At 37.6% G+C, this 125,586-nt stretch overlaps 2 protein-coding genes, 2 long non-coding RNA genes, 1 other non-coding gene and 2 pseudogenes across 6 annotated transcripts; 2 read left to right on the forward strand and 5 right to left on the reverse strand.

The window, feature by feature from the left end:
• Positions 1-3,678: 3,678 nt before the first annotated feature.
• LOC114280988 (protein NLP6-like) lies at positions 3,679-92,792 on the reverse strand. 2 transcript variants are annotated; one of them, XM_082880198.1, is made up of 4 exons: positions 92,083-92,792; positions 91,310-91,360; positions 90,245-91,196; positions 3,679-4,175 (listed from the first exon to the last, which is right to left on the reverse strand). In XM_082880198.1, exons 1-4 carry the CDS (start codon positions 92,545-92,547, stop codon positions 3,700-3,702), a joined length of 1,944 nt encoding a protein of 647 aa, XP_082736324.1. In that variant the 5' UTR covers positions 92,548-92,792; the 3' UTR covers positions 3,679-3,699. The 2 variants fall into 2 exon arrangements, with proteins under 2 accessions (XP_082736324.1, XP_082736325.1); XM_082880199.1 differs by lacking the exon at positions 91,310-91,360 and having other exon boundaries at positions 92,083-92,735.
• On the reverse strand, positions 6,945-9,674 carry LOC114287893 (uncharacterized). The gene is made up of 4 exons (XR_014336607.1): positions 9,347-9,674; positions 8,665-9,185; positions 7,883-7,933; positions 6,945-7,769 (listed from the first exon to the last, which is right to left on the reverse strand). It is a non-coding gene; the product is annotated as an uncharacterized LOC114287893 (transcript).
• LOC114282148 (DNA mismatch repair protein MSH5-like) lies at positions 27,405-76,827 on the reverse strand (annotated as a pseudogene).
• Positions 68,390-70,008, forward strand: LOC145794913 (non-structural maintenance of chromosomes element 4 homolog A-like). The gene is made up of 5 exons (XM_082877246.1): positions 68,390-68,425; positions 68,518-68,621; positions 68,833-68,866; positions 69,454-69,698; positions 69,837-70,008. Exons 1-5 carry the CDS (start codon positions 68,390-68,392, stop codon positions 70,006-70,008), a joined length of 591 nt encoding a protein of 196 aa, XP_082733372.1.
• On the forward strand, positions 73,237-75,034 carry LOC145794876 (uncharacterized). The gene is made up of 3 exons (XR_014334839.1): positions 73,237-73,845; positions 74,252-74,326; positions 74,671-75,034. It is a non-coding gene; the product is annotated as an uncharacterized LOC145794876 (long non-coding RNA).
• Positions 92,793-107,039: 14,247 nt separating the features above from the next.
• Positions 107,040-108,323, reverse strand: LOC114322560 (protein FAR1-RELATED SEQUENCE 5 pseudogene; annotated as a pseudogene).
• A 2,867-nt stretch (positions 108,324-111,190) lies between these two features.
• LOC114282146 (uncharacterized) lies at positions 111,191-115,810 on the reverse strand. The gene is made up of 4 exons (XR_014336600.1): positions 115,479-115,810; positions 112,915-115,194; positions 111,812-111,869; positions 111,191-111,630 (listed from the first exon to the last, which is right to left on the reverse strand). It is a non-coding gene; the product is annotated as an uncharacterized LOC114282146 (long non-coding RNA).
• Between the last annotated feature and the right edge of the window lie 9,776 nt (positions 115,811-125,586).

Below are 125,586 nucleotides of genomic sequence, written 5' to 3' on the forward strand. Positions count from 1 at the left end.
GTCCATATTGTGCATGTTTGGCATAGCTATAGGCCATTTCGGATGCCTAATGTTGCATTTCGGGACATTTCCTTGCATTTCATGTCATTTCGCCTCATTTCGGGGCTGTTTTCCCCCATATTTTACTACTGAAATTCCATTAGAATGATTGCTATCATTTCCATGTCATTTTCATATCACATTCTGTCATCGCCTCGGTTTGCGTGCTCGCGTGCACGTACTTCGGGACACATATCATCGCCTCGGTTTGCGTGCCCGCGTGCACGTACTTCGAGACACATATCATCGCCTCGGTTTGCGTGCCCGTGGGCACGTGCACGTACTTCGAGACACATATCATCGCCTCGGTTTGCGTGCCCGCGTGCACGTACTTCGAGACACATTTCATCACATATCATCGCCTCGATTTGCGTGCCCGCGTGCACGTACTTCGGGACACATATCATCGCCTCAGTTTGCGTGCCCGCATGCACGTACTTCGAGACACATATCATTTTCTCGGTTTGCGTGCCCGCGTGCACGTACTTCGAGACACATATCATCGCCTCGGTTTGCGTGCCCGCGTGCACGTACTTCGAGACACATATCATTTTCTCGGTTTGTGTGCCCGTGTTCACGCACTCCGAGGCATTTCATTGTCATAGCATTCTGCATTTTCTCGGTTTGCGTGCCCGCGTGCACGCATTTCGAGGCATCTCATTTCATAGCATTGTGTACGTTAGGATTGTATCTTAATTGAATTTCATGCATATCATGCATATTGCATCGTGTCCGGAATAGGAGTTAGCCCGGGCACGGGAAACGAGGTACATTTCGTACTCCGAGTGACGGAATGTGTCTCAATTCCCCAGTCACCGACACTCCGGATTATCCATGATGGAGTTAGGTTTTAGCTGTAGTCTCATGTGCATTCATCCTATATTGAGTTGTGCATTTCGACTCCTCGGCCATCATGCCTCGGTATGCGTGATTGGTGGCACGAGGATCGAGACATGCGTATATTTGTGCAAATACATTGCTATGCCCCTTTCCTGCTCTCTGTTGCAGCAAAACCAGGAATCAGCAACTTTCCGGGACTTGGCACGCTTTTCAAGAATAACAGGTGTAAACAGAGGCTAATTGGGGCATTCCGGTGGATTTCCGCGCAAGACAGTCCGGACATGCATCATCCACCAGAAGCAAGGCAGTCCCCGGCTTGCACGCCAGTTTATTTGCTTTCTAGTTAATTCATTAATTAATTAGAATTCTGTAATATTTTGGACTGTAATATTCTTTTATTTGGGGACTGTAATATTTGGACTGTATTATTTATTCGGACCCTCCGAGTGAAGGCACAACTGTAATAAGTGTGGGTGAGTGTGATGTATGTCTTCCAACCCCACGTCTTTCTCCCTTTTATTTATCCGCTTTTGATGATTAGATTAAGGCATATTTCAATTAGCATACAGTATGACAGCATGTTTGCATCATTCATCTGTATTGCATGCATCGGGCTCGGCGCATCATACTAACTGCATTGTACTTTCAATTCCAAGTTGAATACATGTTAGTTGTAGCATTTCGTATGCCATCTTAGAATAGCCGAGCCTACTATAGTTGCATTTTGCATGTGTTGCATTAGGCATTTCTGTACACTTAGGATCATGCATGATTTCTAATATAGTTTCTATTTTGGCTTGGAGTACTCGGTGAGTTTTATGCTTTAGCATCCTTGCATGCGTGTGAGTGAATGCCATGATAGCATGCTTACCATGAGGCTATGTGCTTATCTGATATATCTGCCTGAATGCCTGTGGGTGAAGGTTGGGTTATCTGAATTGGAATGAATCATCAAAATGTTTCAAACCTACCTGCGGGTAGCAAACCATTTTCAAAAACAAACATAAAATGTTTTGTTCCAATTCGGGCGACCCGGTCTATACTTATATGCTGTGAGCATCACATAGTAACCTAGGCTAATAACCGGAATAAGAACTCACAATGTTTTCAAAAATTGATATCATGGTTAGTAGAGGCCGGTCTATGACCGGGCGAGCGGGGGTGCTCACGAAGTGACCTTCCCCAATCGTACCCAAGTTCCCGAGCCGAGGCAACTTTGGTGATGACGGACACGTGGCCTTTTGGCACCGAGTCAGGGTTTCCTAAATTTCCCAAAATAAAATATTTAGGTGGCGACTCTGTATCTGGCAAAGCAGTCCATGTTTGGCACTTCTTTCAAAAATCAGTTTTCCTAAAACGATTTGCCGGATTTGGACTCTTTGGTTCAGATTTAGAACCGTGACTGCAAAAGTCGAGTCCGAGCTGTAGCGAGGTCCCCCGCGGGCTTGTTACAGTAATTTGGTGATAGTTTGGGGCTTTTGTGTTATTTTACAAAAGTTGGGGTTTTATTCATAATAAACCTAGATGCATGTTCGGCATAGAGAAATGGAATAAATGTACAATCATTGATGAAAATGCGACCTAAGGGTTGAAATGGTAATTATGAAAAATGACCTAATTACATTGTTTGATTAATTGGGATAATTAATTATGAGAAATGAAATGTTGATTGAATATCCATTGTGCATTTATTTTCTGTTTAGAAATAATTGCTTTGGGCTATCGGTGGAGGATAGTCGTGATTGTTGTAGACAATGCATGATGATTAGGCAAACGGAAACTAATCAATGGAATGTGTCATGGAATTGACGGTTGATAGAATACATTAATTGTATGTATTGAGTGAGTGTATATAGAACCAATGTGTTTGTATACGTTATGTGTAGAGGAGGAGATGGGGGATGTACTCCGCGGTTTAGGGGAAGATAGGGGATGTACCTCTAAACCGGATAGTGTTGAGAGAAGATAGGGGATGAACTCCGTAGATACAGCTCATATGCTTGTCTAGAGAAGTGAAGATAGAGCTTATATGCTTATCTTTGTGAAGTGTGGATACAGCTTATATGCTTATCTGTGAATGTGGGATATTGATTTTATACATATCTGTTGAAATAATGATAGAGCTAACATGCTTATCTGTTGAAAAAGGGAAAATGAAAAGTATCTTGGACTCATAAGTCGTATGACATAAATATGTGATTTATGTGAATGTATCAGTGTTGGCCATCTATCAATTGCTAATCTTTCAGTCATTGTTCATGGTTGGTTTAGTGTATTTCTACTGGGCTGTGGCTCACCCTATATGGGAATATCATTTTCAGGTACAGGTAGCATGCCACCTCCAAGGACTTAGCTTGGGAGGCTTGAGGCGGACATACTTTTGTCGTTTTCTTTTTGATGTATTACATGTAATTTCAAGCCAAGGGCTTAATGTGTAAATGAGTTAGTACTCTTTTGTTGTAACCAAGTGTTAACTTGGAAAGCTGTAAGCCCATAGGGCATTTGCTTTTGTTGTTAACATGTAATACTTTTGTAATGGAACTATGATAGAATGGAAGAATGTGAAACTTTTACATATCAATGCATGTCTTGTTTGATGGGTTTATTGTTATTATTTTGAGGGCGTTACACATCACATCCAATTACAAAAAAATATATTTTTCCAAATACAAAAATTTTAACCTATTAAAATAGTCAAAAACTAAATATCCTACTAAAATAACAACTTCCCAAACACCCACTAGGTAAAGTTAAGCCAATTTAACAGGAAGTGCTTATTTAGCAAGATTCAAGTTGTTCTGTGAATAATTAGCAACTTTTTTATTTTTTATGATCAGTAATTGGCAACTTTTGCTCAAGCAATACCACAATAGAACTTCTACCTAGCGATCTAGAATCGCACATATAATCTTGCAAGTCCTCATCGCAACCTATTAAAATCAACTCACCATCCTCATCTTCATACTTGACATAATAAGTTCCAGCCTTTAAGTTTAGCCTTTTAGCCACTTCTTGCTGCAACTGTACGAATCTTGATGACAAAGACAGATGAAATTTCATTGTAATACCTTCTCCATATTTTGCTTTTATAGTCACAATATTGGCATCTTGCATCGTTTTATCATGTGGCTCGGTGTGAACAATAGTAACCGAGGATTGAGTAAAAGGCAGATGATCAGAATTAACACACGGGGCAGATTCATCAAGTTGAGAGCAACCAACCTTGTTTATCTTGCGAGGTGGCCACCTCTCTATAGCAAAAGTCCTACATACACGCTTCAATGCAGATTTGCTAACTGCGAAGGAAAAATCAAAATAAGAGAACTTACTTTCTATTTGTTTCTACAAAAAGCTCAATATATACTCTACCAGAAGAGTTATAGCGATCCCGATTCTTTCTCCTTTGGTTGTAGTATCTGGACTTAGTTCCGTGGATTCCGGTTATTGTTTTGAACTTGTTTCTGTCCTTCAATTCTTTAAATTTGAGTTATAGAATGTTTTGGACTTGTTCGTTCCAGGTTGGGTGTGATTGGGAGCAGGTGCTTGCTGCACAGGTTTTTAGTCCTTTGCTCGAGCGAGAGGTTTGTCGCTCGAGCGAGCGTGGAGTTTTGTGTCTGGTGGGTCAAGCCAGGGTGGATTCGCTTGAGCGAGCATTGCGTCTGGAACTAGGACCTGAACACTGGAATTCTTGGCTCGAGCGAGCTTGTCTTCGCTCGAGCGAGGCTATCGTATTTCAGTAGGCAGCAGCGGGGAAAAAGATCATTTTTCTCCCTCTTTCATTCTTGAAACCCTAGTAGCCGAGAGTCTCTCTCTCTAAACTTATTATCTCTCTAAATTTCAACTCCTTCTAGTATGAATCCATCCTAGGTTCTTTGTTAAAAAGGTAGAGGGTGTCGAGGGCTTCGTCTTAATCGAAAAAATTGTGAATTTGGAGCACTTTGATTTCGGGTCATCATCTCCTTTTGAGTTCTCCTTTGAGGTAGGGATTCTCCTTGTTCTTTTTCAATACTACGTCTATAGATAGACATGTGGTAATTTTTGTATTGCATGAAAACCATTTTATTTTGGATTTTGGTATAAATTCATGAGGTTGAACTTTGGGTTAGTTGTTGGACTTAGATCTATTATCATTAGATGTGTTTTGGGGCTAATTGGGTGTTAATTAGTATGTTGTTGTTGTAAGGAGAGGAAACCCTAATATTTATTTGGTTTAATAACTCAATAGAGGGGTGTTGATCATTGGGTAAATACTTGGGTATTTTGGGTTTTGAATGAAGCCATTGTTGTTTGTTGTAGATGATTAAACCTTTTTATCCATATTGGGAGAAGGGGAGGGAAATCCTATTTTAGTGATTATAATTTAATTTGTATAATTAAATTGGAATGGCTTGGAGATGAATGTAGTAGATTAAATTGAGCTTTGGCTTATTTGTCCTTGGATTTGATTTTGTGAAAAACAAAAGGAATAAAACCGGTTTTGAAAAATAAAGAGAGTTGGTTTTGTGAAATGGGAAAGATACTTTGAAATGAGTATGAATGTTGGATTGTTGTATCTTATACTACTATGTTAGTATTAGTGATAAGTTGATGATCTCATGATATTTGAGTTTGTTAATAGATGTACAATATACATGCATCTAGAGGTTCTGTCCTTGGTCATCGGTGGAGGATGACATGGTTGTGTTGAATTGTTGTGTATACATTACACCTATGTGTTTATCTACTTCAACTTGTTGTTAGATTCTTGTTGGTTATGTATATGCATTATACATGTTGGATATGCCTTGTTGCATGGTTGTTGTTGGCGTTATATGCCGCGCTTATAATCAAAGGTACCGTTACCTTGCAGCTAGCGCCTGGAGAACTGTATGCACTAATAATAGAAGGCACCATACCCTTCCAGCTAGCGCCTGGTAAACTGGTATTTTGGCTTACTACGCACATAGCTAGTAGAGCGAAGTTGGTTGTAGTTATTTCAGTATATCTTTGGCTTACTAAGCGCATAGCTAGTTGAGCAAAGTGGAATTGTTGTTGTTTAGTTGTAACTGAAAATATCATAGCTTTGATTGGTTCCAGTTCGGAGAACCGAGTTACACCATTGATTGATTGTATACATGTGGGTGGGTTGTAAATTTATATTTTTACAAGGTTATGCATGTATAGGTATGATAGTAGTGGAAATGAACCAAAATGTCTTTTTTTTTCTTTTGGGAAGTGTGAAGGAGGATGAATGTTTTAACGATAAACATGATTTGAAAAGGTACATCTGTGTATGTATAGGAAGTGGAAGAGAGTATCGGGCTTAGTGAGAATATTTTCCTAAGTAATTGTTAATGTTATGAAAGAATGGGAATGGGGATTAATGAAAGGAATAAGGAAAGATGAATCGCTTATAGCGTTGAATGAAACGGTTGTTTTCAAGAAAAGTTTATATATATATATTTTGTATAAACTGTCATATTACTATTCTAGTACGAGAATGAGTGTGCATGATCATAGCTATCTGTAAGTTGTTATTGTTGAGGATCATGTTGAGATCCCTACTGGACTTTATGTTCATCCCACGTTGTTGAATCTTTTTCAGGTGTTTAGCAGGTTATGCTACAGGATTTGGATCTTCTTATTTGTTGGCCACGGGGCCTCTTTGTTGTTGGCGGAACACCATATGTGTAAAAGGGTTACACCCCTTCATTTGTTTACTTAAAGGTTGTAAGCCCAAGGGCAATTTATTGAGTATGTTCATGTAACATTTACTTTGCATACGAATGAGAGTATTTATATTCATTTCTACGGATTGAATGTATGAGTTTATTTCCGCATGTTATCTCTGAAATTGAATTAAGTTAATGAATTTGGTAATGGCTTCGAGTAATAAAAAGTGGGGCGTGACAAGAGTCCATCTAGTTGAAATAACTACCAACATCACAAGTAAAATTACATTTTAATTTAAGAAGGTGCAAGCATACCTTTGAGGCTTTTTGCAGCTTTCTCAAGGCTCAATTCTGAATTTTGTAGGATATCCTCTAGTAGAATTTTAATTTTAACTCCGATATTGTTGCCATCTCTTTTTGACGTTTTTACTATGCCTCCAGATTTGTTGCCTTTTTTTTTTTTGACACTTTTACTGTGCTTTTCTTTTGCGTACAAGTAATAGCAAAGTTGTTATATTCTGTACCGCCAACACTGCTTCCAGTATTTATGGCATTCACTAATTGTTGATCTGATGAATCCACTTGCATTACCTCAACTTCACTTTGTGAGAGTTCCAGCTGAGGCAAAGATATAGTGGTTTGGGGGATTTGAACAGGATCAAGTTTCTCACCATTTTGAATACTAATTTCTTCAATATGTAATTCTTCCCCAAGTTCTTCTCTAGAAGCAACCCTAAGACGACGAAATTTTTTCTTCATTGCTTCCAATATTTTCCTTAATGAGGTATGTGGATTTTCACTGGCATTGTTGCTCATCGGCATAAAAAACTCTAGCACGTAAACATCATTTCCAATGCAATTGCTCTCCAAGCATATTGCAAAACAACCGCTTAATCCAGCCTTTCGTGCATGGTGTGCCAATGGGTACTCAGTTAGGCTAAGTTGAGTTACATCCCTGCAGAATACCATATTAGTGGACAAAAGTGCTCTCCCAACAACCCCCACCTCATTCTTTAAGTGAAACAAAGAACTGATATAATGAAAAGCATCTACATCTTCACCATAGTCATCTTTCTTGTAATAACAACTTGCACGAAGGATGCCACCATCAACAGGAGCCCTATGTGGCCAACATACCTTGCATGGGACCCATGCCTGAGCAAAGGGTACATCATGAACATCACATACCATTTTCAACACGTTCTTGATTTCATCCAAGTCTCGCCTTTTATCCTTATCCTAGTTTGAAGGATTGTCACATCAGGTATTAGTGAGCAAATATTCCTCACCATATTAATTTAAGAAAAATAAAAAAAACCAAATTTGGCATTGCATTATAGTTTGCCACTTACGAATTCCACGTGCTCGTGAGCAAATCCAATTGAACATTTCAGACCAAACTTCTGCAAGGGAAAGGAAAGATACAACTGAGGAATCTCGTAAACTTTGAAATGTAGAATAATATTTTGCAAATAAAAGGAGGCATATAGAAAACTCTATAATGGAAAAAATTCAGTCCATCGTTATATCTATTACCATGTTTGGTTCAATAAAAAGGAAAGAATATACATTGGAAATTTGGTAATGAAATCACCATATTCTCCAATTTAGGAGAATGGTCATTTTATTGGAAAGCCAAAGATTACTAGCCATTCTATTCAAGCCTACAATCATTCCAACCAACAAAACACTACCTTGGTGTAGTAATGTCATTCCAGTTTGGGAACCGAACTAGGAATTGCACTCTCATTTTAGAACACATCCAAACAACGAAATGAAAGAGACTTGACATAAGATTCTTATCATGCGTCATTGAATTGTTCTTGCCATCCAAACATGAGTGTTTTAAAACACTTATGATCTAGAAAAATGAAAATGTGGTTTACTCTTTTGTGTGTTAACCCCTCCAAGCATAGTTAACAAACACATGACAAATTTAAGAGAGTGTTTAACATTTGCGTTAAAGCATTATTTTTCCCTTTGAACAGGCAAACCCCCACCAACTTATTACATAAACAAACACACCACACCACACCACTGTAGTCTGTAGCTGTTCTAAGAGAGAGAGTGTAATGAGTAATCAATATTAACAAGATATTGAAAATGCCAATTTGTGAATGAGTGGGGAACTAACCTCAAAATCTTGATATATTCCGAACCGAAAATAGTCGTGACAAATTAGTAATCTAAGGTGTTCCTTTGGTGTCACTACTTCAATTACGCCAACACACCTTTGGGTAGAAGATTCAAAGACTGGGAAAGCCAAAGATTGTCGGAGTCCGCAACATAGAGCATCGTGACGCTGTGGCTACTCAGTGATAGAGTAAAACTCCACATTAGGAGTGGATTCGCAGCATTGATGCATGAACACTCGGGCAGGAAGGTGTTGTTCACAAGTCTTCCCCCCATCCAAATCAATGTCAAATTTAGAATCCATACAGATCATCCTATACCCACAAAGTCCGTCAATAGCAAGTCGACTATTATATGGTGTTAATAGAGAGAAAGGTTGGTTTCGAGCTGTAAGAAAAGACCGGCCCTCTTTTGTTGTTATGGGTGCCCAAAATTGAACTAGTACCGGAGAACCAACAAAATAGACATCGTGCGTAATTTTGGAAAGCAAATCTCTGATCTTCTTGTTTAAGTTGGAAATATCTGATAAAAACAAACAAATTTCAGGAGAGGATTGATTTCAAAACAAGGAAACATTATTGATTTAAATTGACTTGAAACGACTAAACTATAAAATAAATAAATATTCAAATCTAAAAATAATAATCATAAAAAATAAAGAAAGAGAGATAGGAGTAACTCACCGCCGTCGGGGAGAGTAGAAGGACGTTGGGGTTTGTCGTCTTCTCGGCTCCAGAAAACCCCTCCACACAAATCTATTGATAAAGGAGAAAAGTACAAGGGCAACCAGTTGAGTCCCTTGTACATATATTTCTTGAAATCGTCAGGAAATACGATAAATATCTCTCTCCTGCGTCGGCCATTTTTCTGAGAAATCAATTGGGGACCTTCCAGTCCCGACTATGGTGTTTAAATTCAATTTTTTCAAGCAACTATGGTTCAAATTGGGTACAAAAACGGTCAGACTTTAAAATGGTTGCGTTCAAAGGGTTTTTTCCATCGAGGAGTTCAAAAGGCTGATTCACTCTCTACAAAAATAAATAAATAAATAAATAAATAAATGAATAACAAGTCAAGTTAATATTTTCTTAAGCCGCCCTTTGTTAGATTATTATTTTTTATTTATTTATTTTTTAAGATAGATAAAAGCCAAAACGAAAAAAATTAGGATACTCAACCCTGGTTTGGCTATTATTTTTAGACTTAAAAAAGCACAAAATGATAAATAGGCTAAATTAATTAATAAGAAAAATATTACATCTAATTCTAATTATTACATTTTTTTTTATAAAAATTAAAAAAGTCAAAAAATTCAAACCATACAAGGCTAAAAAAGTCTCAACACAAAAAATTAGTTATAGTTTCGTTTGATTTTAGATTTTTGGCTAAAAAAGTACAAAAAAGACAAAATTGGCTACATAAGTCAATAAGACAAAATGTCACATCCAAACTATAATCATTACACTTTTTCTCTCACAAAAGTAAAAAAAAAAAACCATAAAAGCCAAACCAAACGAGGCTAAAAAAGTTAGACTAAAAAAGTCCTAACATAAAAAAGTCAGCTAAAAAAGCCAATGCCAAACAAAGATTATATTAGCCAATGTTAAATGAAACTTCAGCGAATATTTCGATCCATTTAAATTAACCAAATCAAATTGATCACATTTTTTATGGATGCATGATAACGAGCGGATGGTTGCGAATTAATTTTTTCAAATATGCCTAGTTTTGGACGGATGACAGATTTGAAGTTCCTTTAGCCGTAACCGAACAGCCAAACTACGAGTACCCTTAGTAATTTGTAAGACTTTGTATTTTCAATTTGTTTAGATATTCTGTTTATGTTTTAAATTCAAAAAGATTTTAGATATTCTATTGTGTTTTCAATTTAGAAATCCTTTTTATCAAATGAAAAGTGTTGATATTTGGTATTTTTATATAAAAAATATAAGGCTTAATTTTGTCATTTTTTTAAAATCAAATTAAATAGTTTTTGAATAAAAATAATAATAGGTGACACTGAACAAATAGGTAAAATAGTGGACACATAGGTTAAAATAATATGATCTTTTAAATTTTTATTGTTTTTATGGCCCTAAAAACTTGAAGCTTGGAGTTGTTGCCCCCAAAGTTTCAAAATTAAATTTATGGCCCAGTGCCCTATACCTTTCATATTTTCAATTTAAATTTGAACAATTATTACTTGATAATTTGATGAGTTTATAAACATTATAAAAATTTAAGTTATTCAAACTCAACTCAATTAGACAGAAAAGATAAATAACACTTATTACTTGATAATTTGATGAGTTTATATACATTATAAAAATTTAAGTTTTTCAAACTCAACTCAATTAGACTAATAAATAAGCCAAACTTAAATATATTTAATAAAAACTTACTAAATTATCCAATGAAATTTTGAATAACTTTATTAATCAGCTCAACTCAATTGATTCACTAAACACATCGACAGAAGTGCTTTTTCAATATGCATTGATCAATGTATTTTAGGTGATAGGCATTTGAAAATTCATAAGCACCAGTGCGAGGGATGAATTCTGTTTCAAGGATATAGCGTCAAATGATAGCCTTAATCATTCATCTGTTTTCCTATTCTATAATATATTTTCTATAAGTTATACAATTTCAATTTTTCCAGTTTCAATCCTCATTCCTATTATTTATAAATATTGTTTTGTTTTTTCAGAGCAATGTTGTTTGGTTTACTACAATAAATTTTTGTATTTCGGATTCTGCTTCTGTTTTGCAAAAGTACCAAGGGCTTTTCTTCATGTTTTGAAATTGTAACTCTTTTAAATTTCCAACAAGAAAAATGTTAAAGAAAAACAAATTATATATATATATATATATATATTTAAAAATAAAAATTTTGTTGCCATTTGGAGGATTTATAAAGAACTGAACAATACAAAATATTTAAATCAAATTTAACTCAGGCACAATCACTTTCAAAATATTTTTATTCTACCAACTAATACTAAATTTCTAGGTGATGAATTATAAAAGAGATGGAATGCAAAAGCAATTGCAAAACTAACAAGCAAAAGTGATCATATCTGCCTTTTGACTCAAAAACTGAGCTAGCTTGTCTTCAACCCAAGAAATGTTCTTCATCTTTTTTTCGACTTTCTTTTTTTCAAAAAAAAAAAAAAGAAGAAATTTTTGTAATCTCATTGTTGTTTATCTTAATTTTTATTGTTTGATCTAAGTTTAACTTAATTTCAAGGTGTATCTGATTATTTTGATTAAAGAATTAATCACTATATTATCTATATTTATGTGGTTGTGCATCAGAAGGTCACACGTAATTGGCACACAAGATAAAAAGAGAATAAAATTATTTTTGAAATAAGCGGTGGGATAATGAGTCCCAAAAGATAAGAGGGGAATGTGAAAATTAGTCTATATTTTCATATCTGTGGGGATATATTTTCTGAGTACCAACACGTGGCAAGGTGACGCCGACGTGTCAGCCGAGGTGCCACGTGTCCTGGTCGTGACGCCGACGTGATCTCGGCAAGGCAGAGGTTATCTCCGAAGATATCGGAATCCGAGATAAGTGGATAAGGGACAAGAGTCCTAGAATGAAAAGGGAACTCAACCTGGATGAGGGACAAGAGTCCTAGAATGAGAGAAGACTTCAGTTTGTATTAAGATAAGACTCTTAGAGAGTTTAACCTAATCTTACTGGGAGTCCAAGATTAGCAGTAATCCTAAGTCCATAGAAGTTAGGTTTCTATTGGGACTAGGTTTATGTTGGCTATAAAAGAGAGGCACCCCCATGGGTCTATTGGGACTAGGTTTATCTTGGCTATAAAAAGAGAGGCACCCCCATGGGTCTAAGGTATGCTTTTTAGGCTCAAGCTTGTGAGTTGAATAATTGATTATCTTTGAGAGATATACTGACTTGATCGTCGGAGTGCCCCCGGGTGGACGAACCACCGCGGGATTCTTATATTTCTGTTGCAGGTCAGTCAGGTGCCATCTATTCTGCCAGTGCTCTCCAGCTGAATTACTGAGTTGGCAGTGTGGTCGGAAAATTTCCCACACAATATCCTATAGAGAATCCCAAACCAACTATTACTAATAATAAAAGTGGCCAATTGGGGAAGTTGAGTACCTATGCAGATTTCTTCTGTTTTCTAGGACGGTAAATTATTAAAATTAAAGACAAGTAAAATAATAACTTTATCATCCAACTCTCCCAACCCATGTTTGCTTTTCACATCTCCACACTCAAGCTCTAAGTTCTGAATTTGTGTGCATACCACTAAATATTTCTTAGTTTTATTAGTTACAAAAACTGAAAAAAAAAAGAAAAAAAAAAGGCATTTTTCAAGATGGAAATCAAATCTCAGTTATTGACTTTGGTAGCTCTGATCAGTTTTTGCTCTCTTGCCCATTCCTTTGAACCTAGTCCTTTGCAAGACTTATGCATTGCTGATACTAACAGCTCTGGTATTTTGCTTTATCTTACACAAACTTTTTATTAACTTCTTTATTCTCTTCTTATCAAATTTAGATGTGCATTAAATCATGGTGCTTTCATATCATTAAACTCGTGTCAGATCTTTTATTTCTAAATCTTCCTGTCACTTTATCCCAATATATATACAATCATAATATCACGCGAGAATCTCAAAAAACAAAAATCTTGAAAAATGTGATTTTCTGAATAAGAATGCATTACGACATTTCATGCACATGCAAAACTGCTTAAAGTTGGAAAATGAACACTACACATGCACTTGATTTTTGTGTGTATTACACAGTTGCATAATTTTACATAGATTTAAATTTTAATTTAAAATTAATTAGGTAGTGTAATTATAAAAATTTGGAACAGAGGATCTCATTCTCTAAGTCCACGGAACAAAGCCATCTACAAAAAAAAAACAAAAAACAAAACATTAGAATTGGTTACATAATATCAATCCAGTCAGCCATAGGGAACATGTTCTAACATGCATTTAAGGTAGAATAATCGAGAAATGTCTTCTTGAAAATAAAAGAAAGCACATATATATATGAATCATGCAATATTTATTCCAACTAACTGCATAAACAATCTAATATGTAATTTCTTCGTCCTATAAATATATAAAGACAATTATTAGAATATGTAGATGTTATTTTCATAAAGTTGTCGCTCTTTAAACTAAGTGTTGCGAGTTTTTCCACTAAGTGTAAAGTGTTTTTGGTTCAAACTCCAAGCCTATGGATCCTAAGTACATTCTGTCAGTTATCATAGGTCGTAATTGTCATGGGGAAGCAGTCCGTGAGAGCCACACGGTGGTTCGGGGGTTGTTTTGAATTTTTGCCCCCAAAATGCCTTTTTTAGAGCAAGTTAAAGGCGAATTCAGCTCTAACTCCCAACCTACGGGTTCGGATTACATTCCTTCAGTTGTCACAAGTCCTATTTTTCATGGGGAAGCTGTCCGTGAGAGCCACACGGTGGTTCGGGGGCCGTTTTGAATTTTTGCCCCAGAAACGCCCTTTTTCGAGTAAGTTTAAAGCGTATTCGGCTCTAACTCCCAACCTACTGGTCCAGATTACATTTCGTCAGTTGTCACAAGTCCTATTTGTTATGGGGAAACTGTCCGTGAGAGTCATACGGTGGTTCGGGGGCTGTTTTGAATTTTCGCCATCGAAACGCCCCTTTTCGACTAAGTTTAAGGCGTATTCGGCTCTAACTCCCAACCTACGGGTCCAAATTACAATCTATCAATTCTTGTAAGCCCTAATTGTCATGGGGAAGCACTCCGTGAGAGTCACACGGTGGTTTGGGGGCTGTTTTGAATTTTTGCCCCCGAAACGCCCTTTTTCGGCTAAGTTTAGGACGTATTTGGCTCTAACTCCCTACCTACGGGTCCGAATTACATTTCGTCAATTGTCACAAGTCCTATTTTCATGGGGAAGATTTTTGTGAGAGTTACACGGTGGTTCAAGGGCTGTTTTGAATTTTTGCTCTGAAACACCCTTTTTCGACTAAGTTTAGGGTGTATTCGTCTCTAACTTCCTACCTACGGGTTCGAATTACATTCCGTCAATTGTTACAAGTCCTATTTTTCATGGAGAAGCTGTTCGTGAGAGGCGCATGGTGGTTCGGAGGCTGTTTTGAATTTTTGCCCCCAAAATGCCATTTTTCAACTAAGTTTAGGGCGTATTCAGCTCTAACTCCCTACCTACGGGTCTGAATTACATTCTATGAGTTTTCACAAGTCTTATTTGTCATGGGAAAGCTGTCCGTGAGAGTCACATGGTGGTTCGGGGGCTGTTTTGAATTTTCGCCCCCAAACGCCCTTTTTTGACTAAGTTTAGGATGTATTCGGCTCTAACTCCCTACCTACGGATCCAAATTACATTCCATCAATTGTCACAAGCACTATTTGTCATGCGGAAGCTGGCTGTGAGAGCCACATGGTGGGTCGGGGGCTGTTTTGAATTTTTTTCCCCCCGGAATGCCCTTTTTCGAGTAAGTTTATAGCGTATTTGGTTCTCAGTCCCTACCTACGGGTCTAAATTACATTCTGTGAGTTGTCACAAGTCTTATTTGTCATGGGGAAGCTAACCGTGAGAGTCACACGATGGTTCGGGGGCTGTTTTGAATTTTCGCCCGAAACGCCCTTTTTTGACTAAGTTTAGGACATATTCGGCTCTAACTCCCTACCTACGGGTCCGAATTACATTCCGTCAGTTGCCACAAGTCCTATTTGTCATGGGGAAGCTGCCCGTGAGAGCCACATGGTGCGTCAGGGGCTGTTTTGAATTTTCACCCCCAGAATGTCCTTTTTCGAGTAAGTTTAAAGCGTATTCGGCTCTAACTCCCAACCTACGGGTCCGGATTACATTCCGTCAGTTGTCACAAGTCCTATTTGTCATGGGGAACCTGTACATGAGATTCACACGGGGGTTCGGGGGCTATTTTGAATTTTCACCCCCGAAACGCCCTTTTTCGAGTAAGTTTAGGGCGTATTCGGCTCTAACTCCCAACCTACGGGTCCAGATTACATTCTGTCCATTGTCACAAGTCCCATTTGTCATAGAGAACCTATCCGTGAGAGTCACACAGGGGATCGGGGGTTGTTTTGAATTTTCACCCCTGAAACGCCTTTTTTTGACCAAGTTTAAGGCATATTTGGCTCTAACTCCCAACCTACGGGTCTGAATTACATTCTGTCAGTTGTCACAAGTCCTATTTGTCATGGGGAACCTGTCTATGAGAGTCACACGGGGGTTCAGGGGCTGTTTTAAATTTTCGCCCCTGAAACGCCCTTTTTCGAGTAAGTTTAAGACGTATTCGGCTCTAACTCCCAACCAACACGTCTGGATTACATTTCGTCAGTAATCACAGGTCTTATTTGTTATGGGGAACCTGTCAATGAGAGTCACACGGGGGTTCGGGGGCTGTTTTGAATTTTTGCCCCCGAAATGCCCTTTTTCGACCAAGTTTAAGGCGTATTCGGCTCTAACTCCCAACCTACAAGTCCAGAATACATTCCATCAATTGTCACAAGTCTATTTGTCATGGGGAAGTAGTCCGTGAGAGTCACACGGTGGTTCGGGGGTTGTTTTGAATTTTTGCCCCCGAAACGCCCTTTTTGACTAAGTTTAGTGTGTATTCGGCTCTAACTGAATTACATTCTGTGAGTTGTCACAAGTGCTATTTGTCATAGGGAAGTTGTCTGTGAGAGTCACATGGTGGTTCGGGACTGTTTTGAATTTTCGCCCCCGAAACATCCTTTTTCGACTAAGTTTAGGGCGTATTCATCTCTAACTCCCTACCTACGGGTCCGAATTACATTTCGTGAGTTGTCACAAGTCCTATTTGTCATGGAGAAGCTGTCCATGGGAGTCACACGGTGGTTCGGAGGCTGTTTTGAATTTTCGCCCCCAAAACGCCCTTTTTCGACTAAGTTTAGGGCATATTCGTCTCTAACTCCCTACCTACAGGTCTGAATTACATTCCGTGAGTTGTCACAAATCCTATTTGTCATGGGGAAGCTATCTGTGAGATTCACACGGTGGTTCGAGAGCTATTTTGAATTTTTGCCCCCAAAACGCCCTTTTTTCGACTAAGTTTAAGGCATATACGGCTCTAACTCCCAACTTACGGGTCCGGATTACATTCCGTCAGTTGTCACAAGTTCTATTTGTCATGGGAAAGCAGTCTGTGAGAGTCATACGGTGGTTCTGGGGCTGTTTTGAATTTTCGCCTCCTGAAACGCCTTTTTTCGACTAAGTTTAGGGTGTATTCGGCTCTAACTCCTTACATACGAGTCCGAATTACATTCTGTGAGTTATCCTATCTACGGCGGTTTTTTTCGACATGTACAATCTCTTCAACCTCGGTGTCAAAGAAAAGTACCTCAATATTTTTGAGGAATCTTTTTACCACTCTGATTGTTGAACTTGTATCTAGACTCCTTAAATGTAGGGCAATTCTCCAATTTTGCATTGTCCTTCCAAAACAAAATACAATCATTCCTGCATGCATGAATGGCCTCATATCCCAAACCCAATTCACGTAAGAACTTTTTCACTTCATAAAGGGTCCATGGAACAGTTTCATCACACTTTGAGAAAATGTCTTTGAAAACTTGCATAACCGTATCGAAAGATTTGTTGCTCCATTTATTGTACACCTTAATATGAAGTATCTTAATAATGAAGGACAACACGGAAAACTTTTCACACTCCGGGTACACTTTGCGTTGAGCATCATCAAACAACCTAATAAACTTCACTAATTTTTCTCTCTCCGAGCTATTAGGTCCTTCGTCGATATGATCATCCATGAGGCCACTCATGTAAATCTCTTCCACCATAGTAGGCAACTCGCCCAAATCATCGTCAATGTCAAAAATTGTAGCTCTATATCTTTCACCATCATCATTTGACACACTAGGCTGATCATGACACATTGGAACATGTTCACGATTCCTTTTCGAATCAAGTGCAGCCATACAACTTGTCGACTATGTTTTGTGCCATTCAAGCAATCGACACACAGACAACGAATGTCATCGTGTGGGCCTAAATCTTTCATAGCAAAGTCAATAAATGACTTAACACCTTGTTGGTACTCTTTACTTTTCAACCTATCTTTTATCATCATTCAACTCTTGTCCATCTTTTGAACCTTACAAGTCAAGCAAACATTAACGTAGTAATGGGCAACAAATAAACAAAAATACTCAACAACAGAATTGCGTATCTTTTATCATCATCCAACTCTTGTACATCTTTTTCGACAAAAGTTTAAGTTTTCACTTATTTGCAACATAGATTAAAATTTGGAAACACATGGTTTAGGGATAGTATTCAAAAGTTAGGGTGAAACAACTAACTATTTGGACTATACAAATACAACGTAAACAAGGAGAGGTAAAAAAGAATGAGAAAATTCACCAAACACAACCATCGTAAATAGAAGAAACAACCAAGCTATCATCAAAGGTTACGAATTATAGTAAACAACCAAAGCTCAAATTCTTCTTCCACTGTGGGTGAAAAAAATACAATGTTCCTTAAGAGCAAATATGGTTTAGGTATATTGCTAGCATCATTAGAACTCCTCTCTACTTGAATCAGCTCATTTTTACTAGAAGCAAACTTACTTTTGTTATAGAAGGAAACTTACAAAAGTGTGATGTTTGCAAGGGTTTGGTCTCATAAGCAAAAGATATTTAATCCTCCCTCTTAGACAAGCAATAGTGGAGAGTGAAGAAGACCAAAACACAAAATCCAACAAAGTAGAAAGTGGTGAAGAAGAGAAAGAGAAAAGTTGGAGTGCTTCTTGTTGAAATCAACAGAATCTATGGAGTGGTGAAGTCTTATGATCCTCAAAAAAAGAAACATGTGATAAGATGTACTATTTCCATCCTTTTTAAAAGAAAATTTAATTTTAAATACTCATAGCTAGTCATGCTTTGGAGATGGTTTTCATTAATCAAACTATAATTGTATCTCATATAATTTCATTGGCTAAGGGGATCTTCTAACCCCATGAGATATAAGGATAATTGTTTTATACCTATTCTCTTGGATTGTGAGAGTTTTACTTTCTTTATAGACTAGGTAGCTTGCGTCTTAAAGCATCTCATTTAACTTTATGTAATATATATATATATATATATATATATTAATACAAAATTTCTTTACTTACTGAAAAAAGAAGTTTTCTCTGATCAATTTTGTGTTAAAGCTATTTTTTTCACTTATTTGCAACTTAGCTTAAATTTTGAAGACACATGTTGTAGCAAGTGTATTGAAAAAAGTTCGGGTGAAAAAACTAACTATTTGGTTTTCAACAAACTTACTTGTATTGAAGCTATTTTGGTCTTTGCAAAAGAAGAAAATCTCATTGGTCATAAAGAAACGAAGTAGAATAAGGACACTATACAAGTAGAACATAAAGAGACATTTATGAACATGAAACAGTGCACCTAGATAATTAAACGTCATTACTATAAATCAAAGGAAATAGATTACTAAAATAATAATAGTAAAGACAACAATACAATTAAAGATCATGAGAACAAACAAGAAAGTAAACTGAATAGAGAGCTAAAAAAGAATGACAGAGCTCACGAGACACAACCATGATAAGGAGAAGAAACAACCAAGCTAGCATAAAAAGTTAGGCATTATAGTAAATAACTAAGGATTAAGGCTTAGTTGCACCAAGATCCTATTAACTTTACAAGTCTAACGACTAAATTTTTTTCTTTTACAAATACTAATTGTGAAAAGAAACATATGCGTTTCATCTATGTAATAAACCCTTTTTGAAATTGATAATTGAATATTGATAAGATTAGCACAAAGGCATATGTAAAAGAACCTAGCTTTTGAAAGAGAAGTGTCAAAACCAAGGCAAGTATTACATGCTTATGTTGTTTACTATTTAATAATGCTTTTAATGTGACAAATAGAAATAAATCATATTATATATTTATGTTCCTTGAATAGAAACAAGAAAGGGAAAATGTTTTTGTTTCCTTGGATGTAATTAATTGTGATGGGGGCAAAGATATAGGGCAAATGGATTGCACCTTTGATTCAGCTCTACCAAATTTTGGGTACCCAAAAAAGAGAGATGTTATATTTATGAAGGAATTTCAAAGAAATTGGATACTTGGGAAAGGTGTAAATGCCTCCTTCATAAGCTTCAGGCAACTCAAAGATAAGCAACTGTATATCTAATATATGTACATATATTCTGAGGCAATTGAGAACGGAGAAAATATTGAATTGGAACTTAAAAAAAACAATTGAGCAATCAAGGATTTCAATAATTGTGTGTCGAAAGACTATGCTTCGTGAAGTTGGTGTCTTGATGAACTTGTAAAAATCCTTGACCAGAAGAAAAAATTTGGGCATGTCATTGTTCCCGTCTTCTATGGCATAGAACCCTCCCAATTTCGGAACAAGATAGGAAGTTTAGCAGAAGCATTTGCAAGGCAAGAAGATGGATTGAAAGTGGAGAGGCGGAACCAAGCACTTATAGAAGTTGTGGATTTGGGAGGGATGGTCTTACAAAATGATGATGATCGGTAATTTTCACTAAAACCCCTTCTTGGGCATGCCTTTGTGTTCCAAATCTCATAAACTTGGATGTTTGTTACATGTTTTTGTTAGTTTTCTAAGATGATACTAAAAATTATAACTAAATGAATGGATGAACAGTGTCTTTAACCAAGTCTCGCAAAACCTGTGACAAAGATTGAAACTACAGAAGGAATTATGCAAATAGCTTAGTGGTTTATACCTGACCTGTTTTGGTGTAGGTTATGGCACACTTTACTCTGCAAATATTCCTAACATAACCTATAACTAACACCTCCTCATGAGAATTTGTAAAGTATATTATGAAGACTATGATGTCCAACCTATATATTGGAAATAACATACACAGTTGCAAAACAATGCGAACTTGGTTTGGTTTGGTCATGCTGTTGATATTACAATCAATAGAACTAATATAACATAACTGAATTGGGAATATATGTGCATAATATAAGTCTAGTTTCAGTAGATGTACAGCAGATATTTGCAATCATATGCAATGATCCACTGTTTACATCATGACATAAACTTAGAGTATACAAAAAATGTAAGGGTGTTTTTTTATGAGACAACTCTTATGGGAAGCTTCCTGTTTAGAGGAGGAAACAAAATAAAGAGAATGATCAAATATGAGAAGACTAAATGGAATATCTTGTTAATTTTAGAGGCAATGCGATATTGATGGCATGAACCTAATTGTAGTTGCGATGGTGCAAAAATTAAAGACCATGATTCTGTAATGCATTTTCATTGAATTCTACAGATCATCTATGTTTCAACTCAACACATGCTCACTGTACTTTGTTTTCTGTTCTATTTTGAATCTGTAGGTTTGATTCACAGTTTATCCAGAAAATTGTTCAAAACATTGGGAATAAATTGAATCTAACAAAACAGAGTGTTGCCCCCTATCCAATTGGTATACATTATGAAGTGAAGAACATTAACTTATGGTTACAAGATGGCTCAACTGATGTTGGCGTATTTCTGATCTATGGGATGGGTCAAATAGGGAGGACAACCATTGCCAAACCTGTTTACAACCTAAAGTTTGACAAATTCGAAAGTTGCAGTTTTCTTGAAAATATCAGAGAAAATTTAGAGCAACCCAACGGTTTGATTCGTTTACAAAATAAAATTTCTTGAGTTATGCTAGGGATCCCAAACAAACATGTGTATGGTCCCACATGTGAGAGGTTTGGTAAAATATTTGGTAATTTATATAGGATCTCTAGCATTTTCCAAATTTCTTTCAGATATATTAATTGAAAGCCTCTACATCAAAAACAAAAAAAAAACTCTAAATGTAGAACAAAAATCATAACCCATTTACTCGTTTCCCATAAATCAAACTCAAACAGGGAAATAGAAGAAGGAAGAGAGAGAGAGAGAGAGAGAGAGAGAGAGAGAGAGAGAGAAACCTGAATCAAATTCAATGGGTGTCAAATGGTGTACCGGCCGGTGGCGGTTCGGGGGTTCTGAGCAACGGTGGCCGATGGTTAGTCGACGAGAGGAGATTGATTTTGTCGACGAGAGTGAGAGTGAGAGTGAGAGACTAGAGTGTTTCTTTGGTGTATTCAATGCATACAAAGAAATAAAAAAAATAAAATGAAACATAGCCTGAAAATATATACGAGGTACTATTTAATATTCCCACCAAAATTTTTTGGTTTTATTGGCAACAAAATCAATTTAGTCACTAAAAGTAACCTTTGCCTACCAAAATTTTTGTAGCCAAAGATAAAAGTAAAATAATGTTAATTATTTGGCGACTAAACTATTTTAGTAGCCAAATATTTTTATACGACGACTAAAAACTTTTTTTTGTTGTTGAAAATAAATATTTACTGACAAAAGATTGGTCACCAAACATTAATACCAAACATTTTGCAAGATTTTTACCGACTATATATTTTTAGTAGGCAAAAACGAGTTTACAGCGACGAAAAAAAAATTAGTAGCCAAAAAACAAAACTAACGCCGACTAAAATGTTCATTAGTCGCCTATTACGATAGTTTTTAGAGACTAATTGTTTTTTAGTCGCCAATAAGTAATTTACAGTGACTAAAAAAATTTAGTAGCTAATATTTGAACCAATGCCTACCAATACCAATTTTAGTCGCCAAAGGTATGAGTTTTGGTGACTAAATTAATTTTAGTGGCCAAAATTGGTCGCCAAAAGTGCGAATTGTTGTAGTGCACCCTCGTGCCACTGAAATCTTCACCGTCTTTGAAGGCACCCTCGAGGTCGGCTTCGTTACTTCCAACCTTGAAAACCATTTTATTAGTAAAGTTCTTCAGAAAGGTGATGTGTTTGTGTTCCCAATAGGACTCATTCATTATGAAAGGAATGTTGGGCATGGAAGTGCTATCGCGATTGCTGGGTTAAGCAGCCAGAACCCTGGTGTTATCACGGTGGCTAACGCTGTTTTTTGATCAAAACCAATGATTTATGGCGATGTTCTTGCCAAGACATTTCAAGTTAATATGACGGTGGTTGACGCAATTCAGGGAGAGATGTAGGTGATGAAAGGAGTGGGAAGAGGATGAAATTTCATTAAAAGTACTTTGTTTGTGATTTTCACGTGTCCATTAGGGTTTGTCTTTTTACATTCATGGTATGGTGAAGAGATTCATTATGTTTTTGTGTGTGATAGAATAAGTTTGGAGGCACACTATTTTTAATCATATTTTTAATTGCGTATTCATAACAGGAGTGAAACTTACACAATTATGCAATGTTGCTTCAATTATGAGTAGACGGTAGAAAATATGATAAAAAATGATGTGTTTTGAGCAAGATTGTTATTAATAACAAAATTTGTATTTCCATTTATTTGTTGTAAGAGCTCGCAATTAACTTATTGGATATTGCATTTGTATATTTTCATGATTCATGTTCCTTTCTCTCTTTTCATATATTTTTTTTGGGGTGAAAGTTTAGAAAATAATTTGCATACAAAAACTTCACATTACTCTAAATGAACTTATAATATTAATAGACAATCCATAATTAAACCAAATGCATGAATCACAAGGACACAATAATCTCATTAGTAGAAATGTAATTTTTGATATTTTTGTCATTCAAACATAGTTTCCAAACAAATAATGTGATTAGATTTGGAATGATGTTTTTGTTCATTCAAATTTTTTTTTTTTCTCTTCAGAGTAATGCTGTGATGATTAAATTTTTATACCAAATTGACTTACCAATCAGACGTGGCACCTTTCACTAAATTATTATTTGTTGGTAATAATAGAAGATGAGAACCCATTGTTGTCAACTTTTAAATTGTTCAATTTCTATGCCATTATCCAAACAAAAATGCTATATACTTTAGAAAATATGTATTTAGAATAGTTCTCAAAATTTTCGGCTCCACAATTTTGATAAAAAAAAATGAGTGGTGGGTCCTTCTTGTAATTGAATTTTGTTTTTTTAGTCAAACTTATAATTGATGAATTTTGAAAAAAGTAGTATCATAGTTTGCCTTCATATGGAATAATTATTGCCTTGAGTTTCAAGTTTTGACAAAGTAATATGCCTTTGAAAAATTTGTTGAGAAATTTAATTCTAACATTACATTCAAGAAATTGTTGAATTTTAGTTGCAAGGATATATAATTAATGAAATTATTTTATGAAAATAATAATTTATTATTTTAAAGAATAATTTCTTTTTTTTTACTCATTGGCACAAGATCACTGTCGAACTATTAATGGAAAAATCACCAACGTTGGAAAAGTTAGTGGAAGTAGCTAGTGTGACCTCCGACGAGGAGTGACAGTAGTGGTAGTGATATGGACAGATCGGTAGATTAGGTGGACAGATAGCTGACATGTGGATACATAGGTAGACAAATAGGTGACACATAGGTTAAAATAATATGATCTTTTAGATTATTATTGTTTTTATGGCCCTAAAAACTTAAAGCTTGGAGTTGTTGCCCCCAAAGTTTCAAAATTAAATTTATGGCCCAGTGCCCTATACCTTTCATATTTTCAATTTAAATTTGAACACTTATTACTTGAAAATTTGATGAGTTTATATACATTACAAAAATTTAAGTTATTCAAACTCAACTCAATTAGACTGAAAACATAAATAACACTTATTACTTGATAATTTGATGAGTTTATATACATTATAAAAATTTAAGTTATTCAAACACAACTCAATTAGACTAATAAATAAGCCAAACTTAAATATATTTACTAAAAACTTACTAAATCATCCAATGAAATTTTAAGCAACTTATTAACCAGCTTAACTCAGGTGGTTCACTGAACACATCGACATAAGTGCTTCTTCAGTGTGCATTGATCAATGTATTTTAGGTGATAGGCATTCAAAAATTCATAAGCACCAATGCGAGGGATAAATTTTGTCTCAAGGATATAGTGTCAAATGATAGCCTTAATCATTCATCCATTTTCCTATTCTACAATATATTTTCTGCAAGTTATACAATTTCAATTTTTCCAGTTTCATTGTACCAAATAGATTGTTGATGATATAGCTATATATATCCAATGTTGCGTTTGAACTTAGAGTTCTTTATGTGTCCTTAATTTTAAATTTTACTTGCTCATCTAAAATCAGATTCGAGTCTCCTAGCTTTCTTTTGGGCTGCACTCATAGATATATCGAAAAAAATCATTACACAAAACAAACAAACAAAAATGATTTCAACAACCCCACCTCAAATTGGAAATTTTTGCCAACGATATTGGGTGTGCAAAGCACTATTATCGATTTAAGTCATATTAATTGATTCACATTTTTTCAAGGACATGACACTAATAATATAACCAAACCAAACCAAGCCTAGCCTTGGCATTTTTTTTTATTTACTCTTTGAAATTGTTATAGTTTGCTTCGCTTTTTCTTAGTGGTTGCTCATTTACCATTTTTTCTTTTCCTACACCATAATATACAGCATATTAGTTATTTTTGTTACTCTTGAAATTGTTATAGATTGCCTCACTTTTTTCTCAATGGTAGCTCATTTAACATTTTTTTTTTTACAAAAAAATGGTTTGTAGAGGATGCATAATTTTGGTTCACGAAAGTTCGTGGTGGCTGGGATAGAAGCAGTGGGGTGTTGTCCCTCACAGAGGAATCAGAACAAACTAGTGAAGAATGCAATGAAGAAGCTAATTACTGGTCAGTTAAGTACAATGAAGGCCTTAAGTCAATGTTGCAAGGACTCAAATCGGAGCTCAATGACATGTGATGGGTCGTTGAACACACCAAAATTAAATACTAAACTATACCAAATTCTATCAGAATAATGGCAAGTCCAGGTATCGATCCACAGGGACTATTGTGAAATTAAACTAATTTAATTGTCAAATTCCTAAATTAATTTTGATAAAAAGATTGGTTGTTTATAACCTAATTTAATAACGAATAAATTAAACTAATGAATTAAATTATCAATAATAAATGAAATTGGGTTTACTGAATTAGGAAAAAATCCTAGGGTAGAGAATTCACCACTAACCACATAATTAGGTTTTTCAATTGAAATCAATTATGCTATGGTTTGAACGGATTAATGCTTCGCAACTACAAGCTCAAAGCATTTAACAAGAAGATCATCACATTCAATGTACGAGCACGAACCATCTCAAGTAATACGAACCGTTCACTCTAAACTAAGGTAGTGATACGACTCGTTCCTCGTAGTATGGTTCGTCCCATACCTTGCATGTGAAGGAAAAGAAAACAATTGTATGGATAACATTTAACAATCACAGAAAGTCAAATATTCAAAAGAATAATGAAAATTATATAAAACAAACTTCTAAATCACCATACAAATGTTCAAACCTTTACATAATTAAAAATCAAAAAGAAAACTAAATAATTACATGGCTAGGGTTTCATCAAAACCCTAGAAAAAGGAGACTAGCCACTCATGGAGGAGTGAAAGGAGGTAGATGGAGAAGAAACCACCATGGGAGACATCCTTGAAGCTTTTTGTTTCTCTTCCCTTCAAAACCCTAGCCTCATTCTTTTGGTCAAAACAACTTCCGAACCCCAATCCAGCCTTTTACTTGCCTTTTTAAAAATGGAACCAACCCAACTCATGAAAGATGAAATTGGTTTGATAATTGACCATGTCTGTGATTTAATAAACTATTTTAGTAGGCTAAAACAATTATATTTGGAAAGAGAATTGGATTTTTTTGTAGTAGAATGTAATATTTGCGAGAAAAATTATAATGATTATGTGTTTGATTTGACATTTTAACTGTGTTTGGGAAGTTGTAGGGTAGGCTATTTTAACCTCAAGTTTGAAAAAAGCCCTGTAACCTTTACTATAGCTGAACCATTGATTTATATTAAAATATATATATATATATATATATATATGTAGCTCGACAGCCTACAGTCAGTGGCACTGACAGCCTACCACTATCACTTGGCAGACTGTTCCACCGGTAGTAAATGACACTTTCACCCCTTTACACCAATTTTGAAAAAAGTGAAATTCCGAACAAATTTGTCATTTCAACCTCAAACATCATTTCAAACACATTTTTCAATACAACAACTCAAATAAAAATTCATCCCATCTTTCCAAACACAAAAACTAAAATAGCCAAAAAGCCTAAAAAATAGTCACTTCCCAAACACCCACTTTGTTTTATTGGTTATTTTATTCTATTTTGTCTTTTAGTGCTATTTTAGTCCAAAAAAGCCAAAAAAAAACCTATTGCCAAACACCCCCATGACCCATGAATCTTGCACAGTAAAATGGATTCTCCTTTCTCACAAAGAAGTTTTTGCTCATCTCAAATCTTCAACTGATGAAAAAATTACTAGAGGTAAACAAAAAGGGAGATTGTTTTATAAAATACAATTTTAATTTTCAGAGTTTGCTTTTTGAATTTTTTTTTTTTAAAGTTTGGCTTCTCTTAAATTGTCATCTTAAAATATTCAAAAAGCTCATTATTTTCATATGATTCACTTTTTTGGGATGGAAATGATTTTTAAAAATTCAAAAATATCTTTTTTTTTTTGGTATTTTATAGTGTTATGAAACTAGTTTCCAATTGTTAGTTAAAAAAAAAAAAATCTGAAAACTAAACCAATCATTCACTTTCCTCCTCTCCACAAATCCAAAAGCCAATTGGTAACTTACTCTTTTTGGAATTCTTCTCCAATTATTGCAATTAACCACAATATTTTGTCAAATATTCAGGTTTTACTGAGGTTAAATCAGCTTGTTGTGGGTTGGGGAACCTGAGAGCCCAAGTTCCATGCGTGCCCGTTGCCAAGTACTGCTCCAACAGAAGTGATCATGTCTTCTGGGATCTCTACCATCCCACTGAAGCAGCAGCTCACCTCTTTGTCAACGCCGTTTTTGACGGTTCGCAACAGTTTGCAATGCCTATGAATGTGAACCAGCTAATCACTGCATAAACCGTGGTGTAAACAAGTGTTAGGGCTGTCCTTGATTCCCTTAAACATAGAAAGGAATACAAAATACATAGAACAGAGGGGATAAAGAAGATGGGATTGTTAACCAATTACCTGAATCAATAATATGTGCATGCATTAGTACAAATCAACTGCTTTACGCTCTATTTGTTTCTTCGAAAATAAGTTTTTCTGAAAAACATTTTCCGCATTTTCTAGGTTTTGGTATGACAAAAAAGATTAAACTGCAAATTATTGAGAAATATCACCACCACCCTAAGTTCTATTTGCCTCCAACTGTTCAATTTTCACAAACTAATCAATCATGGAAATTATGGAGAAATATCATTGTAATACACATTCTTGCATTAGAATGAGAAAAGTTCAAAAATTGTTTGATTCAGATTTAACTATAGAAATCAGATACCGAAGGAGAAAAATGGCTTGTGTTGGCAGAAATTACCCATTTGTTTACCTTCGGTTTTAGTAGTACTTCAATATTGATACCAAAATAAGTTTACTTGTGTGAATGGTTCTGAAAAACTCAAGAAATTTACGGTAGCATTTCGTGATGCCATTGATGAGCAGGAGAAGAAAGAAGACAGATTTGATGCTCACATGAATCTAAGAAGGAAAGATATCTTGGAAAAAGAGGTTCAGATCGCCATTACAAGCATCAAATGATAACATTTTGTCGATTGCATCCTGCATTTGGTTTACACACGCGCACAATGATTCATGTGAAAGGTGACATGGAAATTTCTGAGTTTATTCTAACTACAAAACTAGTTTCAGAAGAAAAAAGAAAGTACCTTGTATTGTCGATCTTGAGCTGATATTTTATCATTGCACAGTCGGTCAACATGATTATTATTTCCAATAGCATTCAGTAAAGACGCTGCTCTCTTTATAACTTCCTCTGGGACACCTGTATGAACCATTTTATCAGAAATATCAGATTACCGGAGACATTGGAAAATAAAGCCTCTAGTAAAACCTCCGCAATTTGTCATGGAAATGAATGCATGAATTTAAACCTATGACAAATCATGGGAATTACAGAATGTTTAATGAGTGAATATTTACTAAAAGATTAAAAAATATGGGCGGAGTATGAAACCCTTGTTTTGCATTTGCCTAGCAATAATAAGGAAGCTTAAGAAAAACACATACACACACAAAAATTATTGTGAAATGCCTAGCATATTTTTTGAAAATCAGCTATTGTTTGAAACATACCAGCAAGTAGTGCACAATGCAGCCCTGCAAGGTATGAACTGAAGTATGTGAATTCCAATTTTCTTAATAATATCCATCAGAATTCCTAACAAACACAGACACTATTTACTCACCATAGCTAAGAAGTGCATGTCCAGGAACAAGCCTGCAAGACCAAATTAAAAAATCCGAGTGGGGTTTCATAAAAGGTAAATTTCTATTGGAAACTAAATCCGACAGATGATGTGTAACTATAACTGCATAAAGAGATGGTAGAATTTGTCTAAAAGTGTATGAAATTTTCCTTAAGAATACTACATGATATTAAAAATAACTTACCTATATAGAAATACAATATCTTCAATATTTGTACCATCGTCAGGTCGTAGGACACTCATGGTGTAATACTTAATGTTATCAGACTGCAAATAATATATATATATATATATATAGATGTGTCACCCAGTTGAAATAGTTAATACTTAAAGTTTTAAAAAATGCAATGTCTTGTTTATACCTCTTGTATGCAACTATCATTAAATATCTCAGTCAAGTGAGTGCAAACCAAAACCTGCAAATTAGTAGAGCATATCCTATCACAAGTTGCCTATCAAAACAAATGTGACTAGCAAACCTAGAGGTGGCCTCCAGGAATGCACTCTTAGTATGAATTTGCATTTATTAGAAACTCTGGTTGGATAGCAATTGAGAGCATCAAATCTTTGGAGGATCATAGCAAGTGATAAAATGATTTATAGTTCCACCAAGGAGACCAATGCCATCTGAAATGAATTTTAACAACAGCGTATGATAGCTAAAAAGTTACATTTATTGCATGACATATCAAAAGGATGGAAATTATTCTTGGTAAAACCAACCTTCTGTTAGAGTGCCTTTACCAAATTCGTCCAACAAGCATAAAGATCGTGAAGTCGCATGCCTATGAAAGTTCTCAGAATCAATATCTATAAATGACTAAGTTGTATACCCTATGGTTCCAGCACCCTTTCAAATCCATAGCAAGGAAATAACAAGGGCCAACAAAACAACACCCAATTAGCACACAAGGGCCAACAACCAACAAAAAATAAAATCAGTGGACTAATCACCAGAACCAAACACCAAGGATGCAAGGGGTAGATTCAATGCCATGTCCATTATTAGTAGGTTAAGAGAAAACTGTGTAACTATACCTTAGCATCATTCCAACTTGATGTAGATCAATCATAAATGTTGACTATTCAGCATTCATAAATTTGCTTCCCATGGCACAAAATATCCTATTTTTTGGAATTCTGGTAAGTTCTCTTAGTAAAATATGCAAAAATGCAGTACCAAAAAAATTAATGATACCAAAAGGCCAGGGATATAAATATCGAACCTGTCAGTCAAACCCACAGTAGCAGCATTTGCAGGTACAAAACTTCCAATGTGGGAAAGGAAAACAATTAAAGCTACCTGGAAAATAAAAAAAATAAAAATAAAATTATCTTTCAAGATGTGTCAAATAAATATTTCTATTTATCAAAGATTAGTGCATTTATACAGAACATAAATGCAACATTATTATTAAAACTTTGACACAAAGAGGAAGGTGAAACACTTACACTTATAGTTGTCAAATAAAACTATTGAAGAAATAATAAAATAGACAATATAATTAACTTAAAGCAGATATTATATAGTGTTAGAATACTTATTTTTGTTTTTTTGTTCTCTTGTTAATATTTACTTAAATTGAGGGTACGATGGCCATATTGCTATGTTAAGGTTTGTATATATATTTGACTGATGTAAAGTTGAGACACAATGATTATTCAATATATATAAAATATCTCTTTCTTCTTCTTCTTCTTCTTCCTCCAAAATTCCAACCCTAAATTCCTTCATTTTACATTCTAACTTGGTATCAGAGCAATCTATTCTTCATCAGAAAGGTTTCTACAGACTCTGGAGATCGATCTGAGGTGATCGAGACGTGCTGATGTCATCAGCCGTACGATGACGTCAGCATGACGTAAGCACTGTATGAAGGGGTCATTCACCGCTAGACTCAAAATTGCCTCCTGAGATTTATGGTGATTTTTTTGGAATTTTTTAATCATCCCTGATGTGAGTTTTCAATTTTTGAAAGTATTTCATGTTTTTTGGGGCTGTTTTTCAAATCTGCTCTTGGGACTGCTTTTTGCTGTTTTTTCTTGCTGGAATCTCTACCCTAGGAGCCGAAAATACCAACCCTAGGGGTCCTTGATCTTAATTTGTGGTTTTGCTACTGTTGGGTTGATGTTTTGTTCGATTATTGCCTATTTTTGGTCCAGCAGCACTGTTTTCTTCATTTCTACGTATTGAAAGTTCCTATATAAGGGCTGAAATCCTTCTAGCAAGGGATATTTGCTCTCTATTTATTGATTTCTGCTGTTAAGTTGGTGTGTTGGTCTAATTTGGGTCCAAATTTGGTTGGCAAACCTATGTTCTCCTCACTTTTGCCTATTTTTGCTGTGAATTTTTGTTTTTTGAGCTAGTTTTGTGTCTATATTGGTGATTGTTGGTGCTGGTTGTTGTGGGTATTGGTTGTTGCAAGTATTTTGCCCCTTTCATGCTTGTGTTGAGAATTTTGTGTGATTGATCATTATACTTGAGATTGAGGTTAAGGCTATAACTATGGGTAAGGATGATGACATGCCTAAATCTATCACTACCAAGAAATTGAATGGTGCCAATAATTTGGCTTGTTCCCATGCCGTCAAAATTTTCTTACATGGTAAGAAGAAGTCTCGCTTCATTAGCGAAGTCCCTCCTCCTACTAATGATACAGCTTATGATGATTGGTGTAATGAGGATTCCTGTGTTATGGGTTGGATTTGGCATAGTCTGGAACCACATGTTGCAACTACTGTGGAATTTTGTGATACCTCTAAGGACATTTGAGACTCCCTTGCTGAGTCTTTTTCAAATCAAAGTAATGTCTCTTGGGTCTATGAGTTATATGAACAGATTTTTGCTATACGTCAATCTGGCCGGTCTCTATAGCGATCCCGGTTCTTTCTCCTTTGGTTGTAGTATCTGGACTTAGTTCCGTGGATTCCGGTTGTTGTTTTGAACTTGTTTCTGTCCTTCAATTCTTTAAATTTGAGTTATAGAATGTTTTGGACTTGTTCGTTCCAGGTTGGGTGTGATTGGGAGCAGGTGCTTGCTGCCCAGGTTTTTAGTCCTTCGCTCGAGCGAGAGGTTTGTCGCTCGAGCTAGCGTGGAGTTTTGTGTCTGGTGGGTCGAGCCAGGGTGGATTCGCTTGAGCGAGCGTTGCGTCTGGAACTAGGACCTGAACACTGGAATTCTTGGCTCGAGCGAGCTTGTCTTCGCTTGAGCAAGGCTATCGTATTTCAGTAGGCAGCAGCGGGGAAAAAGATCATTTTTCTCCCTCTTTCATTCTTGAAACCCTAGCAGCCGAGAGTCTCTCTCTCTAAACTTATTATCTCTCTAAATTTCATCTCCTTCTAGTATGAATCCATCCTAGGTCCTTTGTTAAAAAGGTAGAGGGTGTCGAGGGCTTCGTCTTAATCGGAAAAATTGTGAATTTGGAACACTTTGATTTCGGGTCATCATCTCCTTTTGAGTTCTCCTTTGAGGTATGGATTCTCCTTGTTCTTTTTCAATACTACGTCTATAGATAGACATGTGGTAATTTTTGTATTGCATGAAAATCATTTTATTTTGGATTTTGGTATAAATTCATGAGGTTGAACTTTGGGTTAGTTGTTGGATTTAGATCTATTATCATTAGATGTGTTTTGGGGCTAATTGGGTGTTAATTAGCATGTTGTTGTTGTAAGGAGAGGAAACCCTAATATTTATTTGGTTTAATAACTCAATAGAGGGGTTTTGATCATTGGGTAAATACTTGGGTATTTTGGGTTTTGAATGAAGCCATTGTTGTTTGTTGTAGATGATTAAACCTTTTTATCCATATTGGGAGAAGGGGAGGGAAATCCTATTTTAGTGATTATAATTTAATTTGTATAATTAAATTGGAATGGCTTGGAGATGAATGTAGTAGATTAAAATGAGCTTTGGCTTATTTGTCCTTGGATTTGATTTTGTGAAAAACAAAAGGAATAAAACCGGTTTTGAAAAATAAAGAGAGTTGGTTTTGTGAAATGGGAAAGATACTTTGAAATGAGTATGAATGTTGGATTGTTGTATCTTATACTACTATGTTAGTATTAGTGATAAGTTGATGATCTCATGATATTTGAGTTTGTTAATAGATGTACAATATACATGCATGTAGAGGTTCTGTCCTTGGTCATCGGTGGAGGATGACATGGTTGTGTTGAATTGTTGTGTATACATTACACCTATGTGTTTATCTACTTCAACTTGTTGTTAGATTCTTGTTGGTTATGTATATGCATTATACATGTTGGATATGCCTTGTTGCATGGTTGTTGTTGGCGTTCTATGCCGCGCTTATAATCAAAGGTACCGTTACCTTGCAGCTAGCGCCTGGAGAACTGTATGCGCTAATAATAGAAGGCACCATACCCTTCCAGCTAGCGCCTGGTAAACTGGTATTTTGGCTTACTACGCACATAGCTAGTAGAGCGAAGTTGGTTGTAGTTATTTCAGTATATCTTTGGCTTACTAAGCGCATAGCTAGTTGAGCAAAGTGGAATTGTTGTTGTTTAGTTGTAACTGAAAATATCATAGCTTTGATTGGTTCCAGTTCGGAGAACCGAGTTACACCATTGATTGATTGTATACATGTGGGTGGGTTGTAAATTTATATTTTTACAAGGTTATGCATGTATAGGTATGATAGTAGTGGAAATGAACCAAAATGTCTTTTTTTGTCTTTTGGGAAGTGTGAAGGAGGATGAATGTTTTAACGATAAACATGATTTGAAAAGGTACATCTGTGTATGTATAGGAAGTGAAAGAGAGTATCGGGCTTAGTGAGAATATTTTCCTAAGTAATTATTAATGTTATGAAAGAATGGGAATGGGGATTAATGAAAGGAATAAGGAAAGATGAATCGCTTATAGCGTTGAATGAAACGGTTGTTTTCAAGAAAAGTTTATATATATATATTTTGTATAAACTGTCATATTACTATTCTAGTACGAGAATGAGTGTGCATGATCATAGCTATCTGTAAGTTGTTATTGTTGAGGATCATGTTGAGATCCCTACTGGACTTTATGTTCATCCCACGTTGTTGAATCTTTTTCAGGTGTTTAGCAGGTTATGCTACAGGATTTGGATCTTCTTATTTGTTGGCCACGGGGCCTCTTTGTTGTTGGCGGAACACCATATGTGTAAAAGGGTTACACCCCTTCATTTGTTTACTTAAAGGTTGTAAGCCCAAGGGCAATTTATTGAGTATGTTCATGTAACATTTACTTTGCATACGAATGAGAGTATTTATATTCATTTCTACGGATTGAATGTATGAGTTTATTTCCGCATGTTATCTCTGAAATTGAATTAAGTTAATGAATTTGGTAATGGCTTCGAGTAATAAAAAGTGGGGTGTGACAACTTGGTATCAGAGCTGCCGGGTTTGAATACCTTGAGCTCGTGGGAAGTGGTTTTTACCACAGTGGGTTTACTACGTGTAGTGAGGACGTTGCATATAGATACCATGAGAATTAGGACTTATGTGTTGAATTTATGTGAGCATGGGATTCAGTCTCCTGGATAGTATTCATAGCCGGTGAACTTGCTTTGAGGTCCTTTTGGAAACACGCCTGATCAACGTGGTTTCTGATAGGAATTCCTTGAGAGTTCCGGGATGAGTGGCTATCTTTGTGGACTTGATTCGATTATGTGTTTACATGTTTAGATGATAATATGCAGTAGAGATGTAAATTTTGAGACTAAGTGTGTCTTGTGACTTAACAGTAGTGGAGTGTGCCTCGGAGAAGGCTATAGTGTTTTGCGCTAAGTGTAATTTACTTTGTGCTTTATAGGATGTCTACACGAGGGAGTAGAGGACGGTTGAGTAGTAGGAACGCCGGGAGAGGCATAGCGGTTCCTTTAGTACCTGTCGTTGCAGCATCGGCTGTCGGTGAGGATGTCGCACGTGAGATTGTGAGAGCAGTGCAAGACGCCCTAGCTCATACTGAGGGCGGCAGCAGGCATGCTCTCAAGCTTACTAAGGAGTTCTTTCGCTCCAGTCCACCTGAGTTTGTGGGGGAGGCTAAACCGCTGGAGGCAGAGAGTTGGTTGGAACAGATTACCAAGACTCTTGATATGCTCAGAGTCGAAGATGAGGAGTTGAGGGTTTCTTTGGCGACCTTTCAGTTGAAGAGTGATGCGAGTTATTGGTGGAAGAATGCTAAGAATAATGTGGGTAGCACGTGGGTTGCTTTTACCGAGGTCTTTTGGGCCAAGTATTTCCCTCCTTCTGCTCGGGAAAGGTTGAGGGATCAGTTTTTGGAGTTGCGTCAGGATGACACTCCTGTGGCACAGTTTGAGATGCGGTTTGATAGTTTGTCGAGGTTTGCTCCAGAGTTGGTGACAACAGAGGAGCGTCGTTGTTTTGAGTTCGAAAAGCGGTTGTGTTTTGTTATTCGGGAAAAGGTAGCTGGATCCTTGTGGAAGGATTACTATACTTTAGTTGAGGCAGCGGCCCATGTGGAGGCCTTGATTGCTAGTGATGATGGGGTTAAGGAGGAGACCATCTCGGTCAGTCATGTGGTTCCTAAGCGCTCTAGGCTCAGTAAGGGGTGGAGGCGGAAACATGCTCAGTCGGGAGCTGGTTTCTTTTCTTCGCCGGGGGTTTTGGATCCTTCTGTTGGGGTTTCCGGGGAGGTGCAGGTTTCATCCCAGTCTCAGAGTAGGGGGTCTGGTGGTTGTTTCGTTTGTGGCCAGCAGGGCCATGGTAGACGTTTTTGCCCTTTGCGTGTGAACTCTGCAAGTGTTTCAAAACCTAGTCAGACTCAGTCGTACCCGTCCAGTCAGGGGCGGTATCGATACCAGAAACGGGCAGGCCAGGCTTCAGGAGCCTCGCGAGGGGCGACTTATTAGTTAGCCCTACAGTGTTACCCTGGAGAGGGACTTTTTGTATGTTGGCCGGTGGTGTATCATGGTTATTGATTTTGTTGTGGACCGGTGTACTGTTGGATGCTGAGGCATCATGATTATGTATCGCATTTATATGCATCGTATTGTTTGTTTAATCCTCATGTATTGGGGAGTATGTATGGAATTTCGAACTCTCTATTTTATGTAGTGAGAAGTTGTTAATGGGGTCAATCATCCTAGTGTTGTTGCTTGCTTGGTACCTGTTTGTGGGTTTGTGTTTTGGGCCTTGCTAGTTAGCGAGTCCGTAGTGACCCCATCGGTTGTATATTAGTAGTGTTTGTGTTATGTTTGGTGATGAAATGTTGATTTTGGTTTGTGAGTGAATGCTGGCAGCATCCTTTAGAGGAAAGACAATTTGTGTTCTAGAATAACGAGAATGGCGTTGGCCAAAATTGTCCTTCGTGATTGAGTGATTCAATTTTAGGAGATCCGGTGAGATTCTAAAATTTGAGGTTTGTGTAAGAGAACTCCGTGTTGGGAGTTAGTGATTTAAGTGGTACATCAGTGGGTGGATTACTGAATGTGGTGTTATTGAGTTGTTTAGTCAGCTTGTTGGTATTGGGTTTTGGTTTGACTTTTGTCACCTTGAGGTTAGTCTCGTTGTTGTAGACTTTGTGTGCTGATTAGGGAGATTGGAACTAATTGAGCATGTTATGCTGTTGAATCTGATGATTGTTAGAATACATTAATTTATGTATTGATTGATTGTGTGTAGAACCTTTGTGTTTATATGCATTGCTTGTGTATGGGAGGAGATGGGGGATGTACTCCACGGTTTATGGGAAGATGGGGGATGTACCTCTAAACCGGTTAATGGTTAAAGGAAGATGGGGAGTGGATTCAGGGATACAGCTCTTATGCTCTTCCATTGTAGTAGTGATATAGCTCATATGCTTATCCTTGAAAGAATGATATAGTTTTTATACTTATCAGTTGATGTGATGATATAGCTAATATGCTTATCTATTGTGAAGTGAGAAATGTTTTATATGAGTTATTGTCTCATTTAAATTGTTGGTCGGATTTTGAACCATATTTATGATTTTAAATTGGTTAAGTAAAAGGAGGCGGAACGAAATTACAAAACCATGAATTTCTTATGCCTTATGTGTTGTCAGTACTGTTATGGTTTCTATTAACTATCATTATAGAAATGTTATGCTTTGTGTTGGTTTTGGTATCACTGTATGAGCGATGGTTGTTGCTAGTAGTATGTTGAAAAGATTTGGAAAACAAAATTTTTCCTAGTGTTTGGGCCACCTAAGGGTGTTGTTGAGAAATTGATTTAATTCAAGGGTTTTGAGAAATTCCAAATGAATCTTTTTGGTAAATAAACTGTGGATGATTTTTGTGTTTGGATAACACCGTATTTGTGAAAAATATTTACAAAACTGTTGAGTTTCGCATGGAAAATGAAGGATTTATTTTGGAATGTTAACATTGAGAATTTGACTATCTTTGAGAAATGTCTCTTGAGCAAGAAAATGTTTTCTTACTATTTACTCACAAGGTTTGGTTTGTTAAGGTTTTCGCACCTAAGTGTTGTCGTTTGGAACGTATTCCCTTAGTGAGTCACTTCCTTGGTAAGAGTGGCTTGACGGTTTGTAGTGAGAGCGGTTTTACTCCTAGTATTGGAGGGTGTTGGTGTTGTGTAATCAGTTGGCCTTGTGTTTTTTTTTTGGCGCATCCTTAATTTCGGGGACGAAATTCTTTAAGGGGGGAAGGTTATAGCGATCCCGGTTCTTTCTCCTTTGGTTGTAGTATCTGGACTTAGTTCCGTGGATTCCGGTTGTTGTTTTGAACTTGTTTCTGTCCTTCAATTCTTTAAATTTGAGTTATAGAATGTTTTGGACTTGTTCGTTCCAGGTTGGGTGTGATTGGGAGCAGGTGCTTGCTGCCCAGGTTTTTAGTCCTTCGCTCGAGCGAGAGGTTTGTCGCTCGAGCTAGCGTGGAGTTTTGTGTCTGGTGGGTCGAGCCAGGGTGGATTCGCTTGAGCGAGCGTTGCGTCTGGAACTAGGACCTGAACACTGGAATTCTTGGCTCGAGCGAGCTTGTCTTCGCTCGAGCGAGGCTATCGTATTTCAGTAGGCAGCAGCGGGGAAAAAGATCATTTTTCTCCCTCTTTCATTCTTGAAACCCTAGCAGCCGAGAGTCTCTCTCTCTAAACTTATTATCTCTCTAAATTTCATCTCCTTCTAGTACGAATCCATCCTAGGTCCTTTGTTAAAAAGGTAGAGGGTGTCGAGGGCTTCGTCTTAATCGGAAAAATTGTGAATTTGGAACACTTTGATTTCGGGTCATCATCTCCTTTTGAGTTCTCCTTTGAGGTAGGGATTCTCCTTGTTCTTTTTCAATACTACGTCTATAGATAGACATGTTGTAATTTTTGTATTGCATGAAAACCATTTTATTTTGGATTTTGGTATAAATTCATGAGGTTGAACTTTGGGTTAGTTGTTGGATTTAGATCTATTATCATTAGATGTGTTTTGGGGCTAATTGGGTGTTAATTAGCATGTTGTTGTTGTAAGGAGAGGAAACCCTAATATTTATTTGGTTTAATAACTCAATAGAGGGGTTTTGATCATTGGGTAAATACTTGGGTATTTTGGGTTTTGAATGAAGCCATTGTTGTTTGTTGTAGATGATTAAACCTTTTTATCCATATTGGGAGAAGGGGAGGGAAATCCTATTTTAGTGATTATAATTTAATTTGTATAATTAAATTGGAATGGCTTGGAGATGAATGTAGTAGATTAAAATGAGCTTTGGCTTATTTGTCATTGGATTTGATTTTGTGAAAAACAAAAGGAATAAAACCGGTTTTGAAAAATAAAGAGAGTTGGTTTTGTGAAATGGGAAAGATACTTTGAAATAAGTATGAATGTTGGATTGTTGTATCTTATACTACTATGTTAGTATTAGTGATAAGTTAATGATCTCATGATATTTGAGTTTGTTAATAGATGTACAATATACATGCATCTAGAGGTTCTGTCCTTGGTCATCGGTGGAGGATGACATGGTTGTGTTGAATTGTTGTGTATACATTACACCTATGTGTTTATCTACTTCAACTTGTTGTTAGATTCTTGTTGGTTATGTATATGCATTATACATGTTGGATATGCCTTGTTGCATGGTTGTTGTTGGCGTTCTATGCCGCGCTTATAATCAAAGGTACCGTTACCTTGCAGCTAGCGCCTGGAGAACTGTATGCGCTAATAATAGAAGGCACCATACCCTTCCAGCTAGCGCCTGGTAAACTGGTATTTTGGCTTACTACGCACATAGCTAGTAGAGCGAAGTTGGTTGTAGTTATTTCAGTATATCTTTGGCTTACTAAGCGCATAGCTAGTTGAGCAAAGTGGAATTGTTGTTGTTTAGTTGTAACTGAAAATATCATAGCTTTGATTGGTTCCAGTTCGGAGAACCGAGTTACACCATTGATTGATTGTATACATGTGGGTGGGTTGTAAATTTATATTTTTACAAGGTTATGCGTGTATAGGTATGATAGTAGTGGAAATGAACCAAAATGTCTTTTTTTGTCTTTTGGGAAGTGTGAAGGAGGATGAATGTTTTAACGATAAACATGATTTGAAAAGGTACATCTGTGTATGTATAGGAAGTGGAAGAGAGTATTGGGCTTAGTGAGAATATTTTCCTAAGTAATTGTTAATGTTATGAAAGAATGGGAATGGGGATTAATGAAAGGAATAAGGAAAGATGAATCGCTTATAGCGTTGAATGAAACGGTTGTTTTCAAGAAAAGTTTATATATATATATATATTTTGTATAAACTGTCATATTACTATTCTAGTACGAGAATGAGTGTGCATGATCATAGCTATCTGTAAGTTGTTATTGTTGAGGATCATGTTGAGATCTCTACTGGACTTTATGTTCATCCCACGTTGTTGAATCTTTTTCAGGTGTTTAGCAGGTTATGCTACAGGATTTGGATCTTCTTATTTGTTGGCCACGGGGCCTCTTTGTTGTTGGCGGAACACCATATGTGTAAAAGGGTTACACCCTTTCATTTGTTTACTTAAAGGTTGTAAGCCCAAGGGCAATTTATTGAGTATGTTCATGTAACATTTACTTTGCATACGAATGAGAGTATTTATATTCATTTCTACGGATTGAATGTATGAGTTTATTTCCGCATGTTATCTCTGAAATTGAATTAAGTTAATGAATTTGGTAATGGCTTCGAGTAATAAAAAGTGGGGCGTGACAGTCTCTCCCTGATTATTGTAGTATTCTCAAGTCTTTGTGGGATCAGCTACTGCGGCATCGACCTTTCACTAATGATGTGAACAAGCAGAATCAACATTGGGAGGAGTTTATGATGACTTCTTTACTTTCTGACCTAGATCCTGAGTTGCGAGGGTTCAAGGATCATATTCTTGCTAGTGAGACTCTACCTTCTGCTACCAATGCCTATTCGAGGCTGTTACGCTCTTCATTGGGACAAGCACAATCCACTTCTGAGTCCTCTACTTTATCATCTTTTGCATTGGTTTCTAGTAGTGGTGATCATAGGTCTACTCGCAGGGGTTTTCATGGTTCATCTGGTTCCCGAGGCTCTTATTCTGGTTCACGGGGTTCTCGTGGAGGTGGTTCTCGTAGTGGTGGCTCATGTGGTGGTTTCTGTAGTGGAGGTAGTAGTGGACCTGGTTCTTATACACGTGGTGATCACAAGTGTACTCATTGTGGCTCCCAAGGTCATACTGAACCTTGGTGTTGGCAAAAGTATGGAAAACCTGATCATGTCCATCAAGTTATAGATGTCCCACCCTCACAGTCTTCCTTGTTGTCCACTGGCTCGGATGCTTCTCTGGTTAATTCTCATGAGACACTCACTACTCAAATTAGTGAGCTTACTGTTCTTGTCCAGTCTCTCCAGCCTAGTCTACCTTCATCCTCTACTGCTACCATGGCTAGTTCAGGTAATATTGCATGTGTGGCTAAGTCCCCTCAGCCTTGGCCCCTACACTCTGGTGCTAGTTCCCATGTCTCTGGTAATTTCTCTCTTTTTGATACTCTTAGACCTGTTGATCATACAATTATACTTGCTGATGGATCTTCTCGACCTGTCTATGGTCAAGGTCCTCTTCATCCCTGTAACGGCCCAAAACGCATGTCACAATTATCCGTAATTAATTATGCGCTAATATGAATTAATTGGGGACTATCTATTTGAATTGGAAAAATATCTGTTGAGCCTACAACTTCGGGACTGAAATTGACGACCATAATGGGTTCGGAAAACGAAATTGAACACGCTTATATGTTACTGGGAATTTTTAGAGCCATTTGGAAAATTTAATTGAGAACTGATTTTTGTCTGATTCGCTAAGCCATGTTTGGCTCAAGTTTTTGGCACAATTATATATATGATGTATAGATAAAGATAAGGACCCTTGTTTGACTCAACAAAAGTGGAAAATATCTGAGAAAGAGAGAGAGAGGTCATGAGAAAGGGGGAACCAAAGGGAAGAAGAGGAAAGAAAGGGGAATCAAGCCTAAACTTCTCTAATTAATTAATTAAGGTAAGAATCTCTTTCTAATTTCTTGAAATAAGGTTGATTCACCCACGATCTTATGGTAAGTAAATGGAATGAAAGGGAAATTATGTATAATTGCTAGTATTGTGTTGTATTTAACCTAGGATGCATTTTTGAGCATACTTGGCATATTATTATGATTCATGTTTATACTTGTCATATTTGGGGAGGAAACTCCATGGACTTAAGAAATGATGCATTTGGGTTTTGTTTAGAAGTTTTGATGTTTAAGTTGAGTTGTTTTCAAGTGCTTGGGCCTTGTTTTCATAAATTTGATGTTGTTTTTGCAAAGGAGGGAGACCCACGGATTAGCAGAAAATGGGACTGGTTTTTCACCCAAACCGCTCGAGCGGCCTGAGCCACCGCTCGAGTGGCCAAATAGTGTTTTGGCTACTGCAGTTCCACCGCTCGTGCGGCCAAACAGTATTTTTTTTTCCAATTTTTCTCTTTTGACGTTTTCAGACTTCCAGGCCTTCATTTACTTGATTTTCACATGTCATTTGCATCATTTAGCATCTCATAAACATGAAATAAAGTAAAGAAAGAATAGAATGGCATTAACTAATTGATTCGATGGCAATATGTGTTAAGAAAGTGTGTTATAATGTTGGTATTTGTAGGTCAAAACTCGAAGACCGCGCAATCGGTTTTGGAAACCCACGATGAGTAACATTTCTGTAAAGTTATGTTGAAATAACTTATGTTTTCACTGGTATTGATACGCTATGTTTTCTCAAAGTGTTATCTGACTGTGTGAACGAATATCCTATTTGTGAATCTACTATGGCATCTACGGATAGTCCCAAGTCATGGGGGACGGCACATTAGTGCGGGTCCATGACATACACGTGATATGAGATCTCATTAGCCACTTCATTGTGGTGATATGTGTTAATCAGTAACCAGAACCGATTCTCTAGTCGGAAGACGATATGTGTTATATCCTGTGAGATGTACCATTATGTTATGTTCTGTTATGAATGATTTGTTTTACGTGTATCTTATATGTGGAATTCGTTCACTACCCTTTTACTTTAATGTTATTCACTGGGCTTTAGCTCACTGTTTTTATATATGTATTTATAAGTGAGCGTTCTGGGAGTCAAGCCTAGGTGGAGTCTTGAACCGAGCCGCCGTTTTGGAAGCCTACCAAGTGTTTTGGGTGCCTCCGAGTTGGGGTTAGGCCTAGAAGGCCGTTAGCAAGCTTTGTTTTGTGTTTGATATTTCGTTATGTGTTATGTAATGTAAGTGGGTAAATTAACATTTTTGGCATGTAAATATTTGTTCATATAAATGCACATCTCTTTGGACTTATCGTATTTTGTCTTTGCTTCCGCTAGCCCCGATTATTTACGTTTTGTACAGGAAGGCCTGTGGTAATCTTGGATTACTGGCCGGTTACGATGCCAAACTTTTAGGGGCGGGTTTGGGTCGTGACAATCCCACTCCATCCCTTTCCTTACCTTCTAGTCTTTATGTTCCTAAATTTCCATTTAATTTGCTTTCTGTTAGCCAATTGACTCAAGCTCTCCATTGTTCGATAACCTTTTATCCTACTTCATGTGTTTTGCAGGACCTCCAAACCAAGAGGATGATTGGTTCAGAGCATGAAAAGGATGGCTTATACTTTTTGGACACTGAGACCTCTCTTCATCCTCCATCTACTGTGTTGAGTGCTAGTGTATCTCCTCTTTAGTGGCATTTTCGCTTGGGTTATCTCTCCTTGGCTAAGCTCAAGTTAGTTGTTCCGGGTTTGAGTCATGTTTCTCAAATTGAATGTGAAGCCTGTCAATTTGGGAAGCATCACCGTAATTCTTTTCCTGGTCGTAGTGTTAGTCGTGTGTCTGAGTCGTTTGCTCTTGTCCATACAGATATTTGGGGTCTTTCTAGAACTCCCACTGTTAATGGGTTCTTTTATTTTGTTATTTTTGTGGATGATTACTCTCGGATGACTTGGTTATTTTTAATGAAATAAAGATCTGATTTGCCTTCCATCTTCTCTAAGTTTTATAATTAAATCTTTACTCAATTTGGCAAACGTATTAAGATATTTCGGTCTGATAATGCCTTAGAATATGTGCAATCTATTGTAACTACCTTTTGTGATACTCATGGTATTATCCAGCAAACTAGTTGTTCTCATACATCCCCTCAAAATGGTGTTGCAGAGTGGAAACACTGCCAGTTGTTAGATGTTGCTCGCACACTAATGTTTAATATGCATGTCCCCAAACAGTTTTGGGGCGATGCAGTTCTCACCGCTTGTTTGCTTATCAATCGCATGCCTAGGGTTGTACACACATCTCCTTATTCTCTGTTATATCCCACAACATATTCTTTTCCCTTGCTTCCTCGCATTTTTGGTTGTGTGGCCTTTGTCCATGTTCTTGACCCTGGTTTGGATAAGTTATCTCCTCGAGCATGCAAGTGTGTGTTCTTAGGTTATTCTCTCACTTAGAAAGGGTATCGATGTTATCATCTTGAGTCACGTCGCTACTTTGTCAGTGCTGATGTTACCTTTTTTTAGTCTATTCTGTTTTTTTCTTCCTCTAGGCAACAGTTATCTATTGATCTTCTCTCTTCACGTGAGGGGGAGCCAGCCTCTCTCACTCCTACTCTTCCCTCTTATGCTCCTTCCATATCCACTCCTATATCCTCTCCATCTCCTCTCGGTTCTACTCCTCCTTTGCAGGTTTATCAACGGTCTCAAGCTCGTCGCATTATGTCTTATGGCCCGACCAGTTCATCTCCATCATCTGAAGCCCCTGTTCCACCTGCTGATATGCCATCTGATGACCTTCCTATTGCACTCCGCAAAGGTAAACGAACTTGCACTCAACATCCTATTGCTCATTTCGTTTCTTATGATCGCCTCTCTCCTGGTCTTCACTCTTTTGCTTGTAGCTTGTCCAGTATTTCCATTCCCCGTACCTATCAGCAAGCTATGTCCATCTATGGTTGGAAGCATGCCATGGATGAGGAAATGCATGCTCTTCATCGGAATCAGACGTGGGAACTTACCCCTATGTCGTCTGGCAAATCTATTGTGGGTTGTCGTTGGATTTAAGTATCTTCTTGATGGAACTGTTGAGCGACTTAAAGCTCGCTTGGTAGCTAAAGGCTACACCCAGACCTATGGTGTTGATTACTTGGAGACCTTCTCTCCTGTGGCTCGTCTTAACTCTATTCGGATTCTTCTATCTGTTGTAGTTAATCGGTCTTGGCCGTTATATCAAATTGATATCAAGAATGCCTTTCTTCATGGAGATCTCCAAAAGGAGGTCTATATGGATCAGCCCCCTAGCTATGTTGTTCCCGGCCAAGAGCATCTTGTTTGTCGATTGCGGAAGGCCTTGTATGGTCTTAAGCAATCCCCTCGTGCCTGGTTTGATCGCTTCAGTGTTGTTATGCTTGCCTATGGATTTCACCGTTCCACCTTTGATCACTCTATTTTTGTTCGCCACTCATCTACTAGGAGTATTGTTCTTATTCTTTACGTGGATGACATTATCATTTCAGGGAGTGACTCCAATGGTATTACTGATTTGAAGCAGTATTTGGAACAACAATTTCACACCAAAGACTTGGGCCATCTTCGGTATTTTCTTGGGATTGAAGTTGCCCCCTCTTCTCAGGGCTTGTTTCTTTCTCAACGGAAGTATGTTCTTGATCTTCTTACTGAGACTGGCCTCTTAGGCACTCGCCCCAGTGATACTCCCATAGATTCTAGTGTCAAGCTTGATGGTGACACTGGAGACTAATTTCCCGATATTGGTTATTATTGTCGGTTGGTTGGGAAGTTAATATATCTCACTGTCACTCGTCCAGATATTACCTATGCCGTGGATGTGGTCAGTCAGTTTATGCATGCTCCCCGCCAACCCCATTTTGTGGCTGTGTCATATCTTGCAATACTTGAAACATGCTCTAGGTCGGGGTTTGCTCTATTGCCCATCTTCCTCTTTGTCTGTCGCTGGCTTTAGTGATGCTGATTGGGCTAGTAATAAGACTGACCGCCGTTCCACCTCGGCCTATTGTACTTTTGTTAGTGGTAATCTTGTGTAGACACCCTATTTTTGACCAACCTTAAGACTCAGATGTCATCGATTGAGCGCTCGGTGATGGTGCATGTGGTGCTCGTTTTGAGTTTTCGAAGGTTTGGCTGAGAGCCTTGCCTCCGGGCCTCTGAACCTTTTGTGCTTCGGCTCGGTTTGTGGACCGAACCTTGTTTTCTCTTCCTGGAGGAAGGGAGAGGTCTTGTAGACCATCTCTTTGTGGTCGTAGACCACTTTTTGTGGTCGTAGGCCACTTTTTCCGTTTTGAGACTAGTTTTCGGTTTTTGGAGCCTTCGGCGCCGCGCCTTGTCTCGGAACCGCTTAATGTTCTCTGTTTGGCGTGGTTTTTGAACCACACCTTGTTGCCTCTGCCTAGAGAGACACTGTGGTCCGGGAGACCACTTTTGTGGTCGTATACCACTTTTGATGCCCGTAGACTAGTTTTCGAGGCTTTTGGCCGCGTGCCTTGCCTCCCGAACTTTCGTCTTGCATCCGTTTTGGTTTGTTTTTTGTACAAAACTTGTTTTCCTTGTTTGAAAGGTTATACAAGGGTGGGAGATCAGTTTTTCTCCTTAGAGACCACTTTTCCTTCTGTCAACCAGTTTTCTGGTCGGATAACTAGCTTTCTTGGTCTTTGGACCACCTTTTCTGGTCGATTACCACACCACCACCGTGCTTTCAGTGTGTAGACTTCTCCTACCCATGGCCGACCAGTTTTTGTTGTGGGAGACCACTTATAGTGGTCGACCAACCACTTTAAGTAGTTGGCCGACCACTTCAAGTGGTCGACTGCTTTTTGTCACTTTTTTGGAGATATTTTCTTCCAACTGACACAGCTGGAAGACACTGAAACCATCCTCCATACACGTGTATAGAGGGATGGCCTTGAACCTTAGCTTCTTCAAGAAGCTTTGCTTTTGGTTCTCTATAAGAGAGAACCCCCTCCTCTCTCCTTTAGGTTCAGAAATTGGTGGTTTGAGTTATACATACACATTTGTATCTATATCTCTCTTTTGCTCTTGTTTTGTGCCTTAAAGTGTCATTTTGTCTCACTTTTGTACACAAACACACACTCAAACACCATACTCTTGGAGCTGAGGTCCCTTGAAGTTGTTTTTGGAGTTCTGAGACTGGTTTGAGCTCAAAGAAGCTGCTGGAGTTGCAGCTTTGAAGGAGGTCTTCAAGGGTGAGTTTCTAACCTTTAAATCCCCCATTTTTGCTTAAGCTTTTAGCCCTACTTGCATGTTGATTTAAGCTTAACTTTCTACTGGAAAAAGTTCTGTTTTTGCATGCTTAAAATGTTTGTTTAAGGTCACTTTTTCGTTGGGGGTGATCTATCCCCTCTTAGGCCTTGTTAGGCCTTATTTTGAGCCATCCCTTTTGGCTTTTGTTGTAGCCTTTGCATGACCTTTCTACCACTGGAAAGGTGGTTTTGGAGTCCCAAATAGGAGAGGGTCATCCCCTCTCCTTGTGTCTTGTATACTTGCCATATATGCCTCATGTTTGAGCATGTTTATTAAGCTTGTGTTGGCTTGTTCTTAGCATGTATTCGGGGTTATTTTGAGATGGCATGCCACTATTTTTGGTTGTCTTGATCATCCCTTGCATGCATAATACACTTGTAGTGTAAATCTTACAAACTAGTCTTGTATGCTTCATGAAGTAGCATGTCATTCTAGCTTATTTTGAATCCATTTCAATATGTTCTTGGTGTTGTTTTACCATGATATACCTCTGTCAAGGTTTGGTTTAATAGCCCTATGCATGCTCCATGCACTTGTAGTGCATTTCCATGAAGTAGCCTAATGTGTCTCATGCTTTAACATGTCATTTTAGCATGCTTTTGGCTTAACTTCAAGAAGACTTTGTTCATGTTTTAGCATGTTTAAGGTCTGATTTATGTTGTCTTGGTCATGCATGCCATGCTTTGTATAGCTATAATGCATTCTAGCTTGTTAGCTTTGTGTATCAAGTTCACTAGCATGCATTACTTGGTCTATTTCAATGTTTTGGCATCTTTCGTTATGTTATTTCAGTCCATGTAGTGTGGTCATACACTTACATTTGTCACTTATTCAATGCGTTGGATGGTTGGTCCTTTATGCCTTAACATGGGTCGTTGTGTATGCCTTCATGCCTAAGCTTGCGAGCTATCATTTCAATGTATTTTTGGGGTTATTTTGCCATGACATAACTCTGATTTTTATTAGTTGAGTCATCCCACGCTTGGTCTTAATAGGTGTAATGTAATCCACCTTATTTGCCTTGTATGCATCATGCCTCATGCTTTCCATGCTAGCTTATTTTGGCTTCCTTCCATACATGTTTTAAACTCATTTTGACATGCTCTAAGACCATTTTGGGTTGCCTCGACCATATGTTTCTTGCTTTGTATAGCTGTAGTGCAATTGGCCTTTCTAGCTTTGTGTTTTGATGCCTCATGCATGTTATCTTTGAGCTATTTGGATGATTTGGCATCATTTAATACTTGATTTCAGAGCATGTGCCATTGCCATATTCCCACTTCATTCATGCTTTAAGTGCCTTTAAGTGTTATGCATTGTTGCCTAGTTTATGGCTTAGTGTGTATGCTTGCATGCCTAGGCCTTTGAGTCTTCATCTCAGCATATTTTGGTCTTTGTTAAGACCTATTTGAACTCTGTCCATGCTTAGTTCATGCATTTGTGCCTTGTATTGTATGCCCCCCTTTGTAGTCCTCTTTAATAGCTTCATGCTTTAAGGACCCTGCCATGCCAAACTTGTGTTGTTTGAATGATTTGGCATCATTTCTTGCTTAATCTCAGTGCACTTAGTGTTATTACACTTCCATGATTTTCACTCTTTAAGTGCTCTTGAGAGTTGCACCTTAGTGCCTTAATTGGTGAGCTAATTGGCATGCATGTTTGCATGTGTTTTCGGTACCTTCATTTTAGCATTATGACCACTGATTTGGGCATGGCTGAGGTCTGTCCATTTTAGTTTAAGTCCATTTAGCATGTTTATTTACATGTTGTTTGCATGCTTATTGTTCATTGCATTGAGTATGCCATCATACTTTGCATTGTGTATGCCATGTGGTTATTTGCATTGTGTATGCCAAGTTGTTTCGTTGCATTGAGTATGCATGTCCCTAACATTGCTAAGTTGCCCTTGTTGCATTGCATTGTGCATGCATGCATTAGCATTGTTCGCATGTTACTTGTTGCTTGCATTGTTGTTTGGAATAGGTGTTAGTCCAAACTCGAGGAACGAGGAACATTTCATACTTGAAGTGATGAAACGTGCCTCAATTCTCGGTCGCTGACGCTCTTGATCAAGCATGATAGAGTTTTAGGCCTTATGTGTTTACTCGTGTATTCATTTCATATTGAATTGTACAATTGGACTTCTCGGCCATCATGCATCGAGATGCGTGATTGGTGGCCCGAGGGTCGAGAACCACACTCCCTTAAGTTCATGACATGATAGGGAAGGTGGTTGTGCACACATACCTTGCAAACACATTGCCATGCCCTTTCTTGCTCTCTGTTGCAGCAAACTGGAATTCAGCAGCAACAACTGGTCGGTCGACCAGTATTACTAGCTGGCCGACCACTTTTTCTGGTTTTTCAGCACAAAAAGTGGTCGGCAGGTGGCCTCCCTCCCCAGTAACTGGTCGGCAGCATCCCTAGAGGTCTCCTGGATGGAGTTCAAGCTTTCTGGAGCTTTGTGCAAGGTTCTAAAAATAATTGCAAACAGAGGCAACTTGGGGCATCGCGATGGATTTCCGAACAAAGCGACCGAGCATGCATCAAGTCTTCTCCCTCTGAGAACCTCCTGTTTTATTGCTTTACTTAGCTTCTGTACCTTTAATAGTTAATGCATGTAGCTATTTCAATTCATTTTGTAATAATTAGTTTAATTAGCTTAGATTAACTAGTTAGCTTCTTATTCGGTCCCTCCGTCGAGAGGGCGTATTGTTGTAATAAGCGTGCGTGTGTGTGATGCATGTCTTCCAACCCCCATTTCTTTCTCCCTTTTACTTAACCGCTTACGATGGTTAGTTTTAGGACATATTTCGATTAGCATCCTTATGCTTTGCATGCGTGCATCATTCATCTGTTTTGCATGCACCAGGCTCGGCGCATCATACTAACTACATTGTATTTCAATTCCTACTTGAATACATGTACCAAGTTGCATTTCATATGCTATCTTAGAATAGCTGAGCCTATTTCTAATTGCATGTCGCATGTGTTGCATTAACAATCTTAACATGAACTAGGATCATGCATGATTTCTAACTAATTCTTTGTTTTGGCTCGGAGTATATTGTGAGTGTTTACGCTTTAACATACTGCATGTGTGCTAATGTTACCATGAAAGCATGCTTGCCATGAGGCTAACTGCTTATTTGATATAACTGTCTGAATGCCTGTGGGTGAATGTTGGATTACTTGAATTGGAACAATTCATCGAAATCCATGATTTAGCCTACTTGTGAGTAGCAAACTTCAAACCCATTTTCAAACAAACGAACATGCAATGTTTTGTTCCAACTTAGACGATCTATTCTATACTTATATATTGTGCGCATCACATAGTAATTCTAGGTTAATAACCGGAATAAAAACACATGTATTTTCAAAAACAAGATATCATGTTAGTAAAGGCCGATCTTTGATCGGGCAAGCGGGGGTGCTCATTGCATGACCTTCCCCTCTCATACCCAAGTTCCCGAACCGAGACAACTTTGGTGATGACGAACACGTGGTCTTAGGCACGAGTCAGGATTTCCTAAATTTTCCAAAATAAAACATTTAGGTGGCGACTCTGTATCTGGCAAAGCAGTCCATGTTTGGCACTTCTTTATTAAAATCAGTTTTCCAAAACGATTTGCCGGATCTAAACTCTTTGGTGATTTATCGGTCTCATATCGCACATTGTGAGACTAGATTCAGAACCGTGACACGAGTCCGAACTTGTAGTAGCTAGAGAGCAAACGAATTTCGCGCCTTCGCAGCGCGGAGCTCGGGAGTCCTCGGGCACGTCTACATCTTGTTACTTGGCGTAGCAAGAAACAGACTGTTGTTTCTTGTTCTAGTGTCGAGGCTAAGTATCGTGCCATAGCCCATACTGCTTCTGAGATGCTTTGAGTTCAGTCTCTTCTCCAAGATTTTGGCTTTTCTGTTCCCATTCCTATGAGCATGTCTTGTGACAATCAAGCTGCTATCTTCATTGCCAATAATCCCGTGTTTCATGAACGCACCAAACATATCGAAGTTGATTGCCATTTTATTCGTGATCTCTTACTCCGCAAGTAACTTGTGACTCCTTATGTTCGTTCTGCCGATCAATTAAGTGATATTCTAACCAAGTCTTTGGCTCGGCCTTCGTTTCATCGTTTATCCATCAACCTGGCCATGTTCGATCTCTGTGCTCTAGCTTGAGGGGGAGTGTTAGAATACTTATTTTTGTTCTTTTGTTCTCTTGTTAATATTTACTTAAGTTGAGGGTACGATGGTCATATTGCTATGTTAGGGTTTGTATATACATTTGACTAATATAAAGTTGAGGCACAATGATTATTCAATATATATAAAATTTCTCTTTCTTCTTCTTCTTCTTCTTCTTCTTCTTCTTCCTCCTCCTAAATCCCAATCCTAAATTCCTTCATTTTACATTCTAACTTATAGGATTGCAAATTAGACACTTACATGAAGACTCAAACATATGACATATATCTACTGATAAATGTGGGTGAATCATTCAAAGGAGAGAGAGAGAAAAAGAAAGTGAAGGAGAGCATGTTGGTTCCATCAAGAGAAATATAATAACTATTGACCTGCTTTATGTAGATACTTTTCCCTAAATAATTAGGGCCAGTGATGATATTAATCCTTCCTGAAGAGTTTAACAAGAATAACTAGTATATTTGAATGAGAAAAGACTTTATTGATGAGTGGAGTAAGAAACCAATATACTTAGAGATGTTTAACTACAAATACCATCATCTTGAATCTTTGTATCATTGGGAATGAAAGTATCTACAGTCATTTCCTAGAAAACATGTCTGAATTAACTACTTGTTAGGATTCCCTTGGTGGATGCCCAATTTTTTCTCTAATCTATTATAATATGACCTTGCAAATAAAATCATTGACATATTGTAGACTATACTAGACAACCTAACCTTCCATTCTGCATATCAAGCAAGTCTTCTATAGTCAAAGTTGGCCTCACATAATTGTTTTGACGAGCAACCAATGCCAGTGATAAAAAGCTGGGTGACAACATGAAAAAATACAGTGAGGAATTTTACTTTTCCTTTTTTTTTTTTTTTATGAAAAGTGAAAAAATATAGTGAGGAAATATATGTCATAAAAAAAAGAAAAAGAAAAAAGAAGACATGAAAACCTAACAAGATATTGCAATGCAAATAAAATAGATGTTACTAAATTACCGGTCAAGTTCAGCTGCAAAATTCACAGCCTTGAGAAGATGTGCTGAGAATAGAAGAATTTGTGACACCAAGTCCCTCGTAATTGCCCTCTTCATGTCTTCAAAAAGGAATGGAAGATAAGACATTAATCTGTTTTTAATTTTTTTTAAAAAGCATCATTGAATCACTTACAAGTACACTGTTGGGGCTACATTAAGTTTATCAATGATTTGGTATAAATCCACATTATTTTTATTTTAATCATAGGTTCCAAAGTTGACTTTTTCAAACTTGCAATGTGTTTTATAAGCATTTAAGCAATGAACACGTGTTTCCCTCAAGTGTCCAAAGCATGTCTGGTTCCACAAAATAATAATAATAAGACACGTTTGGACACATGTTGGGGGTGTCCAATGAGTGTCAATGTTCAATATGCTGTCAGATGCAAACATGGCACTTTTTTTTAAGTAATGTATGTGCTTCTTGGCCAAGCAGTTTAGAAATTGTCATCTGGAATAAAAACACATGGCAGAAGAGTGAATTAGACTACAGACCTAGGATTTTGTGATATATATCCCCAAGAAGGTTGTCCAATTCTTGTGTCTTCGAGGTGCGATAGAAAAAAATTTTCATGTCTCCATCTTCATCTGAGAACTACATTTGGTGGCACATTTTCTAGTATGAATGAAAATATACAAATTAATTGCATAAACTACTAATTCCAATTTAGGTCATTGATTGACTTACAGCAAATTCAAAATCTTGAAGATTTTCTAGTGTGGTTTCATCAAGTTTTTCTTCGAAAACACACATCAAGTAACCTACATTTAAACAAAAAAGCCATAGCATCAATCAATGTACTAGAGCTTAAAATCAATAACCGACATAGCAATCCCAATTGGCATACTTTAAAAAAAGAAAATGAAAACGAAAAGAATCATAGAAAGTGTTCTTCGGATTAAGAATATTACAAGAAAACTCTTGTTAAAGCGAGATTCTCATGATCTTTTAAAAGGAAATGTCATGTAATTTATCATGTCCATGTGTATCGTAGTCTAGTGATTCTAGGACAATTTCAAGATGGATAATAAAATCTAAATTAAAATTTTCAAGTTAATGTAAAGAAGATTACTTTCTATAGTTTTTATTATTATTATTATTTTGCTCTTATATGTTGCCTGTTTGGTCATGCGCCACAAGTTTTTACAGTTGGAAGACCTCTGTGAATGGATGAAAGAAAATAAAGAATAGAAGAAACTAATGTTGGATGGATCGAACCTGTTCCTCATCAAGAAATCTTCAATCCATATGAAGATGGGATCATTCATTCAATATCTAATAATTTTTAAAATTGGTATTGAAACGGAGACCAACCTATTTGATGTAGGTAAGCAATACAAGGAAGAAACTTGTCTCCAGACATAATAGGAAGCCTAGCAAGTTCCAATGATGACACCTGTAAAGCAATTGTGTTATCAAAATATGTGAACTCCATATCAAATTCATTTCTGAATTTGGTCTGAAAAGAAAATAAAAACAAGCACCTCTTCCAAAAATTCTGTCAATTCCTCATATATTTGTCTCAGCTCATCCAACTGCAATTCAACATGGTGGACTGATTTGTCAAAAGTGGGGTTGGGGGGGGGGGGGGAAGAGGAATAGTTGCAGATATTAAGAAAACTAGCAGTAAGAATACGACGGACCTTGTATCATGACTCATGAATTTTATATAACAACAAACTCAATCATTTCACTACTAATCTTGTTATTTGAAGATTTTATAAAGAAGGCAGTGGATAAAGTAGGTGGCTAAGGCACAAGGTAAACAAATTAAAATTTTCTAATTCATAATTGCAATATATAATCCTACCCCATTTGATGGGACTTAAGGCTAGGCTTGGTTTGGTTTGGTTTAAAATTGCAATAAATAAGAGAATACAGTACTATAGAAAATGCCTAAAGGCTTTAAATTTATGAAATAAGATAAGATCACCAATAGGAAAGATGTATTACCTCGTCACAGAACCCTTCTTTCACTATTGTCCCATAACCCTTGTCTTTACTTCTACTTGCATCAATAACACCAATCACCTACACAACACAACACAAGCATACACACAAGAAAATTACTCAAAACGTAATAAAGAAAGAAGCAAGTAGACAATTGAAGAAAAATGAATAAAGAAGAAACTAGTAAAAAACAAAGAGATTAATAAAATCAATGAATCAATGATTACAGAAATGCAATACTTCACATTGAAAGCCCTTTTCAACTGCACTTGCAAGGTCACCTGTAATTCTTGCATTGCAAAAAAAACTGCAACAATAGCTTCAACTAAATGATTCCCACTTGGGCAAGGGATGTGGAGTGCGGATGTTAGGTTTAACATCTTGGCAGAAAAAAGGAAAGGGAGGTTGGGAGGCTGAAACAAGTGACAGAGATGTAGAAAATAAATAAGAAAGGGTGACCCAGTGCACAAGGGCCTCGCTAAAGTGGGGCCTGGGGAGGGCAAGATGTAGATAACAAATATAAGGCTTTATGTATCATTTAGCTTCATCTAATATTCATCCCTTTTTGTTTGTCTTAGCCACTCCACTAGTTTACATCAGAACTAAAGAAAGTTAAGAAAAGATTTGAACCAAATCAACAACATAGTCATTGGTTACACTGGCAACCAAGCCTTATTTCGTCATTTTCAGACCTTGTTCTAGAATAATAAAATATATATATATATATATTGTTCTCAATCTACAAGTTTCTCCAATACAATAATTTCCTCTCTTTTGCGCTTTTTTTTTTCCCCCTTTTCTTTTAAATGAGCATACAGCTTTGAATAAGGCTCTCACAAATAATTAGGGATAAAATATCAAAAGCTTAGTTTCAAGCAAGAGTTCTAATGTTACTAGACTAAAAGTCCTTTAGACAGACACAAACAGAACTTTGAGCACACGTGAAGGTGTGTGGCCAGTAGAGCAGAGCGGGATACATTTTCAGGCATCTTATTGAAGTCATTGGCTAACCCTAGATTGAAGGACAGAACTTCCTGATCTCGGAACTTTGTGGAATCTTAGCAAAGTACATACAAAGTAGCCTAATGAAATATTAAGGTCTATGGATAAACTAACCAATTCATATACATAAGCCAAGTCTGTTGAAATGCATGATTCAGCCTGTGACAAATTTAAACACATGAACAAGAGATTGTGAGTATATGTCACACAAATTTAGAAAGAATTAGTTGAACTAATAGTTTTCATACCTTTTGAACAATGCCCAAATTCAAATATTTCATTTGCTCTCAAAGACTTCTAGAAATGCCAACTTCAAATATCTTGTTCACATGTAGGAGTGAACAGATGCTCTATAAGAGAAAGTGTAAAATGGATTATTGTAACAACTGTACACGGAACAAATACCATGAAAGTGGGAATTTTACCTTCAGAAAAGCTGTCCAATCGCCAGTTGTACATGCAGAACTTGGGGAGTTGAATTTCTTCCAGAAGCAAAAGCAAAAGATTCATAAATTTTAGAATTTGATTAAATAAAGATTCATAAAAGAAACATAATAAAAAAATTTTTTGTGCCCATCATTTTGAACCACATAATAATAAGAAGTGTTCAAAATAACTAGTGGCAATGTGCTACAACTACAAATTTCAGGCAAAATCTCCATTTAAAAAATGACTCTTTTCAGCAAAGCAAAAAAAGGGGTTGTGTGAAGTCATTAAACTAATTTAAAGGTTTGCACTTTTGCAAACCTTTAAATCAGATAGAAATAGTTAATATATTGAAAGTGTGAAAAATTGCTGAGTTTCCAGCCACTAATTCATGTCTGCAGTTACTAATTGAAAAAGAAAGTTTAAATTCTTTATTTTGGAAATAATACAAATGTAGGATATAGATAGAAGAAAGAGCATAGATAAGATATTAGTGCACCTTGAGTATGTGGGGGATATCCTTGACCGACTTCAGGGTTTCCCGTAAAGAAGCCAACAGTTCTTCAAAACAAAGGAAGAATGATATCTTCATTCTGTTAAAGTATATGAATTTTTGGCAAGGTAGATTGAGGATACAGAATTCAAATGCAGGGGAATCCATTTCTTAGTTCATGTTTAGTTATGTAATCACCTTTCATGGAATAGTTAGAAATGTGGATTTCTAAATTTCATGCTCAGGGCTTGATTTCAGCCAAACCTCATCTTACAATGCTTTCAGGTTAACTATGTCATGTTCTAGGATTTCAAACTAGTCATTTAGTCCTGATAACATTAAAGTAATCTTGAGGGGATGAAAGGATACAACATTAAGACGACTATTAAGGTCATCAAGATCTAGTACAGGCCTCAGGAACCAGCTCCTAGTGCAAAGTAAACCATCATCTAGGGGTCTTGGGTTAAAATGGTTAGAAGTAGTAGAACAGTAAATTTCTCAATTTGAATTTACCTCAAGAGACATCTACCCATTGGCGTTACACAATGAAATAAGCACAACTAATTTATTCCAAATCCAAAAGATACTGCAGAATTGAAAAGCAAATGGCTTTTGCATACCTTATTCATCATCCCAAACACAGAGAACCTGCAATTCAAGAATATCAACAAACATTTGTAATCAACAAAAACATCAAGAGTTGTTTAAGCATTTACCCTTCTTTTGCTCTGCCAATGCCCATATGGCTTGGATGTTTGTCTATTTGAAATATTTGCAATGCCTCATGAGCAGCCGCATCAACTTTAAGAAACTTGTTTCTAGATTTTTTTTGTGAAGTCTTACATGTATTAAAGGGCTTGAATTTATAGACTTATTTAACTTGGAGATTTTAGAATGAAAGACATGTAGGAAGATACAGAGAAATCTTCGTAACAGAGTCGATTGTAATTGATGCACTCCCACATTCTTTTTGTTCAATTGTATCTACGATCCTTTCATTCTCCAATATGGCCAGAAGCCCTCCACTCACATGAACTTGGACATCACTTCTGATGTCCATCATAGAACTCAGTTGTAGACAAAGCAAAAGGTACTTTAAATAGGTATCAGGGAAAACAAATCTATACTGCATTAAAGGTTATCTTATCACGTCTAGAAATTTTGGGTCAATGTCACACCCCCAAAAAAATAAAGGAAGTGAAGAGAGAAACATGGATAAAGAACAAGAATCTAATGTTATTGAATTAGTTATTATTTTGTCGGGTGAAGACTAAAGAAGAGAACTTGAAGGCCACAGTAAATAAATTTCAAAAAAGAAAAGCGTGTCCAGTGAGCCACAACCATGGACTTACATTAACTATCAAACTGAAATTGAAATAGATTATAACACCAGCAATGTAATTAAACATCAAAGAGAGTGAGAGATAGAGCCACAATTGACATATAACGTATCACTATCTGAAGCATGATGCATGTAAAAGCACATGATGATTTCTCTTACAACTGTTCTCACTATGAGCATAGCTCTATCATACGCGTGGAGTTATTTTGTTTCCTAAAGGCATCGCAGACAGAAAGTATAACACCAAGCCTTTTTATCACACAATCATGATTTGAACATAACTACACAATTTTGAAAGTTCTATGAAATACATAGCATCATTACACAAAAGTTAGATGCGCAAGTTTTTAATGTACAAAACAAATTCTCTCCTTGATGCTTAACCCATCATCCATCCCTGTTACTCGAAGGTATATCAATCTGTCAATTTAAGAAAAAGCAAAATAATAAGAAAGGAAAGGGAATTTTTGGGGATGGGGACACAGATAGGGGAGAAAGCATCTTATATAAATATCTGGGTGTGTATATACCAAAATTGATTTCATGTGTGACATATTTAACCATCTCAATGCAGTGTCAACAATACCATGAATGGACATAAACTAATATGGTGCTTTGAAGCAACATGAAAAAAATACAGAACCAACCTAAACTCTTCCATTGAACAAAACACTCATGTTATATAGATCCATGAACCCATCACAATGGATTTAATCTATGTGCAGAAAGATGCTATGCCCATATCCACTAAAATTTTATGACAGACCTTCACCATCTATGATTTGAAGGGGCAATTGGTTCTTGGTCTATCAGAAATCTTGCCAGAACTAGCTAGTTTCATGATAGTAAGTAAAGAATCTTGTATAAATGGAAACTGTAGAAAAATAGCTGATAGTTTAGGGAAAGAGACATGTTAGATCTCTCAGTCAAGCCTGCTAAGAATATTATGTGTTAGCAGGTATTTTAATATTATAATGTATTATAGGTTGGTTTTCTTTTCTTTTCTTTTCTTTCAAGTTAAGCCTTCCAAGTCGTTGTAACGCCCTCAAAATAAACCCATTATATATATGTCATTGACATGCACTATTTAAAGGAAACAATTCATTAATTCATTCATCAGAGTATTACTAAATAAAAGCATTACATGTAACATCGAATAAAATGCCCTACAGGCTTACATCTTTCCAAGCCAACACTTGGATACAAAAAGATGAGTTCTAACTCAATACAAGAAAAGCCCTTGGCTTGGATGTTTACATGTACTAATAAATAAAGACAATTAACTAAAGATAGTCTTCGAAATCCAAGTCCCTTCCAAGCTAAGTCCTTAGAGGTAGCTTATCACCTGAACCTGAAAATGATGTTCCCATATAGGGTGAGCCACAGCCCAGTAGAAAAATACTAAACCACATATAAGCAATGAATAAAGCAATAGCATTCAACAGATGGTTAACCAAGATAATCAATTACTCCATTTTACAGTCTCATGACACTATTGTCTAAGACACGTTTTACTTTCCAACTTTATCATCATGGCTCAGAACCTGGCCAAACTTACCACAGTGAATTATATATATCATATTCACATTCCTCCAATATCAACAAATAAATGAGACTCAAGCTCAAATCAAAACACTTCATACTTCCAGTTTGATACACATTTTAGTACTGTATCATTAAAACACTTCAATATAGATAAGCACACATAACAGTGATGCTAATGGAGTCCATCCCCTATCTCCTCCCAAACAAAATCCTGTTTAGAGATCTTCCCCTAAACCGTGGAGTACATCCCCTATCTCCTCCCACACAAAACAAAGTATGTAAACACATAACATATACATCACACAATCAATACACATAATGTCTGCATTAATTCAACAGTCAAAATTAATGACTCAACTAATGTGATTAGTTTCAGTTATACCTAATCCACATGCATTGTCTACAACAATCACGACTATCCTCCACCGATAGCCCAAAACAGTTATTTCTAAACTTGGAAATAAATATATCAACAATTCCATAGGCGAGTGATTTGAATTATCCAACTACACCATTTAATCAATAAATTCCCCAATTCCCTTAAATTAATTATACAAATTAATTAATTAATACAACTAGGGTTTTCCCCAAAATTACCAAAGTGCCCCCAACATATCAAAATACTAAAACTTAGAACAAAACTTATAAGATGGAGTAGGAAATCCCTACCTCGAAGACAACAACCCAAATGGAGAAGACAGAGATGATATCCAAATACCAAAGTGCTCCAAATCGCCAACTATTCAGATTAAATGGAAGCCCTCGACTCACTCTATCTTTTTAATGAAGGATCTAGGGTAGAAACACACCCTAAGTAGATCAATCCTAAGAGAGAAGGTGTGTAGAGGGAGAGAGAACTCGAAACTAGGGTTTTGGAATATGAAAGTGCAAGAAAAACAGATCTGAAACACGCTGCTGCCTATTTAAACCTGACAGGCTCGCTCGAGCGAATACTTGGTCGCTCGAGCGACCAGACACAGAAAATCTACGCTCGAGCCAAGGGAGCCTTGCTCGAGCCAACAACACAAAAGCTCGCTCGAGCGAAAGAAGACTCGATCGAGCGAAGAACTCAAACCCACAGGTCTGCAATCAGACACACGCTTGAGCTAAGGAACTATCGCTCGAGCGAAGAACGAACTAACTCGCTCGAGCGAAGAAAAGCTCGCTCGAGCCAAAAACCTCAGCTCTCAGGTCTAACTCAAAACGCAACCCTCGCTCGATCGAAGCTATCCTGGCTCGAGCGAAGGACCAAAACAAAGAGATCGCTCGAGCGAAGAACTTCTCGCTCGAGCGAAGAGTCAAAATTCTGGGCAGCAACACTGGATTTCTAAACCCAACCAACCTGAAACAAACCTGCCCAACACATCCTATAATTCCAAATGAGAAAATAAGGGACAACAACAACAATTATACAATGACAGAATCTACGGAACCTAAGTCCGGATACCATAATCAAATGGGAAAAGACCGGGGTCGCTATAGTCCTTGTCAAGTCTTGGTCTTAGTCTCCCCATTCTTATCCTTTCAAGTCTTCTCCAAGTCTTCGCCAAGACTTATCCTCGTCAAGTCTTCTCCAAGTCTTTATCCTTTTCTTTATCACCAAAAAAAACCTTCCAAGCCTTATCTTCTATATATATTGAGCTAATTTCCTATCTTGGTAGATACGAGAAGAAGTTTTGGTTGCTTTTATTATATTTTGTGTGAGATTATCAGGCAAATAAAAAATAGTGTATGTGATAAAGCTTTGGGTTCAACCAATTGTGCAGTATTAGTGAACTATACGACTTAGTCGGGCTGTTGTATCCTGGAGGGGACAAGTCAAGGTTTTTTCTGCTGCACCGGTGTGAGGCTTTGCCTAACCGTAGAAGGCTTGAATCTCCTTAAAGAAAGCGAATTTCCCGCGTCTCAGCCCTTTATTGTAACTTTATTATTTGTATTTTCTAGTGTTTTATTTGTAATTATCACCAACAATTTTAAGGAGACTCAATTAGCAAAAGTTCATGGAGCCAGTACTGGAGAAGCCCAACGAGAATACCGGCGATCTCAACAAGCCCTTCCGGTTCAAGGGAGCCCATTTCAAGAGATAGAAAGGCAAGGTGCTTTTCTACCTCAGTCTCCTCAAGGTGGCCTCCTGACCGAGAAAAATCCGAACAAAGTCCCCACTGAAGAGATGACCGATGAGGAGTATGCTGCTCATCTTGAAAAAATCGAGAAATACAACACAGATGAGTATAAATGTCGATATTATCTTTTGAATTGTCTTTCGGATCAATTTTATGATTATTATGATACTACTTACACCACTGCCAAGAAAATTTGGAAAGCCTTGCAGAATAAATATGACACTGAAGAGGCAGGCGCTAAAAAATATGCTGCAAGCCGTTTTTTCCGCTATCAGATGATAGATGGAAAATCAGTGGTAGAGCAAGTTCAAGATTTTCAGATGTTAGTAGCTGAAGTTAGATCTGAAGGCATCAAAATTGGAGACAATCTTGTTGTAGCAAGTATTGTTGACAAACTACCATCGTCTTGAAGGGAGTTCCAGAAGTCAATGCGTCACAAGCAAAAAGAGACGTTCTTGGAGACTCTAATCACACGGATTCGGGTGGAGGGGGAAGCACAAGGACAAGATGCGCTTATGACACAAGAACATTCCAGTGCAAAGGTAAATTTAACTTCTGGAAATATTTTACCTAAAGGTCGATTTCATAAAAATAGTCACTTGAAGCCAGTTAAGAAAATCTGGAAAAATACTGGAAGACCACAAAATAAAAATTACCCGAGACAAAAGAAATGGAACCAAGAACCCCCTTCACAAGGTCTGACAAATGTGACATGTTTTGTGTGTGGCAAAAGTGGGCATATTGCTTGAACTTGCAAATTTCGAAAACAACAGTCTCGACCACAGGCTAATGTTACCGAGGAACCATTTGTGGCTATGATTACAGATATTTTTATGGTTCAATCTGTGGAAGGGTGGTGGGCAAACTCTGATGCCAATAGGCATGTCTGCTATGATAAAGATTGGTTCAAAGATTTCACTCCTTTTAATGAGGAGAGGACTGTTATGCTTGGTGACTCCAGTTTAACCAAGGTGCTCAGGTATGGAGATGTTGAGCTAAATTTTACCTCTGGACGTGTGCTTGTTTTAAAAGATGTGTTGTGCACACCGTCCATGAGGAAAAATTTGATGTCAAGTTATTTTCTTAACAAAGCTGGTTTCAAACAGACTGTTGAATCTGACCAATATGTAATTACTAAAAAAGGCATATTTGTGGGAAAAGGGTATGTCTGTGATGGAATGTTTAAATTAAATGTTGGAAATAAGAAAGCACATGTTTCTATTTACATGCTCTCTTCTATGAATTTTTGGCATGCTCGTCTGTGTCATATTAATAGCCAATATGTAGGAGTCATGAGTAGTTTATGATTAATTCCCAGACTAACAAATAAGTTTGAGAAATGAGAAGTTTGCAGTTAAGCAAAAATAACTAAAAGGCCTCATAAAAGTGTGGTAAGAAATACTAAATTGTTAGAATTAATTCACACTGATTTATGTGAATTTGAAGGAATTTTAACACGTGGTGGAAATAGATATTTTATCACTTTTATTGATGATTTTTCAAAATACACTTATGTATACTTATTGAAAACTAAAAGTGATGCTTTTGAAAAATTTAAAGAATTCCTTCTTGAAGTTGAAAATCAATTCGGTAAAAAGATTAAAAGATATAGAAGTGATAGAGGCCGGGAGTTTGAATCTTTTGGATTCGACTCGTTTGCTCAGTCTTTGGGAATAATCCATGAAACTACTACACCTTATTCACCTGCATCGAATGGTGTAACAGAAAGGAAAAATAGAACTTTAATGGATTTAACAAATGCTATGCTAATTGAAGCAGGTGCTTCTTCAAATTTGTGGGGAGAAGCAATTTTAACTGCATGTTATGTCATGAATAGAGTGCCACATAAAAAAACAAAAGTTACACATTTTGAGTTGTGGAAAGGGCATAAGCCAAATTTGAGATATTTGAGGGTTTGGGATTATCTAGCTTTTGTTAGACTTGTGGACCCTAAAAGACCTAAATTAGGTGTGAAAGCTGCAACTTGTGCTTTTCTTGGATATGCAACAAATAGTACAGCCTATAGATTTTTTGATATTGAAAACAAAATAATTTTTGAATCAGGTGATGCAATTTTTCATGAAGAAAAATTTTCTTTTAAATCTAAAAATGGTGGGGGTCAAAATTATCAAGAAAATATTTTATCTGAAACCGGTTCCTCTACTTCCCTTTTACAAAACCAAGATACTGTAGTTTTTGAACCTAGAAGGAGTAAAAGAGCCAGATTAGAAAAAGATTTTGGCCCTGATTATCATGTTTTTAATGTGGAGGAAACTCCAATAACTTTACAAGAAGCTTTGGCATCTCCTGACTCTGTTTTTTGGAATGAGGCTGTAAATGATGAGATGGAATCATTATTATCTAATAAAACTTGGGTATTAGTAGATTTACCACCAGGTTCTAAAACTATTGGCTGTAAATGGGTTTTGAGAAAAAAAACTTAAACCAGATGGAACTATTGATAAATATAAAGCAAGGCTTGTTGCAAAAGGTTTTAAATAACAAGCAGATCTTGACTTCTTTGATACATTTTCTCCGGTTACTAGAGTTACATCCATTAGATTATTAATTGCAATGGCTGCAATTCATGATCTAAAAATTCATCAAATGGATGTTAAAATAGCCTTTTTAAATGGAGACCTGGGTAAAAAAATCTATATGGATCAACCTGAGGGTTTTGTGGAACCCGGTCAAGAAAGCAAAGTGTGCAAGCTAGTTAAATCCCTATATGGCTTAAAACAGGCCCCTAAACAGTGGCATGAGAAATTTGATTCCTGCATGATTGAGAATGGCTATAAAACGAATGAATGTGATAAATGCATCTACTATAAATCTGAAGAGAATTCACATGTCATTATTAGCCTCTATGTGGATGATTTACTTATATTTGGCTCTAATTTGCATATCATCGTGGAAACTAAAAATATGCTTAGTAGCAATTTTGATATGAAAGATCTTGGTGAGGCTAATTATATTTTGGGAATGAAAATTACCAAAACCTGTGATGGTATATTTCTTGATCAGTCGCATTATGTTGAGAAAATTTTGAGAAAATATAATTTTTATAACTGCAAGCATGTTCTTATTCCTTTTGATCCTCATGTGCGTTTATTTCCTATTGAAAATAATAAGAATGTAATTAATCAAAAGGAATATGCTAGTATGATTGGTACTTGCGCTATGCGACTGACTGTACTAGACCTGACATTGCCTATGCAGTTGGAGTACTTAGCAGGTTTACTAGCAAGCCTGACAGTGATCACTGGCTAGCCATTGAGCGGATTATGAAATATTTATCTGGTACCATAAAATATGGTTTGTTTTATAATAAGTATCCTGCAGTACTTGAAGGTTACAGTGATGCCGATTGGAATACCTTGTCAGGTGATTCATTATCAACTATTGGTTACTTATTTACATTGGGAGGTGGTGCTATAAGTTGGAAATCTAAAAAACAAACCATTATTGCTAATTCAACAATGGAGGCTGAGCTTATTGCTTTAGCTACAGCCAGTGAAGAAGCAAATTGGTTAAGAGATTTGTTAAATGAAATCTCTTGTTGGGAAAAACCGATTCCACCTATATTGATTCATTGTAATAGCACCGCAACAATTGGTCGAGTTAATAACCGTTATTATAACGGTAAATCCAGACCTATTAGAAGAAAACACAATACTGTGTGATTTTATATGAATAATGGCATCATAAATGTGGATTATATTAAATCTGGTGATAATCTTGCAGATCCATTAACTAAGGCCTTAGCAAGAGATAGAGTCTGGAATACATCGAGGGGGATAGGGTTGAAGCCCATTGAATATAGCAGGAGCCATGTATGAGGATACTCAACCCAGGGACTAGAGATCCCGTAACTGGGTTTAATGAGAAAAACGATCATGTGATGGCCGTGAGAAATGCACTACATTACTTTTTACCCATCCCTATGATGTAAGTGCATTTATCCTGTAACGTTGTAGATGTTGAGTTATTAAATAACTCTTAATGAATTTCTGTAGCTCTTATTGAGTGAGGTGTCATAGTTACAGGAGCACCCTTGACAGAATTCACCTATGTGAGTGTGGTAGTGGGGCCGCTACCTATGAGATTTGGGCTAATTCTTAAACACACTAATGAATCCTGGGATCGCACAAGGCCGTAATGTGCTAGCTTTTAAAGCTTTTGTGAACACCTGGAATATTATGTGTGTGCAATAATTATTTATTTCCCTTAAGTAGTCATAGTTCAATGCTGAGCATACTATTGGCTCTGGAGTAAAGATATTGTTTCACTAATGGAGGTTTAATGTAGAGCACACCTACCATGATGCATAATATCTTTATTTCCCTAATAATCTCAGTTTTGGTTACCTATAATATTAAAATAGGTGGGGGAATGTTAGTAGGTATTTTAATATTATAATGTATTATAGGTTGGTTTTCTTTTATTTTCTTCCAAGTTAAGCCTTCCAAGTCCTTGTCAAGTCTTTGCCAAGTCTTGGTCTTAGTCTCCCCATTCTTATCCTTTCAAGTCTTCTCCAAGTCTTCGCCAAGACTTATCCTCGTCAAGTCTTCTCCAAGTCTTTATCCTTTTCTTAATCACCAAGAAAAACCTTCCAAGCCTTATCTTCTATATATATTGAGCTAATTTCCTATCTTGGCAGATATGAGAAGAAGTTTTGGTTGCTTTTATTATGTTTTGTGTGAGATTATCAGGCAAATAAAAAATGGTGTATGTGATAAAGCTTTGGGTTCAACCAATTGTGCAGTATTGGTGAACTATACGACTTAGTCAGGCTGTTGTATCCTGGAGGGGACAAGTCAAGGTTTTTTCTGCTGCACCGGTGTGAGACTTTGCCTAACCGCAGAGGGCTTGAATCTCCTTAAAGAGAGCGAATTTCCCGCGCCTCAGCCCTTTATTGTAACTTTTATTATTTGTATTTTCTGGTGTTTTATTTGTAATTATCACCAACATTATGTGATCATAACCTTAAATAAAACAGTCAAATAAAACTTTGTTTAGATATTCGATGAAACTCTAAGACGCATTCAACTTACACAAAGCCTAAACATAATAACAGAAAAGAAAAGGTGGGTACAACATTTTGCTTACAATTCCATACCTGTGCCATGCTTGCTCATAGCTAAATATTGAACTTTTCACAAGCTTCAGAGAAGCCTCACATGTTCCATCTGCATCACTTCAGAGAGTAAACAATCCCCCAACAAGCTGATAGTTGAATAAGTCAACCAGATACAAGCAGCATACCATTTCGCTGTAAAGCGGTCAAAAAGGACTCCTCACTTTTAGTGCTTGTGTAAATGATCAGGGGCTTGGCTTGAAATTTTACTGAACTAGATCAAGTCACATGTATTGAATAAGATACATGAAAATAAATATGCAGAAAGAACTAAATGATCCCAAAGAAATGGCTGTGAAAATATGATATGTAGGGAAAGGAAAAGTAATTTAACTCTATGAAACCAAACCAGAGTCCTCCACTTCAGGTCTTAAAAAACACAACGCCAAATTGGAAACACCATATGAAATAACAAAGAGACAAAAACTCATACCCATATCAATTAGAGGAAAATCCACACTACCATCTTCCCAAACTTCCAGCACATAGAGTTGGCGAACACTTGAATCATAATAAGAAACTCCAATTCTGGCAAGAAAAATTATTCAAGCCTAATAATATGAAACCCCAGGTAAATTTAAGTAGGAAATACAAAATATAGCCTACGTCTTACAAACAACTATATTGTCTTTTCAGTAGTATTAGCAGAGTTGGCAACAGGCTTGTAAAAGTAACAACTTTTTTTTTTCCTCTCATCACTACAGGGAAAAAGGGTTACGGTGGCGTTTTTTTAACGACGTTTTTTTAAACATCACTGTTATTAACATTTAACGGCGTTTATAAACGCCGCATATTCTTTTAACCAAAACGGTGCCGTTTTATAATAGGAGGCGTTGAAAAACGCCTCCGAATGCGGTGTACCGCACGCCCCTTCTCAATCCTTATTTTGTATCTGGCCCTCTCTCAACCCATATGCATACATCATTTTATCTGAGCCCCCCCCCCTCTCTCTCTCTCTCTCAACCCTCTCTAAGCTCCATCGAAGCAATTTTGAAGCTACATCGAAGCTCTAGATCGAACCGATTTCAAAGCTCCGTTGAAGATTCAGTGATTTCTAGCGAAGATTCAGATATTCGAAGCTCCATCGAAACTCCAGATCCAACCGATTTCGAAGCTCCATTGAAGATTCAGTGATTTCCATCGAAGATTCAGATATTCGAAGCTCCATCGAAGCAATTTCGAAGCTCCATCGAAGCTCCAGATCCAACCTATTTCGAAGCTCCGTTAAAGATTCAGTGATTTCCAGCGAAGATTCAGATATTCGAAGCTCCATCGAAGCTCCAGATCCAACCGATTTCGAAGCTCCGTTGAAGATTCAGTGATTTCCATCGAAGATTTAGATATTCGAAGCTCCATCGAACCAATTTCGAAGCTCCATCGAAGCTCCAGATCGAACCGATTTCGAAGCTCCGTCGAAGCTTACAGAGTGAGACCACTTCATCATTCTTGGCTGTGATGGCCTGTGGGGGGTATATCATCTGTCCACTATCTTTTTTGCCTTCATTTTAAAACTATTTTGTCAACACACTTTCCGAGTTCTATTATAAAGTTGATGTTGTTAACAACTGTCAGGTTTTTGGACCAAGTGATGCTATTCAATTCGTTCACAAGCTGCTTAAGGTCAGAATGCATCTTTAACTTCCCAACTTTTGCCCGTTTCATTAGGATTGATGTGGCGTTTATTCTTTTAATTGTAGTTGAATATGTATATTCTCTTCCTGGTTACATAATAGTGAATTTGTCCATTCTCCTCCTAATTGCATTTAAGTGAATATGCACATAATTGTTGCCCCAACGGTATTCTAGAATAAGGGCCCTGGATGACTAAATTTTTTTTATGCTTAGAATATCACTCTCCTTTTTTTTGTTAGTTAAAATTCAATGTAAATCAAATGGACTGATTCAATTACCAACCTGTTTATTATCTGAGTAGTACACTTGTTTCCTTTCATTCTGACCAAATGCTTTAATACTGTGAGTGATATCAGGCCCTGTTTGTTGCAACTTCTTTGTGCTGAAAACTAATAATCAGAAAGTAGAAGTTAAAAGTATCCCTCCCACATACTTCTGAATAATCATATTTTTTTCAGCTTGTGGAAGCTATGTTTGTGTAGTATGCAAAAACTTTATCAAAACACTCTAAACAAAGTAACCTCTAGTGTTTGTTACAGGCTCCCAAATGGACTCGGGATACATATATATTATATTGCTTTGTAGGATTCTTAGACACCATTTAATGGCCAGGACATTTGACTTTCTGTCATGTCCTATAATTTATTGGCCTACTCATTAATCAAGGTGTTTCACATCCCCAAATTTCTTTTCACTTTCTATATTTCAATGTGATTTTATCATGGAAACTATCTTGATGATGCTATATTTGGTTACAGTATCCTGTGTATTTTGCTTTTGAGGATGACGATATCAATGTTGTGTTAGCTGATGTCAAGAAGAATGATGTTACTGGTCAGCCTGCTACTGCAACCACTGGAGGGTTAGTTGATTATAGTCAGCATGTTTTGAGTCATTTAAAACTAAGATCTTCTAGATGTTTAACCTCAGAGCACTTTATGATTACTTTGATTCCCCAAATTTGGTTCTCTTGTGTCATATGTTACATAATGTCAGACAGATATTTAGTGTTTTCACTAGTAATGGCTGTAATGAAACAAATAACTGAGGAATTGGCTTTGTTCCATTAATAGTGGGGGCAACCAAAACCTTTGTGGTATCAAGCAAGTAAGTTTATTTTGCTTTGTCGCAATTCAGAAGTTACATTAGCTAGTGCAAGCAATTATAGATGTTAGCTCTTGTAATTGAGGCTAAATTTGAGCTTCGCCATACCATGGCGCAATTTCATTCCAACTAATTCTTCATTGGTTTAAATTGATACTTTGCTTCAAAGTTTCATGCTAACTCTACCGTCTAATTACTTATAAAGGGTGCAGGATGTGGAATCTACGGTGCCAACTGCATGAAATGGATCATAAGTATGCAGGTAAAGTACCAATACACCTACCAAAGAGTTGGTTTTTGTTCCAAATACAGTGTTGTGACCTATTACATTTTTCTTCTTCTGTCTTCCTCTTTATCTGTGTGGAAGTGCTAGGTTATGTATTTCTGTAACATTAGAGTTCTGGATGAGTGAAACTAGAAAATGATTCTTTTGAGTTTTGAGCTCTAAATTCAAGTAGCCCATTCATCATGATATGTATATAAAAGCATATTTTGTGATATCTTTCATAGTGTAGGGAAAATTAGCAGTGGCTGCTTCCATGGGGTAGCTTTCCATCAAGTAGAATATCATGTTTGGCATTAGACCATAGCTTGTTGCAGATGGAGAGGCTCTAATGAATCTTTCTAGGACTTTGTTGACCTCTGTTAAATCACATATCGGAGGAGGTGTTACCCCATCGGATTTCATATCATGTTTGCTGAGAGACTTCACAAAAGTACAAGGAAGAAAAGGAACCTCGGACTTTGAAGCTGCCCACAAGAACTCTATCCTCTGGAAAGAAATTGGCTTTGCTGTTTCATCCATTTTCAAGAATTTCCGAGGGTGTTGCACCATGTGAGTGTTGTCACCCCTCTCTAATCTAAAAAAAGGCAGCAATAATTAAGGGACGTTTTGCTTCCTCATCTCATCATCTTTATTTGTAAGCGACTTTTTGTTTTGTTAACACTTTCTGTTTTCCCTATTTCGCTCAAGGCTTGGACCTATGCAAACTGAAGTAAAGAGGGCAGAAGAAAAGAGGACAGATACTGACGAGAATATGTTGACCATGTTCGACATCTTGAAGAGCAAGAGAAGGGTTAAACTTGAAAGTTTGATATTGAATAGAAAATCTTTTGCACAGACAGTGGAAAATTTATATAAATAGAAATCATCATGTAAATGAGATGGTATGAAACTTCTATAGAACTTAGATGTTAGATTGAGAGAGAAATGAATAGACCTACTTTTAAAGAGACCATGTTAAGGATTCAAAAGCTTAAGGTAATTCTTATATGATGATTTTAATTTGTATGATAAAAATGCCGTGTTTTATTTTGTGTTCTTGCACTGCAGGTCTTCCAATCGTTGCATAAGAAGCTTATTGTTTTCACTATTTGCATTTCTCCTGCAGGCTTGTCTTCTTCCTACTCCTAAAGGAGCATCCTGTGCTAATTATGCTAGATGTGTGAGTCAGATTCTACAGAATCTGACCAACATGCAGGTGCTAATCTTAAACCATATATCACGCATCCACTATTTGAGTCTTGCTTCATGTCTTACATTGTCTCTCCTTTTGTGTAGTCTTTGTTCTTATTATTTATTTCCATATTAAAGTTTGAACTTGCTGTATGTGAAATATGCCACTACCCAAAGTTGATCTTGCTTATTAGGGGTGGAGAGCTGGAGTGCATGCGTTTTAATTTTCCGATTTGCTTGAACTTAGCATATGCAAATGGAAAGTTATTTTGTCATGGAATTGCTTCCTGTCATCTTGGGGTTATGCCTCTCTCTTATGGCTGGATCATTTGTTGTTTCTTTGCTCCTGTCCAATTAATTTTTGAATCCTGAAGTGTGTTTTTTTTTGGCCTAACAAGATTTTCTGTCTTGTGTTGGTTCACGGTTTCTCAAATAGAATGATCAATTTCTGAACCTTAATAGCATGAAATCCATTGGCAGGATTTGTGAAAGGTGGCTTGCATAAAATGTTATAGATGTGTGTAAGAATAAAAATGTCTTACAGCAGGTGATTAATCAATTTTTTTTTTTAATCTTCTATAAAAGAAAGAAAAGAACAAAATCCAAGTGAGAATGATATGAGATAATAGGAATATATTCCAGGGTTGGTCCATGAAAAGGACCTTCATTTTTTGACATTATATCTGTTGTGTGGTCCACCAGTTCACAAGTGGCCAAAATCCAGACCAAATTAGTCCAAGTTCCTAGTACATGTTGCTCGAAACCCCCCATTTTTTTTCTTTTCTTTTCTGTTTTTTATTTTTTTTAATTTATATTAAAATTTCATTTTTGTTCTTATTTTTTAAATTGCAACAATAAAAACTTTTATATTGTAATGTGATCCTTTTGTTACTGCAAAAATGTTGGTTAAAATGTAAGCACGCTTTAGAAACACTGAAGGAAAAAAAAAATTATGACATATTATACCTTTTATTTTCAAATTTCATTTTAGTCTCTCATATTATAGTATTCACTCAAAATTTTAAACAATAGGCTAATGAGAGGATCAAATTAATGCACGAGTTGCAGTCTGAGAACCTAAAAATTAAAATGTACATGACCAAAATAAAAAGAAAAAACAAATGTAAAAAACCACTAAATTGTAATTAATTTATTTGTCAATTCACATAATTTGAATTAGTCTATGTAGTGTAGTTTTCATATCTTCAGTAATATTATCTCCAAACAACCAAATCCATGGCCTAAAACGGCACACAAAATGTATATTGTGGCAAGTTTGATTGTTTTGTTAATGTAATTACTCTTCTACCTTAAACAACTAAGCATACAGTTTTTCTAATAATAATGTCTTTTTTTTATTATTATAAAAAAAAAAAAAGTTCCTTGGTGTCATAAACAAATAACCAACAAAATGGAAAAGCCAAAAAATGGATAATCATAAGACTTCCGCAAAAGAGAGAATTAATTGTGATAATTGGCGCATAGAAAAGGGGGTGTGAGAGATAAGATTAAGAAAGGTTGTGATATTCATAGCCTAACATGTTCCATCTTTCTACTGCACATATTTTATGAAAAAAATTGTTATATTAACATTATTTATATAAAAAAAATATATATTTAAATAATATGATAGTGATATTTTTTAATCTATTAGCTCAAGTGTAATTATTTTTGTTTGAAGTTAGGTCACAGTAAATCAGAGTATACTGTATAAAAATTCAACATAAAAATTATGTTGACTTATCATTACTCTATCATTAAGTAGCAAGCAAGTACCCACCCAAAAAAAAGAAGCAAGCAAGCCTTTTTTTTAATTTTTATTTTTTTTATCCTTTCTTTAACGTATAGATATCCGCTAGATACACCTCAATATGAAGAGAAGAATCTTGAACCTTGATAGGGGTAAGTTCATAAAGGCTATAACTCACTATGAACAATTTAAGCCCGCCAGTTAAGGCCCAATACATAGTTTAACTAATGAAACCCAGCGTTGCTGGAGCTCAACATGGCATCAAGAACCAATGACACTTAGACACGTGGCACGTGAAGGACATGCCACATAAGCAGACAAAGATCCTGCAAAGTTATTGTACTGCACATCAGCCATTAATGAAGCCCCTTACAGCATTTATTGCGATAACGCTCCCCGTCGAGACAGAACGGCCTCACCATGAACAAGGCAAGTTAGAGCATAGACTTTCGGCCAAGTTGGCAGGTCGGAAGGGACAACGAAATGATTACCAAAGGATATAAGCAGACGTCGAAGATATGAAGAAGGTTAAGCTTTCTATCTCTAATCTATCTCCACATTCCACTTCTCTTTCTAACTTGCTCATCGGAGGGTTCGCTGGGGGGACTCCCCGTTCTCCGTTGAACTCTTGTGCAGGTTTTCTGGTGGGCTTGGTCATTCGGACACTGGTTTGAGAAGCGTGGATCAGTCTGACCCGTTCCACCTGGAACGAACTGCATCATCAGTTGGCGCCGTCTGTGGGAAATCTCCTAGTCCGTGCGCCAGTTGTGCTCATTGTCACCGGAGGCCCTTTCCCAATAACCTCTTCCTACCACCTGCGAAGGTGGATGGTTACAACTAGATCCATAGCTTCCCACCCCAATGTTCCCGACCACCAAGCCGACCCTCCTAATCCAAACAACCCACCGCAGTATTTTACCAAGCTCACTAACAGCATTAACCGCCTGGCTGAGCAAAACCAAGCATTGATAAATGCTCTACTCCAAAGAAACCTTCCCATGCCTCCTCTACCACCTCCAGATATTCCCCCCAACCAAAAACCAGCCCCGAACCATACTATCCAGCAGCCCCATCCACCCAACTTGAAAGGCTTGCGAGCCCTTCCTCCGGATGTAAACCAGCCACCCCGAGCCCCGCATCCATCGGTCCCGACAACAACCCCCGAATATATCCAGGTATGCCTTATGATTAATCTAGAATCTAGATAATTTATATCTCATCTAAAACAAATTAGATTTTTCTTAGGTGGAAGTCATGGCGTAGTGTTCAGTGTGCATATATGTATTTAATCAAGTAAAATTACTGCCTAAATTTTATGCTTATTTTTAATTTCTAATGGCTATTTGTTTCCATATTGCTTATGTTTTTTAATATTTTATGGCTTAGATACTGTTTTGTTGTAGTGGTAAAGGGCAACTGTTTGCTACTGTCAATAGTTTTGTGTTTTGTGTGTTTTTTTTTTTATAATATTGATCTTGTACTTGTATTTTGGTAGTATCAAGAGAAGTCTCTAAAGCTTTGATGGACAGGGTCCCATATGAAGAAGCATCTATGATAATCACTGTAAGCTGTGTGATAATCCCTGGTATTATATCTCAGATGTATGTGTCGGAATAAAGTATAGCTGAGTTCATTCTCGTTGTCTTAATATCTTATCAGCAATTATGGCATGTGTTGCAGTTTAACAGTGAAGGTCATGACACTTCTGTTCTCGTGTTGTAGGTACTGATGGTTGTGGGAGCTGGACGTGGACCTCTTGTTAGAGCATCGTTGCAGGTCTACTCTTATGTCTATGTTGCGTGGAGATGAACATGGATGCAAACACAAAATTTGGATTTGACATATTACATAAATGCTAAATGCTAAAATGTCGACTTCCCTGAAATGGAAAATCAAGAGAGATGTCGATATTTACGTGTTCGACCTATGTTAGAAAAGTTTTTGGTTATATATACACACTCATAGATGTATATAAAAGAAACTATTTTAAACATCTAGGATGTCATAATTAGTGTACATACATCAATGCTCAATTCCTTGGGAGTCGTGCTTGCACTACTTTGCTTTATAGTTTTTTCATATTAGTTGTGGCTTATGTTTCTGAAAGGGGCTGCTTGATTTTATTGCAACTTTGATCTTTTTTGTTAAAAACCTTATTTTGTTTTTCTTATCTTCGTAATAGGCAGCTGAAGAAACTGGACGGAAGTTGAGAGTTTATGCAGTGGAGAAAAATCCAAATGCAATTGTCACACTTCATGTAAGTTGTCAAATCCAATCATTTGAATCTGATTATTATTGTGCCTTGTTATAATGTAATTTGATGGTGTGGTTCTTGTTATGCATGCAAATATTGTACCACTGAAATTTTTGTAAAACTAGACTTCTTTAGGCTTTTACACTGGTCTAGGGTTTGTAAGTTAGTTCATGTCTTGATTATGTTGAACATTGGTCTGCAATAGTCACTTTGGAATTAGGAGAAGCAGGATTCTGTATTATTTGTGTTGCATTTGTTTTTCAGAAGGATTACCAATCTAAATCATATAGATTCACTTATGCTGACCTTTTTTTTCCCCTTCCTCTGAATTTTCTTGTACTGAACAGGGTATGAATGACAGAGTTGTCCCACCTTCAATGACAGATTTTGTGCAGCGGCTTCTACCATGGGGCCATGGTGCATAAGCTCCTTTACGACGGCCATTTCACCTGTTATTATTTCTGTGACGAATGCCATAGACAGATTTTCACTACCATTTTTGGAAACCCACGAGGGCCACTTACCGCTAAAGTAGATAGTGAAGCGATAATAGAAGAGGAAAACCTTGGTGATTCTGTCATGGACTGAGAACATTTTCTGCCATGAGAACCATTTTTTGTTTCTTAGTAGATGCTTTCATGGTACTTGTATATATAATTAGTTTGAATTGTATCTTTTGTGCCGATTTGTTTTGTAATAACTTTCAACTTACCACTAGGTACTAGTTTAACTTTATTTTCATCTTAGAATTGAAATATTTTTATGTATTGAGAAGCATGAATTGTTCTAGTATTATGTTTACCTAAATTTAGTCAATATATTGTATATTTTTCATCTTTATAAAAGGTATTTTTTTTGGGTTAAATCTCACAGAATTAGCACAATTTATTATTATTTTTTTAAAAAAAATGAAGTTATAACGGCGTTTTTAAACGCCACTGTAGAAAACTAACGGTTATATTTTTAAAATAAAAATGACCTATCACGGCGTTTTTAAAACGTCGCTAATGTGGAGTGACGTCATTGGACCATTATGCAGCACATTTAGCGGCGTCTTTCAAAATGCCACCTATACTGATATAGCGACGTTTTTAAAGCGTCATAAAGTTACAGCGACGGCCGCATCTCCGGCGTTTAGTACTAAACGTCACAAAAACAATTAGCGGCGTTTTTGATAGCTATAGCGGTGTTTTTTAAACGCCACTAAAAACTTAATTTCCAGCAGTGCATCTTTTTGGTACTTAGACTTAACCAATGTGTAATGATAAACCATGAGACACCCATATCATGAGTATCTAATGCTTAGGAGAGAGAGAACTAGATAGCATTATTGTAATCCCCACACCTGAACATTGTTTCTTTATTTGGTTTCGTTAGATGATTATTGGCATTTCAGGCATAGTTATTTGTATGAAATTGCATATCAATTCTGAATTTACATTTTTAGATTAATATCAAATAGAATACAAATTTTCATACATCCTCATCTCATTATCAACTAGTACTATTTTAAACTTGTTCTTTTCCAACATTAATTTATACACGTAAACATGCAACAATGGGAAAAGAAACTTACCGATGAGCATGCACAATGCAAGCCATGTAGACCTGAATAAAAGACCAAACTATAAATTATGTCTAAACGATGGTTGCAAGTTATATATGCAAAACATATGTTATGTTACAGACTGTAAACTCGAAAAGATAACATAGAACTTAGACTTGACAATGATTATTACAGATTCTGCGATTCAAAATAAATAGATGAATAAAATAAATTAAAAGTTACATTAAGATGAGTGTGAGTGCACGCACAATAGCAGCTTAGGTTGGTTCTGGAAGACAATTACATGTGGAGCTCCCAATTATGACTTAAACACAAAGCTACATTACTTCAAATACAAACTAAATTTTTTTGAAGATATTGTAGGATTCGAAGCTATAAATGTACAATAATACTAGTGATGTCTTCTAGATTCTACTCGATGAGACAAACTGAAAATTTTTAAAAATTCATAAAAAGTCAAGACAAAAATAAGCTAAAAATAGTAAACTTTTTTGGCTTTTTTATTTTTTACTTTTTAGATTCGTCTACACAAGGCGATACGGTAAATTTAAAAATAATAATAATAATTTTTTTTTTTTTAAAAGTGCCTTATTTTAGTGTTCCCAAAGTGCAGCGCTTGTTTTTTTTTTTTTTTCTTCTTTTTCTTGTGAGTCTCGGTGCCAAAAATGTGGTACCAATCGGACTTTAAATATGCATATCAATTCTAAGAGCTTCGAGGTCAAGTAATCTAGTCCACAGCACCACATACGACTAGTTTGGATGCTGAGAAAGTTAGGAAACATAGAAACGTAGAAATTTTAAAAATTAAATAATTTGTTAATTAGGACCTGTAACGGCTAGCCTAAGTTAATTTTTTTTTTCCCCTTCAGTTATTCTTTCATTCATGTAATAATACCAGAGAGCTACAAGAACCAGAGGAATCGCCATTATCTTCCATTTATTTTCCTACATTTTCTCAGCAACCAAACAATCAATTGTTAATGAAAATATATTTTTGATATTATTAAAAACTGTTAATGGACTTAATTAATGAAGTAGGTCATTTGTTATACAACTGAAAACTTAAAGGGTGAGATGTAATTTTCAAAATTATAAAGAACGTTTCATATTTTAAACAAATCTCATATAGTGTGTTTGTAATTTACGCAATAAATTGATACACTTTTGCCAACTCATTCTATATGAATTTTTGTACAAAATTTTTTATTTATGTACGGGAAAGATATAAACCTTCTCGTATAATCCTGTTGATCAAGTCTGCGCTCCTCTGTGCAACGTCGCTTTACTCCCTGAAAACACAAACGTGAGCTAACCGGCGGGTGTGTGCCGGAAACCCCTCCGATGCCTAAGTCAGAAAAACAGACAAGTAGACAAGAAGCTCTGTGAATTCGAGAGTCAAAGTTGTGTGTTACCTCTTCAAAGGTGATGTTTGTGAGCTTTTATAGGTTTCGTGTGGTACAATCCTAGTAGCACTTCTACTCCTCCATGCAGAGTCCTCCTAGGATTCATACTCCTGAAGGATAATGCTTATCCTTCAACACCCCCCTCACTGCTTAAACCAAGTGAGATGGTTTTACCATGGCCGAACTACCACGACCGAAGAAAACATGGCCATGCCGAGTCACAGAGTAGACCGAACTATCGACAGTTTGGTCCCCTCCTTCACTGCTCTGCCTCAGCTCTTTCTGCTCAGACCGTGCTAACTATGTTGTTTGAACCGTGCTAACAATTAGCTAGGTCCTACCGAGCTATCCGTGCTATGCCTGCGATCGGTCTAACTTTTGAGACCGAACTAACTTCAAAGTAACCTTAGACCGGTCTAAGCACAAAATATCTTTAGTCCGGAATAATCTTCAAGCCTTATTCAGACCGGACTAACTTCTGGGTTTTGGGCTCTTTTTACTCTGCTGTTCTTATTTTGGCCCATTAATGGCCCATTTCCCAGCTCGGCCTAATTTAATCATATAAATTACCCTCTCAATTGCCCCTTAATCCCATCGGCAAAGCATGATAAGGATTACTTGTATATTGGCTGAGTTAACAGCCGGGCTAAAAAACTTTTAAGACTTTCCAACCGAGCTAAAAAACTTCTTTTTAGCCTTTGCAACCGAGCTAAAAAACTCTTTTAGCCTGTCTAGCCGAGCTAACTTAAACCGAGCTGCACCTGTCCGGTCAAAACGTCTCTTCAATCACAGCAACTGAATCGTTTCTCCTTTCCATGACACGTGGCACGCCCTTATTGGCCTATTGCAGCTGTCACGCCGCCCTCGTACTTCGCATAATTTGAACAGTTCCCGCCTTTTGCCCCTTCTCTTTCCACAAAACAACCCTTTGTTTCTGAATCACTTACCCCATTCACTCTTTCTTTTCTCCTTTTGCCTCTATTGTTCTCCATCCTTTGCAACTGTGAAGCTCGTGCTCGCTGTTATTTTCTACTTCTATTTCCTTCTCTTCACCTGGTAAGTTTTTCAAACCTGTTTTGCTTTTGTGGTCTTTGCATTTGCTTTCTTTCATTCTTAGCACACTGTTTCTATTTTTGCAAAACATATTTTCTTGCTCTACCTTGTGTTTTCTAGGAAAAACCTTCATAAGAACCCCATAAACTTCATGAAGCTGTCTGTAGAACACTTAGTTTGATCCATAATTACCATATAACCGAACTAAAAAGTAGTTTGTAGTCAATGTCATTCTATCAGACTACTTAACCGAACTAGCACTCCATGTTGGTACCAGTAGTTTCAATAAGTCAAACCACTTCTTGATAGACCTTAGCCGAGGTATCCAACCGAACTAAGTCTGCACTTAGCATACTGGGAAACCTTAACTTCGACCGATCTAGGTCTTTGGGGCTAAACTAGCTTTCTTAGTTTTTAGACCGAACTCAGAAAGCTGCCCCTAGGCGCTCAACCGGTCTAACATTACCTACTAATCCATTCGAGCTACCAAGCACCTTGTTGAAACCGAGATAGAACTTGTAGCATCCACATAGCCGAAGTAGGACTCCTATTCTTGCTTTGATTTTGTAGCACGGTCCAATGATCTGTGCTTAACCCCTTTGTTTTCCACTTTGCAGACTTAGGTTGCCCAGGCACTCCACTGCGCGCTCAACCGAGCTACTAAGCATAATTTTGCGACCGAACTAAATTATCCATAACTTAAAAAATAAATGGGGAAGTATAGGTTTTTGGTAGAAACCCCTGGTGGCCTGGCCGAATTCCGAAGGGATTACAACATCCCTGACGACGTCCAACTTATCCTGGCCGAACAAGATATCGTTCCATGGGGGAAAGAGGGCTATGTACCTTTCACCCTCCTATCAATAATAGAAACCAGACTAAGATTCCCCGTTCAACCCTTGATCTGTGAATTCCTAAGACAAACCAGAATATGCCCAACTCAGCTTTCGACCAATTCTTACCGTATAATAATGGAAATAGCCGAACTAAACCGTCGAGCCGGTCTTAACCTCGGTCTAGCAGAAATATTCCACCAATACTCCATTGGCTCCAAAGATGACGGGTGGGTCTACTACCTTAGGATACGCCGTCGCAGAGAAAAAATAATAAAAGATACGCCGGATAAGGACTTAAACAATGACGATTTTTTCTGGGTATCTGAGAATTTTGAAGACCACCAAGCCCAGATCCCAGGCCGAAGTATAAATTGGAAAAAAGGAACACCTGGTATAATTACTTCGGTTTGTTCACATGCTTTGTTTTTATTTTGGTTACCTGCTCCTGAACCGAACTAACAGTTAGTCTTCTTAATGCAGATTCAGCCCATCTTCAATCTTTGTATAGTTACCCCAACCTGAACATATTTCGCGCCGCACTACATTTTTCAGAAAGAAGTTGGGCCAAACTTCTTAATTTTGAGCCGACATACCGTTACAGCGGTCGCTGTAAAGCCAGAGTAACTGACTTTTTGTTGGAGGACGCCCCCGAACCAGACCCAACCTTGCCACAAGTTAGACTAATCCCACTGACCGCTGAAGAAGAAATGGCTAAGAGAAATAGAGTCAGGGCCCTCTTGACCGAGACAAACAGGGCCGAGGTACCACCACCAAACCAAACACAAGAAGTCGTGGTGGCCCTACCCTCTCAACAGCCTTCATCATCTCGGGCGAACAAGCGTGCCCGGACTAGCCAAACCGAGCAGCGCCTTGTGGACGAAGATGAGACCATTCTTCCGCCACCAAGCCTTCCACCGAGCCCTCAGCCAGAGCGATCCGACCGATCTAGCTCTTCCAAGTGGGCACCTAAGCTCACTTTCTAGAATTGAGATATCCAGGACACCGACTCGGTGGTCGCAGAGAAGGATCACGTACTGGCCTTCAATCTGGGCAAGAGTGTGTGTCTTCCAAAAGACATGGAGCACCACCACAATCAACTGAACACCGAACTGAAGTCCATCCGGTCTTCAACGAAATCAATGATTCTGGTACGTAGCTTTTTTCGATCTTTCTAATTCTTCCAAGTTTCAGTTCGGCTAAAAAAGAAACAATTCTTTTGCAGGCCATTCAGAAAAACAATATCACTCACAGGCGAGTGTTGGAGCTAAGGAAAATAACTAGGCAAGCCATGGCAGAAGCCGAAGCCAAGACTGCCGAACTAAATCAATCCCAACAGAAGACGGCCGAGCTGGAGGCCGAGATAACTCGTCTAACCGGACTAGTTACCTCGGCTAATACCGACAAACAAAGAGCGCTGACCGAGATGAAAGACAAGTATTTACGGGAACTGGTGAAACTTGAGGGTGTTAAGGACGCCGAAATAACAGTTTTGAAGAAGAAAGCTGAAGACGCCGAGCTGAAGGGCTTCAAGGAAGGCGAAGCTGCATACATCCAGCAGTGTGAAGTTGCGAAGGACTTGTTCTTCAAGTGCCGCTGGAGGGGTGCCGTGGAGCAGCTCGGTTGTGGTCCCAACACCGAGGTCTACAATGCTCCTCAGTATTTTATTCCGGCCTCATTGGCGGAGTATGCAGCCAATCTTCAGAAGCAATTCCTTGAATCGTCTGACGACGATAACAAGAATGAGCCAACTGATACTCCTGTTGACAATGTTCCAGCTAACCAATCAGTTCGGGCAGAGCCTGCGGTAGAAGATCTGACCATTGAGCAACTAGCTGAGACCGAGCTCCTAACTCAGACTGTAATTCCGTCTGAAATCGGACTTCGAGTTGATGCCGAGCTGGATGCCGAAATAGATGACCTTTTTGGCTGATTTTGTATTTTTTCTTTTTCTTCTTTTTGCTTCGACTTGTAACCGGGCTGGGAGCCCCTCCCTTGTAATCGCTTTGAACTTGATTAATGAAGTGTTTTTTTGTTTAAATTTTATTTCGGTTTGATCTGTATGCTTGTGCCTGTAATGTCTTTTTAATGACTTCTATTGCTTCAACTGTTATCTTGGTTTACTTTCCTGTTTGAGAATGCTTTCTAACTGCAACTTGAACCATACTATTTTTCGGCCGAGATACTTTATTTCGGTCTTACCTGTGCCATCTGACTGACCTTACTAGCCAACCACTCTTTAGCCGATATACGTACTTCGGCTAAAGAGTACCAAGAGTGGTTTAATCCAGTCAGCCATTCTTCAGCCTGTGTCCTTACTTCGGTTGAAGAGTACTAAGGGTTGGTTTAATCCAGCCAACCACTCTTTAGCCGTTGTCCTTACTTTGGCTAAAAGAGTACTAAGAGTTGGTTTAATCCAGTCAACCACTCTTTAGCCGATGTCCTTACTTCGGTTAAAGGGAACCAAGTGTTGGTTTAATCCCGTCAACCACTCTTTAGCCGATGTCCTTACTTCGGCTAAAGAGTACTAAGAGTTGATTTAATCCAGCCAACCTCTAGATTGGTTTTTTCCAGCCAACCTAAAGTAAAGTGTTTGGTTATTCCGACCAAACGTCCTGCAGCCTGGATCCTTATCCTGGGCTTAGGAAGGGTGTTGGTTTTTCTGGCCAACCTTTAGATTGGTTTTTCCAGCCAACCTAAAGTAAAGTGTTTGGTTATTCCGACCAAATGTCCTGTAGCCTGGATCCTTATCCTGGGCTTAGGAAGGGTGTTGGTTTTTCCGGCCAACCTTTAGATTGGTTTTTCCAGCCAACCTAAAGTAAAGTGTTTGGTTATTCCGACCAAACGTCCTGCAGCCTGGATCCTTATCCTGGGCTTAAGAAGGGTGTTGGTTTAATCCAGCCAACCTCTAAGTTGGTTTTTCCAGCCAACCTTTAGATTGGTTTTTCCAGCCAACCTAAAGTAAAGTGTTTGGTTATTCCGACCAAACGTCCTGCAGCCTGGATCCTTATCCTGGGCTTAGGAAAGGTGTTGGTTTAATTCAGCCAACCTCTAAGTTGGTTTTTTCAGCCAGCTTAGAATAAAATGTTTGTAATAATCCTAACTTCACTAAAACTAACTTTTACAGAAAACAACTATGCTGAAAAGAATCGACTTGTTTTATTGAGGAAAGAGAAAATTACATATGTTTATAAGGAGAAAGCTAAAAATAAAATAACTTGAGATTGGCAGTGTTCCATGGCCTGGGAATTGCTTTGTCGTCCTTGTCTTCTAGGTGGTATGCCCCTTTGCCTGCTAATCCAACCACTTTGTAAGGACCTTCCCAATTAGGCCCTAGCTTGCCATCTCCTAGCACCAGGGTGTTTCCCATTACTTTGCGCAGCACCCAATCTTCGATTTTGAATTGCCTTGGATGCACTATTTTGTTGTATTTCCTGGATAACTCTTGTTGATATGAGGCAATGTGGACTAGTGCTCTTTCTCTTCTTTCTTCGGCGAGGTCGAGCTCCAATGCTATGGCTTCTCCATTCAAGTCTGGATCAAAATTTTCACTTCGAATTGTGGGGAGGCCAACTTCCAGTGGGATTACTGCTTCCATGCCGTAGGCTAAGGAGAATGGTGTTTCTCCTGTTAATCGTCGAGGTGTGGTGCGGTAAGCCCATAAAACATGAGGAAGTTCCTCCGTCCACTTGCCTTTTGCCTTCTCTAACCTTTTCTTCAGTCCATCCAAGACAACCTTGTTTGATGCTTCTGCTTGGCCATTTGCTTGAGGGTATGCTGGTGTAGAATTGTAGAACTCTATCTTGTATTCTTCACAAAAGCTTCTAAAGATTTTGCCATCAAACTGGGTGTCGTTGTCTGATATGAGGGCTTTAGGTATGCCGAACCGAGTAATGATATTTTGCCAGACGAACTTCTGCACATCTTTTTCCTTGATTGATGCCAATGCTTCTGCTTCCACCCACTTTGTGAAGTAGTCTGTTGCTGCGAGAAAGAACTTCCTGTTTCCGGACGCTGTTGGAAGTGGTCCTACTATGTCCAAGCCCCACATTGCAAAGGGCCATGGGCTGGTCAATGGTAGGAGTTCTCTGGCCGACTGATGTATTTGATGTGCGAACTTCTAACATTTCTCGCACTTCTTCACATACTTCTCGGAGTCTGCTTGCATGTATGGCCACCAGTATCCTTGTGAAATGGCTCTGTAAGCTAATGATCTTCCTCCTTGGTGGCTTCCGCACACCCCCTCATGTATTTCGAACAAGAATGCTTCTACTTTACTGGGGTGGACACACTTTAGATAAGGTCCTGAGAAGGATTTTTTGTACAATGCCATAGATGGGGAGAGCCAAAATCGCTGCGACTTTGCTCTAATTTTGCTGGCTTCTTTCTTTTCTTCCGGTAAGACGCCATCTTTTAAGAATAGTATGATGGGATCCATCCATGAGGGGCCTAGCTTGGCGTAACATACCTCTTCTGCTTCGGGGTCTTCAATGCTTGGTCTTGGTAAGTAGTCGATGAGCAACGGATGAGGGATGGAAGTATCTGCCATTGAAAAGCGAAGCCTGCTAGTTCGTCTGCTCTGCTGTTTTCCTCCCTGCCAATCTGTTCTATCCTCACTACTTCAAATTTCTTGATCTCTATTCTGACCAATTCTTGGTACTTGGCCATCCTGTCATCCTTTGCTTCATAGTCGCCAGAAATTTGGTTTACCACCAGCTGTGAGTCACTGTAGACCATTAATTCGGTGGCCTTCATGTAGAACACTGATTTGAGTCCTGCAAGAAGTGCTTCATACTCCGCTTCGTTGTTTGATGCTGGGAAGCCAAGGTTGATTGCTTGCTCCACAACCAGGCCGTCTGGTGAGATGAGGACTATGCCAAGTCCTGCACCATGCCGGTTGGATGCTCCATCCACAAAGAGCTTCCACATCTCACCAACCAACAACTTCCAGCAAGTGGAGGGGTCAGATGATGTCGTGGGGTCAAGAATGTTGCTGGTGTTTTCTTCAAGGTCCATGCTTGCTGTCTGTCCCTCGCTATCTGATTGTACCAAGTCTTTATGAGTTGGTGAGTCTTGGCTTGGTGTAGCATGGTTTGCTTCTTCCTTGCTGTCTTTACTCTGGTCTGCCATGGGGTCTGACTGAATATCCTGCACTAGGGGTTGCGCTATTCCGGCGTCAATTTCTATTCCTAGTTTGGTTGTATTAGTCAGGTCGACTGGGCAGATATGATGACTTCCTGGCGTGAATTTTGCGATAAAATTCGCCAATGCTTGAGCTTTTATTGCGGTCCTGGGTTGGAACTTGATGTCGTATTGCCCCAACTCTACTGCCCACTTCAGAATTCGCCCAGAAAAGTTCGCCCTTTCAAACAAAGCTTTTAATGGGAAGGCTGTGAGGACAACTATGGTATGGGGGTGAAAGTAGTGCGACAACTTCCTTGAGGCCATCATCAAGGCCAGAGCCAATTTTTCCAGTGGCAGGTACCTCGTTTCGGCTCCCAGCAATGTTTTGCTGACATAATAGATGGGCAGATGTTGAATTCCTTCCGCACGGACCAACACTGCGCTAATTGCGTGCTGAGAGACTGCCAGGTACAGGAAGAGTTCTTCTCCAGGTATTGGGGTGACCAACAATGGTGGAGAAGACATGTATTCTTTCAAGCTTTCCAGAGCTTGGTCGCATTCTTCGTCCCATTCGAACTTGGCTTTTAGTGCATGGAAGAATGGTCGTAGTCTATCCGGTGACCGGCTTATGAACCGATTGAGCGCAGCTGCCATGCCGGTGAGATGCTGCACTTCTTTTACTGAGTTTGGTCTCTCCAAATCCTGGATTGCTTTGATCTGGGAGGGGTCTGCTTCTATACCCCGGTTGGTCACAAGAAAGCCTAGGAATTTGCCAGATTCTACTCCGAATGCACACTTGGATGCATTGAGGCGCAACTTGTGCTTCTTCAGGATCTCAAACATCTCGCCTAGGTCCTTGAGATGGTCATTCTCATCCTTGCTCTTGACCACCATGTCGTCAATGTAAGCCTCCATTGTTCTACCTAACAATGGTTCAAACATCTTGGTGACCATTCGTTGGAATGTTGTCCCTGCGTTCTTTAGGCCAAAGGGCATGACCTTGTAACAGTATAGTCCCCTTGGAGTTATAAAGGATGTGACCTCCTGGTCTGGTTCATGCATGGCGATTTGGTGGTAGCCTCTGTATGCATCCAGAAAGCTAAGTCGGTTGTGCCCCACCGTTAGGTCTACCAATTGATCTATTCGTGGTAGAGGAAAGCTGTCTTTCGGACATGCCTTGTTGACTGTTTTGTAGTCGACACAGACACGCCACTTGTCATTCTTCTTTGGCACCACGACTGTGTTGGAGATCCATCTTGGGTAGTGCACCTCTCTGATTGCTCCTGCCTCTAGCAGGTTTCCTACTTCTTCAGCCACTATCTCGGCATGGTGGCGTACCGATCTACGGGTGCGTTGAATGATTGGTCTGGCGGATGGGTGGACATTGAGTTGGTGACAGATGAAGTTGGGATCAATGCCTGGCATGTCGTATGGTGTCCAGGCAAACACTTCGATATTAGAGGTTAAAAATTCTAAGATCTCTAATCTCTCAGGGCTGGACAACGATAAACCGAGCAAAAAGAACTTATCCGGGTTCTTTTCATCTATTCTTACCTCTATCAAGTCTTCCACCGCTTTTTGATTAGCTGCTTTGCCTACATCTGCGAACAGTTCATTGTTCTCAGGTTCTTCCACCGAATGAACGTATCCTTTGGCAGCGCGGCTGCCATTCACCGTGATAAAGCATTGCTTGGACATAATCTGATCTCCATAGACCTCTTCAATTATACCGGTGTCGTTGGGGAACCGCATTACTTGGTGGTAGGATGACGCCACCGATCGCATGGCATGCAACCATGTTCTGCCTAAGATGATGTTATAAGTGGAGGGGACCTTTAATACCCAGAACTCCACTTGTTTCGTCACGCTTCCTGCCTTGACAGGGAGGATTATTTTGCCAATGGGCCATTCTGGCATGGAGTTGAATCCAATTAGGGGAGATACGGCAGGTGCCAAGTCTTTATCTTGTAACTTCAACTGTTTAAAGGTGTCGTAGTACATTATTTCACATGAACTGCCTTGATCTATCAAAATCCGCTTGACGTCAAAATCCTTGACTCGGAGAGTGACAACCAAGGCATCATTGTGAGGGCAATATATCCTTGCCAAGTCCTTATCCGAAAAAGACATGACGTTCGTGGCCTCTGTCTTCCCCTTCTTGATGGCAGGTTGGGCACTTTGTACCTCTCTTAAATGCTCAGCCTTTTTGATTGATCCTCTGAACTCGCATAAACGCTCGGGTTCGAAAACTCCATGTATCACATTGATAACACCTTGAGGTGGGGCATCGATTGGCATTCCGTTGGGGTTGTTATGGTCCTAGGGGGCTGGTTGGGCCCCTCCTTCAATGTATTCATCCAGGTGACCTGCTGCCACCAACTCCTCCAGGTGCTGTCTCAATGGCGTGCAATTTTCAGTGCGGTGCCCCTTTTCTTTGTGGAAGTGCACCGTGATCTTTCGTCATAGTCCTTCTAATCTTCCCCAAGCTCAGCTGGCCATCTGACGAAAGGCTCATCCCATATTTCACTTAGAATTCGGTAGATCGGTTTCTTGAAGACCGTGGTTATGGCAGTGCGGACTCTCAACCATCTTTTATCCTGGTCCTTTTCGTTGTCTCGTCTGCCTCGTCCGTTTTTGCTTGGACGGTCTACCGCGTTGACCTTTGCTGAGGCCTTCTTCTCTGGTACTGTGGTCGTGCCAGATTTTGTTTTGGCACGTGCGCCATCCTCTTCTACCCTGATATGCTGATGCACTCTTTCCATCAAGGCTTCCATGGTGAGGGGTGGTGTCATGGTGATTGAGTCCCTTAGTTTGTTCCCGACCGGAAGGCCTCTCTTGTATTGTGCAATGGCGAGATTGGTGGGACAGTCCCCAATCTAGTTGAATGTCTCCCAGTAGCGACTATTGTAGGACCTTAGCGTCTCTTTTTCACCCATGTCGATGGAGAGTAACTGGTCAATCTCCACAGGGGTTTTGGTGTTTGTTCTAAACCTTATGACAAACGCCTCCGCCAATTACGCCCAAGAGGCTATGCTTCCTTCTGGAAGTTTTTCAAACGAAGTCAAGCCTAGATCGCCAAGGCTTGACGGGAAGATGATGCACATTAGAGCCTTGTTTCGCCGATATACCGCCATAACCTGGCGGAAGTGGCTTAGGTGAATGTAAGGGTCCGTTTTCCCCTCATACGTAGTGAATTTGGGCTGAAGGAAGCCTGTAGGTAGGGGCGCGTTTTCAATTGCCGGAACGAACGGCGAGGTCTGCAGATTTGCTAATGCTTTGTCCGTCGATTCATAGGCAGGGCGTGGTAATGGCATTCCAACCTCGACGCTTCCATGTGATCGAGGAGCCAATCGTTGAAGGGCAGAAACTCTGCGAGGGTCGCGCGCCCTGGTGTCCTTCTTCCATCGTGCCTTTTCTTCCAGCATGATCCGCAAATTGGATGATCTGGGCAACTCCGTCTGTTTGGATGATGTTTGGTGCGAGTGTGAGGGTCGGTAGGTACTTCCCTCTGTGTAAGACCTCAATGATCTCGTTCTCTCAGACCTGGAGTAACGAGTTCTGGAGGTTCTAGATTGAGTATCGCCTGTCCTGAGGCTTCTACTCTCTGCTTGTGATGGTGTGGAATGCCTTCCATGGTCTTCTGAGCGGCGAGGGGGCGTCTTATTTTTGCGCCCCTCTCTTGTCGCTACTCCTTTTCCCTTCATCTGGCGCTTCAAGGCCTCCATGTCCGCCGCCATCTTCCTTATTAATTCGTCTTGCTCCTTCACGCGGTCCTCCAGAACTTGAGGATCAATCCTCCGCCTTTGCCTGTCAGGACTTTGTGAATGAGAGTGACGGGGGCTGTTAGCCTGCCTCCCCCTATTATCCCTCCTGGAGTTATGTCGTTGGGGCTCCAAGTCCGCCATGGGAGGGATAGAAGGTAGTCCTTCACGCTTTGCACCCCCATCTGGTGTTTTCCCGTCGATGGCGGACTGTGGTAAATCTTTATTGTGCGCCATTGTTCCTAAAGAGGTAAAGCTTGATCAAGAGGTTTTGTCCTGTCTGTTTTTTCCCACAAACGACGCCAATTCCTCATTATTAATCCCCTCACTATTAATCCTCTCACTATCAATCCCCTCACTATCAATCCCCTCCATTATATCTCCCAAAACAAACGGGACCTAATCTCCCTTAAGTGCAAATATATATATATATATATATATAAAACATATTTTAGAATTTTAATGTAATTATATTGACATTGTTTTTAATAAGACTACTGTTGGGTTGGCAGGCCACCAATCTTGTGCCCTAACTTGGATTGTGCATGTCCAATCTACGGTCGACTGGAGACAAAACTTAGCCAAAATAAAATAAATAAATAAACAAATTTTAAATAAATATTATATAAATAAAAAAAAATCATACGTAATGATATGACTCATTAAGAACCATTCATTTCAAAACAAAACATCATTTTTTGAATGAATAAAAAAAGCCATTAAATATATATTTATTTACAATAATGATATTGTCACATCATTTTTGTGATTTTTTTTTTTTTTTTTTGCATAAACTGAGAAATCAGTGGTGCTACATGCACCAATCAGTGTACTAACTAGTGTACTAATTGATAATGCGACATAATTTTTTAAAAAAATTGATATTTGTAATTTGTATAATGATGTGGCATAATTTATGACATTATTATTGACCGCACTCATTATACAAATTACAAATACTCAAAACTTCTTAAATTATGCCACATCATCAATTGATACACTAGTTAATACACTAATTGGTGTATATAGCATTATTCTTGAGAAATACCCAATCCCCCATTTCATCACCCTCAATTGCACCTTTAATGAGATGCCAAATAATACCAACCAATCAACTCTTTAAATTCTTCTCTCCTTTCAAAGTTCTTCCATCCTTTCAAAATTATTTTCCATCCCATTAGAAGTGTAATTTGAGAGTGATGAAATGGAGGATTGTAGCAAAACTCATATAAAGTTTATGTATGGTTAAAATTTTCCATTTTAAATAGTTAGTACTGATTGTGGGGAAACATGTCCATCAAATTCTAGGGGAAAAAAGATAACCTCTCGAGGAGAGTGATAGATAACCAATGGAATAAATGTACATCTCCAGGTAAACTTGCAAATAAATAGAAGAAATACCACGATAACTACAAAAAATGTAAAATCTCATTAGTTAAAGCTAAGGCATGTTAAGAGGAAATGCTTATTTAGAAAGATTCAATTTGTTCAGTGGGTAAATTGGCAAGTTCTTTTCTCTCTTTCTTTCTCCCCTTTTATAGATGATCCGTAATTGGTTACTTTGGTTCAAGCAATACCACAATACAGGTTTTGCCTTCGCAAGTCCCCATATAATCTCGCAAGTCCCCATCACAAGCTATTAAAATCAAATCACCGTCCTCATCTTTATACTTGACACAATAAGTTCCAGCCTCTAGGCTTAGCCTCTGGGCCACTTCTTGCTGCAACTCTGTGAGCCCCGATGACGAAGACAGACGAAACTTAATTGCATTACCTTCTGCATATTTTGCTTTCATAGTCACAACATTGGCATCTTGCATCGTCGTATCATGTGGCTCGGTGTGAACAATAGTGGCTGGGGGTTGAGCAGAAGGAAGATGATCAAGATTCAATAGTGAGCTTTGTTCCAGATCAACACACAGGGCTGATGCATCGAGTTGAGAGCAACCAACCTTGTTTATCTTGTGAGGTGGCCAGCTCTCTATACCAAAAGTTGTGCATACACGCTTCAATGTAGATTTTCTAACTGCGAAAGGAAAAATCAAAATAAGAGAACTTACTTTCTATTTGTTTCTGCAAAAAGCTCAATATATATGCTCTACCAAAGAGTCCATCTAGTTGAAATAACTACCGACATCACAAGTAACATTACATTTTAATTTAAGAAAGTGCAAGCATACCTTTGAGGCTTTTTGCAGCATTCTCAAGGCTCAATTCTGAATTTTGTAGGATATCCTCTAACGGAATTTTAATTTTAACTCCGATATTGTTGCCATCTCTTTTTGACATCTTTACTGTGCCTCCAGATTTGTTGCCTTTTCTTTTTGACACTTTTACTGTGCTTTTCTCTTGTGTACAAGTAATAGCAAAGTTGTTATGTTCTGTACCGCTAACATTGCTTCCAATATTTATGGCATTCACTAGTTGTTGATCTGACGAATCCACTTGCATTACCTCAACTTCACTTTGTGAGAGTTCCAGCAGAGGCAAAGATATAGTGGTTTGGGGGATTTGAACAGGATCAAGTTTCTCACCATTTTGAATACTAATTTCTTCAATATGTAATTCTTCCCTAAGTTCTCTAGAAGCAACCCTAAGACAACGAAAATTTTTCCTCATTGTTTCCAATATTTTCCTTAATAAGGTATGTGGGTTTTCACTGGCATTGTTGCTCATCGGCATAAAAAACTCTAGCACGTAAACATCATTTCCAGTGCAATTGTTCTCCAAGCATATTGCGAAGCAACCGCTTAGTCTAGTCTGTCCTGCATAGTATGCCAACGGGTACTCTGTTATGCTAAGTAGAGTTACATCCCTGCAGAATACCATATTAGTGGACAAAAGTGCTCTCCCAACAACCCCCACCCCATTCTTTAAGTGAAACAAAGAACTATTACGACAAAATTCCACTACATCATAGTCATCTTCATCTTCATCTTCACCATAGTCACCGTTGCGGTAAGAACAACGTACACCAAGGACGCCACCATCAACCAGAGGCCTACATGGCCAACCTACCTTGCATGGAACCCATGCCTGAGCTAAAGGTAAATCATAAGCTTCACATACGACTTTCAACACATTCTTGATTTCATCCAAGGCAACTGTACGAGCTTCATTTTGAGCCTCATCCTAGTTTGAAAGTATTGTCACATCCAGGTATTAGTCAAAAAATATTCCTCACCATATTAATTTAAGAAAAATAAAAAACCAAATTTGACATTGCATAATAGTTTGTTGCTTACTAATTCCATGTCCTTGTGATCAAATTCAATTGAACATTTCAGACCTTTCTTCTGCAGGGGAATGGAAAGATGCAGCTGAGAAATCTCATGAACTTCGAAATGTAGAATAATATTTTGCAAATAAAAGGAAGCATATAAAAAACTCTATAATGGAAAAAATTCAGTCCATCGTAATATCTATTATCATGTGTTGGTTCGATAAAAAGGAAAGAATATACATTGGAATTTTGGAAATGAAATCACCATATTCTCCAATTTAGGAGAATGGTCATTTTATTGGAAAGTCAAAGATTACTAGCCATTCTATTCAAGCCTACAATCATTCCTACGAAGAAAACACTACCTTAGTGTAGTAATGTCATTCCAGTTCGGCAACCAAACTAGGAATTGCACTCTCATTTAGAACACATCCAACCAACGAAATGAAAGAGACTTGACATAAGATTCTTATTATGCTTCATTGAATTGTTCCTGCCATCCAAACATGATGTTTTAAAACACTTATGATCTAGAAAGATGAGAATGTGGTTTACTCTTTTGTGTGTTAACCCCTCCGAGCATAGTTAACGAACACATGACAAATTTAACGGAGTGTTTAACACTTGCATTAAAGCATTATTTTTCTTTCTCTTTGAACAGGCAAAGCCCCACCAACTTATTACACAAACATACACACCAAACCACTGTAGATGTTCTAAGAGAGAGAGTGTAATGAGTAATCAATATTAACAAGATATTGAAAATGCCAATTTGTGAGTGAGTGGGGGGCTAACCTCAAAATCTTCATGTATTCCGCACTGCAAATAGCCGTAAAAACTAGGGGCTACCGACGGTGTCACTACTTCAATTACGCCAACACACCTTTGGGTAGAAGATTCAAAGACTGGGAAAGCCAAAGATTGTTGGACTCCGCAACGTAGAGCATCGTCACGCTGTGGATACTCAGTGATAGAGTAAAACGCCACATCAGGAGTGGATTCGGGTAATTGATCCTTGAACACTCGGCCAGGAAGAGGAAGGTGTTGTTCACAAGTCTTCCCCCCATCCAAATCAATGTCAAATTTAGAATCCATACAGATCATCCTATACCCACAAAGTCCTTCAATAACTTCATAATCACAAAATTCTGTTTTTAGAGAGAAAGGTTGGTTTCGAGTTGTAAGAAAAGACCGGCCCTCTTTTGTTGTTATGGGTGCCCAAAATTGAACTAGCCTCGGAGAAGCACGCCAATGGTTCATAATGCTGTAAAGCAAATCTCTGATGGTCTTGTTTAAGTTGGAAATATCTGATAAAAACAAACAAATTTCAGGAGAGGATTGATTTCAAAACAAGGTAACATTATTGATTTAAATTGACTTGAAACGACTAAACTATAAAACAAATAAATAAATAAATATTCAAATCTAAAAATAATAATCATAATAAATAAAGAAAGAGAGATAGGAGTAACTCACTGCCGTCGGGGAGAGTAGAAGGACGTTGGGGTTCGTCGTTGTAACGCCCTCAAAATAAACCCATAATAACCATAACATTAACATGCATTTATAAAAGAAAATGAATCATTTGAGTTAGTCATCAGAGTATTCTTATTGACAGACATTACTTGTAACATCAAAATAAATGCCCTAAGGGCTTACATCTTTCCAAGCTAACACTTGGACGCAAAAAGGATGAGTACTAACTCATTTACAAGTTAAGCCCTAGGCTTGAATGTTTACATGAAATCCCAAAAATAACAAAATAAAATATATAACTAAAGACAAGTCTTCAACATCCCAAACATCAAATCCTTCCAGGCTAAGTCCGTGAAGGTAGCTTATCACCTGAACCTGAAAATGATGTTCCCATAAAGGGTGAGCCACAGCCCAGTAGAAAAATACTAAACCAAATATAAGCAATGAATAAAGCTATAGCATTCAATAGATGGTTAATCAAGATAATCAATTTTATTATTAAACAGTCTCATAACACTAATGTCTAAGACACATTTCACTTTCCATTATTATCAACATGGCTCAGAACTTGGCCAAACTTACAACAGTGAATTATATATCATAATCACATTACTTCCAATATCAACAAAACAAATGAGACTCATGCTCATATCAAAACACTTCATACTTCCCATTTGATACACATTTTAGTGCTGTATCAATAATCATGTAAAAACACTTCAATATAATAAGCACACATAAAAATGGTGCTAATGGAGTCCATCCCCTATCTCCTCCCAAACAAAAATCCGGTTTAGAGGTCCATCCCCTATCTTCCCCTAAACCGTGGAGTACATCCCCTATCTCCTCCCACACAATATGCAAATGCAATGCTCAACCAATACACGTATTTTCAGTATTAATTCAATAGTCAAATTAATGACTTAACCAATGTGATTAGTTTCAGTTATTCCTAATCCACATGCAATGTCTACAACAATCACGACTATCCTCCACCGATAGCCCAAAACAGTTATTTCTAGACTGGAAATAAATATATCAACAATTTAATAGGTGAGTGATTTAAATCATCCAACTACACCATTTAATCTATGAATTCATCAATTTCATGAATTTAACCAAATTCCCCAATTCCCTTAAATTAATTTTACAAATTAATTTACAACTAGGGTTTTTCCCAAAATTATCTAAGTGACCTCAACATCTTAAAATACCAAAACTTAGAACAAAGCTTATAGAATAGAGTAGGAAATCCCTACCTTGAAGATCACAACTAAAATAGAGAAGATGGAGATGATGACCCAAAATCCAAAGTGCTCCAAATCCTCTCTTTTTCAGATTAAAAGAAAGATCTCGTGAAGCTCTACCTTTCTTCCAAAGGAACTAGGGTAGAAGACCACCGGAAATAGATCAAATCTTGGAGAGAAGGTAAGAGTAGAGAGAGAGACTCTCAAGGGGCGGTTTTTAAAAGTTAAGAGATGAAAAGGTAGGTCAAAAAGTGATCAGAAAAGTGAAATCACGGACTGATGTAGTCGACTCTACGCTCGAGCGTAGAAAGCCCCGCTCGAGCGTAAGACACAGAATCATGCTCGAGCGTGAAGAAAGCCGCTCGAGCGTCGATTGCACCCTTTCAGAAGTTTTGCAGGAGCTGCACCCGCTCGAGCGTCAAACTCCCCGCTCGAGCGGAGGAGCAAAAACAAGGGATCACGCTCGAGCGTAAAAACTACCGCTCGAGCGGAAGAACTGCAGAGCAAAATACTGGGAGATGGAAAATCCCGCTCGAGCGTCAAAACTCCCGCTCGTGCGGAGAAGCAACAACGAAGGGCCCGCTCGAGCGTTAAAACCTCCGCTCGAGCGTGAAGGCCAAAATCTGGGCATCACCTATTGGCATCAACAATCAATCAACCTGTAACAGACCCGCCCAACACAACCTATAATTCAAATACTAAGAGATTAAAGGACAACAACAACCAATAAGTAATGACAGGATCCACGGAACCTAAGTCCGGATACAATAATTTAAAGAGAAAAGACCGGGGTCGCTATAACCTCCCCTCCTTAAAAGAATTTCGTCCCCGAAATTTAGCACAAGGTTTCGAAAACAAGTTTTTCTCAAATTCCAACAATATGATAACTCACTAATAAACAACTTGACCCAACACCGGCCATTCCATCTCTTAACAAAGAGATATGCCACAATATGCAAAACAACCATATATTTCAACCTGCATTAACACTATGCAATTTTCTTTCAATTTCAACAATTTTCAATATATTCAATATATACAATGTTCCATTAAACTTCCATTTCGAGGCAAGTTCCAGAATATTTCCATTAACCAAAACATTCTAAATGTTTTACAGCTTAAGACATATATAAAAAGCTTTAAAGTTTGACAATATTACAAAATCTAACTACAAGATTACAAATCAATAAACATGTCCGGATATTTCTCGCGGACTTCCAACTCACGTTCCCATGTGGCTTCCTCCACCCCGTGATGTTTCCACAAAACTTTCACCAAAGGAATGGTCTTGCCTCGCAAGACTTGATCCCGTTTATCCAAGACTCGAACCGGTCTCTCCTCATACGAGATATCCTCATCAACTACTAAATCGGTCCAATCCAATACATGTGATGGATCCGGCTCATACTTCCGAAGCATACTCACATGAAACACGTCATGTACTCCGGACAACTGCGGCGGCAAAGCTAAGCGATAAGCAGTCTCGCCAATCCTCTCAAGGATCTCAAAAGGACCAATGAATCGAGGGGACAACTTCCCGCTCTTCCCAAACCTCATCAATCCCCGTCTTGGTGATATCTTCAAAAAGACATGATCACTCACCTCAAACACCAAAGGTCTCCTCCTACGGTCGGCATAAGATTTCTGACGACTCTGGGCTGTAACAAGCCTCTTACGGATAAGCTCAACCTTCTCCGTCGTTTCCCTCACTAACTCCGGACCCAACAGAGGTGCATCACCCACCTCGGCCCAACAAACAGGTGACCTACACGGTCGGCCGTATAAGGCCTCAAACGGTGCCATACCGATACTAGATTGGAAGCTGTTGTTGTAGGCAAACTCCACTAATGGCAAGTGCCTCTCCCATGACCCGCTAAAGTCAAGAACACAACCCCGAAGCATATCTTCAAGGATCTGAATAGTACGCTCGGACTGCCCATCAGTCTGAGGATGATAGGCTGTGCTAAAGGTCAACTTAGTACCTAAGGCGCTCTGTAAGCTCTGCCATAATCTGGTAGTAAAACGAGGATCTCTATCCGAGACGATCGTCACTGGAACCCCGTGCAATCTCACTATATCCCGAATATACAAGTCGGCAAGATGATCTACCGTATCTCTCACGCGCATAGGAATAAAATGCGCCGACTTAGTTAACCGGTCTACAACCACCCAAATAGATCACTACCCCGCTGAGTCCTCGGAAGACCCACAACGAAGTCCATAGTGACGTGCTCCCACTTCCACTCAGCAATAGGCAAGGGTTGCAACAAACCCGCTGGCCTCTGATGTTCAGCCTTCACTTGCTGACAAGTAAGGCACTTAGATACGAAAGCTGCCACATCCCTCTTCATACCCCGCCACCAGAACTGGCGACCCAAATCCCGATACATCTTAGTGCCTCCCGGATGCACCGCAAGGCGTGAATGATGAAAATCTCGGAGTACCTCTTCTCGATGAGACTCCGGCACAAACAGACGGTCTCGGTATCTCACACTCAGGTCGGGATACACCGTCAAACCTTTCTCAACCTTCCCACCAGAAATCTTCTCACGGAGGGATTCTACCTCAAGGTCGCCCCTCTGAGCCTCTAACACTCGAGTCACAAGTGTAGGTTGCGCAATAACAGAAAACAAGGCCGCAGCCTCAACGGATTCGCCCAGAAGCAAATCAAACTCTCCAAGTGCACCTAACATCTCCCACTCTCGGATGGCTATACTAGCTATGTCACCAACAGGTTTCCTGCTAAGGGCGTCGGCCACCACATTGGCTTTTCCCGGATGATAATGCAATTCAAAGTCATAATCCTCAATAAATTCCATCCACCTCCTCTGCCTCAAGTTCAAGTCTTTCTGTGTGAACAGATATTTCAGACTCTTATGATCCGAGAATACCTCGAACCTCTCACCGTAAAGATAATGCCTCCAAATCTTCAAGGCAAATATCACAGCTGCTAACTCTAAATCATGCGTAGGGTAATTCTTCTCGTGAACTTTCAACTGACGTGAGCCATAGGCAACCACTTTCCCCTCTTGCATCAACACACAACCAAGACCCTCTCGTGAGGCGTCACAATAGACTGCATAACCCAACCCTCTCTCCGGAATAATCAAGACTGGAGCAGTGGTCAGTCTAACTTTCAACTCCTGGAACGACTTTTCACAAGTCTCACTCCAAGCAAATTTGACTCCCTTCCGAGTCAATCTAGTCAAAGGCGAAGCTAATCTGGAGAAATCTCTTACAAACCGGCGATAATACCCAGCTAATCCCAGAAAACTGCGGATCTCAAACACACTCTTAGGCTGTACCCAATCTTGCACTGCCTCTGTCTTGGATGTATCAACAGACACCCCTTCCCATGAAACTACATGGCCTAAGAACTTCACCTCCTCTAGCCAGAACTCACACTTCCCAAACTTAGCATAAAGCTGATGGGCTCTAAGTAAATCAAGCACCACCCTCAAGTGTTCCTCGTGCTCTTCCTCTGAAGGTGAATAGATAAGGATGTCGTCCACGAAGACGACTACAAAACGATCTAGAAATTCCCGGAATATCCGGTTCATCAAATCCATAAATACTGCCGGTGCGTTGGTGAGCCCAAATGGCATCACCAAAAACTCATAGTGGCCATACCGCGTACGGAATGCCGTCTTTGGAATATCCTCCTCCCTGACTCTCAACTGATGATAACCTGATCTCAAGTCTATCTTCGAGAAACAACGGGAACCTTTCAACTGATCGAACAGATCATCTATACGGGGCATAGGGTACTTATTCTTAACCGTAGCCCGATTCAATTTCCGGTAATCTATACAAAGTCTCAAAGCACCACCTTTCTTTTTAACAAAGAGGGCCGGTGCTCCCCAAGGCGAAACACTAGGACGTATAAAGCCTTTATCTAGCAACTCCTGGAGTTGGATCTTCAACTCAACTAACTCAGCTGGGGCAAAACGATAGGGTGCCATAGAAATCGGCGCCGTGCCGGGCACTAAGTCAATAGAGAATTCAATCTCTCGATGCGGTGGCAAACCAACAAGATCCTCGGGAAAAACCTCCGAGTACTCACACACCACCCTTGGCAATACAATCTGAGTCTCACCGTCCTCACTAATCGAAAGGTTAGCAAGTAGACCACTAAGCTCACTCCGTCCTCGCGGAACATACCCCGGTGGCAAAACACTACCAACACGGTCCCCCAGAAAATGAAAACACTCACCATTCACGGTACAACAAGTGACTCTCTGGCGGTAGCAATCAATAACTGCCCGGTATGACGATAACCAGTCCATACCCAAAATAACATCGAAACCTCTCATAGGCATAACTACGAAGGAAAATGGGATTCTATGGTAATCAACCTCTATATCACAACCCCTAACACCGTGTTTCAAAATCAATTCACCCCCAAGAGGCGACACTACACAAATAGGAGATGCTAACTGTGCTAACTCCAACTCCAAAACAGATGCAAATGCAGCAGACACAAAGGAATGAGATGCACCCGTATCAATCAAAACATTAGCAACCGAGTTGCAAAACAAGAAAGTACCTCTCACAACAGATGGAGCCGGTACAAGATCCTGCGCGGTAACAGCATACACGCGCCCAGATGACCTCTGATCAACCTGCTCACCCCTAGGAGCATAAGATTGTTGCACCGACTGAGACGATGAAGCCCCCTGATTGGCCCTCGAGGCCTGACCCGACTGAGCTGGCTGTTGACCCTGAATCTGCCTCAAACCAGATGCACCAGGTGTGCCACCCAACTGCGGGCAATACCTCTTCATATGCCCTGGCTGACCACACTGATAACACGAGAGTGGCTGGCCTCTACCCTGACTCTGGCTCTGAGATCGAGCCGAAGATGATGCTGCTCTCTGCACTCCTCCCCTCTGAGGACAAACTGGAGACTTGTGGCCCAGCTGGCCACACTTGAAGCAGGTAATGCCTCCTTGACTGCCTTTCCCCGAACTAGCACTCGGCACAGGAAAAGTCGATCTAGAAAAACTACTCTGAGACTGTTGGGGATTAAAACCCTTCTGTCTCCTACCATCACTCTGACCATCCTGACTCCTCTTGGAGCCCTTCTGTCCTTCCTCCTCCTCCTGCATCATGATTTCCATGTGGGCTGCAGCATCAACCAAACGCCCATAATCCCGAATCATAGTTCCCCCAACTCTCAGCTTGAGGCCACGCCTCAACTTCCTCTCAAACTCAATACAGCGGCGTTCCTCAGACGCCACCAATTCAGGTGCAAACCTGGATAAACTAGTAAATGCAGCCTCAAACTCGGCCACTGAAGAACTCGACTGCTTAAGCTGGCAGAACTGGTCTCTCAGCTTCTCCCTAACTGCTGGAGATAAGAACTTCTCCTGGAAAGCATTCACAAAAGCCTCCCATGTACCTCCTATACGCCCCTTAGTGAACTTCCACCACTGACCCGCATCCCCCTTCAACTGGAATGATGTCAAGGTCACCTTCAACCCCTCGTCTTCGATGCCAAGCATCTCAAACGTCTTCGTTGTCTGTTCGAGCCATTCGTCTGCCTTAAGCGGCTCTTTAGGATCACCCACAAATTCATCCGGATTAGACCGGAAGAATTCCCTCTTCAGAAAGGAAGGTCCTGCATCCGCAACAACAACCTGGGCTTGATTCTCAGCCCTAAGAATGCCTACAGACTCCCTGAATGCCCCTGCTATCTCTCGGGCTAAAGCGCCCATAGCCTGCTGGCCTACTGGCTCGGCCACATTGGCCTGGCCAATTCCCTCATGAACTGCCGGAATCTCCTCTGGCACCGGTACCTCCTGCCTACCCGGCCTACCACGCCTACCGCGTCCTCGTCCTCGCCCTGACATCCTAATAAAGGAAACAAACAAAGACGTTAGCACATTAATAAATGTGCCGAAACTAAACACTCGCGTCCTAATGCATTGGACAAAAATAATTCATTCCACGTAAGCACATAATCACATAAGCACCTACGAATTTCATTCCCGGATAATGATAGTCCCAATGCGTTACTATAGTTCCGGTTGGAAGCAGCAGTGATCAAGTGCCTTTCCAACAAGACTACTAGAACTCAAGGGTCCAATCAACATCCTAGAAACTACATTCCATACCCACATAATCACATAAACATGTTATCACATAAGCATATAACGTTACACTAAGTCTCTATCAAACGAGACGAACCCATTGTGATACTAATCACTTCCCACGTACCCAAAGTATTCAAACCTGGTACGCTCTGATACCAAGTTGTAACGCCCTCAAAATAAACCCATAATAACCATAACATTAACATGCATTTATAAAAGAAAATGAATCATTTGAGTTAGTCATCAGAGTATTCTTATTGACAGACATTACTTGTAACATCAAAATAAATGCCCTAAGGGCTTACATCTTTCCAAGCTAACACTTGGACGCAAAAAGGATGAGTACTAACTCATTTACAAGTTAAGCCCTAGGCTTGAATGTTTACATGAAATCCCAAAAATAACAAAATAAAATATATAACTAAAGACAAGTCTTCAACATCCCAAACATCAAATCCTTCCAGGCTAAGTCCGTGAAGGTAGCTTATCACCTGAACCTGAAAATGATGTTCCCATAAAGGGTGAGCCACAGCCCAGTAGAAAAATACTAAACCAAATATAAGCAATGAATAAAGCTATAGCATTCAATAGATGGTTAATCAAGATAATCAATTTTATTATTAAACAGTCTCATAACACTAATGTCTAAGACACATTTCACTTTCCATTATTATCAACATGGCTCAGAACTTGGCCAAACTTACAACAGTGAATTATATATCATAATCACATTACTTCCAATATCAACAAAACAAATGAGACTCATGCTCATATCAAAACACTTCATACTTCCCATTTGATACACATTTTAGTGCTGTATCAATAATCATGTAAAAACACTTCAATATAATAAGCACACATAAAAATGGTGCTAATGGAGTCCATCCCCTATCTCCTCCCAAACAAAAATCCGGTTTAGAGGTCCATCCCCTATCTTCCCCTAAACCGTGGAGTACATCCCCTATCTCCTCCCACACAATATGCAAATGCAATGCTCAACCAATACACGTATTTTCAGTATTAATTCAATAGTCAAATTAATGACTTAACCAATGTGATTAGTTTCAGTTATTCCTAATCCACATGCAATGTCTACAACAATCACGACTATCCTCCACCGATAGCCCAAAACAGTTATTTCTAGACTGGAAATAAATATATCAACAATTTAATAGGTGAGTGATTTAAATCATCCAACTACACCATTTAATCTATGAATTCATCAATTTCATGAATTTAACCAAATTCCCCAATTCCCTTAAATTAATTTTACAAATTAATTTACAACTAGGGTTTTTCCCAAAATTATCTAAGTGACCTCAACATCTTAAAATACCAAAACTTAGAACAAAGCTTATAGAATAGAGTAGGAAATCCCTACCTTGAAGATCACAACTAAAATAGAGAAGATGGAGATGATGACCCAAAATCCAAAGTGCTCCAAATCCTCTCTTTTTCAGATTAAAAGAAAGATCTCGTGAAGCTCTACCTTTCTTCCAAAGGAACTAGGGTAGAAGACCACCGGAAATAGATCAAATCTTGGAGAGAAGGTAAGAGTAGAGAGAGAGACTCTCAAGGGGCAGTTTTTAAAAGTTAAGAGATGAAAAGGTAGGTCAAAAAGTGATCAGAAAAGTGAAATCACGGACTGATGTAGTCGACTCTACGCTCGAGAGTAGAAAGCCCCGCTCGAGCGTAAGACACAGAATCATGCTCGAGCGTGAAGAAAGCCGCTCGAGCGTCGATTGCACCCTTTCAGAAGTTTTGCAGGCGCTGCACCCGCTCGAGCGTCAAACTCCCCGCTCGAGCGGAGGAGCAAAAACAAGGGATCACGCTCGAGCGTAAAAACTACCGCTCGAGCGGAAGAACTGCAGAGCAAAATACTGGGAGATGGAAAATCCCGCTCGAGCGTCAAAACTCCCGCTCGAGCGGAGAAGCAACAACGAAGGGCCCGCTCGAGCGTTAAAACCTCCGCTCGAGCGTGAAGGCCAAAATCTGGGCATCACCTATTGGCATCAACAATCAATCAACCTGTAACAGACCCGCCCAACACAACCTATAATTCAAATACTAAGAGATTAAAGGACAACAACAACCAATAAGTAATGACAGGATCCACGGAACCTAAGTCCGGATACAATAATTTAAAGAGAAAAGACCGGGGTCGCTATAGTCGTCTTCTCGGCTCCAGAAAACCACTCCATAGAAATATTCTCCAAGACAGGCGTAAAACTTTGGATGCGACCGGTTGAGTTCCTTGGACATATATTTCTTGAAATCGTCAGGGAAATACGATAAATATTTCTCTTGTGCGTCGGCCATTTTCTGAGAAATCAATCGGGGACCTTCCAGTCCCAACTATGGTGTTTAAATACAATTTTTTCAAGCAACTGTTGTTCAAATTGGGTACCAAAAGGGTCAGACTTCAAAATGGTTGCGTTCAAAGGGTTTTTTCCATCGAGGAGTTCAAAAGGCTCATTCCCCCTCTACAAAAAAAAAAATAAAAATAAATAACAAGTCAAGTCAATATTTTCTTAAGTCCCCCTTTGTTAGATTATTATTTTTTATTTATTTATTCCCCCTTTGTTAGATTATTATTTTTTATTTATTTATTTTTTAAGATAGATAAAAGCCAAAACAAAAAAAATTAGGATACTCAACTCTGGTTTGGCTATTATTTTTGGGCTAAAAAAGCAAAAAATAATAAATAGGTTAAATAAATTAATAAAAAATATATCACATCTAATTCATAATTATTACACTTTTTTCTTACAAAAGTAAAAAAATTCAAAAAATCCAAACTAAACGAGGCTAAAAAAGTTCAAACACAAAAAATTAGTTATAGTTTCGTTTGGTTTTTTTGTCTAAAAAAGTATAAAAACACAAAATTGACTACATAAGTCAATAAGACAAAATGTCACATCCAAACCATAATCATTATACTTTTTCTCTCACAAAAATAAAAACGAAACCATAAAAGCCAAACCAAACAAGGCTAAAAAAGTTAAACTAAAAAAGTCGTAACATAAAAAAGTCAGCTAAAAAAGCCAATGCCAAACAAAGATTATACTAGTCAACGTTAAATGAAGTTTCAGCAAAATATTTCGATCCATTTAAATTAACCAAATCAAATTGATCACATTTTTTATGGATGCATGATAACGAGCGGACGGTTGCGAATTAATTTTTTTCAATCTACCTAGTTTTGGACGGATGGCAGATTTGAAATTCCTTTAGCCGTAATCGAACAGCCAAACTGCAAGCACCCTTGGTAATTTATAAGACTTTATATTTTCAATTTGTTTAGATATTCTCTTTATATTTTTAATTCCAAAATATTTTAGATATTCTATTGTGTTTTCAATTTAGAAATCTTTTTATCAAATAACAAGTGTTGATATTTGGTATTTTTATATAAAAAATATAATGCTTAATTTTGTTATTTTTTTAAAATCAAATTAAATAGTTTTTGAATAAAAAAAATAATAAGTGACACTGAACAAATAGGTGAAATTTTGGACACATAGATTAAAATAATATGATCTTTTAAATTATTATTGTTTTTATGGCCTTAAAAACTTAAAGCTTGGAGTTGTTGCCCCCAAAGTTTCAAAATTAAATTTATGGCCCAGTGCCCTATACCTTTCATATCTTCAATTTAAATTTGAACACTTATTACTTGATAATTTGATGAGTTTATAAACATTATAAAAATTTAAGTTATTCAAACTCAACTCAATTAGACTGAAAAGATAAATAACACTTATTACTTGATAATTTGATGAGTTTATATACATTATAAAAATTTAAGTTATTCAAACTCAACTCAATTAGACTAATAAATAAGCCAAACTTAAGTATATTTAATAAAAACTCAATAATCCAATGAAATTTTTAACAACTTTATTAATCAGCTCAACTCAGTTGATTCACTAAACACATCGACAGAAGTGCTTCTTCAGTATGCATTGATCAATGTATTTTAGGTGATAGGCATTCAAAATTTCATAAACACCAGTGCGAGGGATGAATTCTGTCTCAAGGACATAGCGTCAAATGATAGCCTTAATCATTCATCCGTTTTCCTATTCTACAATATATTTTCTGTAAGTTATACAATTTCAATTTTTCCAATTTCAATCCTTATTTCTATTATTTATAAATATTGTTTTGTTTTTTTAGAACAGTGTTGTTTGGTTTACTACAATAAATTTTTGTATTTCGGATTCTGCTTCTGTTTTGCAAAAGTACGAAGGGCTTTTCTTCATGTTTTAAAATTGTAACACTTTTTAATTTCCAACAAGAAAAATGTTAAAGAAAAACAAATTATATGTATTTAAAAATAAAAATTTTGTTGCCATTTTATAAAGAACTAAACAATATAAAATATTTAAATCAGATTTAACTCAGGCACAATCACTTTCAAAATATTTTTATTCTACCAACTAATACTAAATTTCTAAGTGATGAATTATAAAAAAAGATTGAATGCAAAAGCAATTGCAAAACTAACGGGTCTCGTTTGAGAACATGTTTTTTTAATAATTTTTTAGTTTTTTAACTAAAATATGATGTAAAAAAAAATTAGTATATTTGGGATAATTTTTTGATTTTTAACGAAAAGATGTGCAAAAAATAGAGAGAAATGAGAATTTTTAACTTTTTGATATAAATTGTTGACTTTTTAATTTTTTTTAATAACTTTTTAACTAAAAAAACCACTTACCATATGAGGCCAGCAAAAGTGATCATCTCTGCCTTGTGACTCAAAAACTGAGCCGTCTTGTCTTCAACCCAAGAAAAGTTCTTTAACTTTTTTAAGGACTTTCTTTTTTGTCAAAAAAAAAAAATAGAAGAAAATTTTGTAATCTCATTGCCGTTTATCTTCATTTTTATTGTTTGATCTAAGTTTAACTTAATTTCAAGGTGTATCTAACAATTTTTATTAAAGAGTTAATCACTATATTTTCTATATTTATGTGGTTATGCATAAGAAGATCACGCTTAATTGGCACACAAGATAAAAGGAGAATAAAGTTATTTTTTTGGATAAGCGGTGGGATGATGAGTCCCACAAGACAAGAGAGGATTGTGAAAACTAGTCTATATTTTCCTATCCTATGCTTAAAAGGGACGACATTAAATGAAATTATTATATGCTTAATTATTTTGTTTCATACATTTTTTTATCCTATGCCACTTATTATATTTCACAAGAATAGTGTCCTAAAAGGACAAGACTAAGTCTAATCCACTCTCTTTTATCCAGTAACCAAACATGTAGAATTCCTATCATATCCTTTGTCCATGCAAATGGATCAAGGAAGGAAAATAAGAAAGACGAAGATCTTCTCAACCTAAAATTCCTGCTTCCCTCTATCTAACACAATCTCAACCGGACAAGTATAGTGGGAATTTGGAAAACAAAAATTTCGAGACACTATCGTGTCAATATGGTGTATTGGATACACAAAATAAAAATTTTAAATACAGAAAATTGTGTATTACGGGAGAGAAGAATAGAGAATCCCAAACCAACTATTACTAATAATAAAAGTGGCCAATTGGGGAAGTTGAGTACCTATGCAGATTTCTTTTGTTTTCTAAGACGGCAAATCATTAAAATTAAAGACAAGTAAAATAATAACTTTATCATCCAACTCTCCCTATCTCTATAGATAGAGCTCAACCCATGTTTGCTTTTCACATCTCCACACTCAAGCTCAAGTTCTGCATTTGAATGCATACCACTAATATTTCTTAGTTTTATTAGTTACAAAAACTGAAAAAACGGCATTTTCAAGATAGAGATCAAATCTCTGTTATTGACTTTGGTAGCTATGATCAGTTTTTGCTCCCATTCCTTTGGAGTTCAGATCCTCTCCTTGCAGAGAGTTACGAGCATGCGTCCTTGCAACGGCTGAGATCAGCCGTTGCACATCCAACGGCTGAGATTAAAAAAAAAAAAAAAAAAAAAATTCAGATTTCTATTCTATTCGTTCCCGCCCGTCGCTATAGTATGAGAATCACTCTCACTCCTCAGTTTCACTCCGCCTTGCACTCCTCCCACTCACTCGTCCCCCTCCACTGAATCTACTCTCACCGGCGACCAGTCCCCCCCAGACGGCGGCACCGGCGACCCACTTCCAGGAACTGAGTTCTGAGACCATAGAGGAAGCAGGTTAGTATTCGAAACTCTGAACTGAAGATGTTAGGATTGTGTGATTGAGATTGAGAAAATATGTTTTAAATTTGAAAATTAGGGGCTTCGATGTCAGATTCGAACAGAAAAAACTGGTTTGATTTGGCTTTGATTCGAATAGGGATTCGAACAGAAAATAGGGCTTTGATTTGGGATTGAGAAATTAGGGCTTTGATTTCAAATCTCTGAATCTGAATAGGGCTTTGATTTGGGATTGAGAAATTAGGGCTTTGATTTCAAATCTCTGAATAGGGCTTTGATTTGGGATTGAGAAATGAGGGCTTTGATTTCAAATCTGTGAAACATTGACATGAATAATAAAAATCAGTGTTCATTTGGGCTTTGAATTTGCTTTCAGTGTTAATGAGTTTGTTCTGTGTATGAAATGTTATGGCAACTAATTCAGCATGAGTATTTGCTTTCAGTGTTAATTAGTTTGTTCTGTGTATGAAATGATAGTTGAACTAATTATCTGATTATGGCAATATGATAGTTGAAGTAATTATCTAAGTATGGCACATTTTGGTTTAGCAACCATTACTTAAAATCATACATTGTAGCAATATTCAGTTAGATAGGAGGAAAGTAATATTCAGTTACCTATCAAGTGGGTGAAGGAATATATTAAGCAAGTAGATAAAGAATTCCTCTTGGTTTGAAGTGCTATGCAAGTAGATAGGAAGCTCAACTTGTTGCATCCCACCCCTAGACTCTCGTGTTCAAGTAATCCCACCCCTAGACTTTCACCTTTGGCAACCTTTGGCACAAAGCATATCCTGCTTCTAACTCCTTGTATCGCTTCTCGTAAAGTACCCTTTCGAAATGCATGAAGAATTCATTTAAGTTAAAATCAGAACGAATGTAATCCTTCAAAAAAGCATTAAAAGATTCACTAAGTTGTGTGGTACTCATTCCCGCAGCCCATGTTGATCTAACATATGGCCAACCCCATTTTTCTTTCACCGCAAATGTCAATTTTAACCAATGGTTTTCATGCGCATCATATTTATCAAGCATTTCTGCCCACTCTAACTTCCATTGATTTGCATCTTCAATGTCAAACAAGAACTTATTTAGTACACCCTTTACCCCCTTATCTTGGAACAAACAATTAACATGCTTCAATGCATTTTGCATCAAATGCCAAGTACACAAACGGTGACTTGTGTCCGGCATAACGATGGGTATGGCTTTAGCCATTGCAGCATCTTGATCAGTGAACAGCGTTTTTGGTGCCTTTCCTGACATAGCCTGTAGAAAATTTTGAAACAACCATACAAACGATTCGGCGGTCTCATCATACAACAAGGCTGCACCAAATATAACTGTTTCCCTATGATGGTTGAATCCCACAAAAGACGCGAAGGGTCTATGTTCTTTGTTTAACTTGTAAGTAGTATCAAAAGTGACAACATCACCAAATTGGGCATAATCCATGATCATTTGTGCATCAGCCCAAAACATATTCGTTATTTGCTCTTCATTATCTAACTGGAAAGCATAAAAGAAGGAAGGATTCTGCAAAGATTTTTCTTTAAAGTATTGCAATACATTGCCTACTTCCCCATATGCTAAACTTTGTTGTCTTTTGGTTCTCAAATAATTTTTCTGATCTAACTTTGTAAACCCAAGACATTGCCTCCCACCAGCTTCCCTACCCATGAGTTCAAAAGACTGGCCTAAACGAAGACCAGATTGTGCCGCCAAATCTAACTCAATTGCTTGGGTAGTCGATATTTTTCTTTGTGACGGCAACATGTGGGCACACTCGGGTGATACAAGATCATGGTTGTGTTTTTCTTTGAAATCAGTGACAACATATTTCCCAGTACCCTCATCTAATTTGACATAAAGTCGAGCCTCACAACCGGTCCTAGTTTCAGCTCTTGGGTTTTTTGACAATGGGTCTCGTTTGTCACTCTTCCGAAATCCCTCCTTGTTGCAAACCAAAAGTCTACAAATAAGTTGGTTATTGATCTTGTTCTTCCTACAGAAATCCCTTCTTATGCTAAACCCCATTCCTCCTCCATATGTATTATAAAAATCATACACACATTGTTCAGAATCGAATGTCATTCCCTGTTTTGGCTTCCAAGCACAATCATTCTCAGGTTCCATATCCATATGAAAATGCAACTGAAAACCCATATAAATAAAATCTTAGCTACATAAATAAAAAATTCATCACATTCTAGTAAACACCTTATCTGTTCACATGACTGATTAAATAACTTATGTTACAAAATCATTTGGCAAACCTCTGATTAAATAGAGTAATCTTCAAAATCTGTGTTACACCAATGAAATCAATTCAACATATTTACTTTATAGAGTGCAGATCAATTATATTTCAAAATCTGTGTTAGAAATAAAATAGAGTGCAGATAGTGCAGATGTTGAATTAATTTTGGACATATTTAAAAACCCTATTGATTACATAACAATGAATGAGTGAGGATTTGCTGCTAGCATACTCACAATTTTTGAATGTTGAATTAAAAATAGGCAATTTTGATGAGGATCTGCTACTAGCATACTCACAAATTTTAAATGTTGATTACATAACCACGTGGTAACATACCCTATTGATTTCATTAACACAGATTTTGAATTAAAAGTAAAATCTGTAATTTCAAAATCTGTGGTTTAACACAAAATAAATTAACACATTTGTCCATTAAAAGTAATCTTCAAATACTGAAACTAATTAAATAGATTTTGAAACTGATTAAAATCTTAAAATACAGAAACTGATTGAATATTCAATCTGTAGATCTTCAAATACAGAAACTGATTGAATATTCAATCTGTAGATCTTCAAATACAGATTTTGTCTCTTAACACATTTGCCCATTAATTTTTTTATCTATTTTTTTTTTAATCTTAACAGATAGGTTAATCTTAACAGATTGGAAATCAACCTTAACAGATTTGTCCATATTTTTTACCCGTTAAGGTTCATTTCCATTACGCCGTTAAGGTTCATTTCCATTACGCCGTTACTATTTCTTTATCAATGAACCTATCTGTTAAGATTAAGCTTCATAAGGAAAAAACGCAGCAGTCTGGAGAGAGTAAGTCTACAGAGTAGTACAGTATTAAGCTTGATATACATTAATTTCTGATTTACAGAGGCAAAGGGGAACTGACCTGGCGTCGTCGGTCCTTGCAACGGCGTGGAGACTGGGTACACTGGGTCGCCGCCGGTATTGGGTCGCCGTTCAGTCGCCGTTCGGACAAGAACCACTGACTGTGTTCAATGAGTATGTGTTTTCCCACGAGTTCAGACCAACTCTATGTTTTGTTTTGGGCGGGAACGAATAGAATAGAAATCTGAATTTTTTTTTTTTTTTTTTTTTAATCTCAGCCGTTGGATGTGCAACGGCTGATCTCAGCCGTTGCAAGGACGCATGCTCGTAACTCTCTGCAAGGAGAGGATCTGAACTCATTCCTTTGAACCTAGTCCTTTGCAAGACTTTTACATTGCTGATACTAACAGCTCTAGTATTTTGCTTTATCTTACACAAACTTTTTATTAATTTCTTTATTCTCTTCTTATCAAATTTAGATGTGCATTAAATCATGGTGCTTAGGGGTGTGCGCAGTGCGGTTCGGGCAGTTTGAAGGTAAAATTACAAACCGAATGGCGGGTTGGCGGATTAGCGGATTGACAAATTACGGTTTGACAAATTGCGGTTTGAGCGGTTATTGACGGATTGAAGAATATTCTAACTAATTATCATACATTTGCATAATATATAATACTAATTTATATAATATTTTTTAGATATATAACACAAAGTAATTTTACATAATATGTTTCATATATATAACTACTAATTTGTAATAAATTTCATATCTTAAATATCTCTCACACTCATTTTTACATTGATATTTCATTGGAGGTTAAAAAATATATATGTATTAACTATAGCAGAGCGGAGCGGTTCGGTTGGCGAATTATAAGTTTTAAAGTTTAAACTGCAGTTAGCGGTTAGAACTGTGCGGATTGATGCGAATCGGTGTGATTTTAGCGGATTAGGCGGTATTTTGCATTTCATGTCATTAAACTTGGGTCAGATCTTTTATTTCTAAATCTTCCTATCACGTGAGAATTTCAAAAAACGAAAATATTGAGAAACGTGCTTTTATGAGTAAGAATGCATTACGACATTGCATGCACATGCAAAACTGCTTAAAGTTGGAAAATGAACACTATACATGCACTTGATTTTTGTGTGTATTATACAGTTGCATAATTTTACATATTTTTAATTTTAAATTTAAAAATAATTAGGCAGTGTAATTACAAATATTTGAAACAGAGGATCTCATTCCCTAATTTAACTCGTGTCAATATGTTTCTTTAGTTTCAGTTATATCAAATTTACTTTTAATTTTCATATTGTGGCAAGTTTAGTCCAATTGGTATTGTTAAGCAATCAAATAGAAATCAATAGCAAAATAATCCATCAAAAAAGAAATGAGTCATTTGAAATTGGATGCCAACTCCATTACTTTAACTATTTTGTCATTTGATTTTAGTTCAATTTTTTAAAGGAGGGGTAAATTCAAAAATAGAATTGATACAATTAGAATTGCAATGACTAAATTGGCTCAAAAAATAAATTACAATAACTACGCACACTACTAAAAAAAATACTTTTTGCGACCATTACAAACTGTCGCAAATAATTAAAATACAGTCGCAAAAGACTTTTTGTGACGGCCCATGCAACAGCAAATGGGGATTGCGAATGTGGGGGTGGCAAATACTTTTTGCGACCGCAAAATAGCAATCGCAAACTATTTGCAACCACCTAACTTACTTATGGCAACTGATGTTTTGCCGTCGCAAAAAAAAAAAAAAAAACACCTTACAATGCATTAGCGACCATCTTATTACCGCCGCAAATAGTTTTCAATGACATTTATAAATAGTTCATCGTTATGATTTATGATCTTTCCAAAAATCTAACTACGTTGAACAAGTCAAATCCAAGTGAATCCTATCAACAAGAAACTAAAAAATAAACTCAACCAAGTGAATTTCTAATTTTTTTTTTCCCGTCATTTCTTGTGCTTGAAACTCTTAATGTTCTTCAGAGCCGTTCAATTGGGCTAAAAAAAAAAAATAAGAAGAAAAAGTGTTGGATTAGAACAAAATAATTCTTGTTATAATCCAATTTGCTCAAAAATGCTTTTGCTGCCTTTGAAACTGCCCAAGCAGAAGATCGAACCTCAACAGTTTTCTTGCCTCTGAAACTTCCCAAGCAGAAGATAAACCTCAACAGTTTTCTTTCTTTAGTCATGACATTTTTTGGGCCTACAGAAACAAAAATCAAAATGAATTGGAAAGTCTCAATATGGAATTTTTTCATAGAAAGGAAATAATGAGCAGGGCCAGTTGTCCAAAGAATTAAGGCCTAGTTAAAGAGATAACTATAAAAGTAAAACAACGATTCAAAGGCTTCTCAAAGTCATCATATAAAAGGAACACAACTCACCAGAAGAACAATTCAAATATATGTTCCAAGGGGTTGGCATTCTTGGTAAAAAATCCTCCTGGAAACATTAAGTTGAGGTGGCATGTTAGTACACTAAATTGGAGCAACTAAATAAAATTTTATGGATGACGTGCAGTTCCAAAAAAATTCAGATTAAAGTAAAACTAACAAGAGCGCAGGATTTTTCTAACCAGGATAGGTAAATGACATATAGTAGTAGAAAGTAGAATAAAAACCAAAAAGAGCAAGAAAACAAACATGTATGACATAGAAAATCAGGGAAACCATTCTCTCAAGCACTAAACTTGCAAAGGTGCTATCATAAACAAGGATATATTTGATATAAAAACAAGCTTCAATGGAGGATCAAGGGCTTAACATTATGAGGACATGGCGAACAAAGCATTGACATATGTTTTCTTTTTAAGGATTTGGATCTCCCGAATAAGGCTTTTTATCGTATTTATAGGTCCGCATACCCAAGATACCTTCTACAATTTCAACTATTATCAGGAGTTTATTTGTTGATTATGGTGATGTTCCTATGAAACCACAATGGTTACTTGAACAGAATAATTTGAATACAAAACATGAGCAACATAGATAAGACAGAAGGAAAAAAAAAATACTCTCACATGAGTAACAAAATTTCTTTTAAGATAAAAAGTAAAAAGGCAGGCAGTTCCTTTTACAGTTTTGAATTCTTCATGATAACTATTTAATTGTTTAATGTAGCCAGAAGATGATACAAAATATCAAACAAAGAAATTTTGTTTAACTAAAGGAACCAGCATAATGTTTAGTTGTTTCATGGTAAATATTGGAATCTTCTCTGTAATAAAGGCATATCAATATCATATGAAACTCATGTTCTATAGATCCATTAACAACTATCTGTATCCCCTAGATAAATTTAATCAATACTCAAAAAATCAACAAACAATTAAACAAAGTTAGGAGTTGATAGCACCTTCATAGATTTATACATAGAAAGGTAAGGTACTGCACTAAAAAGAACTAAAGAATATCAGAGATGCATTACAAACTTAAGATTTCAAACTGAACTCAACTTCGAGAAGCAAAAACAGTTAGAAGAAACATACATCATTTCGAACAAGAATTGTTGGCTTGAATTCTCTTGTGCCGTTGTTAACACCCTCTTTACATTTGATAGAAAGCTGACCAGTGCCTTTATCTTTCCATACATCATTATCTGCTAGATCACTTGACTGATATATTAACCACAAAAGTTGTCCCATTTCCAACTTCTCGGTCTTGAAATAGATGCTTTATTCTCCCACCTTTGCAGCAGGATGCTCAACATCTAACATCTTGAATATTATAGCACCATCATTAGTAATTGTTACGTCACCAATATCATCAACCAGCATCTGAAACACAAGATCAACAGATGAAGTGTCAAGCTTCATATATTTCATTTCATCAATTTGACCAAAAAAATAAAAAAAACCTGAAAAATGTTACATTAATAACAAATTAATGGTCATGTGATGCCTAAAATTTCCATATTAACGCAAGGGAATATACTCTTTACCAAAATACCAAGTTACCTGCTAGTGAGATGGATAATAAAGCAAAAATGTTAAAAGATGCATACTAGGCGATTAAATTATCCCATTACCATTATGGTGTAATCTTAATCAATTGCACAAAAGATCTACCTTTTCACTAAACTGACCCAGGGAAAAAAATGTTTTAAGACTTTCAAAAACTCATTACCAATACTGGTAAGCTTAAAATATTGAAATTGCTGATCTAACAATAAAAGTTGAACTGAAATTAAAATTTTAAGAAGGAGATGGAGAGACTGAGAGAGTAACTCCACAAACTGTTAGAAACTACAAATCCAAATTAGAAATAAAGAAAGAAAGAAAGAACATTCAAGCATATAGCACATAACCAGTCCTTACCCTTTCCAAATTTAAATTGGAGTTAAAAATTTTCAAAACCCTCTCCACTTCTTTACTAAAACTAGGATGAAAATGAGTTTTACTCAAATCAAGAAAGACTCTCATATGTTCACTCAAAATTCCTACATGAAAATGAGTTCTACTCATTCTTTTACTCAAATCAAGAGTCATAATTTTACTCAAAATTTTGAATGCCACTTTCAAATTTATTACTATGCTATTAAAAAAGTTTTTTACTTAAATTTGAATTAAAATTTCAACAAAGGCGGGTGATGGGAAACCTAAAAATAAAACTAGAAATGAAAAGCAATTATGAATCCAATTTTCTAGAGAATCAGTTGCCTCCTCTTGAATTTCACACAAAATATTAAGCCAAATGAAGATCAAATTCCAGAATTAACACCTATTTTCCCAATGATTCCTCCCTAGATCATTATAATAACAACCTAGAATGATATACTTGTAGAGAGAGAGAGAGAGAGAGAGAGAGAGTGAGAGGTGGACTGATAATTTTCTACAGAAACATCTGTCTCCACTCAAATTTTGCAAACTATTAAGCTAAATAAAACTCAAATTCCAGAAATAACACCTGACTTCTCAATGATTCCTTGCAAGATCATGTTAAGTAGAGATAAAGAGAGAGGTAGACTGATAATTTCCTAGAGAAACTGCAGTTTCCGCTCTAATTTCACACATAATTAAGCTAAACAAAGCTCAAATTCCATAAATAATACCCATCTTCCCAATGATTCCTCGCTAGTGTTAACAACAACCTAGAATACTATACATGTAGAGAGATTAGAGAAAGACGACTGATAATTTTCTGGAAAATTCTACTATACACACCCTTTAAAGTGGTATACCACCTAGTTATGCTATTTACTTTTTTTGTTATGATTATTTTTTATTTTTTTTAAGTTATGACAATATTTTAATTATAATTTATGAGATTTTAGCTACGGTTTATGTGCTGTTTAATTATGATATATTTTTAGTTATAACGTAAAAAGTATGGTGTTATACTATTTTTTTCTTTTTTCTACACAGTTTCCCTAATTTTCTGGAGAAACAGCAGTCGCCGTACGGATTTTGCATCTAATTAAGCTAAATCAAACTCAAATTCTAGAATTACACCTATGTTCCCAATGATTCCTCCCTAGATCATGTCAACAACCATATATATGTAGAGAGAGAGAGAGTATAGAGAGAGAGAGAGAGAGAGAGAGAGGTGGACTGATATTATTTTAGAGAAACAGCAGTCTGCACTCAAATTTCACACATAATTAAGCTAAACAAAACTCAAATTCCAAAATAACACCTACCTACCCAATCATTCCTCTCTAGATCATGTCAAAACAACCTATAACGATTCTGAATTTGAAGAGCCTGAATACAAGGGAGAGAGAGAGAGAGAGAGAGAAGCTACGCACCTTCGCTGGTTGATTTTGAGATCTACAACAAAGGTTCAAGTGAAAGAATTAGCATAATAATCACAAGGAGAAAAGTAACTTTTTCCTTAACTAGTAGAAGAAAAATGAAGAATGATGAAGTTTGGGAATATTAAGTTTATGGTACCCTTTTCTTCTTGTCTCAAAACAATGATCAATTTCAATCGGTTTATAAAGTGAAGATAGCTATAGAATATCGTATTTAAGAACCTTAATCATAAGGGGACAAATAGGCAAATGACCCTGAAGTATGAGCATTATACAAGAAAATGAATGTCTAGTACTTACTTCTTTTGATAGTTTCTCGATCTCAGACGTATAAAAATCAATTGTGTCTGCGCTCTTCCCCGAAAGGCCAAGAAAACCAGTCTGCTTAATGAAAAACATTTTCCTGACAAGATGTTAGTATTCGTAATTAATGGTGAGATATAGCATGATGTAATTTCCATCTAAATTTGGCATATTAACACCAGTTTCAAAATAATCAAATTTTCATAGTCATGATGCAAGAAAGATTCATACTGGTTTGGTCCACAAATTAGCTTGCTTTACATTTTTGGTCCAGCTAACTAAACAAAGATTCATACTAATTTGGTCTACAAATTTAGTCCTCCATTGGTGGGAATCAATAATCCATTATTGAATGATTAAGACACCACTTAAATGCAAGTGTTATGTCCATAACAATCATTTTCCCTTAACAACAAACTTAAATGCAAGTGTTATGTCCTATCCTATCATTTTCACATTGCCCTACCACATTGATTTAGTATCTTATTGGAAATTTATTCAACTACTGTCATGCCCCACTTTTTGTTACTCGAAGTCATTACCAAATTCATTAACTTAATTCAATTTCAAGGATAACATGCGGAGATAAACTCATACATCCAATCTGTAGAAGTGATTAACAATACTCTCATTCGTATGCAAAGTGAATATTACATGAACATTCTTAATAAATTGCCCTTGGGCTTACATCACTTAAGGTACAAGAGAAAGGGTGTAACCCTTTTACAACAATGGCATTCCGCCAACAACAAAGAGGCCCCGTGGCCAACAAATAAGAAGGTCCAAATCTTGCAGCTCAACCTGCTTAATACCTGAAAAGATTCAACAACATGGGATGAACATATAGTCCAGTAGGGATCTCAACATGGCCCTCAACAATAACATACAGATAGCTATGATCATGAATGCTCAATCTCATACTAGAATAGTAATGTGACAGTTTATACAAAATATACATAAGTGTGAACTTTTCTTGAAAACAACCATTTCAATCAACGCCATAGGCGATTCAATTTTCTTTTCTTTTCATTAATCCCCGTTCCCAATCTTTCATAACATTAACAATTACTTGAGAAGTAATTTCACTAAGTCCTCTACTCTTTTCCATTTCTCAAACATACACAGATATGTCTTTTCAAAATATATATATTTCTTTTTAAAAAAAATATATCCGTTTTCCTTCCCACTTTCCAAAAGACAAATATGACATTTTGGCTTCTTCCCGATACAATCAAATCTATACATGCATTGTTATAAAAGAGATAACAACTCACCAACAGGCATAAGATAAACCAATAAGGCAACTCGGCCCTCCAAAATTATAATCAACACAATCCATGATATTCCCAAACACACTGAAATATCAACAACAAAACTTTGCTCTACTAGCTATGTGCGTAGTAAGCCAAAGATACACCTCTCACAACAACATACCAATTTACCAGGCGCTAGCTGGAAAGGTGTGGTACCTTAGATTCTCAGCGCATTCAGTTCTCCAGGCGCTAGCTGGAAGGTAACGGTACCTCTGATTATCAGCGCAGGGTATAACATGAACAATCACAATACAACAAGGCATAACCAACATGTGTAAAACATACATATAGATTATTCGGATACCAACAATGTGTTAAGGTATATGAACACATAGGTGTGTGGAGTCCATCCCCTATCTTCTCACACACACTGGAGTACAACCCCTCTCTCCTCCCTAACAAGTACACATATATAATGCATCTCAACATTTCATCACATAAGATGTTCAATCAACAATGGTGTAATGTATACACGACAATTTAACGCAACCGTGTCATCCTCCATCGATGACCAAGGACAAAACCTCTAGATGCAAATATTTAGTACATCGATTAAAGACTCAATTACTATGAGACCACAAACCCGACAACAATCCAAGCATGGTAGCTACAAATTAATTTCCCCCAAATAAGTGCACTCGACATGCATAACACAACAACCCAATTCTCATATTTATTTTCTATGACTCACATAGAGTTAAAGTTGCGTTCTTTACTTTCAAAATCAACTTTCATGATTTTCCAAATCAACATGTTCCACCACTTATTTCAAAGAAAAACACTTTTCTCAATTTCCCAAAATCAATTCCATTCCTTTCATAACCTTCCAAATTAATTATGCAAGTTAAGTCATAATCATTAAGTTAGGGTTTTTCTCCCTCTTTTTCAACATTGACCAAAAAGGTTCAATCATCATCAATAAACAACAAAGACCTCGTTTGAGACCCAAAATACACAAGTATTTGCCCAAAGAACAAAATCCTTCTTTTAATTTATCAAGACACATGTAAATTAGGGCTTGTCTATGTTTCAACAACAACATGCTATTTTACGCCACAAATAGTCCAATGAACAACCAAAGACAATAAACTCATTCTCAATCAACCAACTCTAGGTTTCCTCATGATTTTCAAACGAACCCAACATAGGTATGGTTTTCATGCAATACAAAATTTACCACATGTCTATCTATAGACGAAGTATTGAAAAGAACAAGGAAATCCCTACCTCAAATGGAGAACTCAAATAGAGAAGATGACCCGAAATCAAAGTGCTCCAAATTCCAAATTTCTTGGATTACAACGAAGCCCTCGACGATCAACACACTTCTTACAAAGGCCCAAGATGAGGAAAACACTCTAGCTAGATCAATCCTAAGAGAGAAGTTAGGTTTTAGAGTGAGGTGCTCTCCAATGGAGGTTTTGAAAAAGTAAGAGAGAGAAAAGAAATCAAAAAGTGATCAAAAAAGTGATTTCACGGACTGATATAAAAACAGGTCCGCTCGAGCGTACAACACCCCGCTCGAGCGTCAGACACAGGTTCACGCTCGAGCATTCAAAGATCCGCTCGAGCGCCGGATGCACTCTCCCAGAATTCTCTACAGACGTCCAAAATGCTGAGAGAAGGAAATTCACGCTCGAGCGTCCAAACTTCCGCTCGAGCGGAAAGGCAACAACAAAATCCCGCTCGAGCGTCAAATCGCCGCTCAAGTGGAGAGACCAAAACCTGGGCAAAGATTCAAAGCTTTAAAACACAACCAACTTATTCCCAACTTGCCCAGCACAGCCCAAAACTCTAACACAAAGAGTAAGGGATAGAAATGAGGATAAGACCACAACGAATCTACGGAACCGAGTCCGGATTACAGTTAAACAACAACAGGGAATACCGGGATCGCTATAACCTCCCCCCTTAAAGAATTTCGTCCCCGAAATTTAGAACACGCCAAAAGCACAAGGCCAACAGATCACACAGCAACCAACACCCGAGTACTAGGAAAGAAACTATTCTCCCTACAAACTTTCGATTCACTCTTACCAAGGAAGAGACTAACCCAGGGAACACGTTCCAAATGACAACACTGTAGGCACAAAAGCTACAACAAAACCAAACCTTTTCCGAAACAATTCACCAACAACCGACTAGCGCCTCAAGCCAAGTCACTACCCAACAACATAATTTCCAATAAAAGGATAATCAAGGCAAATCTATTACATTAATATAAGGAAAACATTTGCTTGCTCATGAAATATTTCAAAATAAACCTTGCATTTTCAACGCAAAACTCAAAAGTTTTGTAAACATTTTTCACAAACACGGTGTTATCCAAAACACATAATCATCCACAATTTATTTGCCAAAAATCATTCATTTGGAATTCCTCAAAACCCTTGAATTAAATCAATTTCTCAACAACGCTTTTAGATAGCCCAAATACTAGGAAAAGTTTTGTTTTCCATTTCTTTCCAAAATAACTCTATCAACAACCACCACTCACACAATGATGCCACAACCAACACAGAACATATCAACACATAAGGCATAAGAAATTCATGGTTTTGCAATTTCATTCCGCCCTTTACTTAACCAATTTAACAATATACACCTGGCTCAGAACCTGGCCAAACAATTAAATGAGATAATAACTCATATAAAACATTTTTCACTTCCCAATAGATAAGCATACAAGCTCTATCATCACTACCATAGATATGCATAAGAGCACTATCACACTTCCAAAGACAAGCATATGAGCTATGTCAATCTTTCAACAGATACACATTTTGGTGTTGTATCATCGGAGTCCATCCCCTATCTCCTCCCAAACAATATACATACATAATGTATATAAAAAAAAAATCCAATCATTCACAATGATCATTCAATACACAAATTTGCTGTATTATTATAACCGTCATAATCAATGACACAACCGGATGATTAGTTTCAGTTTTCCTTAATCAACACACAAAGTCTACAACGAATGAGACTAACCTCACGGTGACCGATGCCAACCCAAAACCCTATACCAAAAGCTGACTAATCAACTCAACAAACCACTACTCTTAGTAAACCACATACTGAAGTGCCACTAACCCCAAACACGGAGTTCCCCACACAAACCCCCAAATTTAGGAATCTCACTGGATCTCCTAAGATCAAACCACATCAATATTGTATCTAAGGGAATCACTATTTGCCCCTCCCATTGCTACCTAGCAAGCTTACTCATCTCCTCGGCTCAAACCGACATGGTCAACCTCAACTACGAAGGACAATTTGACCAACGCTATTCTCGCTACTCTAGAACTCAAACTGTTCTCCCTCCAAAGAATGCTGCCAGCATCCACTCACAAACCATACCCCACAATTGATAACCAATCACACCACAAACACTACCCCAATACAACCGATGGAGTCACCACGGACTCACTAAGTAGCAAGGCCCAAAACACGAACCAACATATAGGTACCAAGCAAGAAACAACATCAGGATCATTGATCCCTTCAACAACTCCTCAACAGAAAAAAGAGGATTCGAGAGTCCATACATACACCCCAATACATGAGGGTTAAACTAACAACAACAATATGCATACATAAACGATACATAAACATGGTGCCTCAGCATCCAACAGTACACCGGTCAACAACGAAATGATCCATATAATACATCACCGGTCAACAACACAAAAATCCCCTCCAGGGTAATACTATAGGACTAACTAATAAGTCGCCCCTCGCGAGGCTCTCGAAGCCTGGCCTGCACGTCTCTGGTACCGATAACGTCCCCGACTGGACGGGCACGACTAAGTCTGACTGGGTTTTGAAACACCCGAAGAATTTACACGCAAGGGACAAGAACGTCTACTATGGCCTAGCTGACCACAAACAAAACAACCACAAGACCCCCTACTTTGAGACTGGTCTGAAACCTGCACTTCCCCGGACCTCTCAACAGAAGAGTCTGAAACCCTTGGCGAAGAAAAGGAACCAGCCCCTGACTAAGCATGTTTCCGCCTCCACCCCTTACTGAGCCTAGAGCGCTTAGGAACCGTAGGACTTACCGAAACGGTCTCCTCCTTAACCCCATCATTACTCGCAACCATGGCCTCCACATGGGCCGCTGCCTCAACTAAATAATAATAATCCTTCCAAAAGGATCCAGCTACCTTCTCCCGAATATTGAAACACAACCGCCTTTCAAACTCAAAACAACGACGCTCCTCTGTTGTCACCAACTCTGGAGCAAACCTCGACAAGCTAGCAAACCGCATCTCAAACTGTGCCACAGGAGTATCATCCTGACACAACTCCAAAAACTGATCCCTCAACCTTTCCCGAGCAGAAGGAGGGAAATACTTGGCCAAAAAGGCCTCGGTAAAAGCAGCCCACGTGCCACCTACCGTACTCTTAGCATACTTCCACCAATAACTCGCATCACTCTTCAACTGAAAATTCGCCAAAGAAACCCTCAACTCCTCATCTTCGATTCTGAGCATATCAAGAGTCTTGGTAATCTGTTCCAACCAACTCTCTGCCTCCAACGGTTTAGCCTCCCCCACAAACTCTGGTGGACTGGAGTGAAAGAACTCCTTAGTAAGTTTGAGAGCATGCCCGCTGCCGCCCTCAGTGCGAGCTAGGGCGTCCTACACTGCTCTCACAATCTCACGTGCGACGTCCTTGCCGACAGCCGATGCTGCAACGGCGGGTATTAAAGGAACTGCTATGCCCCTACTGACACTCCTATTACTCAACCGTCCTCTACTTCCTCGTGTAGACATCCTATAAAGCACAAAAGTAAACACCACGCTTAGTGCACAACACAATAGCCTTCTCTGAGGCACACTCCACTACTAAGTCACAAGACTCACTTAGTCACAAAATATACATCTCTATTGCATATAATCATTTAGACAGATAAACACATAATCGAATCAAGTCCACAAAGATAGCCACTCATCCCGGAACTCTCAAGGAATTCCCATCAGAAACCACGTTGATCAGGCGTGTTTCCAAAAGGACCTCAAGGCAAGTTCACCGGCTATGAATACTATCCGAGAGACTGAATCCCATGCTCACATAAATGCAGCACATAAGTCCTAACTTTCATGATATCTATATGCAACGTCCTCACTATACGTGGTAAACCCACTGTGGTCAAAACCACTTCCCCACGAGCCCAAAGTATTCAAACCCGGCTCGCTCTGATACCAAGTTGTCACGTCCCACTTTTTGTTACTCGAAGTCATTACCAAATTCATTAACTTAATTCAATTTCAAGGATAACATGCGGAGATAAACTCATACATCCAATCTGTAGAAGTGATTAACAATACTCTCATTCGTATGCAAAGTGAATATTACATGAACATTCTTAATAAATTGCCCTTGGGCTTACATCACTTAAGGTACAAGAGAAAAGGTGTAACCCTTTTACAACAATGGCATTCCGCCAACAACAAAGAGGCCCCGTGGCCAACAAATAAGAAGGTCCAAATCTTGCAGCTCAACCTGCTTAATACCTGAAAAAGATTCAACAACATAGGATGAACATATAGTCCAGTAGGGATTTCAACATGGCCCTCAACAATAACAACATACAAATAGCTATGATCATGAATTCTCAATCTCATACTAGAATAGTAATGTGACAGTTTATACAAAATATACATAAGTGTGAACTTTTCTTGAAAACAACCATTTCAATCAACGCCATAGGCGATTCAATTTTCTTTTCTTTTCATTAATCCTCGTTCCCAATCTTTCATAACATTAACAATTACTTGAGAAGTAATTTCACTAAGTCCTCTACTCTTTTCCATTTCTCAAACATACACAGATATGTCTTTTCAAAATATATATATTTCTTTTTAAAAAAAATATATCCGTTTTCCTTCCCACTTTCCAAAAGACAAATATGACATTTTGACTTCTTCCCGATACAATCAAACCTATACATGCATTGTTATAAAAGAGATAATAACTCACCAACAGGCATAAGATAAACCAATGAGGCAACTCGGCCCTTCAAAATTGTAATCAACACAATCCATGATATTCCCAAACACACTGAAATATCAACAACAAAACTTTGCTCTACTAGCTATGTGCGTAGTAAGCCAAAGATACACCTCTCACAACAACATACCAATTTACCAGGCGCTAGCTGGAAGGGTGTGGTACCTTAGATTCTCAGCGCATTCAGTTCTCCAGGCGCTAGCTGGAAGGTAACGGTACCTCTGATTATCAGCGCAGGGTATAACACCAACAATCACAATACAACAAGGCATAACCAACATGTGTAAAACATACATATAGATTATCCGGATACCAACAATGTGTTAAGGTATATGAACACATAGGTGTGTGGTGTCCATCCCCTATTTTCTCACACACACTGGAGTACAACCCCTCTCTCCTCCCTAACAAGTACACATATATAATGCATCTCAACATTTCATCACATAAGATGTTCAATCAACAATGGTGTAATGTATACACGACAATTTAACGCAATCGTGTCATCCTCCACCGATGACCAAGGACAAAACCTCTAGATGCAAATATTTAGTACATCGATTAAAGACTCAATTACTATGAGACCACAAACCCGACAACAATCCAAGCATGGTAGCTACAAATTAATTTCCCCCAAATAAGTGCACTCGACATGCATAACACAACAACCCAATTCTCATATTTATTTTCTATGACTCACATCAAACCCACAGGGCTCAGCCATCACCCCAGCCACTGTAGCCCAAATTCCAGGGAATGAAAAAAATAAATGTTATATTATATTATCTTAAAAACATTCCATAGACCATCCAATATCATGTTAAAATATGAAATAAATAAGTAAAAATAAATGTTAAGTGGTGCCGATTCTTTGGAGATGTTGTATTTTTGTCCAGAACGTTATATTATATTATCTTAAAAACGTATAATTAATTATTCTGAGAATAATGTCATAAGGCTAAATATATATGATAGATGGCCGGGGCCAACACATAACATGCATGAAATGTAATTATGTGAATATTAATTGTTATTGAGCCATTGATTTTTATTTTCAGTTATTATTATGAATTAGTACATTCATTGAGCTTGTTGATAGCTCACATCCTACTGTTTTTTTTGTTTTAGGTGTGCAAGAGATATATAAGTCACTGCTAAGTCTAGACTTATATGTTGAAAAACCCATTTTTAGAGAAGATATGTGTAAATATTATACGTGTATATATGTGAAAGTTACACTCTAATTTAAAATTTAAAGAGAGTGGGAGCAGAATGAGGCATGGGTAACAAAATGCATCCATATCCCTTTCGAGTGGGTTGATTCGACATCAAGACTGCATGGTTTGATGTATGTTTTTTGGGAAGTGTATATGCCAACACTATAGGATGGTTGGTTTGTTTTTTGGTAAGTGAATATATATTGGCCTCTTTGATGATATGTTTTTTTTTTTTTTTTCTTTCATTTGCTGAAATGACTGGGTTCAAGTCTCATTGTTGCGTAATTGTAAAAATAAATACAGAGTAATGTTATATGAATAGAAAGTTATATATAAAATTAATACAAAATGATATGACAAGTCTTAGACTTATATTTTTAAAAATATCACTATCACATTATTTTTTTAAATCAGATACTTTTTTATCAAACGTAATGTCTTAACTCGAGTCTCACTAAAAGAAGCAAAAAGATGAGGACCATCCAACCATTCACACAGCTGAAATGAACACTTCTGGTCAACAAGTACAAACTTACAGAACACGTGTTGCCACTAAATTTAAAGGTTTGCCAGTGTAAATTTGGTTGAAATTTGTTTCCTTTAATACTTGATTTTCTTTAATTGATTCAATTTATCTTTAAAATAGCAAAATAAAAACAAAAATGAATAGTTGTGTACAAAATTCTAAGGTAGAGAGACACAAAACAGCAAATAAGAGTTGGGGAATGAGTCATTTATGCCTTGTAATGACTCTTACTATTCTCTCTTTTTGTCTAAGCTATGAAAGTGAAGTAATTTCAACTTTACCAACTAAAAAGTAACTAAAATAATTATAGATACTTTGTGCACCACAAAGGTCAGCCATAGCTTTGTAATCGGGTTAGGATCCTTTATTTGTCAATAACTTTTTTCATCGTACAATCAATATAAAAATTTATTGAACGGTAGACAAGTAACTTGAGACATAAACAATAGAGGATTCAAATTAATAGAAAATTTAGAGCTTTTCGAATATGTATATAATAAAAAATTATTGAATAGTTTCAGAGTACACTGCTGGAAATTGGGTTTTTAGTGGCGTTTTAAAAACGCCGCTATATCTATCAAAAACGCCGCTAATTAATTTTGTGGCGTTTAGTACCAAACGTCGAAGCTGCGGCCGTCGCTGTAGCTTTGCGACGTTTTAAAAACGTCGTGATATTAGTATAGGAGGCGTTTTAAAAAACGCCGCCAAATCTCCCACTACACACACGCTGACGTCACCGATGATATTTAGCGACGCTTTGAAACGCCGTCGTATCTGTTTAAAAAATATGGCCGTTAGTATTGAGAGTTTAGGAGGCGTTTCTAGAAACGCCGTCTTATCTTTTTTTTTTTTTTTTTTTTGAGATTGTGCTAGTTTTATTTGATTAAATTAAAAAGAATACCTGTAAGAAAATATTGAATTTGGTTTCTCATTCAATTAATAAAAAAATAACTATAATAAAACTAACATACAAAATATTAACTCCCATTCAAATACCTATAATAAAACAAACAGATAAAATAATAACT

The sequence above is a fragment of the Camellia sinensis genome, chromosome 7 (genome assembly GCF_055761805.1).
Source record: "Camellia sinensis isolate YWXY chromosome 7, ASM5576180v1, whole genome shotgun sequence".
NCBI classification, from domain to species: Eukaryota; Viridiplantae; Streptophyta; class Magnoliopsida; order Ericales; family Theaceae; genus Camellia; species Camellia sinensis.

Bases quoted from the DNA above. Each gene is read 5' to 3' on its own strand.
- LOC145794913 (XM_082877246.1), top strand. From the start codon at position 68,390: ATGTCCTATAATTTATTGGCCTACTCATTAATCAAG. The intron at 68,426-68,517 runs GTGTTTCACATC...ATTTGGTTACAG, and splicing joins TGGCCTACTCATTAATCAAG to TATCCTGTGTATTTTGCTTT. The intron at 68,622-68,832 runs GTTAGTTGATTA...TTCCATTAATAG, and splicing joins GCTACTGCAACCACTGGAGG to TGGGGGCAACCAAAACCTTT.
- LOC114280988 (XM_082880198.1), bottom strand. From the start codon at position 92,547: ATGAACCATTGGCGTGCTTCTCCGAGGCTAGTTCAATTTTGGGCACCC. The intron at 91,197-91,309 runs GTAAGCAACAAA...CTTTCAAACTAG, and splicing joins ATCACAAGGACATGGAATTA to GATGAGGCTCAAAATGAAGC. The intron at 4,176-90,244 runs GTATGCTTGCAC...TTTCCTTCGCAG, and splicing joins TGCTGCAAAAAGCCTCAAAG to TTAGCAAATCTGCATTGAAG.